Source organism: Cryptomeria japonica, chromosome 9, assembly GCF_030272615.1.
Source record: "Cryptomeria japonica chromosome 9, Sugi_1.0, whole genome shotgun sequence".
NCBI classification, from domain to species: Eukaryota; Viridiplantae; Streptophyta; class Pinopsida; order Cupressales; family Cupressaceae; genus Cryptomeria; species Cryptomeria japonica.
The window spans coordinates 167,219,945-167,364,123 of record NC_081413.1 but is presented as its reverse complement, the minus strand read 5'-3'; positions in this window follow the sequence as shown (position 1 = coordinate 167,364,123).

Genomic DNA, 144,179 nt, shown 5'->3' with positions numbered 1-144,179 from the left:
GAACCATGTTAAATCTCTGTGTTATCTATGTCCTTTTTTATTTCTTTATCTTTTGCATTTAAATCTGCATATAATTGTTAGTTCTTATTTGCTTCGGATTTGCTTGAAACCCTAACAATTGGTATCAGAGTGAGGTTTTTCATAAATTGACAAGACTTTTAGATTTGAGTGGGAGTAATGGAGGATTCCAAATTCAAGGTCGAAAAGTTTAATGGCTAGAATTATCAGTTATGGAAAATGCAGATGGAGGATTACCTGTATCAAAAGGATTTGTGGCAACCATTGGAAGGAAAGGCAAAGAAAGTGACCACAATGTCAGATGAAGAGTGGGACATTTTAGATAGAAAGGCACTGGGATCCATTCAATTGTGCTTTGCACCATCTATAGCATTCAATATAATAGAAGAAAAAATGATTGTAGATTTGATGGCAACACTGGCTAAGTTGTATGAGAAACCCTCAGCTTCGAATAAGGTATTTCTTATGAAGCGTCTGTTTAATTTGAAAATGAGTGAGGGAGGATCTGTAGCGGAGCACTTAAATGAATTTAATACAATTAACAGTCAATTGTCTTCGGTAAAAATTACTTTTGCAAAAGAGGTTAGGGCTCTCTTGATTTTATGTTCTTTGCCAGAAAGTTGGAATAACTTGGTTATGGCTGTAAGTAACTCTATCTCTGGTAAAAATACTTTGGTATTTGATGATATTGTTGGTGTTATCCTAAGTGAGGAAATGCGAAGGAAAAGCATAGGTGAGACTCCAACATCATCGTGTAGTGTTTTGAATGCGGAGAATAGAGAAAGATCAAAGGAAAGAGGAAAAGGCCTTGGGAATGAGAAGTCATGAGGGAAGTCAAAGAAAGGACGCTCTCAATCTAGAGGAAAGAAAGATTGCTGATACTGTGGAAAGCCTGGTCATCTAAAGAAAGACTATTGGTCTCAGAAAAATAAAGAAGGAGACAAAAATGAAAATGACAGTAAGGAAGCTAATATTGCAAGTAATACTTTACAAGATGCTTTAATCTTATGTTTGGATAATGTTAATGATTCCTGGGTAATAGATTCTGGGGCTTCATTTCATGCTACACCCCATAGAAAATATTTTCTAGATTATGTTCATGTTGATTTTGGACAGGTATATTTGGGTGATGATGAGCCCTGTCAAATTGTTGGAAAAGGAAAGACAAAGATCAAATTGCAGAATGGAAATGACTAGTTTCTGCAAGAGGTAAGACATGTTCCTAATTTAAGAATAAATTTAATTTCTGCAGGGCAACTAGGTAGTGAAGGTTGCATAGTTACCCTCTTAGATAGTATGTGGAAGGTCACTAAAGGATCATTAGTAATAGCTAAAGGTGCAAAGGTAGGCACATTATATCTGTGTATAGGTAACACTTACTCTACCCTAGCTACTAAAGATAAAGTTACTGCAGGGACAACAACAATAAATGTTGCAAGAACAAATTCGATAATGTGGCACCATAGGCTTGGGCACATGAGTGAGAAAGGGATGAAAAATCTTCACTCAAAAAATCTATTGCTAGGACTAAAGAAGATTGATTTAGAGTTCTGTGAAAACTGTGTTTATGGTAAATAGAAAAGAGTCAAATTTCTCAAGGTTGGGAAAGAAAAGAAGAGTGAGAAGTTAGAGCTTGTACATTTAGATGTATGGGGACCGACTCAGGTATCATCTCTTGGTGGCTCTTGTTATTATGTTATTTTTATTGATGACTCAACTAGAAAAACATGGGTATATTTCCTAAAACAAAAATTAGATGTTTTTGAAACTTTTAAGAAATGGAAAGCTTTGGTTGAGAATGAGACAAGAAAAAAGTTGAAGTGTCTCAGATCGGATAATGGAGGTGAGTATTGCAGCAAAGGATTTGAAGATTACTGCTCCTTAAATGAGATTCGAAAGCAGAAGACAGTTCCAGGAACTCCACAGGAAAATGGTGTGTCAGAGAGAATGAATAGGACTATCATGGAATGCGCGAGGAGCATAAGATTGCATGCTGGATTGCCCTTACATTTTTGGGTAGATGTTGTACATACTATTGTCTATTTGATAAATAGAGGACCTTCAACCCCTTTGGATGGTGGTATTCTAGAGGAGGCATGGACTAGTAAAAAGGTAAATTATTCTTTTCTAAAAACTTATGGTTGTGAAGCTTTTGTCGATGTTGATAAAGAAAACAAAACCAAGCTTGATGCTAATTCTCATAAATGTACCTTCATTGGATATGGGATAGATGAATATGGCTATTAGTTATGGGATTTTGAAAATAAGAAAATAATTAGAAGTAGAGATGTTATATTCAATGAGAAGGTTATGTATAAAGAACAAATGTAGGAAAAGAAGCATGAACAGGACAAACAAGAATATGTGGTGTTGGATGAGATTCCTGAAAATGAAATGCCATAGGTACCTGATGCTCAGCAACAACAGATTGTTCCACAAAATCCTGCAAGTGTTAGACGTTCTATGAGGACAAGTAGACCCCCTGAAAGATTTTCTCCTTCTTTGTATTCTATTTTATTAATGGATTCTAGTGAACCAGAAGAATATGAAGAAGCAATGCAGGTAGATGCCAAACAACAATGGGAGCCAGGCATGAAAGAGGAGATGGACTCCTTGATGAAAAATAAGACTTGGGACTTAGTCCCTTTACCTGCAGAAAAAAGAGCCTTGCCTAGCAAATGGGTTTATCGGCTGAAGGAGGAGGAAGGAGGTCAGAAAAGATATAAGGCCAGACTTGTGGTAAAAGGTTTTGCACAGAAAAAGGGTATAGATTATGATGAAATATTTTCTCCAATTGTAAAAATGACTTCAATTAGAACTGTACTTAGTCTTGTGGCTACAGATGATTTACATCTTGAACAATTAGATGTCAAAATAGCTTTTCTCCATGGAGATTTGGAGGAGGAAATTTACATGTTGCAACCATAGGATATGAGGTCAAAGGTAAGGAGAACTTGGTGTGCAGGTTGAAGAAAAGTCTATATGGCCTGAAGCAAGCACCCTGACAATGGTATTTAAAATTTGATAGTTTCATGGTTGAACACGGTTATCATAGATGTCGTTCTGATCATTTTGTATATTTTAAGAGATTTGATAATGGCAGTTATATTATCGTGTTGCTTTATGTTGATGACATGCTTGTTGTTGGGTCTAACATGCAACATATAAATGATCTTAAACAAAAATTAGCCAGGTCATTTGCTATGAAAGATTTGGGTGCAGCTAAGCAAATTCTTAGTATGAGGATTACATAGGATAGGAAAAATAGAACCTTGAATTTGTCCCAAAGTGAGTATATAAAGAAGGTGTTGAAAAGATTTAACATGTAGGATGCAAAAGCAATTAGTACACCTTTGGCTAGTCATTTCAAATTGACTAAGGAGATATGCCCAAAGGCACAGGAAGAGTTTAATAAAATGTCTAACATCTCGTATTTATCAGCTATTGGCAATCTGATGTATGCGATGGTATGCACAAGGCCAGATATTGCACATGCAGTGGGAGTTGTGAGTAGGTTTATGAGTAATCCAGGTATGGAACATTGGAATGCTGTGAAATGGATTCTTCGGTATTTGAAAGGAACTACTACAAAGGCATTATGTTTCAAAGGATCTAATGCTGCACTGAGTGGATTTGTTGACTTTGATCTGGCGGGTGATATTGATTCATAGAGGAGTACTACAAGGTATGTTTTTACTATAGGGGGAACTGCAGTCAGTTGGATTTCTAGGCTACAAAAGGTTGTTGCACTTTCAACCACTGAAGCTGAGTATGTTGCTATTACAGAGGCCAGGAAGGAGATGATTTGGTTGCAATGTTTTCTGGAGGAATTGGGTCAAACACAAAAGGATAGCCCATTGTATACTAATAGCGAGAGTGCCATTCATCTTGCGAAGAACTCTGCTTTTCATTCAAGGACAAAGCACATTCAGCTCAGGTACCACTTCATCTGGATTGTTTTGGAGGAGGGTTAGTTATGGCTTGAGAAGATTCACACAAGTGAGAATCCTGCCAATATGTTCATGAAGGCAGTTCCATAGGAGAAGCTGATTTCTTCATCAGTTTTTGTTGGTCTTCTTGATTGATAATTGTGGAATTTATACCAGTCGAGTCCTAGTGTTTTATCCAGCGGATGTTGCATGTACAGTGGTGTCATGTAGTATCAGTCTCCAAGTGGGAGATTGTTCGGTGTGGAGCCTGATCAGTCTCCAAGTGGGAGATTGTTGAAATGTAGCAACTGATCAGCAAAGTACTGTACACTCAGCATGTATCCTCGCCAAAAAAAAAAAATTGGGTATTTTTTTGATGAAAACCGACATTGTAATAAAACCCTAAAAAGGCCGAATTTGTTTTTGCCCTAAAAACACATGTTATAAGCGGCTAGGATGCTTAAGGCATTGTAATGTTGATGTACTATTTTTGCTAGATAATAAGAAAGATTGGACGACTGTGTATGGTGGATGTAACCCATTCTAGGTGAACCATGTTAAATCTTTGTGTTATCTGTGTCCTGTTTTATTTCTTTATCTTTTGTATTTAAATCTGCATCTAATTGTTAGTTCTTATTTGCTTTGGATTTTATTGAAACCCTAACACTTCATGCCTTTCTTTTTGTTATTCTCACCAGGTGTTGTTGTGATTCATTTAACATTCTGCCTCTTCATCAAAAACAAACAACCCGCCTTCATACCGATTAATGGCTTATCGGTAAGCCTGCTTTACCGGTAGATGACACAATTCATGTGTACCGATAGCCTTCCTTTTGTTTTCTTACTCACATGTGGATTGACATCATGTCTTACTTTTGTTATACCGGTCACCACTTCTTACTTACTGGTGACCTTGCCAAGCTGGTTGACATCAATGACAACTTAATGTTGATAATGCCAAGTTCCTTTGTAAGATCTTCATTCCTTTTCATAAGAGTCTCTCTAAGAGACATTGCCATATCTAGATACGCCTTTATTTCTTCTTTTTCTTATTTTTCCTCATGCCAATGAGAATATAGGGTACCGACTTCCTAATTCATCTTAATAATCTCATGTTCTTTATCTTTGATTTTTTCTTTTGTTGACCTCCTTGCTTCAAGTTCTTGACTCATTCTGATGATTAGGGCTTCTAGCTCTCTCCTCAAGTTAGCCTTCTCATAATTCAGTTTCTCCACTTCATCAACTAATGCATCTATGTTTGCTTCATTAGAAGAACTGCTCTCAGAAACCTCCAATAGTTGTTCAGTTAACTCTCCTGTCTTCGCAAGAGAAGTTTTATACTTGCCTTTCAATGTTTCTAGGGCTTCCTTAGTTTCTGCAAGTTTATTAGACATCTCTTTATAGCTCATTCCTTCCCAAGTGGTTAAGCCTCAAGGAATTTTGGCTCTAATACCAATTGATAAACTTATAAGGCACTAAGAGGGGGGGTGAATTAGTGCAAGCAAAAACCTTAAGAAACTGATTACACCTCTTAACAACTTTAAAATCAATAGGCATGCAAGGAAAATAATCACATAAGCAAACACTACATAAAACATGCCAACAATAACATAATGATTTATATGTAGAAACCCAAAAGGGAAAAACCATGGTGGGAGTTAGTACCCACAAGATTTACTATCTACAGAATAGAAATCTTTGACCAGTTAAGGTCTTACAAATATTCCCTGTTAGGAGCAGACCTTGTTAGGAGTCACCTGGTGAAGGGATTTGCTATGATGAGCCTTGTTAGGAGCTATGCCCTATTAGGAGCAACCTCGCAATAGTATTTAAACTCAAATGTTGAGCTACCCTATTAGGGGATTTACAAATAAAGACCTATCAGGACCTACCCAATTAAGGGATTTGACTACTGAAACTATTTGGATAACAATAGTTTAATGATCTTTATATAACACTTTTGTGTCTAATAAGATCCTCTTTAGTTCCTCCAAAACTTCAACAACACATCAATACAAAGCTTCACTAATCAGCGCACAATCAAAATCTCAATATTCGCCTTCGATCTCATACCTCATCTCATAACTCATCACAATTTTTATAGACATCAACTTAGTCTGCTCATAGCCTTGGAACAATTTCCTAGGTTTAATGAATCTAGACAAACTTACATTACATGCCGAACTTATGTCAAACACCAAAACAACAAACCAATTTTTTTTTAAAAATGTACTGGTTTATCGATCTTAGTGACTTTATCAATATCAGTTTAGTGTTCTTCTCGATAGCCTGCTTTGTAAATCAAATCTCGATCATCCTGTTGAATTTGCTAATATGGTCATGAATATAATACATGTTGGAAATTTGGAGGAATTGATTATGTGTTGCATTGATGTTTGTCATTGATGTCAACACTAGTTGTTTTGTTGTCTATTGGGTTCCTGTAGAGTAGTTGGTTTATGATGTTGATCTAGAGATCTTCTCCAGTATGCTCTGGCTTGAGGAATTGGTTTGGATTAGTTATTCATGTGTTCTAATGTGTATCACATCCAGTTGGTTTGGGATTTGATGGCTCGGGAGCTATCATTTGTTCTAGTAAGCCTTTTGGTTATCGGTAAGGGTTTTACCGGTAACACTTTGTTGAAGATCTTTTGATGAATCTAATAAGTGGTGCTGGTGCAACTTCTAGAAGGTTATTATGTTCATGTTCCAGTTGTTCGTGGTGTTTCATTTGGCTTATGGTGACCTATTTTAGGTTTGGTGGTTATTCTGTTAGGTTATGGATTGTTTTATGTAATGTGTGGTTTGATGCTCTCGATGCATTACCAGTTGGATTTATTGATTGGAATACGTTGTTTGGGTCTTGGGCTAACTTGATTGATCATTAGATTGCAGGTTTGAGATGAATTTATTGTAATATATTTTACGTCCCAAACCTAATTGTTTGGGTCTCGATTTGGTATCAAAGCCTGGTGCCTCAGAGTAAGTCTAATAGCTTGAGGAAGATCTTGAATCCAGAATCCATGGAGATAAGTTTGAGGAAGGAACTTCATGTAGCACTTGAAGACTATGATGCTGAAAGATTGAGGAACATGAATCTACAAGATGAGTTGAGATCTGTGAAGGAATTCATTTTTACTGTGCAGGATAGGTTGTCATCTACCCAAGCTAAAAGGAAGCAACTTTTACAAAATCAGGATGATGAAGAAGAGAATTCTTTAAAGGACAATGTCAGAAGCTGAGTCAGGAGAATATTGTCATAAAGAATGAAATGCAAGCTATAACCATGAGGATGTCTAAGGAGATTTAAGACCGGAAGAAGAATGAAGAAAATCTTGGTAGATCTCTAAAAGACAAATCTAAGGAATGCATTAGGTTGTCGCGTGATAATGATGTGTTGAGAACTGAACTGGTGCAATCCTAGAATAATGAGCTAGAGTTGGAAAGATTGATAATAGTCCTAAGAGGAGATCTAGATGCTGAAAATGAATACAAAGATAAGTTCAAGGTTAGTTCTGCTAAACTTGATGAATTATTGAAGGATCAAAGGGACACTGAAGACACTAGAGGTCTTGGATTTGAGCATGGTGAAAGCTCCAGTACTGCAAATCAGGATAACACATCCAGTTAGAAGGTCAATAGGAATTAGAGGTCATCAGTAAGGCAACCCAATGCACATAAATTTAATGGCAGATTCTTTGTTTGTAATAAGTTTTGTCATAGAGAAATTCATTTTAGAAATAGAGCAAATTAGGACAATAATGTTGTTCTCAGTCAGTGTTCAAATTGTAAGAAGTATGGATTTGGATTTCTGTTACTCTTGGTTTTGGGTTGGAGCTTGGTTGGATTTTGGTTTGGCTTTGTGGGAGCTCTTCTTCAGCTTCATTCCATTACTTCAGGTTGTAGGATGGAGTTCTTTCACTTTGCATTTTGGTTTCAATGATTTCTCTGTGTATGCATTGTTCCTGCAAGGGTTTTGGGCTTGGGATGAAGTATTATGTTATTCTATAGTTTTAATATTGTTGAAGGTTAATATTTGGGGAGGAAACTTTAAGTTTAAGGGTTTTCATATAGTTGCTAGAGATATATATTTGGTTTTTCCTATGCATGTCATTTCTCGAATCTTTGAGTTTTTTGTGAAAATCTCTAGTTGATAATCTTTGGTTAGTATGGGAGTTGAATGGATATTTTTCCCCTCAATGATTCTTTCAGTTTGTGAGTGTTTGGATTTGATTTCATTGGATTCTCTGTGAGTTTTGCAGTGGTTTTGTGTTTATTTTTCCATGAATAAATTTGATTGAATCTTGGTTTATAGTCCGAGTTGTTTTATTTTTTTTATACCTATGTATTTCTTGTTTCAAGACGTCTCTACTCATGTATTTTTTGAGCCCTTTTGGTTAAGTGTGGATTTTATTATTTTAGCCATAAGATTTCTGAGTTTTTTGTAAGATTTGTGTAAATGCATTGTTTCTGTAAAAGTGTTGTTTAAATATGTAAAAGCATTGTTTTGTATTGTGTTTGCACTGTTCTACACAACATAAGTGTTGTCTCAGAAGGCGTTGTCTTAGGATATGTATGCGTGATTCTAGAAATGTTTGCACTATCCTACGAGATGAAAGTGTTGTTTTATTTGACAGAAGCGTTGTTCTATGGGACAAAAGCACTAAACTGTCTATGTTATGTGTTTTCTCAACTTTGGTCATTTTTGAGGTATTGTCCTGAGTTGAATTTTATACCAGAGGCTTTATTTGAGGTCTGCTAATATTTTCTAGTTTTGGGTTTAATTAGTTTTGATGCATTTTGAGGATTTTAAGTATATTTACGTCTTTATGTATTGTGGATATTTTAGACTCTCTTCCATGTTGATAAGCCATGGATGTTTGAGATGGTTATTATACTATTTTGGACCAGCAAGTGAGTAGGCCTTGCTGTGATGTTATCTTCTATTTGTTGGCAACATTTGATGGCTTGATATGCCTTTGTTTATTGTTGGCCAAGAGGCTTATTTTTCTATATTGAGGATGTTGTAGCCTTGCATATGTTGTGAGAGTATGTGTGGAAGTTGTTGGCTGCATTGAGTGTTATTTTCATGTGGTTATTTTGGTGAGAGCCTCTTGTGATTTATTTTTGGGCCATGTTAGGAGAAGTGGGCTTCCTTGTAATGACTAGGGTCACGAGAGATAGGATTGCATGAGGTTCCTTTTAAGGATGCATGAAGTTTAGACCATTAGGGCACATTGGAGTTTTATATGATTTGCAAATAAGTGATAACCTAATAATTGATGGGTTGGGTAGCTAGATTAATTAATAATATGATAAATTGATTTGTGCATCATGACTTAATCACAAGGAGGATGTTTTAGGATAAGCATAAGAAGGTCATGAAGACGGTAAGCTAATCTCCCTTAGTCTCTCATAGGTTGAGATGGCTCCACATGTCCATCAAGCTAGTGCCTTATATTATTATGTTTTGAGGATGGCATGTGATGACACTCCGCTCCTACATGTGTTCCCCTTTATGATTTATGATTATGCGTATTGGATGCATTTATGTCTTGATGAGTTTCAGGCTTCTAGGAGTTCATTCTTGTTGTATTATATGAGTTCTTGATTGAGTTTCCTTGTGTGGTTAGTCTCTTTGGTTATAGGTGCCATCTTATGTTTAGAGTGTGTGTTGGGACCTTGTGTCATCTCCTAGCATGGGAGTTGGTTCCTTTGGTTCCACATGGTCGGGAGGTTGGTTCTTTTTATCCATTGGGATTTTCTCTTGGATTCTTCATGCGTGGATGTGGATTCTTCTTCATGATGGATTATGGATGTACCTTGTAGCATATTTATGTAAGGGATAAGATGGAATGTATGTAATGTAATATTCTTGTATGTAGTAGATGGATTTTTGTAGTAGAAAGAGTTACGCTCATGATGCATTTAATGTATTCATATTTGTAAGATGAATTGTAGTTGGAATTAGAATTAAGACATATTTGTAATTGTACTATTGTAGAGATGTGATCTTATGAATTATGGATATAAATGGATTATAGTTGGAATAGAATGGATTTGCATTATGGTTCAGTTGTATTATTTCATGGAATGTTTAGAAGCAAGTTAGAATGTAAATTAATATTGAAAGAGGAATATTCATAGATTAATAAATGAACATGTTAGAAGGTGTTAATTAGATCTAGTGAAGATGAATTATTCATATAGATGCATTGGTAGAAAGGAAATTATGCATATCATGAGGAATAAGTAATGTTGTAGGTTGCATATCTCATGGTTACATAACTAGAATATGATGCATTAAATGAAGATGAAATATACCTATCACGTGTGTAGTATGTTATTATGGTGATGAATTAAGTAATGATGTTATGTTATTTCCGCTTGCGTTATTTGATAAAATGAGCAATGATGTATGTTCATATTGGTTAATTGGTTAATGAATGTAAATAGATGGAGATGTTATGTGTTGCATTAGTTGTTATTAGATGTTAAATAAGAAAAAAATTATCTCCATTTGCATACTATTGTTTAGTTTCTTTAGGGTATTTTGGTGTGTGTTATATCATTTAGTATCTAAGGCATTCACCTTAGGGGGAGGCAAATTGATCACAGAGCTTGCATTACCCCTGGTAAGTGGTCTAAAAGCCTGTTTCAAATTTTGGAGTACTCAGTTTGAAGGTTAACCGGCAAAGATTTGTTGAATCTTGGATTTGGTTTGGTTTATCAATAAGTCACTTTATGAGTTATGGTTTGGTTATACATCTATAGTTAAGTACTTCATAATCTTTGGTAGTGAACTGGAAGTCTAATCCTAGATGTGATGAAGGGATATTTCTTGGTTATTCTAATGAAAGCAAAGCATATAGATGTTATAATAAAAGATTGCAGAGAATTATGAAGAGAAAAAATGTCAAGGTAGATGACCAGAACATAAGTCAAAACAAAACTTATGAGAGAGAACCAATAGTGGAAATGATCATAACTGAACAGGTAGCGCCTACACCGGAACAAAATTGTGAACTAGTTACCCCGTTAGTGTCAAAAAATTTGATAGTAAATGAAGATCATAGCAGAGGAACAAAAAGTTAGAAGACTCCTAGGTATGTAAGGTTGAATCTTTCAGAAGATCAGACAATTGGACAAGAAGAAGATTGGCAACTGATGATGTATGTTTAATTTCTTCAGTTGAACCAGCATTAGCTATTGAAGATTGTGAGGATGAATGTTGGATGTAAGCTATGGAAGAGGAACTGGATCGGTTAGAAAAGAACAACACATGGATTTGGATGTTATTCGAACTTGGCTTGATTGGTTTACAAAGGATATTCTTAAAAGGAAGGAATTGATTATGTTAATCCTTGCTCAGGTAGCTAAGATTTTTAGTTATTTTCAAGGATTTTTCAGATGTAGATTGGGCTGGAGATGTTGATGACCAGAAGAGCACATCCGATGGAGCTTTCTTTCTTGGAAAGGAACTTATTTCATGGATCAATAAGGAATAGTCATGTACTTCTTTATGTACTATTGAAGCTGAGTATATTGTTGTTGCTACTAACTATACACAAGTTCTATGGATGAAGCAAATGTTGAAGGATATAAATGTGGAATGTAATGAACTAGTAGTTATTCACTGTGATAACTGCTTCTATTGACATATCAAAGAATCTAGTATTTCATTCTAAGACAAAGCACATTTCTATCAAGTGTAATTTTTACAAGGTGGAAGCAAATGAAGTCAGATTAATTTGAGGAATCATTTGAGTACTACAAAGACAGATTGGGAGTTTTTACCACTCTGGTAGACACTTGAGTGATGTTGATTAGCATCAGTCCGATATGAATTTATCATTTCTATAATTCATTTTGGATTGATGTGTTAGTTCTACTACTCAGGGGGAGTAGTCAACTATGTGGCTCAGTGGATTTATGATTTTTCTTTGATGATCATGTCAGATTTTTGGCATTGATGTCAAAGGGGGAGATATATATGTGAAAAACAAAGCTTAACAATGATATCAATCTATGGGGGAGATCGTTGGCACAAGGAGGAGGAACATAATTTCAAATTGGTTGTATCCCATTAGGGAGTTTGGTTTAGGTCTATGGATGGTTAATTGGTACAAAAAAATTTATTTCAGAACTTCATTGTTATATCATTTTGGGGAGATTGTTGGATGTCCTCCCTTGGGAGACTTGTTTGGTATTTCTTGGCACTTGGATGTTTTTCACATCTAGTGTTGCCATCAATGCCAAATTGGGAGATTGTTGGCAATTTGGAGGAATTGATTATGTGTTGCATTGATGTTTGTCATTGATGTCAACACTAGTTGTTTTTCTATCTATTGGGTTCTAGTAGAGTAGTTAGTTTATGATGTTGATCTCGAGATCTTCTTCGGTAGGCTCCGGCTTGAGGAATTAGTTTGGATTGGTTATTCATGTGCTCTAATGCATATCAAATTCAGTTGGTTTGGGATTTGATGGCTCAAGTGCTATAATTTATTCTATTAAACCTGTTGGTTACTGGTAAGGGTTTTACCGGCAACACTTTGTTGAAGATCTTTTGATGAATCCAATAAGTGGTGTTGGTGCAGCTTCTAGAAGGTTATCAGGATGCTCATGGTTACCACATTCATGTTCTAGTTGTTCATGGTGTTTCATTTGGATTATGGTGACCTATTTTAGGTCTGGTGGTTATTCTATTAGGTTATGGACCAGTTTATGTAATGTGTGGGTTGATGCTCTCGATGTGTTACCAGTTGGATTTATTGATTGGATTGTGTTGTTTCGGTCTCAAGACAGCTTGGTTGATCATTATATTGCAGGTTTAAGTTAAGAATTCATTGTATTATCTTTTAGGTGGCCAACCTAATTGTTTAGGTCTCGGGTTGGTATAATTATGATGTAAGATCTCTTTGTAGATCATGGTATAGGATAGAGGATTATTTCTGTGCAAATAATGTTGTAATCATATGCAAAGCTTTTGGTCGATCATAGGTGATCGAATTGGGTTTGTGGAAGAGGTTTAAGGCCTCTAGTATTGAGCTTAACTAGAACTATACTGAGGCATAGGAGATGCTACTCTTGTAGTTCAATCTTCATTCCAGATTGTAGTCCAATGTTTTTTGTAGTCAGTGAGGCTCCTTTTGTGATGAGTAGTGTGCTCTAGGTTGTTGGCCTTCCTGTATGTGCAATCCCCTAATTGTAATATTTATTCATCTGATTAGTGGATAGATATTGTGGGTCTCTAATCCCACCGTAGTTTTTCCTCTTTGAGGTTTTCCATGTATAAATCTGTGTTATTTTGTTCATTTTTGTGGTTGGATAATTGCTTATTGTTATATGCTTTTATGTTTACCGATTGCGAAGTTGTTGTCTTAATAAGGTTAAAAATACTCTAACCAGAAAAACTTTGATTCATCCCCCCCCCTCTTAGTTTTCTTGGATTCCAACAACACTAAATACCTGTCTCCATCACTCCTGTAAAACTGCATCATCCAACTCTTCATCAATCACCTATATCGGTTGCTTGAATGCAACTTTGTCCCTGTTTAGATTGAAGACCTATTTGTCGGTTCAATGCTAAACTGTCTTCTCTACCGGTTGGCTTACAAGACATATGTGACTATAAAATGTAGTTTCCATCAATGGCAACATAAAACAAGTCACCAATCAACTCTTTACACCAAAACATCATCATCAAGCCAACACCAAGATTGCAGATGGTGAAGTTAATGATGGAAATTAATGAATAAGTGGGACAAATTTTCTTTGAGGCTCGAGAAGATTACTTAGGGTGGTTGTAGGCTCACAGCTCTAGAGGCTCCCATTGCAACTTCTCACATTTAATGCATTCAGAGGAATTATGTGCAATGGACAAGGATTGATGCCTTAGGGCTTATTATAGTCGCATACAATCAAATGGTAGAATGTGTCTTAATTGTCCTGTAGCTTATTTTTCTCCCTTGTTGTTTAAAAGGGTATTCAGAGCCAGTGAGAGAGGGTTGGTCCTGATTCTGATAGGATTTTGGGTGGAGGCAGGGCTTCCATGTACAGTCCAAACTTAGAGCAGATTAGAGTTAGTTTTCTTTAGCTTGTAGTCATTTTGTCATTTCAAATAGTGTATAACCAGAATGAATATAAGTCTTAATGTTTTTATTGTAACTATCTCCAGCATGTAATTTCATTGTTTTATGAAATAGATGATCAAGGATCCTCTATTTTGTCCCTGCAAGATCTAGGTGTTTATCTTGTTTTCTCCTTCTCTTCAAGGAAGAGATTAAAGTTCTTTTAACAAGATAATAAAATGGTGTTATGTGCATGTAGGATATGTAAGAATGGATGCAATAGAACTATAATAGGGGGTGTTAGTGCAATGCATTAATACTGAGAACCCACTGGTTATAGTTTGGACTATTTGGGTTTAATGTCACATGCTAAAAGTTGACTTTGCTACCCTGATGAAGGTACTGGTAATGGGATTTCCTCCCAGTTTTCAAAACCAATCCATTCTCTTAAAGTCTCTTTTATTTTTTGTTTTCATTTCTTGTTTGTAGGACTAGGTTTAGTGTAGAAAAGCATCCCAAGTGCTAAGTGATGGTTGAAAAGACAAGATTGTAGCCAAATCTGAGTTTCAAACACTTTCCTTGGCACATTCACATTGGGATATCTGTTGTATTTTGTAATTTCATGAGTGTTGAAGGTCATAGGTAGTTTAGGGATTTCTTAGGTATACTTGCCTTGGTCTCATAGAGCCATAAGTGTAGGAGATGTTAGTCTTGTGGCTGAGTCTCATTCATTGGCCAAATCTAGCCTTGAACTTGTTGATGAGAAAATGGCTAAATCTTTAAGGTTTGGGGACCTATTGATTTGTGAACGAACAAAACCCTTTATAAAGATATCCTATCAATTCATTTCAACCTAAGTCTCCATACCTAATATTCATGCATCTATGAATCATTCATTATCAAGCATTTACAAATTTTTGCATGGCTGCCTATTCATCCTTGAAGCATTGTGGAGCAAAATTACATCAATCTTATGCAAGCATGTGTGTGTGATTAGGGTTTTTCATATTCATGTGTTTGTCATGCCATTACATACAACATTTGTGATTAAATTCAAATACCATTGCATCATCATCAACAATTGCAAATATAGGACAAACTCCTATCTTCAACATCTTTCCATTTCTTTCTATATGCAGGAAATAGGTGCAAAATTGTGTTCAAAAAGATCTACAGAGTTCATGGAGATGAAAATATTCAAATTTTGATCATGTAAATTTGGAGGATCATGGTGAATTGATACTATCTGGTCCCTAAAATTCAAGCCAAAATTTTGAGAATAAATTCCAAACATTCTATTCTACCCAGATCCAAATCGGTGGCTTTGTGGGACATTTGTAGCTTATTATTTTTATCAAATCACTTCAATAATCATCTATTTTACTCTAATTTTAATCAATCTAATTCAACCCTTGGAAAAAAGGAATTCAAACCTTAACCTAGGTGAATCTAATCAAAATTATCAACCCTTCCTTAGTGGAATTGAGGCTAAATCTATTAGGTTCACCCCTCTTCCCCTTTGTAATGGTCAATTTGGGATTGCTTCTGGTTCTATCATTGAAACCCTAATTTCCAAATTAGAAGGCAACAATAAAAGAATAGAAGAAAAAGAAAAAGGAAGACACAATAGAGGCGAACAAGACAAAGCCAATAGACCAAAGTTGGTTTGAAAGATTGTAAACTCTCAGGGTGCTACCAATAGTCATTAAAGAAAAGAGAACTTGGTAATTATGGAGGAAGATGTACTCCACCCCAAAAAAGATAATAGCATTGGAGAAGGATGCATCTGAGGTCCTACTCAACACGATCTTAGAGAAAAGAAGCCATAGGAAGCACCAAGTAGTGAAACCCCCACCATACTCATCATCATCATCATCTAGCAAAGAAGAAGAAGCCTAAATTTCAAAAGGATCAATCCCCATTGCCATCTCCAGTGACCACTTCACCTCCACTCATTGACGAGGACCAACTATAACAGGCCCTTTTCATTCCATAAAATTTCACCAAAACCCTTGGATACTACCCACACACACCTATCTATAACAAGTAGACAATAGAAAGAGCCCTCATCCATTATATTATAACCCATCCAAAACCATACCGTTGAAAATTTCATACAAAATCTCCCCAATAGCTACAACAATCAAGAATTAGAGGTCGCGAGACCAACAAGAGGAAAATAACTTGAAGCATATATCTATAGATATAATAGCCCCAAACTTGACTCCTCCATAGGTGCAAAAGCTAAAGAAAAATTTAAGATATAAACTCCAAAATAAGCAGATGTTGTAGAAGTTGATGCTAGATAAAATAGAGGAAACCTAAAAACCCCAAATAAAAATCATCGAAGTAGCCAATAAATCCTATAAGGTGTTATGCAAAGAGGACAAGATAGAAAAGTTGAAGGAGCTCCACATATCCCCTCCTCCTCCACTACCTCCTATTATAAGACCCATGATCTCATTTAAGAATACCTCTATAATGACACAAATTAGACAAATCCTGAAAATTTACACATCATGGATCAAATACTTCAACCCAACTCTTTAAGATTCTGGTGGTTGGAGATAGAGAGGATATCAAAGGGATCAACCCATTGTATAAATTACAATTGGGTGATATGTTGTAGTAGATATCATAGGAAGAGGTCCTTAAGGAGCATGTAGAAATAAAAAGAAAAGTGGAGGATATTATTAAAGATATATAGGACCGGTTCCCATAGATTAAAGGGGAACCCTCTTAGCCTAGTCCGAGCCATCTCCAACTTTGATTGATGAAATTTTGTAAGACCCTAGAGTTTAGAAGGATATAGTTTGGAAAGAAGTGCAATAAGAGTTCTGATGGGCCCCATTTTTAATTTAGTCCTTTTTATTTAAACCTTTACATGATAAGATTGCTTTCTCTATTTTAAAAAACATGATACCTTATGTTTTGAGTTTGTTTTAACTTAAACTTGTTTAAATCATATGAAACTCAAACCTATTAATGGATGTTAAATCAGTATGTTAATGATTCCATGAATGGTGTTATTTTGAGTAATGATAGGTGGACAAGAATTCTTGTGTGTTAACCTTTGTGGATGCAACCATTAAGGAGCATACCAAGTCTAAGGAGGGGAGTTACTTTGGCACTATCAAGCATTTATGTAGTAGACTTTGGAAGCATCCAACCTCTCAAATGTGTGCCCAAACTATGGAGACTCCTAATTCTATTAGAAGATAGTTGTTTGTTCTACAATATGCATTTATTTTGCATGTCCATTTTTGGAGTAAATAAAGGGGAAGCTTGTGTTAGATTTGTTGTAATAAGAAAAAGTCCTATTAGAATACAAACATTTTGTTTCCATGTTTTATGTTTTTAATAAAATCCATCCTCCTAGTTAATTGGAGTTGAGCAACCACATAGGTAGGATTAGTTAAAGTTATATTTCCTATAAATTCATCAACCCTTGTTCTAAAAGGGGTTGGAATGTATATATATAATCTTCTATTCTGTTGGATTTACAAGTTATCTAAATAAAGAACATTTTTTTGTAAATGTTGTTACTTGTTTGAATAAAGTGATAAACAATGTATGAATATTTGAGTATTTAAATTTGATTAAATCTTGGGGAGACTCATCTAAGGGGTCCCACTTGGTGAAGATTCCTTACATTCAGTCATTAGATAGTTTACATTCAATTTATAGCTACAATTCTAGTGATTGACTATTTCTGCAACCATAGAAAGCTAATACTATGACTGTTCCTGGAGCCAAGGCAGAACAAAGTAGTTCCTTTCTGCTCACTAATACTCTTTTGTTGAGTAATATTTTCAATTTATGTCTCTATCAGTAGATTATGCTTAAAGGTTATCAATTTTTATTTTCTTTTCAATACTTGTTTCTTGTATTTCTTTAAGGTAGCCTGGGTTAGCAGAAATCCAAGTAGCTCCTAGTGCACACATAGTACTGACCCATTTCAAGTTCCACATCCCTAGGTTGATAGATAAATGAGCTTCAATAATAAATTGGATGGCTACTTAGTAAGGATTTTTAATTCCTAAGTTGTGGTGCCATACCTAGTTATTAAACTATTTTTGAAGTCCTACAAATTTGACAAGGCTAAGGAGGATGAGGCTAGGAAATGATGTGCTACCACACAAACAACTCTGGAGACCTAGTTCTAGTTCTAGTCATTACTAAATTGACTACAATAGAAGTCAATTTTTTTTTTTTATCTATATTGCTTATAGTGGCCCACTATGCTCAAACTAATCTAGGATAAGATAAAACAAATGGAAGGGAAAATATCATAGAATTACCAACAATATGATGCAATGCGGAATTTGAATTGGACAATACAAGTCAATATAGAGGGTCTCCATGATTGATATCAATAACAACTAGATGAGGTGGTTAACTAGCAACTCAAGCACTTTGTCAGCTTGAGATTGGACCATATTATTGTCTCAATCAATGAAGCACAAACCATTCTTGATAATGTATATATCCCAACATCCCTATTAGAAGATGAAACATAGCTACTACAACTCAACGTTCACATTAGTTGGCTAAAAGTAGTGAGAAAACAATGGGATGATCAATTTTAGATCCTAAAAGCTATATATCAAGATATTTTACCACATAAGAAGAGTAGTTGACTTTAGGACAAGTCAAAGTTTTATCGAGGGGATGATTTTGATTAAAAAATAGGCTACAAACACCATTCCAAAGAGATAAGTGTGTAATATAGTGATAGAGTTCTAGAATAGATTAGAAAGATACCATTTAAGGGTTGCATCCCTAAAAGGAGATATAAGTATAGATCAGATAGTTAGTCAATAGGTGACTAAGTATGTGACTAAGGGTATGACCTAAGTGATTGAAGATAAGTATAGAATAGAGAAATAGAGATTGAATTTAAAGGAGATATAAGGAATGCACATTACTCATTAAGATATTAATATAAAGATATTTGTTTTACTATCCTAGTTATGTGTATAATATTTTCTTTCTGATTATGTGCCTAGATTAGATCTAAAATACATATGATTACCATCTCAATAGGATCGATTCTAGGATTAAAGACTACAACTAGCAAAAATCCTTCGAGAACAAAAATTGAGTCTATCTCGTTTAGGTTTCTTGCTAGAAAGGATCTATAGCTATAGAGGGATGAGTGAGTATTTGAGGAAATTGGATAGATGAAGATGTACTCAAAAGAGAGGATGAGATGTTTTAGGAGGAGATCCATGCGGATTTTTTTTGGGGAATGATATTGGGAAGAAGGGGAAAAAATAAGGCTTCACAAAGAATTGAAGAGGCTTCATGAATAATTGAACAAAATTGAAGCAATATTGGATACCCTTGAGGGTGGGAAAAGCAAAGGTTTTGAAATTGATGACAAAATGTAAAGAACCATTTCTAGGTAGTTGGATGACAAATGAGAGGTGTGAAGTTGAATGAAACTTGGAGAGGATAGAGTGTTATCTCAAGGAAGGAGATGAGGGTTGGAATGAGTTTGAAAAAGTGAATCTCTCTCACAACGTCAAGAGAGTTGAGAAGAAGAATTACCTTTTGAAAGACAACAATAAAAAGAAAACCTAGGAAAAGGTGTGTTGTATCCATTTTTTAGGGATTGAGTGGAATAATAAGCATGTGGGGGAGGTCCACACAAGTGGAAAAGATAATGAGGCACATGTTGCAAAGATTACATGTGAACAAAGTGGGTTATGTATGAAGAGTATTAAGAGACCAAATTCATGGATAGTAATGGTTCCAAGTTTGATGGTGAGGTTGAGGAAGACAAGGATGAAATATTGTTGAAGGAAGAGATGAGGAGAATCCAAAATTTATTATATTTTGAAGTTGAAAGGCTGATGGAGAAGAAGCAATTAGTTTCACAAAGAAAAGAAGATGAAGGGCCATTAGTGACATTTAACTTTGATAATTCTTTTTGTAGTGATTTGTTTATAGGTAAGAGAAAAGTTGCAACAAGGTGTCAAGCCTATGACATTGAAGAAGAGGTCATTGTGCAATAGGATAAAAGAGAAGATATAGAAGAGTTTTTAGCTTAAACATGTCTTTGTGAGGGTATGACAGATAGAAGATTGAAGGTTAGTACCTATGATAGAAAGCAAGATGAGTGCAGAAATAGTTTGTCCATTGGAGAACATGTGGATGGATGTTGAATATGTTGAATAAAAAGGGAAAGTTGTAACAGTAAGTCTTGATAATATCCTTGTAAAAAAGAGAAGAGGATAAAAGAGACGACATAGAATAGTTCACAACTGAAACATGTCTATGTGAGGGCATGACAGAGATAAGATTGGAGGTTGTAGATTTGATAGAAAGGAAGATGAGTGTAGAAATAATTTTTCTATTGGAGGAAATGTCGATAGATGCTGGATATGTTAAAGAAATAGGGAAAGTTGTAGTAGTAAGGCTTGAGAAGATCCTTGTATAAAAGGATGATGAAGAGAAGAGTAAGGTTGAAAGAGCATGTCATGTTGGAAGCATGAAAGAGGGACTTAAAATGAAATTTGCAGCAGTGGTTGAGAAACTGAATAAATATTTATACCTTGAAGACAAGGAACAAGTTGCAACAGTGATGAATCATTTAGAGGATACAAATATTGTGATCACAATGAGTGATGAAGATAAAATTGTAGTAGCTAAACATGAAAATGGAAAAATTGCAGCAATAGAGGTAACTTTTAATTTTTATAATTATGACGTGTATGATGACTTACATTCATATGAGTTGGAAAATAAAGAAATCATGAAGGATTTGAGGGTTGAGGTGAAGCTTGAAAAAATCCATTAGGTTGATATGGGTTGAGAGGAGAAGAAGTTGACATAGGTGTAGAAAATAGAGTGATGGTATCACTACAAGAAAATGTGTAGTGGATGAACATCAAATAAAGTATTCTTAGATAAGGATTAATTGTGGTGGGTTAACTTCCACAAAGAGAGAAGATGAAAATGCAATTTGGTAGAGGTGGTCTGACTTTGGTAGGAAGGGTTCCACAAGTAGAGAGCAAGAAGAAATCATTAGGTGGAGGTGGATGGTTCATGGTGGATTGAATCCCATGAGAGGTAGAATGAGTGAAGGCTAAAATTGGCAGAGGAATATACTGAACATTCCTACAAGGTTCTGGAAAAGGAGGAAAAATAAATAATTTGTAGGTACAAGTTTTATCATGGGAGCATTCTATAAGTTGTTCACAAACTTGAAGGAGTAGTTTTACTACATAGATCCATTTTGTGAGCCTATTCTCACAAAATTCTTACCCAATGTGTTTGATGCAAAATCATCTGGGTGGACAAATCATCCTACGTCAAACAAAACACTTTCAGTTAGAAGGCTTCAATATTACAAGCTAGCATAAATGAATTTTCAATAAATTATGAAAACATTTCAAACTAAGAATCATACAATTAAAAGATAATAGGAAATGATTCATTTCATCTAGTGATTGGGACTCAATTGCTTATATTTTAGTTTTAAATAGAGATCAATAAAAAGTGAATGTGTGGGGAATAAAAGTCTAAAACTTGTAGATTATACAAAGTATTGGAATAAGACACAATTGGTTGGATAGTGAAATGATACACGTAAGTAGATGAAAGGATGCACAAGAAAACATTTTAATTAAAAACACAAAATAATAAAAATTGGCAAGCCAATAAATGTGGAATGAGTAGGAGAGTAGGAGTTGGGGTGTGGGAAAGAAAACAACCCAAACACCAAACATTTTTAAGAAATAAATGAAAACATTTCTAAATAGAGATAATCAGAGAAGGTAGTGTTTAGGGATAAATAAATGAATTCCTTTTATGCACATAATAAGAAGAGATGAGCACATGAAGGAAAGAATAAAAAATGGCATGGGAGTGAGGAGAGACCACACATAGGTCAAGGAAGAGATTTAGATAAAAATAATAATAATAATATAAGTGCACAATTGACAAGATGGTATCTAAGGAGGAAGGAATAAAGGCATAGCTAGATTGAAGAAGTATCCAATGTAAAAACATAAGAGATCGGTAGTGAAAGGAAAATGTATTATTGTTTTATTTTGAAATTTGCAGGTTTTAAGGGTAAAAGCACAAGAATTTGTAGGTTTTGAATTTTTTTTGGATGAGGGTTTCTTTATAGAATCTGAAGAATTAGGCTCAAAGGACTTGGGTGCCAGAAGGGGAAATGGATATTATGTTGTTGACAAATAATTACTTCATGGTTACATTCTATTGCATGGAGGATCACAATAGGATCTTTGAGGGAGGCCCGTATTTTCATAACCAGGTGGGGTTGTTCATCAAATCGTGGCATGCGTGATTTAACCATTTAGAGAAGCTTCCTAATCATGTCCCAGTGTGGGTCTGATTACCTTGATTTTTGGTGAAATGTGTTAGGGAGGATGTGTTGTGAATGATAGATTCATTGCTTGGGAAGCCTGTTGGATCCTCAACGCAAACCTTCGGGAGAAAGGTAATGACTTTTGCTCGTATTTGTGTTGAAATTGATCTTAGTAATCCTTTTCTAGATGCTATAGATATGTGTGTGGGCTCTTATTTTTGGGTCCAATAGATTGATTATGAGACTTTACCCTTCTGGTGTAGCCTATGTCATGAGTATGATCATTTGCAGCGCAAGTTCCCTAGGTCTAAACCGACTGAGATTCAGCCTCAACAACTCTCCCATAACCTTGATGGGGCTGATAAAGGAAAAACCTCCATGATTGTTGAGGCTGTGTGTGTAGATGGTTTCATCCTAGCTAGGAAAAGGAACAAGAACCAAGGTTAGAAGAGGACTTTGCAGGAGGGACAGGAGGAGTATACTTTTAACAAGTTTGAAGATTTGGATGATCTTAGCTAGCAAGAGGTGAATCCAAGAATGCTTCTATTGGATCAAAGTGTGGTGGGATTGGTTCTTGATAGTGTGAACTTGGATACTACCCAGGCCTAGTAAGAGGTTGGGAGTCAACAAATGGATACAAATTAATAGCTAGTGGCTCAGCAAGGACCCATTTCTGGTAATGAAGTGAAGATGGTTACTAGGGAAGTTTCTCTTGTAGCACAAAATTTGGGCTCTATTGGGGTTAAAGGTAATAAGATTTCTTTGCATCTTGGCCTTCTTCAAAAGGACATCAAAAAAGGACCAGCAGAGAACATATTGAAGGCTAGTAGAAAGAAGGACTTAGATAAGATAAAATTGATGGGGGATAATATGATGGAGTCAAGGTCAGTAAAGACTCTAGATTCTCATTTTTATAATCCTCTAAAATGATTGTTCTTTCATGGAATGTTAGGGGCTTGAACAATGGCCCTAGAAAAAAATTTGTTCAGGAGTTGATAAGGAGTCATTCATCTGATGTCATTTTCCTATAGGAAACTAAATTATTTGTTGAGAGTATGTTTGGTTTGGTACCAAAGTTGTGGGGGAGAGGTTAATTCCAGTGTATTGGGGCACATGGCGCATCTAGTGGTGTGGCTTTCCTTTGGAACCCCCTAAAGATATGACCTATATGGCAGGTTTCTTCCAAATCATCCTTATCTGGGATTGCTTCTAGTCTTGAGACTGGGGAACACATATTTCTTTCTAATGTTTATGCCCCCACTGACCATGGTAAGAAGAAGTTGTGGTCTCTTATTAATTTTGTGCATAGGTTATTTCCTTTCCATCTATGGATTATGGTAGGTGATTTCAATGCTATCTTAGAGCTATGTGAGAAGAAGGGTGGTTCTATGTGATTGGATCCTTCTTCCATCCTTCTTTGGGATAGTACATCATACTTGAATCTTGTTCAAATAAAGCCCATTAATGGTTTATTTACTTGGAATAACAAGAGAATAGGGGAGGATTGGATTGCAAAGAGACTGGATTGCTTCCTAGTTTCTATTTTTTGGGTTGGTGGGGGGTGGTCCACATGATCTAAGATCCTAGATTGGAGAGGATCATACCACTAGCCCATTAAATTAGTGTCTTCTTCTACTCAAGTGGCTCATGCTCCTTCATTCAAATTTTATCTTATGTGGCTGTGTGATTCTTCTTTGTAGGAAATTGTTGCGGAATGGTGGAGAAAAGGGAGGCCAACCTATGACACTGCTATGTACGCTTTTGCTAAACAACTGTAATTTGTTAAGTTTTAGCTTAAATGGTGGAATCATCAATGCTTTGGTAATATTTTTTCATGCTAAGGCTTCTACTCAACTAGAGTTGGATGGAATTACAAGAGACATAAGAGAACATGGATTGTCCAAAGCCTTGCTTAGGAGGGAATACAAGGCAGTTAAGGATCTAGAGGAGCGGGAGATTAGGGAGGAGATATACTAGAAACAAAGAGATCGGATCGATTGGCTTCAAGAAGGAGATACAAATACTACATTCTTCTTCAATTCGGTGAAAGAAATAAGACATGGTAATACCATACCTATTCTTGTTAATGATAGAGGTGAGTAGTGTTTATCTTTGTAGGAGATTTCTAGGGAGTCTATGTAGTACTTTAAATCCTTATCTAGTGAGGTTTCTCATGGGGAGTTTGAATAGGAAGCTCAAGTTCTTGTGTGTATTCCTTCTTTAGTTACTTAGGAGATGAATGAGCATCTTATGGTTCCTATTTTGTTGGACAAACTTGAGAGGATTATTTCCTTACGAAGAAGGGGAAAGCTCTTGGATCGGATGGGTTTTCGATTGAATTCTATCAAGAATTATAGGATATTATCAAATTGGATTTAAAAGAGGTGGTCCAAGAGTCCCAGAGGAATAAATAGATGCTTCAGGCTTTGAACATGAATTTCATTTCTCTCATCCCCAAGTGTGATGGGGCTGATTGGTTAAGTCAATTCCACCCTATATCTCTCTGTAATGTGATTTACAAGATAATCTCTAAGATGGTAGTAGAAAGGATGAAGAAATTGCTTGGGGGTCTAATTTCTGAGGAATAGAGTGGTTTTGTAGAGGGTCGTCAAATCTTGGATGGAGTGGTCATTTCTACTGAGACCATTCACTCTATGGCTATTTCTAAAGAAAAAGTTATGTTTATAAAAATGGACATGGCAAAGGATTATGATAGAGTCCAATGGTCCTTCCTTTAGAAGATCCTTAGGGCCTTTAGTTTTGTTGTTGAGTAGATATAATGGGTGATGAGTTGTGTTTCATCTACCTTGTTCTCTGTACTAATAAATGGAGATCATACTGAGTTGTTTGGTGCTTCTAGGGGTCTACGATAGGAGGACCCTCTTTCCCCATACTTATTTATCCTTTTGGTTGAGGGTCTAGGGAGATTGATTAGGTACAATATAGGGATGGACATTATTCATTGTTGGAGCTAGGGTAATGATATACCTCCTCAGTCTCACTTGAAGTTTGTGGATGATATAGACCTAATGGGATTGGCTAGGATTAGAGAAGCCATAAATTTGCGTAAAGTCTTAGACGTCTATCTTGCTGCTTCTGGCTAGTTGATCAATGAAGATAAATCTTCTATATTCTTCTTCAATACACCGGGGCCTATTCAGTTGAGGATTTCTCACATCTTGAGATTCCAAGTTGTCTCTCTTCCTTTGACTTACTTGGGTATTCCTATCTCTGCCAACAATCCTCTCAGAGAATCGTGGTAGTGTATTTTGGATAAATTCCACATGAAGATTGAATATTGGATGCACAGATGGTTATCCTTAGTTGGGTGGGTTCAATTGACCAAGTCAGTGATTTCAATCTCTCCTGATTTATAGGTGTATACTTCATGTGACACCAATGTGGTTTGTGAAGGAATTGGATTCCTTAGCAAAGAAATTTTTATGGGCAAGCAACTTGTCCTCCACAAAATGGTGTCTTGTCAAGTCGGACTTGGTGTGTAGCCCAAAATAGTTGGGTAGCCTTGGTTTAAGGCAATCTACATTTTGGGGGGTGGCTTTGGCAGCAAAATTGTACTAGAGGTGGTGTGTGTAACAGGACCGAAGCTGGGCTAGGATTTTGTCTTACAAGTATATGCAGAGGATTCCGAAGGAGGAAATCTCAAGATATCCACTTGTGGGGAAAGGCTCCACGATTTGGAGCACACTTAAGATGGGGGTTGCATTGATAAAGGAAGGTTTATTTTGGATCTATAAGAGGGGGGAAGAGGCACTTTTTGGGTTGGATTCTTGAGATAGCTACCCTTCCATTATTAATTCATTTTCTAATTTAATGAATCTCTGCCAAAGGTTCCTTGAGGCAGGGTGGTCTAGAGTGAGTGACTTCAAATCAGTCTATAGGTGTGGGAAATTGGAGATGGTGTGGTGGAAGGTGCTTGATGAATGACCGACTATCGGTATGGAAGAAGGCTGCACTAAGAGTCATGGCATTTTAGCTAGTAGACACTATAGCCCTCTCAAGGATAGGGATAGACTTGCATGGTTCCCAAATCCTACGGGTGTTTTAACTGTTGCCAGTGGATACTAGGAGATGTTGACTCATAGATTGGAGGGGAGAGAAGTACACTAGTGGAAGTATGTCTTGAATAAATTCTCTTGGATGAAGTGAAATTTCTTTGCTTGGACTTTGGCTTTGAATAGATGTTTGACTTGTGACAATATTCACAAGTGTGGGTTTCATGGTCCCTCCATTTGTGTTTTATGTGGTAATGAGAAAGAGGATTCTTCACACTTGTTCTTTAGATGTCCCTTCTCGATGCAGATCTGGCATTACTAGTGGGGGTGTGGAAACATCCTTGTATTCATGTGGATTCTTTGGTGGATTTTTGGATTAGTATGGGAAAGCCTCCTTCTTTGTCCTCTTTTCTCCAGATTGTGTGGCACATAGGTCCCATTTTCATAAATTGGCAGATCTGGTTAGAGAGGAACTAGAGGATTTTTCAGGAAGTCAAATTGATAGTTTAGCAAGTGTGGTATAGAATAATAGGAATGATCTAGGAGATGGTGGAAGATAATTGTGAGGTGAATTTTCCTCTGGATAGAGGAGAGGCTAAAATTGTGATTAGGATGGGTTTGCAGGAGTTGTCTCATGTTTCTGCTTGTGTCAAGAGAGGCAGACATTTTATGAAGAAGGTTCAAAGGGTGGGAAGATGGTTGCCACCCTAGGATGATTTCATAAAGATAAACCCAGATGGCTCCTCTTGAGGTAATCCAGGTTCTGCTAGAATTGGAGGTGTTATTAGGGACCATTTGGGGATGTTGTTTTCTTCTTCTCAATGCACAAAAGACAACAGGCTAATAATTATATGGAGGGATTAGAAATTCTCTATGCTCTGGAGCGATCTTATGCATTGGGGTGGCATAAGGCTATATGCAAATCAGACTTGCAGATTATTGTTAATCTGCTAATTGAGTAGAAGGTGGTTGGGATTAATTGGCAGCTAGAAGGGATTCTTCACCATATTTTGTAGATTAGTGCCATAATGGATAAGGTGTCTTTCATCCATATTCCTCGTGAATGGAATAGAGTGGTTGATTGTTTGGCTAAGTGGGCTTCAAAACATGGTGATGAATGGAAAGTTGAGGGTTGGGGGAATCTTTCCCAAGAATACTATCAGCATTTGCATAGGATCCTTGCTAAGGATATGGATAGTTTTGAAGTTGGATGATGATTGTTTTTGCTTGTAGTGCTTTCCTGGTTCCTGGCATCTCTGAGCTTCTTATGAAATGCTTGTTTCTAATTATTAATAAAGCTTTTACCCCTTTATTAAAAAAAAAATGCTAAAATTGAAGTTACACGAGGCTTCACACATTATATAGTAAAATTTACCTATTTTTCTGCAAAATTTTTTGTATATATTGATAACTTGAAACTTTAGTGCAAAAACATATTTTGAACTATTTTTTATGTATATATATTTTTTCAATAAATTTGAAAATTACGTGTGCTGAAATATAACTCTTTCCATTTGGTGTCACCTTTTTCTTATTTATTTATCTAAATTAAAAAAAGAATTATATCATCTTGACATAGACTCTTTTCTCTAGTGCATCACTTTTTTCAAAAAATTTAAATAAATTTTAGTATTTTTCCTTTACTAGATAATCAACCTTATATTTTAGTGTTAATGACCTACTTTCAATAAAAATAAAATATAAATATAAAAAACTAATAAAAATATAAAAAGATACATAGTTTGAAAAATTCAATTATAGATCCATAAAAGGGCATATTTACATTTCGAAGAAAATATTATTTATAAGAGTAGGATTTGTTTTTTATTACAGAAAAAATAGGTTTTGAAGGGACCTTAAACCCTTTACATCGAGATTACATAAGATAAATCATTTAAAGCCCAAACAGAACAAAACCATAAGACAAACCCCCACATGGTTGAGAGACAGCAAAAACAAATAAAAAAGACCACCCAGCCCACCAAGCCAACAAACAGCCAACATCGATACATCAACAGAAATAGAAAATCAACCCAAATTTTTAATATTCTCAGCAACATCAGCACTTAGTTGATGCATCTTCTTGGTAGCATTCTTCAATTCTAAAATGTCCTGGGGCACTTCAATGACTCTCTTTCTTAGGCTAGCACAAGTACGTTTACCTGGAGGACCCGACTCTTTAGCACCAACAACCACTTCCTTATCCACATAGCAGTCATTTCCATATGAGATTTTTCTAACTTGCTAACCATTTTATACATAGTTTCAGCATAGACCTTAACAATCCACAAATTTTTTATCACAAATTTCCTTCACTTTTTGGTTGGCTTCCATGTTTTTATCCATACAATTAGTCATAACTTACCTTTCACTTTCAATCCATAGAGCACCCATCGAAGCCCCCTCAACCACCTCCTTACCAGTACTAATAGGATGAGCACCAACAACAACATGTGGCTTATCTCGAGCACTCACATTAGCCTGCATAACTTCCATCTTGGAAGATAAATACCGTTGCTTGAGATTAATGTTTTTAATCTCATAAAACACCCACCTAAAAAGTTGAAAAACCTCTAGAGAGTTGTTCTTGGCAATGTTCAGCACATCAAATAGGATCTCCTATTTAGGATGAAAGTCCTATGAAGTAAAATCCACCGACTCCTGAGAATTGTGTTCCAATCCATGGGAGGAAGAAGACACCTCAACATTTTGAGTCTAATCCAGGGAGACCTGATTACCAGAACTATCTAAAACTATCAAAATGGTCTTTTGAGCTTTTCCCTTAGGTCGTTTACTCAAACCCTCTCCACCAACATCAGGGCACCCCTTACTAACACCCAAAGCAACCAACTTAAGCCTAGTTTTATCCTTTTTGTTGGTGTGGGAGAGGAAATCCCCATCATTACTATCAGTATCCCAACCCTCTGATTTTGAATCCTCACTATCATCAATCTCTTCTACAGTAATGGGAGAGGGCTTGCTAGGGTTTTTAGAAACCCTGGCCTTCAAATGCTCATAGATAAGAGAAATTAATCCTTAGTGCAAAACCGGATTAACATGGGGATTCTCCCTAAAATAAAAAATACTAGCATTCAATGAAGACAACAAATAAAATGAAAAATAAATTTTCTCATTGTGGTGAAAATGGTTAAGGAGCACAAAATGATACCCGTAGACCTTGGTGAATCTACCATCCAAAGTGAAAAACTCCATAATCACCCTCAAGAGCCCCCTTCAAATGGCCTTAATCTGATGTGGCTCAAAATGGGTCTTGTTCGCTTTCACCAAGCGCTCACGCTCCTTGTCTTTCTTGGGGAATTTCTTCATGGCAACATCAAAGATTTTTCTCTTTGTAAAAATTATCCCCTCCATGGACATGCCTGTCACTTCAGCTATAAGCTCTTCATTAATCTCTATAACCCTACCAAACAAATTCACCTTACCATCCTTCCACCCCTTCACAAATTGCCTGGTAACAATCTAGTTGTGCCCATGCAGCTTCTCCAGGAATGGTGTCACACCCCCCTTTTGCAACTTGTGTTGGATGATAAGCTTCTTCTTCCAGTTAGCACAATTAGTCAGCTCCACTCTATGTCTCTTACCCCCCCATAGTCTCAATTCTTGACACAGAAACAACAATATTTGGTGAAACAAAGTTGGCAACAAAAAAAATGCACCTTCTTCCAAAACAAGTAACACCCATAAAGTGTGTGAGGTCTGGAGGTAATAATTATAAGTGAATGCATTTAGACCAAACACAAGCCAACAAATGATGACAAAATTAATCACTTTCATCATCAAATTTAGTAGGAATCTCCTCAAATCTGCCATGTGTTTGATTGTGCATGAGAAAGGACCAAACCTCAATCTCCAGGGTGTCTTCCTTAAACCAAGTCTTCCTCGAGTTAAGCCTAACCCCCATATTAGCAAAATAATTTACTACACAATTAACTTCCCTATAGTTATGGGAAATGTAGGACTCATCAAAGGTTTTGATTATATTCATAGAGGCTTTAATGATATTCTCAATAGTCTAGGAAGTCTTACTTCCCCCCTTAGGCATTGAATAATGCTATTCAAGTCACCCTCAATCTACACCTTCTTGCATCGTAATTTTTTAGCAATTTGTAAAGTTTGGAAGGCGCCCATGGCTTCAACAAGGTGGTTGGGATAACCATGGGGAGTAAAGTGGTCCACACTGCATTTGGTGTAGTGGCAGATTCAATGTGAAAAAGAAGGTCTGGAGAGACTGACATAAATAGAGTACCAAAAGCTTCATCACATTTATTAAACCATTTAATCTTTTCTGCAGCATCTTGAGGTTCAATTTCAAGTCCCACAGTAACACGATGATATCCATGTCTTTTCAAATATAATATCATCTTACATTTCCATTCAAAATAATTATATGGTGTTAAAAGTGGAACTATAGATGCATCCATGATAGTAGAAAAGAAGATTGCAAAGAATCAAGAAAAGTGCAAGAAAGAAGGCACAAGAGACACCCCCCCTTTTCACTAATCTCAGAAATCACCCCCCCCCAAATATTACAAGGTTGGCACTTTATAATTAGTGCATTTACAAGACTTTTTATCATATTACAATTCTTTTAAGAAACCAATAGAGATTTTAAATACAAATAATTTGAGAAAAGATCTGAAACAAATTAGCTGTATAACTGCTTAATTTATCTCAATACCTTTCCAACAACTATTAGTTTTTGAAAAAATAGAGTTGTGAGGAGAAAGATATGATCAGTTGAAGAGAAAATGAAGCAGCTAATACAACCTTTAATATCTGATAGACAAAGGCAAAAAAATTCAATTACACCTGCAATAATGGCGAGTGCTCATTTTCATCTTTCCGTCAAGTATTTGTTTGCAAAAATCTGACACTTGAGGCAAAAGTTGTGCAACTTTTAAGAAAGGTTGTTGAATTTCCCTGATAGAAAAATGGCTTAGGCCCTATTCAAGCTCGTTTTCTACAAAATTTATTAATTTTCTAGAAATACCATCCGAAACTCAAAAGTTTTTCAATACTGGGAAGAAAACCCAGAAATCATTTTTTGTGAAAGTGAGCAGAAGTTGGAACACTAAGGCCGAAATGAAAACAGCTCCAGTAAAAAAAATTTACTCTGATTTTTTACTGTGTCCTCCAAACTCTGATTTTGGTGAAGTAAAAGTCACTTTTGACTTTGTTAAGCCTTATGGACACTCTAAAAATTCTTATTAAGCTTCCAATATTACCACAAAGCTGCAATCACCTAGATCTTACAAGAACACATACATGTAAACCAGATTTAACTAGAAGCTATTTTCCTTTAAACTGTTCTGATTCTCCAGATCACACGAGAATGTAGGAGAAGAACATACTTAGTTTTTAAGGAAAATATTAGCTATATAAAAGTCTCAAATCCCTCAAATAAATTAAAAAAAAAGCAATGAGCTATACCAGATAATAAGCTCTGATACCATGTGAGATTCTGCGAGAAGCGAGAACCGAGCCAAGATCTGATGTCGGTCATAGATCACATGCAACACGTCATGCAATAGATGATCAAATATCAAAATAGCTGAATGAAGATAATTTCAATATGAGAGAAATAAAGACAAAGAGGAGAATTTGGAGAAGACTCTCACCAAGCTATCACTTCAATAACTTGACTTGACTAGTGAAGGTGAGAGTATAATGCTTATTATATAGAAAAATATAAGCATATACATCCAAGGGGTGCATTAACTCCTGCTCCCCATAAAAAGTGAGAGGTTTTACCTTCTTGGTAAATGCCAAAACATGTGGCATAATCTTCTTACATGAAGACAAAAAAGGAGTTAAGAAAGTTGGCACATAAGGCCAAAAGAGGGTGTGAAACCCAACTACCCCATAACCCACTTAGGAAATGACAAAATAGTGGTTATGAGAGGTGGCACAACAAGCCAAAAGAGGGTGTGTAACTCAACTACCCATGTGAGGTGGAGAGTTACACATGTACCTAAAGTATTTCACCACGTGTCCTCATATAAACCACTCCTATTAACCTAAGCAAGCTTAAATAATATATGTGTAGGAAAAATAAATACCCCCTAACATAAGAAAAATAAAAAACATAAGATAGAGAGAGGCACAATCACACAAGACACCCCCCCCCAAAAAAAATAAAATTACTCAATCAAAAAACCCTGCCACCCCCCAAAAAATCATGATTTGGCACTTTATATTTAGTGTGTGTACAATAAGTCACTTGCAAAACAAGGCAAGGTGGACTTATGATTTCAATTTTGCAACTTCTCAAAATGAGATATAAGAGACCATAGCAGCAAAAAGGAAAAAACACAAGATAGAGAGAGGCACAATCACACAAGAGAACCCCCCCCCCAAAAAAAAAAAAATTACTCAATCAAGAACCTCCCCCCCCAAAAAAAATTATGATTTGGCACTTCTTTATACTTAGTGTGTGTACAATAAGCCACTTGCAAAACAAGGCAAGGTGGACTTATGATTTCAATTTTACAACTTCTCAAAATGAGATATAAGAGACCATAGTAGCAAAAAGGAAAAAACACAAGATAGAGAGAGACACAATCACACAAGACACCCCCCCCCCCTAAAAAAAAATTACTCAATCAAGAAACACTCCCCCCCCCCCAAAAAAAATCATGATTTGGCACTTTATACTTAGTGTGTGTACAATAAGCCACTTGCAAGACAAGGCAAGGTGGACTTATGATTTCAATTTTACAACTTCTCAAAATGAGATATAAGAGACTTCAACAAATAGTGCTAGTGATCTAAACTAAGATCCAAGAAAAATATAAGTACCAAATAGGCCAAAAAATGATCAAATACTAAAAGTATAATTTCTACTTAAAATTACTACAAATTAATGGTAGATTATGAAAGTAGACAAAAAATTATGCACTTTCAAAAAACCGGCACCTGAAAAGAAGTCCATATGAGCCTGAACGAAGCATCCAAAGTTGTAAAACTTGAGATTTCACAATTTCAGAAAAACATATATCTAAAAATTAGAAAACTCCTACACCACTGTACAGATCGGGAAATTATACCCCAAAACAAAACAAAATTGCTCGAAAAAAGGAGTCCAGATGAGTGAGCTATCGCTATTTGAAAATTGCCTACAAAATTATAATTTCTGGAAAATTTTCATTGCAGCTTCAAACTTCAAATGCCTCTAGATTTGGCCTCTAAAGTCTGATTTGGATGAAACAAAAGGAAAAACTAACTTTCTTGGACCTCCTCAATCCATTCGTGACCTCAGATTTGACCCATAAAACTTCAATACTAACCTAGAATAGAAAGCTCCAAAATGCAAACTCCAAATAGCATCAAATTTCTCTCAATTAGCAAACCAATGACACTCTAATGGCTCTGATACCATGTTAGATTTTTCCAAGATCTAGAGGCAATGAAAAGCACAAATAAGAGAGAACAAAATAGATGATAGAAATAAACTGTATTCTATCAAGAAAATATTGATCAACTGGATCATTACACGTTACATACAATGAATATGAGCCTGCTTATATAGTAAGGCAATATGGATATGTGAGCACACAAACATGACATGTGGCTCAATAAGAAACAAGGGTAGGTAGGAAATAGGTGTGGTAGATAGGAGAAATAATAAAATATTCCACATGAGCTGGATCACCCACCGAAGGTGGAATTATCCCTCCACAATAAGTGGATATGATAAAGTAGTAACAAGATCTCAGATGAGTCTCCATCTGAATCTTCCATACTATGTAATTTGGTCCACCAAGCCTTGGAATATCTCTTCAAAAGATAGCTCTAGAATAACTTGATGAACTTGAACTCTTAGTCACCATAGGATCTTCCTCAAGCAGTTAAGCTTTCTATAGAGAGGACCAAATCGTGGATACCAATTGTTAGACACTTCAAATAACCAGAAGACAACTGAGCGGGGGGGTGAATCAGTTGTGACAGATTACAGGAACTATTAGCAATTTAAACTTTAATATAGGAACCTAAAACATTAATACCTAAATAGAAGATAAACCAATTAATCATAAATAGTAATCACAAAATAAAAGCCATCCACATAACACCAAGATTTGTACGTGGAAAACCCGGTAAAGAGAAAAACCATGGTGGGAAGCCTACCAACAGTCAGATAATACTCCTGTAGTAAGTATGTGAATTACAATCGAGGGGATTGCACTTGCAAGAAGGTGAATAGCCTAGAGGGCACTACTCATCATAAAAGAAGCCTCACTGACTACATATAAATTCATACTACAATCTGGAGAAGTGTTGAACTGCAAAAGATAGCATCTCTTATGCCCGAGTATAGTTTCGATTAAGCTCAATACTGAACAACTAAATCCTCTTACATAAACCTAATTCAATCTCCAATGATCAACCAACTCCTTTTCTTGAATGATACTACATTATTCATACATTACATTCCTTGACCATGACCTCTAACAATAACCATGGTAATCTACAATGAGATCTTACATTTATATATACAAACCCTCAACCATAAACAATTAGGTCAGCTACCAGACAATAAACCAATCACATAATTGCATACCATGTCGGCCTTAAATGAAACAAATAATATCAACACATATGACATCTCTAAAATACATCAGTAGGTCTTATCCACATGTTACATTAAAGATGGTCCATAACCTAGATCAATCGGGACCAAGTATAGGTCCACATGCCACATGTAATGATCTCCAACTGCCAAGTCTCAAACATGATCACCAACATCATCCTGAAACTCCATCAGAAGCTAGACCAACACCACTTATGCAATTCATCAAAGATCTCCATCAAAAGCTTTGCTGGTGAAACCCTCATTAGAACCAAAAACCAATCTTCTAAGCAAGAAGGATATCAACCAATCTCCAAACCAAAACTAACTGACCAAATATGAGTATAAGTATCATGAACAAGCCAATTCCATCACCAGATTATACCAGAGCCTACCAGATCATGTCGGATCCAAGTTAACCAAAAACCACTCAACCTACCAGGACCAGAAGGGTGTGGGCAAAGCATCCAAATAGCTAGTGTTGGCATCAATGAAAAGACATCAATGCAACACATAATCAATTCCACCAAATGGCCAATAGTGATAAGGTTGCATGGATTATCTAAGAGCATAATTTCAGACAAAGATACTAAGTTTGTTGGTTATTTTTGGAGAACACTTTGGAAGAAAATGAAGAGAGATTTGAAGTTCAGATCTACTTTTCACCCACAGACTGAAGGATAGACAAAGGTCATCAATAGGAGCTTGGGGAATTTGTTGAGATGCTTGGTTGGAGAGAAAACCGAAAGTTGGGATTTGATTCTTGCACAAGCAGAGTTTGCCTACAAAAATTCAGTGAACAGGTGATGCAAGCATAACTGGTAAAACCCTCAAAGAGAATCAACTAACTTATGTAGCAAGAGAAACACAACAAAAGAAGAAAGAAAAAATAACAAGATTACATAAATAGATCATATTAATGTCATAGAACTTCCGGTAATCATCCGGCAATCAACATATAATCTTCAAAGAACATCCGACAATTAACCAGTTACATGCAAGCAATCAGCTAGATACAATCCAATCCGAGACTCTAAGAATCAACCAGATCATAAAATGTGAATCTCAATCCTCAATCTCCATTCTAATTCCTCCTCCCTTACAAATGATTACATAACATCATATTTATACCCACTGGAACATATCTGGGTTGGCCTCATAAGATTACATTCACCAATGCAAGAAAATGGAATGTGTAACTAGGTTGACCCTAAGGATCAAGAAATCTTTCCAAAAAATAACAACCACAAAGTACGGTTCAACAAGAAGGTTGGCCACGTGCCAAAGAACATCAGACAAGATCCAAGGTAGATCTACACGCTAATAATCACATCAATAATGAAGGAAAACCAACTGGTAAGCACAAGAACTATCCCAGAACCCAGAAACAGTCAAATGGAAGCGATAATTGATCAGAAAAGAACCCAAATGAACTAAAAATATGGAATTAAGAACATGAACCCACCTGGAAACTGAAAATAAGATCTACCACAAGAACAAGAAACTAACGGTGCCAACCGGTAAGAACATAGAAAACAACATAAAGAACTAGACAAGAATAAAATTGAAAGGAAATATTTTTGGATGATGCAAGATTGCTCATCAACCAGGGATGCTCCTGCATCAACAAGAGTACTGGAAGAAAACCTTTTGAGATTTTTACCGGAGAACACCCTAGAGGTATATCATAATTAAGAGATATCAGTAATGAAGACAAGCAGAGTGCAAAGATAGAAAAATTTGTAGATCACATGAAGGCCTTGCATATTCAGGTTAAGCAGCATTTGGAGGACATGAACAACAAGTATAAGGAGAAAGTAGATGAGAAGAGAAGACATAAGGAATTTGAAGTTGGTGATGAAGCAATGGTGTATCTGAGAAAAAAGATATTTCCAGTTGGAACCTATAACAAGTTGCAGATGAGGAAGTTTGGACCTTGTAAGATCTTGAGGAAGTTCAGTTCTGGAAATGCATATGAAGTGGAGTTACTAGATAGTTTGAGTATTTCACCTATATTTAACATTGCAGATCTACATCAGTATCATGAACTGAAATTCAATGAGGACAGTATTGTAGACTTGGAGAAACACTTTCCCCAGAAGGAGCCAGATTAGATTAAAGACATTTTGGACAGTAGGATTGGGCGTAGCACCTAAAGCAGTCAGTATAAGGAGTATCTTGTAAACTAAAAGGATAGACTAGTTGAAGATTCATCTTGGATTTACCAGGAAGAGTTGGACTGCCTTGGTTTTCCTCTGACCCTGACAAAGTGAGAGACTCACTTTTTCAAGAACCCCAGATTTCTGATGTACAAACATCCCCGGTTCTTGGAAATATTGTATCAACCAAAAATATTTCTTTTTTGTTTGTTTCTAGTTTCAACATTTCATTCTACATTTTCTTGCATTGGCTCACCAGATCTTAGGGATTTGGATTTTTCTTGAGGACATGATCATATTCCCTATTCCTAAACCACAAAGCATTTGGATCATTTTTCGACAAGTTATTGATTTTGAATTCTGAGATAGTTTTCTAGCACCGGAATCGTTTGGACCTATTTGCGTTGGTGAATCTATTGGATCCCTTCCATATCTTGCAGAGCCCTATGAGTTGATTTCGATGTTCTTTGGCATGTGGATGACCTTCTCTTTGATCCACACTTCATCATTTTGATTTTTCAGAGGAATCTCTTTGGCAGAGGCTGACCTATTAGTTCTACATGTTTGGTTTTGTTCTTTAATATTTGATCCCTTTATGGATGACTGGATCTTCTTGGATCATATAAATCATTGTAATTGAGCATTAGAAGTCTGTCAGAAGAAATCACATAGAACATAGTAGACAAATCTTAAGCTTACAGGTCCGGGAGTGACCTATTCTATAATTAAGCATGTTTGTAGCAGGCTAGTGAGTCGAATCTTGTAACCTAGATGTTACTGGTTATCTGTAATTAGTTTTCATGATCTAATATATTTAGTTCTGCATTGTCTCCATCATAACCTCTTGTTTCTGAAGTGTTTACTCTTGATATCCAGTCTGGATTGATCTCTTTTGAGGTCCCTCCTAACCAGTGACTACACCAGATTCTTTTGGGGTTCCTTGTATTTATGTTTTACCCTAGGTTTTAAGAACATGATAGGGGGAATGGCTTCTAAGTTGGTGTCAAGGTCTGGAGAGAGACTACGAGGGAATATCATTGGAAGTTTTTTTATAAGTGATAATATTAATTAATTGATTTAAGGGTTTGGGTAGCTTTCTCATTTAAAAAGATAAGAAAATGGTTGGATCCCCACTAATGGCCTAGAGTGCTAGTTCAGGATTAGGATGAGTTTGGGAAGGCCTTGTTGGCATGACTATACTTGCTTGTCTTTATGAAAGGTTGAGTTGGTTCCACATGGGTATCACTTGGGTGTCGGGGTCTAGAGACTACTAGGAAAACCCTTATTGATGGCATGTGATGACACTCTTCCCTATATGTGTCCTACTACCTTAGCCTTGTGTTTTGATGGTGGCCTTTGGTGATTGTGATTTATGGATAAGCCTTGTTTTGCTTTATGCATATGTCATATGTTATGGATCTTGTTGTGAGTTAGTCTATTGTTCTATGTTCCTTGGATGTTAGGTGTCAACCTAGGTTAGAGTGTGTGTGGGACCTTATGTCATTCTACGGAGCATGGGGGGTGGACCTTTTTGGTTCCACATGGTCGGGTGGTTTGATGCCTTCTTCCATTCGGATTTTCTCCATTGGAAGTTTGTGTGCATGATTGAGGATTATTTATCTCTTCAATTCATGTGTTATGGATTCTTGGAGTAGTTATGATCTATTCTTTATGATTGAGAGATATCATTGTAATATGTAATTTGGATAATTATTCTTTTAGTTAGAGACTAGGTCTTACTATGGAGGCAAATAATGTACATTGTATGGATCATCTTTGTTGAAGATTTAACTATGTAATAGGTGACATGTAATAATGACTTATGTGGATTCTTCTATTTAGAAATGGTTTTGGTTATGTTATAGAGTTGTTGTGGAATACCTAGTTAATGGAAATATTGGTTAGGAATAGTTGGAATTGGTTCTTTAAAATGGACCTATTGCATTAGAAGCATTAAAAATGTATGAATTGTGATTAAGAGTTAATAGGGTTTGTAGACACTCAAAATTGTCATGTCTAATTAAATAAATATTTTATTTATTTAATTATCTAAGCCTAATTCTTCTATTAATTAAATAAATTTTTATTTATTTAATTAATTCATTTATCCTCTTCTAGCCTTATTTCTCATTTAAATAAATACATTTATTTATTTAAATTATCCCTTTCCTAAATTAAATAAATATTTTATTTATTTAATTGTCCTACTTCTTCTATTAATTAAATAAATCTTTATTTATTTAATTAATTCATTATCCTTTTCTACACATGACACATGTCATTCATCTCTTATTTCCTACACTACCTACCTCTTTCATTATTTTGGTATTTCTTATACCTACCCTCTAATCCTAGCCGACCTCTCTTTTTACACCTCTCAATCTTAACCCTCCATTTCTTATTGTGTCTTCTATTTAAGGAGATGCTTTCTTCATTGTCAAACCCTAATCCCTAATCACTCATGCTAATGATCTTTCATGCAACTTGGCTACACTACAATTCCACTTGCAACCACATTCCGTTCTTTATTGAGCTCTTGTGCATACAAAAATCTGAGAGCAAGCATATCAAACAAGATCAATGGAGATAGGAAGAATGGAGATCAAAACCCTATTGGACATGTGATGATATAATCTTTATGATTTTGAGTTATTTTGCATTGTCTTAGGTTATCTTCATATGTTATGGTGGATCTTTGTTCATTGTTAGGCTAGGGTTTTGTGGTTGAATCCATTTTAGTCTTTCAATTTTGTTATTATTGTTATCCATTTTCACCATATACATTTTGGCACGCCCGGTGGGACTCTTGTCCCTTTGCATTTAACATTTTTGTTGCAGATTTTGCATTTTTGAAGTTGCAGATCGGACGATTTCGACGACATTTTAGTTTTTTTTCCGCGTCTGCGAGTGTTTCGATCACGTTTTTGTGTTTCAGAAGCGTCTGTGATATCGTGAAGCGCGCCTGTGTTTTTGCCAGATTTTTATTTTTGCAGGTTTCTGGAATCGCGTCTGAGAATTTTAATCGCGTCTGTGACTGATATTATCGCGTCTGCGTCCAGAAGTCACGTCTGAGACATTTGATCGCGTCTGTGAACTACAGAACCACGTCTGTGTAGTTCAAACACGTCTGTGTCTGGTATAAAGGCATCTGTGCTTTCTGTTTTGCAAATTTTTCAAGTTTCTTTGATTCGGGTTTTCGGATTTTGTACCTAGGGTTTCAGATCTGGTTTATTTTCGGCTAACCTTTGCAGATCTAGCTAACCTGGTTTGTGCAGCTTGCTTTGGAGGCAAAAACGTTTTTGTTGAAGGCCCCTTTTCACAAAGTCTTTTGGGTTTTTCTAAAATTTACCTAACTTGTGTGCTTGCAGGAAGGGGTTATCATTTGAAACAACCCAAACTACTAACAATTTTGTTGCAGGGCCTTAGCTAGGGTTTTGTAATTTTTATTGTGTGCCTTGTTTTCATAGACTAGCAAACACTTCAATTGGTGCACTAAAATTGAATCATTGTCTTTTGTGTCTTGAGCAATAGGCTCTTTTTGTTTAATCTTTAGAGGGCCTGTCTTCCCGTGTGGTCATTAGGACTACTAGTGAGAAGAGAACGACCCAAGTGGTAGCGAGGAAAACCCACCTCATCCAAACCACTATAATCAAATGTATTCATGGTGAAAACTATGAATAACGTGTGCTGATTAGTTCATACCGACACTATGTCTCCCCATAAACCCGTTTGATCAAATTTATTTGATCATTTGTAGGGCGTAACCCCTACCGGTTGGGAGCCTTCTATATTTACAGAGCTGAAAGTGCCGCATGTATGGCCACACGAGCGGATGCCCTTACTAGCACCTCTTTGTTTTAGATGCCCAAATCCTTCTAGTTGTTGAGGCAGGAGGTCGGACCTCTGGTAGCGGCCCACACACATACGGTTCTTAGTAGAGATACAAAGTTCGCCATGGGGAGTTTTCATGGGGACTGATGCTTGGCTGACCCGAGAAGTGAGTGCCGAGGGTGGAGCCAGTGAGGTCAAGCATCTAAGTATCCGCTCTGAATAGCGTAGCCTCGGGGGTAAAACCCTATGTGGGATCAACAACTATTGTCTTGGCCAGCCCTAAGATTTGTGCTTGTCTTATGCTAAAAACTCAAACATTCAAGACAAAACAACAAAACATTGTGTCTTTTGTGTCTTCAAGTGTATGCAAAACAATTTCACATCAAACAAAACACTTTCTTGGAGTCATTTTGGAGTCTAAACACTAGCAAACATTGAGTCATCAACACTGTGTCCTCTTGTCACGAAAAACAGTCGAAAAATCAGATTTGGTCACAACAAAACAACTTCACAGATAGGAAAGATTGCACTAAGGTTACAGAAACGCGTCTGTGTCTGTTCGAACCGCGTCTGTGTCGGATAAACGCGTCTGTGAAGGGCAGAATAGCGTCTGTATTTTTATCAGCGTCTGTGTCGAACAGGGACACGTCTGTGTCTGGAAATCACGTCTGTGAAGTATACAGGAGCGTCTGTGTCCACAATTGAAAAAAACTGTTACAGTCCCAGCAAACATCAACAGGAAAATCTCAAAATCACGTCTGCGTCAAACAGAGTAGCGTCTGTGTCTTAAAACCGCGTCTGTGAAGTATACAGAGGCGTCTGTGTCAGGATTTGAAAATTTTAACAGTCAAGCAAACAAAGACAATCAGTTTCGGCATACTTGAGCTTCCTAGGTTGTCTATTCAGATTTCACCTAGCATTCAGCCTGTTCTAAGGTCTCACATAGTCCATCATTGCTTCACATCTCATTTTACATTCATACTTGTCTAAACTTGAGTCAAAAGGTCACTTGCTTGTCCTCATCATACTTTGTCAACACACTACATACAACTACACTTTGCTAAGTGGTCCCTCATCAAGGTTTCTTACCTTTGGGTCTCATTTGGTCTTACTTAGAGTCAAGGTCAGCTTACCTCATCAAGAGAAACTATCCTCTCTTTGGAAGTCACACCTACTCTACTACTTACATACTTGGTCTTACACTTTGGACATTGCAAGTACACCTCAAGATTCATTTACACTTCATACAACTCTTGGTCTTCCATACTTTTTCCATTTTCGTCTAGTCTCTCACATATTGGTCAAACACCTAGTTCATGGTTGAAACCCGCCTTCAAAAATCTAGGAGAATAGCTAAAGAAGCTCAAGAATCCGCAAACATGAGTTCTTATGAGTATGACAATGATCTATTCTACAATCCTGAGCACACTACATTACCAGACATGAATGTTTATAGAAACAATCCAAATGTGGAAAGCGCAAACACTATAAACAATGCTACGCACAATGACACAGTTGACAACTCTTCAATACTATCAGCAGACATACAAGAATCCATAATGGATCCTCAATTCAATAGATTGGTTGAAGAGATAATGAAGAGAGATCGTCAATACTTTTTAAACATGATGGCACAAAGTGGAGCTAAAATACCGCATGATTTTGACTTATCTCAACTTATGGAAAGTCGACCCTCACAACAAATTCAACCCAACATGGATCAAAGGAGACCAAATAGTGGAGGAAATAAAGGACCGAATATGATGCCTGAGTCACCATCAGTTCTGCTTCAAAAACCGGCAATCCCACATACACAAGCTCAAACATATGATACTTACATTCAAAGACCATCATGGAGGCCTTATGCTCAAACACATGCTCAAGGTATGGATCAATCAAAACAAGTAGATACTCAAAGGCATCCTCAAAATTTTGACACAAGGAGACCTCATGTCAAAATTGGGGGCAACACAATGGAAAATGAAAGGCTTATTGAATATGGTTTATATACACAAAACAGATATGGGGTCCCTCAACAAGAAGTTATGCCAAGTGCTCCATATATGTCGCAACAATATAGACCTCCATATGGACATGTTTACGATCTGTATCATCCATACATGCAACAAGCTCCTCCTCAAATGGGTGTTTCAAACATGGGATATGCTACAAGAAATCCATCTCCTCCCAAAAATAATTTGGAGCAACAAATTAGAGATCTACAAAAGAAAGTGGAAGACATGGGCACATCAAAACCCACATATACTATGAGAGATATATGCCCTTATCCCTTCGATAAGAGCATTCCAATGCCTCCGTTTCCTCCGCACTTTGTAACACCAAAATTTGACAAATATAGAGGGAGAGGAGACCCCAAGGCACATATAAGACAATTCTTCACAGCTTGCATTGAGGTAGCCGCAGAAGAAACATACTTGATGAGGTTGTTCCCACAGAGCTTAGGAGATCAAGCGATGGAATGGTTTTCTCAATTACCTCCCGGTATTAAGTCATGGGGCGATTTGGCAGAAGCATTCATTCAACATTTCTCTTACAACATTGAAACAGATGTCTCAGTTACTACCTTGTGCAACACGAAACAAAAGGAAGGAGAATCTTTCGCAACATTTTTACAGAGATGGAGAAACTTAGCTAGCAGATGCTCTTGTGAGATCCCGCAAAAACAAATGGTGGAGATGTTCACACAAAATGTTAACAAGGCTATTGGCTATGATCTCAGAAAAGCTTGTTTGTCTACATTCAAGGATGTCATTGAAAAGGGCCTAGCAACAGAAAAGGTCTTAATTGAACAAGGAGTTATCAAACTATTCAAAGAAAACAAAGAGGACTTCAAAGGAAAGGACAAACCAAAATTTTGGAACAAGAACAAGAATACAGTTAATGATGGTGTTGTTGATGCCAACACAGTGAGACCAAAGTTCGTCTTTTCTGGATCAAATTCTACCAACAATCAAGTGAACAATCAAACAACTTCTAAACCACGAAGGAAGTATACTCCATTGGGAGAACCACTTGAATCAGTATTCAAAAAGCTTGTAGCAAACAAAGTGATCACGGTCCCAGATTTTCCTCCATATGAACCAAAGGTAAAACCGAATTGGTGGAATGATGATGAATTTTGCGAATTTCATAAGAGCAAGGGTCATAAGACAAGTAATTGCCATCGATTGAAAAACATTGTACAAGATCTCATTGACAGAGGAGATATTGAGATTGAGGGACATTCATCTAACCAAGAGCATGAGGTGTTTAAGGAACCATTCCCAAAACATGACAAGGGAAAAGGCAAAGTCACAGATGATCAAGCCAATTACACTAGAGCATCTTACAATTATGATTCCACTATTAATCACATCTCAATGGACAATCATATTTCTACCATTACTATCAAAAATAAAAATCCTGAGAATTCTTCTCAAAGACCCAAAATTGTCCTAAAAGGTGTGGGATCTTCGTCCGCATCTACCTCTGAATGTCATGTTACAACCCATCGAGGTAAGATCACATTGCCAGGTACCTCTACTAAGAATACCAATCTTCCGTCAACTAAGCCTGAGTACGACCTTGTAGAGCAATTAGGGAAAACACCCGCACTCATCTCTATTCTTGAGCTCTTACATATATCTCCTACACATAAAGCTATCCTTGATAAAACCTTGAGAGATACTGTCGTCCCTACTGATCTAAACGTGGACCAGTTTCAAGCCATGTTGGGATACTTATCTGTTCCACACTCCCTCACATTCACAGAAGCCGATGACGCCTCCATAAGTCAGCCTCATAATGCGCCTCTACACATTGAAGCCTTCATACATAAACACCGAATAAAATGAGTCCTGATAGATGGAGGAGCAGGTCTTAATATTTGTACATTGAGCACCATCAGACAATTGGGATATTCTGACAAAGCTGTGAATTCTACAAACCAAATCACTATTAAGGCTTATGATGATGAAGAGCGTTCGTCCAAGGGCACGGTCATCTTACCACTAAGAATAGGGCCAGTCACAAAGGACGTGGTTTGTCAAGTCTTGGATCTAGACCTCACGTATAACATATTGCTAGGACGTCCGTGGATTCATGAAATGAGGGCAGTCCCATCAACATACCATCAATGCATTAAGTTTCCTCATAATGGAGTCGAGGTAACGATCAATGGTGATCCAAATCCATTCATATATTGCAATAACTTGAGATCGCATACTGAGACTATCATTCCCAGCAATCGTGAGGCTACTCCTTCTTCAGCATATATTGATCCTGAGTCATTAAAGCCCTCGACATCCAAACAAGGTGAACTTAGAGCCAAGTTTCAAGACAAAGGCATGGGAGAATATACTCTGAATCAAACAATGTTCTTATGACAAGTCATGAACTCCCCCAAGGAATATGGGAGGCCACATCCTCATAAGCAAATCTCCATCATGCTACTCAAATGGGATCCTACCATCTTTCAAAAATGGGGCGAACTAGAGGAAGAAAATTTATATAAAATGCTATATAAGGACGCTGAAGAGGATACACATGATCAAATTATAATACCCTGTGAGAACTATGGCAAAGGTTTCAAAATTCTGCAAAGATTCGGGTATGATGGAAAAAGTCCTCTTGGACTATGCAAAGAAGGTGTCATGGAGCCTTTACAACCTGAGCTAACTACAAGAAGGGAACGCTCCAAGGGGCTTGGTTTTCTAAATCCCAAGATTCACAATAAAAGAACAAAACAGATATGGCGAGTCAAAGTGGCTGAAGTTCAACATGAAGATGACTATTCTACAGATTCCAACGAATGGGAATAGGGTTCAGACAAATCCTCCAGCGACTATGAGCTCAACGAGACATTTAGAGAGCCAGAAGAACCTACAGAGGAGGAGGAGTTTTACAAGAAATTCAGAGTTGGTCAAGAACCGACCCATGAGGATCCCACACAAGATTCATTTCAAGGCCCTAGGTCAAGATCACATAGGATGAGGACACCTGTCCCTGAGGGTGCTACTAGTGATGATAATTTGGACTCACTCACGATCGAAACTGATGAGGAGAGTGCCATTGATGACCTCGATGACTATCTTGACATACCTGAATATAACCACATCTTCACTATTAGCCTTGCGAACTCTGAAAACACTTTAGACCTTCCCCTCGTTCACCCCCAACTCATTGACTGGGATCAGGATGGACCAGCATAGCTTGATACATTTCAAAATGACGAAGCTATTGTCGATTATCTTGGCATTCGCGACGATCTTCCTCTTGGAGACCATAAAGCAGGATACGCCATAGAGCTCAACAACGTAGCATACTTTGGTGAGGGTGTCGGGCCTTCTAGTCGCAAAAATGTGAAAATAAAAACAAAACAAGGGTCTTATGGCGAAAACCACACTGTGGCGCTATCTGATTTTAGAAAAGTAAAAAGAAAGGACGTATCTGAGGGTGAAAATCTCTCTGAGGTGCCCGAAGATGGAAGGCTTGACATTCTCCCAGCATCATACGAGGAAAAGTCATCCATGTTGGTAGAGGAGACTATAAAGACAAACATTGGTACAGCAGAGGTTCCACACAACATATTTTTGGCTCAATCATTGACAGAGGCCGAGAAAGCAAGATTCATAAGCTTCTTTAAGGAACGACAAGTTAACTTCGCATGGTCTTATGCTGATATGCCTAGACTAGACCTCGACTTAGTAATGCATCATTTAACAGTCAAACCGGGGGCAAAACTAGTAAAGCAGAAATTGAGGAAAATGCATCCACAAGTGGCATTATTAGTCAAGGCAGAGCTGGAGAAATTACTGGATGTCGGATTCATACGCCCAATTGATTATCCTGAATGGATTTCCAACTTAGTACCTGTTAGCAAACCAGATCACAGCATCCGAATATGTACAGACTTCAGGGATATCAACAAGGCTTGTCCAAAGGACGATTTCCCATTACCAAACATTGATTTAATTGTTGATCTCACAGCAGGCCATGAGATGTTATCCTTAATGGACGGATTTTTTGGATATAATCAAATCAGGATAGCACCCGAGGATCAACATAAAACATCATTTACTTGTCCATGGGGAACCTTCTGCTGGAATGTCATGCCCTTTGGGCTGAAAAATGCAGGTGCAACATATCAACGAGCTATGACTACTATCTTCCATGATCTCATGCACATAACCGTGGAAGATTATGTTGACGATCTTTTGGTTAAATCAATAGACAGAAATACACACTTGGATATACTTTCAGTCGCTTTTGATCGGTTGGAAAAGTACAAGGTAAGGCTAAACCCAAAGAAATGTGTCTTTGGAGTAACCTCTGGGAAGCTCCTAGGATTCATTGTGTCTAAAAGAGGAATAGAAGCGGATCCAGCAAAAGTCAAAGCTATCTTGGACATGCCGCCACCCAAGAATATCAGTCAACTTCGGTCTTTACAAGGGAGACTCCAGTCCATACGAAGATTCATAGCACAACTTGCAGATAAGTGCAATCCTTTCCAGCACCTGCTACACAAAAACATCAAGTTCAAATGGGATGAGAACTGTCAACAGGCTTTTCAGGCACTTAAAGACTATCTTTTGAACCTGCCAGTTTTGATGCCACCAATTCCAGATCAACCATTGCTACTTTACATATCAGCTACTCCAACAGCACTGGGGGCACTCCTAGCACAGCAAATACCTGACGGCAAGGAAAAAGCAGTCTACTATATCAGTCGCACATTGGTGGGATATGAGCTGAACTACACACCAATTGAGCGTGCATGTCTCACTGTGGTCTTTGCTTCACAAAAATTACGACATTATATGGTTACTCACAAGACTAAGTTGATTGCCAGAATTGATCCACTAAAATATCTTCTCAACAAAGCTACACTTACTGGGTGGCTGGCCAAGTGGGTAATGATTTTGAGTGAATTCGACATTGAATACGTGGACAGAAAAGCCATAAAAGGACAAGCAATTGCAGATCAATTGGCAGATGCTCCCATGGTAGATGATGTTCCTCTACAGTCAGAATTTCTAGATGAGTCCATTCTAACAATATCACCTGCAAAGCCATGGCAACTATACTTTGATGGCTCATACACACAGCATGGGGCAGGAGCGGGTATACTCTTTATAACTCCCCAAGGTGATTCTATACCAAAGTCATACCGCTTATCATTTCCTTGCACCAACAATATAGCGGAATACGAGGCATTAACAACTGGGCTAAGAATTGCAGTTCAGTGGAAGATCCAAGAACTTCGTGTTTTTGGGGATTCTCAACTGGTCATCCGTCAAGCAACTGATGATTATCAAACAAAGGATGAAAAGCTAATGCCTTACAAACAACTGGTAGATGATCTGAAACAGCACTTTGCAAAGATAGAGTTTGAGCAGATACCAAGAGAACAGAATCGTGCTGCTGATGCCATGGCTACAATTGCTTCGCTCATTGATCTACCACAAAATGAGACCTGCTATGAGTTCCTGGTTGACAACCTGCTAATTCCGTCATATGAGATCACTCCTACGGAAATGATATGTGTTGTTGGTCCTGAATCCCAGTTATATGGTTCCACATTCACATACCTTCGCGATAATATCTTACCTCCCGATCTATCAAACAACCAACGCCGCACTTTCATTCGCCAATCCTCCCGATACGTTATCCTAGCTGATATCCTATACCGACGAGGTCTAGATGGCACCCTCCTTAGATGTTTAGAGAGTGACGAAGCTCAGATTGCGTTACGAGAAGTACATGAAGGGATATGTGGTTCGCATACTAGTGGTCCTACCTTGGCCAAGAAACTCATCAGGACTGGATACTACTGGCCTACTATGGAAAAAGATGCATATCAGTTTGTCAAGAAGTGTAAGCAGTGTCAAATTCATGGAGACCTTATACATGCACCAGCACAGGAACTACAACCACTTGCATCTCCTTGGCCCTTTTGTCAGTGGGGACTCGATCTCATAGGCAAGATTCACCCTCCTTCTTCCAATGGACATAAATTCATCATCACAGCCACAGAGTATTTCACAAAGTGGATTGAAGCCATGCCTCTCACACAAGTTACTGGGAAACAAATCACTACTTTCATTCTGAACTACATCATTTGCCGATACGGGATCCCTACTTCCATTATTACCGATAATGGGCGTCCTTTCAAGAACCAGGATGTTCGTGAACTCTATGAGCGCTTCCATATCTCTCATCATTTCTCCACACCATACTACCCCCAAGGTAATGGCCAAGCTGAGGCGTCTAACAAAACAATTCTCAAAATCCTTAAAAAGACAGTCGACGATGCTGGCCGTAACTGGCATGTCCAACTCAATCCTGCACTTTGGGCCTACCACACAAGTGTCCGCACACCTACAGGAGCTACACCCTACTCACTTGTCTACGGCGCTGAAGCCATCTTGCCTATTGAGGTCGAGTTACCTTCTTTACGGGTCTCCTTGAGAAACATAATCAACGATGAAGACTACAGGGTCTCTCGCTTACAAGAACTAGAACTGCTGGAGGAACGACGACACACTGCTTTTAATCATCTCAAGGCTTACCAACAAAGAATGAGTCGCAGTTACAATCACAAGGTCAAACCTCGCACATTTGAGGTAGGTGACTTAGTCCTCAGAGAGAACCCCAAAAATCAGCAAGACAGAGAGAAGAAGGGTAAGTTCGAACCAAACTGGCTTGGTCCTTACATCATCACAGCAGCATATGGATCTGGGGCATATCAGCTCTCAACTATAGAAGGTGAACCCTTGGAGGATCCTATCAACAACATGCACCTTCGCAGGTTCTACACATAAGCTCTTCGGAACATCCTAATTCAAAAATACAAAAAAAATCAAAAACATTGCAAAAATACAAAAAAATTATAAAACAAAAAAATCATTACTTGGTGAAAACCTGGCAAACAGCTGCCTTGTGACAACAAAAAAATTGAAAAATCAAGAAAAGTAAAGAGAAATAATTTCGTCCAATGGTGAAAACCACTTCGGTGGCGCCCTGGGCAAGTACCATGGTGAAAACTGGGTCACCAGCGCCATGCGTAGAGAGACTTTGCTCCTCCCTCCTTCGGGATTCTCTTTCATCTTTCACATTGCACACACTCACAACCTATTCACTCACCAATAAACTTACCCATTCCCATCATGGCTTGTTATTGATCTACCTAAGATTGGTTAGCCATCCATAACCCTCCCTTTTTCACTCCCTTTTCATCCATAATAAATCGGATCCTATCTGTGACTACGGCCAAATCCTACGTCTTGTAATGGGTGTGGAACTGAGAACATCACATGTTTCGAGGAGTACAGTTTCTTCCAGCTTCCTTCAAGTCTATCCACGCACAATCCACAATAAAGCAACATCTGCATCACAGATCCGCAATAAAGTTCCGCCTTCTCCGCAATAAAGTATCAGTTTCATGGATTCAGTCAGTTTCAAATGAGACACAGCAGCAACAATGAGCTTCAACAAAATCAAATCTTTCAACAGACTCAGACAACATATGGTTCAGTGCTATCTATCTTTTTTGTGAAAGTGAACATTGTGACCACAATCGAATAAGACTTAAACAAGTGACAAGAGACACTAAACTTGAGGACTACAGTGGATGTTGGTGTCGAGTCTTGGTTTTCTTTTGATTTTATCTTTTTGGTGACATGTCTTTTAGCTTTTTCAGGATGTCTTTGACTAGAGATTCTATCTCCAGGATGTCTTTGACTAGAAAGGCGAGGATGGGGTATCGTCACCTATTTGCATTTGCTGTCTGTGGATTGTCTTTTAGTAATACTATGACTTGTCCAAGGATATGAGGACACTGTGAGTCTAGTATGAACTGGGGCATTCCTTATTTGTGACTGTCTTATCTCCATGCAAACAGGTACAATGACTTTCTGGGTTGAACAAATGCCTCGATTGTCATAACCTATTCTGCCATAATAAAGCTCAATGATGATAATGCACAAGAAGCTCTTTCACGTTCATATCTTCTGTCTTCCATCTCCCTTTCTTGATTGACTTCCATTGTCCTTCTCGAGTCTGCGTAGCCCGCTATCACATGACTGAGTATAATGACACACCAAAAACATTTGCATTTCATATAGTTACACCTACATCACCACATATAAGCATTTCATACATACATATAGATATCACAATTGCATCACATCCTGCATACAACACATGTTAGCACATCTCACATTTTCATTATGTAAATAATCATTTGCATTATCATATTTATTTGCATTACATACATTCACATTTGCATCATGCATCACATATACAACATAAAAAGAACAAAAATATATTGCATTGCATCATATAAGCATCCATATCATAAAACATGTATCACATAAGAACATTTCATCACATAGGTATGCATGCATATAGCTGCCGCAAAAATGGATCATCTCTCATATATAATCAAAAGTGTCATGATACAATGATGTCAAAAGAATCATATGGCTACAAAATCACCCGTAGGTGTCTACAATACAAAAATGGTACAATACTGATACATAGGGAGCCCTCTACGGCTATGATGAATTCCCTTCCTCAGAGCCGCCTGGCCTCGATAGAGTTTGAGCCCTAGAAGGACCCACCCCAAGATCAACTCTCCTGGCCCCTGTGTCCCCTGCAGCCACCCCTCGTGTCATCCTATCCAGACAGAGGAACCCACTGATAACTCCTGTCAACACTATTGGTAGTGCTAATCCTGTCCATGTCATGGTATCCCATGCCACATGTCCCACCCTCATCCCTAGTCCTGGATCCTAGAACACTCGTCTCAGTGCATCCCTATCTCCGTCTCGATCATAGGGTACTAACTCCCCATCGATCGGTATCCATAGAATCCTATATACATCCTCCAAGGTGACTGTCATCTCACCCATCGGCAAATACTCCTGCAGTCACACAATCAATCTTGTCAGTTATCGTGGCATTCACTGTTTATCACAAAATGCTACTTGCTACCTAAATGCATCTGGTTATCTATCCTAGTGACACTCACTATTCATCACAAAGTGTTGCTATCTATCCTAGTAGTGCTCCCTGTTCATCACAAAGTACTACGTGTGTGACATTCCCTGTTCATCACAAAGTGTCACTCACATTCGCACTCCTTGTTCATCACAAAGTGCTGCCTATCCTGGTGCTCCCTGTTCATCACAAAGTGCCTTGATCTATCCTAATCTTCCTAGAGGACCTGCTTGAGTGTATCCTCTCAGCAGCTTATCCAATCGACAGCGTATGTTCATCACAGAACTGCCGATTTGACCTAAAAGACTAAAACCATGCATTTAAACACACAAACGCGCTTCTGCTACACAGACGCATTTTCTGAACACAAACGTGCCTATGCCAGACACAAACGCGACCAGGGAACACAGACGTCCCTACATGACATAAACGCTACTAAAAAGCACAGACGCTGCTACATTTCACAAACGCGTCCGCATTCAGCACAAACGCGGTTCCAAGCACAGACGCGCCTGGACCCGGCACAGACGCACCTGTTGGACACAGACGCGCCTGACACTAACATAGACGCGGTTGCGCATTTTTGCATATTTAAACTATCCTATTCCTAGCACATTTATTGCTCCTAAACATGCATTTATGACAAAACTTGAAATGCGTGAAAGTACGAGGAGGTTTTTGGGTACTTACCGGCTCTCCTGCATCGGCTGGTCGCTGGAATCGGCGAACACGGTCGAATCTATGAATGAATGCCATCGCTGCTGACTGCTGCTGCTCTTTTCTCGCTCTGCACTGTGATCTTCTAATGGTGTAGATGACAATGAGGATGTATTTTCCCCCGTGGTCTATCTTATAGACTGCCCTAGCTCTCATTTCCAGAGTCAGTCTTCCTTATCCCGTGACTTTGTCACTTTATCCGATCAGTCCATTCTATCCCATCTTTCTTATCGAGAGATTATCTGCAATCTTTTCAGACATTTTCATCCAATCTCTCGAGGGGGCATATAATTCCCATCTTGAGGCAACTCTGTATCAGTTCATCTTATTTTCTTTGAAACAACGCGACAAGCCGCATTGTCTCAAAGAGGGGCAAACTGTAGACACTCAAAATTGTCATGTCTAATTAAATAAATATTTTATTTATTTAATTATCTAAGCCTAATTCTTCTATTAATTAAATAAATTTTTATTTATTTAATTAATTCATTTATCCTCTTCTAGCCTTATTTCTCATTTAAATAAATACATTTATTTATTTAAATTATCCCTTTCCTAAATTAAATAAATATTTTATTTATTTAATTGTCCTACTTCTTCTATTAATTAAATAAATCTTTATTTATTTAATTAATTCATTATCCTTTTCTACACATGACACATGTCATTCATCTCTTATTTCCTACACTACCTACCTCTTTCATTATTTTGGTATTTCTTATACCTACCCTCTAATCCTAGCCGACCTCTCTTTTTACACCTCTCAATCTTAACCCTCCATTTCTTATTGTGTCTTCTATTTAAGGAGATGCTTTCTTCATTGTCAAACCCTAATCCCTAATCACTCATGCTAATGATCTTTCATGCAACTTGGCTACACTACAATTCCACTTGCAACCACATTCCATTCTTTATTGAGCTCTTGTGCATACAAAAATCTGAGAGCAAGCATATCAAACAAGATCAATGGAGATAGGAAGAATGGAGATCAAAACCCTATTGGACATGTGATGGTATAATCTTTATGATTTTGAGTTATTTTGCATTGTCTTAGGTTATCTTCATATGTTATGGTGGATCTTTGTTCATTGCTAGGCTAGGGTTTTGTGGTTGAATCCATTTTAGTCTTTCAATTTTGTTATTATTGTTATCCATTTTCACCATATACAGGGTTAATGGTTACTTTCCTATGTTCTTTTTAGATGGAATGATAATTGGGTTTAATAAGAGGATAACATGTATTAGTGTTATTTGGTATTGTTTGTATCTTAATATTATGTTAAGTAATGATGTTGAGTTACCCTAGGGATTGTAATATTAAAATGTTATAAGTTAATTCCGCTTGTGCATTTATGTTCTATGAGATCATGTTTAGTTAATGTATGTGCATACATGGAAATTTTATTTGTTGTAATAGTTCTTTTAAATTATTATTTTTATCTATTTTCTAGTTAGTTAGGATAGTTTCTCTAAGGTAATCTTGGTAGACATTACAAATGATAAGTTGTTTATAATAAACACATATGGGTCAGTCTCCACAATTGAAAAAGGGAACTTTGGCAAAAAATCTCTATGAGTCCAGGAAATAGAAGGGGTGAGAAAGGAATTGTAGTAGGGGACTTTAATTCAACTCTAAACATCCATGATAAGCAGGGGGTATACAGAGATGCACGATTGTGTAGTTAGACTTCTAAAACTTTGTTGACAATAATTGGCTAAAGGACTTAATCCCTTAAAATTGAATATTCACATGGACAAATAGAAGGTATGGTTTTACTAATATAGTAAAAAGACTTGACAAATTCTTGCGAACCAGAGATTGGGGACAATAGGGGTAATTCATAAAACCTCAATATTACCATTCACAGGCTCAGATCATTTTTTAGTACAACTTGTAATGAATTCTGACAACCCTCCTTTTGGGAACCCCTTTAAATTTGAGACTATGTGGACAAGAGATGCTAATCTGTCAGAACTGATTGTAAAATGGTGGAATGAAATCAATTTGGGAAACAAATCTTACCTTTATAAGATTAGTAATAAATTGAAGTATATCGAAACCAAGCTACAAGAAAGGAAGAAGACACATTTCAAAAATATTTTTACTGAAAAAGAAAGAGTAGAACAAGAATTGGCAATGCTTAATGAGAAAATAATTAAAGAAGGGATGGGGAGAGAAGAATATGAATCAGAGAAAGTGTTGAAGGAGGAGCTAAGTGAATTACTGAAAAGGGAAGAATGTTTTTGGAGACAAAAATCAAGGGAGACTTGGTCGAGGGAAGGGGATAGGAATACCAAATTTTATCATAGAGTTGTTATGGCAAACAAAAGTAGGAACAAAATTTCAAAGATCAAGAAAGGGGATGGGGGGATGACACAAAACACTAAGGAACCTATAAATGTAGAAGTTGTCATATTTTTTGAAGCTATTTTGAACAAGGAGACACAAGTACATAGGGATATAAGAAATTGTGTTCTAGACTCTATTCCTACAATCATTAGTGCAAAACAAAATGAAATGCTATTTTATAGGATTGGGAAGGAGGAAGTCAATCTTGCCATATTCCAGCTCAACCCTGACAAGGCCCCAAGCTCAGATGGATTTCTGATTACTTTCTTTCAAATATATTGGGACACAGTCGGAGATGACTTGGCCCTTGCAGTTGAGGAATCTAGGAGAAAGATTGCAATGTTGGGATCTTTGAACCATACATTCCTATCTCTTATATCCAGAATGAAATGCCCCCAGGAAATGGGTGAACTCAATCCCATTGGCCTATGCAACACAATGTACAAAATTTTTATCTTCCATTTGGTTCATGGGTGTACAAATTGATGGGGCAACATGAGATCAAAATCCTTAACAACCTTGGCATCATAACACCTATTTTTCTCTTTCTACATTATTTTTGTTCACAAAGATCAATAAAAAAAATACTACATGAATCCCTCTTCCCTTCTTCCCTTGTTGATTATTTTTCTTTTACAAAGTTGATGTGAAGATGTGTGATGTGCTTAAATGATTATGATGCTTTCATTATTATGCTTATGAATGAAGCATTGCTACTAATATATCATTGTGTATATGTGTAGGTTTGAAGACATGGCTCAACCTATACAGAGAAAAATAGGAATATAATATTTAACTTATATCCTTGAAAAAAAGCTTGTTGTGAAGCCTCACCTCGACTCAGTCTGACATTCAGTGGATTTTATATTCAGACTATTATGGATACTTTATTTTGATGCATTTTGAGACTTAGAACTTATATGATTTCAGGATTTGGATAACATTGCTATGATTTGATGATTTTACTTATATGCTTTATGAGATAGAACACTACATGATTGTTAGATAGGATGATATTGCAATGATAGATGTCGTTATTGAATTTGCAGGACTTTACTATGAATATAGTACTATGATGTATGGTTAAGTTTATGTGAATTGGGATGAAATTGTTTACGAGAATTTTGCTTGATAAAAGTTGTATTTAATCTGTGCAGATGAAAATTTTATGCAAGTGATGATGTGTATTGTTATACTTTTGAATTATATTATATATGGATATTTGGAAGTACTAATGTGTAAATTGAGATGCGCAGGAAATTTACCATGTGACCATGGAAATTACAGAGAACCAAACCTAGACTTATGTATGTTCGTAAGCCAAGGGTTGTCTATTTGGAGAGACAACACCCCGTTTGTGTTGTATTTTATTCGTAACAGTATATGCTGCATGAGTGTTAAGTGTTATTTAATTTAATGTGTAAAAAAACCACAGGAGACAATTCCATGTTTTATTTTGTAAAAGTGTTTTATTTGTGTCACTTGACACATGTGTGGATTTAAATTTAAATGTTTTATTTTTGTCTCTTGGTGGGAAAGTGTTTAACTATAGTTTTTCTTAAATAATATAATGTGTTGTCATAAATACTTTGGGAATATAATCTTTGGAGTGGTCAACGTATGTTTGACCCGAAAATAAACTTCAGAGGGGTTTAAAATGGGTTAAATGAACACCTAGGGGTAGTTTAATAGGGTTTCCTAAAGCCCATAAGGTATACCTAGGGGTTAGGGGTAATTTTAGGCAAGTTTCTACTTTTAAATGATCTTTTTGACGCTTTAAAATTTGGCTTTTTTGAGTTGTGCGAAAATTGAAAATTAGAAGTTTAAATCTAATTGAGATTTTTCCTTTTGGAAGGAGAGTCTTTTTGCTTTCTGCTTTACTTTCTTTTTTGGTTTTTAGAAACTTGTGAAAACTCAGTGAATGAGTTTCTTAAGCAAGAATTTGGGAATTTGAGGGTAATCACCCACTCTCCATTTTTGGAGACAAGAGAAATTTTGAAAAGAACATAATAGTTTGGAATAGAAAAATTGACTAAGGGTAGAAGAAAGAAGATTTGTGGATTGGGCAGCTCTTCCTCAAATATTATACTACCATTGGGCAGATTAAGGTTGGTTTGATTATTCTTAAAAATGTCTATTTTTCTTGTACGTGTTTGAGAGTATGATTGATGAAAGAAATCTGTGTTTTTGTATGTCTTGTTTTAGAATTTCATTTGATAATCTTGCACTATGTTTTGTTGTGTTTTGGGAGTTTTCTCAAGACCTCTTACTCTTGGGAGAGAAGAGGATCTTGTGGGTGGTAGCAGTGACAACCCTCGAGTGAGAGACTCTCGTTTGAGAGTGATCACAAGGGATCTTTGTGTGACCCTTGCTGCATGGCCTGTTTGTGCAATGGGGGTCATAAGGAGGGATTTAAGGCTAGAATGCCTTTGGGGGGCATAAAGAATATGGGGTTGAGATTCTTGATATATTTATTGTGCCATGAGGTGGCTACTTGTTTTTCCATACTTGCAGTTCTCCTCAGAGTATGGGTCCACTACCACCCTTAAAAAAGTCATCACCAAAGTGTGGTGCTGTGAAGCCAAGTTGGGAGTGTGTCTGAAAATCTGTATGTATTTTGCCTTCTATGTGTTTGCCTGTTTGTTACCCGTCTAGGACTTGGTTCTCCGAGCTCGGGGGTGGCTACCAGTTAGCCTAGGCTGGGAGGTGAGCACTCCGTGGTCATTTTGTGATTTATTATGCAGGAAAGATAGGAGAAGAGAATAGGAACTTTGAAAAGATGCAGAAGATTATTGTTGAAGATACTTAAAATCCATTTGCAGTTATTTGTTTAAATTTGATAGTAGAAAAATACCCTCATTCGTTGAATGAGAGGCAAGTTGTAATTTTGAGTTAAGACATGAGATTTAATATTGTAGTTTAATAAAGGAACATCATGTAATTTTGTAGAATATCGATAGAGTTGCAAAAAAAGCCAGATATGTTTCTATTTCTATTTTGAAAAAGTAAAGGGTTTTCTTTGATTTGCATGCAAAAGCTTCTTTTGTAATATGAAAAAAAAAAAAATCAGTTTTATTTAAATCTGAGTTCTCCTTTTTAGCTGAGAATTCTATCTCCATTTTAATTGCAGAAAATCATGATTTGTATTTGTTGTTTACATGTAAATAAATTAGTTGTTTTATTAGTTGAGAAATTAATGAATGTATTTATTATAGAAAAGTATATTATATTTCTAAATAGTATTTCCTAAGTTCAGAAAGAGAAAATAAAGCTTATAGATTTCCGATGTGTTAGGATAAATAGCTTAGCAATAGATTTACTTCACTCTTTTTATCAGCAATTAAAATAAATAAATAAAAAAAGAGCCTAAGCTTATATACCAATTATATATATATATATATATATATATAAATGTATATATATATATATATATATATAAAATATATAAAAAATAATAATTAAAAAAAAAGAGAGTTTTTGGTTTGTACGCGGACCCCACTGTGTGTGCACATAGTGTGGGCCGCACGGCTTTCACTGTGCGAACACACAGTGTGGGCCGCTTTGGCTCCCACTGTGTGGACACATAGTGTCGGCCGTGGCCACACAGTGGTGGCCGCCACTGTGTGTACACACAGTGGCACCTTTGGCCCCGTCGCCCCTTCAAAAAAACCTGCGACACAAAATAAACTCAGGCCACCGCTGTTGTCATTCGGCCCTGTAGAAAAAAGAGAACAAAAAAAAAGTTAAACCCTAGCCCGGGTAGGGCTGGGGTGATAAATTAAAATAACCAGTTTAGTTTATTTAGTTTTAGAGTCATTTTATATAAAATAAAAATCCCTAATTAAGATTGGAAGGCATATCGACTATTATTTTGGAAAGATATTTTTTTAAAGGATTAATATATATATATATATATATATATTCTGGTTATATTTTGGAGTAAGTATTTAATAGAGATTTAAATATTTAAATACCTCCGTATGATTACTAATAGGAAGTAAAAGAAAGAGAAATATATAATTTTAAGAATAAAGCCTAGTCTTATAATTTTAAATGTATTTAATGTAATAAATACTTAATTTTGCCCTAGTTAATTTAGTTAGAGCATTAAAATTTTAAAATGGATGTTTAGACTATATAGTCATATTGGAGATTGAATTAATCTTCCTCTCCTAATTCTTTAACGTGATTGATTTAATAAAATTTAATGACTAGGTATCTAGTGGAGATAAAATTAGACCAGTTAGATTTCCGCAAATAAAATTAAACGATAATCGATGCTTGGTTCGTTTCAGAATTAGCTCAAATATAAATATGGTAAATGTATTAAAGCTTGTTGTGTGAGCGAACTTGTTAATTAATTAGTATTTAAAAAAAAAAAAATCGTTTCGTTTTTGTCCTAAATTTTGGGCATGACATTTTGGTATCAGAGCAAGGTTTCCACACTAGGAACCTTACTCCACTTACGTTTCGCCTTAGAATATTTAAAATTATTTTGTTAAATTAATTTTTTTTTAGACTTTTGAATTTAATTGAATTAATATTATTCTAAAAGAAATTAATTAATTGTTTTGCCTTATTTTCCTCTTAGGATGCCTCTGACTACGCGACAAGATCGCAAGTGCGGATAGGGTCCTAGACGTGTGCGCATAGCACGCGAAGAGGTAGAGAGGGAGGCATCGGTTCCAGAGGAGAACCCAGGAGCACCTCCCGAACAGCCAAATGAACCTAACCGAGACCTCTTAGCAGCCATTCAGAATCTTATTGGCATAGTTCAGAAAAGGATCCCAATAGAGAACCCTCAGGTTAGGAGTCATGACTCTAGGAGTCATAGATTTGTTGATAGAGAACGAAGCAGGAGCCCAGCTCCAATTCCTGTAGAGAGTCAGGGTGGTAATGAGCTAGAGTCTATACATATGCCGGGACCACCTCCAACGGTGGAACTAGTTTATTTTAAGAGAGCTCGTCGAGATCCAGGGGATCTCATCAGGGAGGTCATGCGCCTCCAACCACCATCCTTCGGAGGGTCTACAGATGGAGTAGAGGCTGAGGCATGGCTTCTGAGTCTTGAGAGGTGCTTTGCATTGCGTTCTTATGAGAGCAACTTGAAAGCACATGTTGCAGATCTTCTGAGAGGGATAGCCTCCACTTGGTGGAGATAGGAAGAGTACAAATGCGGATTAGTTCCTGATACTCTCACTTGGGAGATATTCACAGAGAGGTTTCGTGAGAGGTACCTATCAGAACACTTCAGGCAGCATCGTATAGACGAATTTCATGATCTCCAACAAAAAGGCTTGTCAGTAACCCAGTATGATAGTAAATTCTTTGAGTTGTTGCCTTATGTAGATTATCTAATGGATGAGAAACTTCTTGTAAACCGCTTCATCAGGGGATTAAATGCCAGTATAGCTAGGCCTGTTAGGATGTCTGCTCCAGAGAGCCTTCAGGTTGCTGTAGAGAAGGCACTGATTGCCGAGGAAATTCAGGTCAGACCACAGGACAATAGGGATCAGTTTCAGAACCAAAATCTCGCACCTCAGACTTATGGATTCCAGAAACCACATTGGAAAGGAAACAATCGAAATTCTCAGGGGTTCTCCAAACCCCCTCCTCCACAACAGACACCACAGAACCAGAGGCAGAAGCCTCCATAGTATCAGCAGGGCTCCAAGCCCAAGCAGTGGCAGATTCAGGGACAGAAATGAGATTAGAGAGCACAGGGGTAGTACACACAGCCGGCGGGGACTCAGCAGTCCTCTAGGGATGGGTACAGCGGATCCAGTAGGATAGGAGGTCAGGCATTCTCTAGGCCTTAGGGTGCCCAGTTTCAGGCACGGGGTGCTTGCTTTATGTGTGGAGCCATGGGGCATATGGCGAGGGATTGCCCTCAGGGACAGGTGGCAGGGAGTCAGCGGATGGCCGCTTCAGAGCCGACAGTTGGTGATATGGGCAGGTCCCATAGAGTATTCGAGGTGATTGACAACTGCCAGGCTAAGCATCAGGCCACGGTTATCGAATCTTTAGGTATAATCAAAGGTAACAATGTATCTATTTTGTTTGATTCAGGAGCTACTGACTCCTTTATATCTCCATTGGTTGTGGAGCGTTGCGGGCTAGTGGCAACTAGACAGGGTGTTAGTTGGGAAGTGGAATTAGCTTCAGGAGCTAGAGTGTCAGTGGAATCAGAGGTTAGGGCATGTCAGCTACAGATTGGCAAGACCACCACTTTAATAGACCTTAGAGTGACTCCACTTGGATCTTACGGAATTGTACTTGGCATGGATTGGCTTTATGCTCATAGAGCCAAGATGGATTGCTGCCTGAAAAAGATCGAGTGTGAGGATGATCATGGTTCACCCATAGTTATTACCAGGATTCAGAGGCCTGTGTCTCTTCGCATGATCTCCACAATGCAGCTTAAGCAGAGCATGCGGAAGGGATGTCAGCTTTTTGCTATCACTATCAGTGACAGAGGAGAAGAGGAGGAAAAAGAAACATCGCTCAATGATCATCCTATCCTTAAGGGATATTCAGATGTTTTTCCTTCAGAGTTACCGGGAATGCCTCCCGGTAGAGAGATTGATTTTCATATAGACCTAGTACCAGGAGCCGAGCCAGTTTCTAGAGCACCTTATAGGATGACCACAAATGAGCTAAATGAACTTAAAATTCAGCTTGAGGAACTTCTTGAGAAGGGTCATATTCGTCCTAGCGTATCCCCTTGGGGTGCACCAGTCATCTTTGTTAAGAAGAATGATGGATCTCTCCGATTGTGTATGGATTATCGACAGCTAAATAAAGTAACCATCAAGAACCGATATCCTTTGCCCAGAATTGATGATTTATTCAACCAGCTTCAGGGTACTAAAGTCTTTTCCAAAATAGATCTGAAGTCAGGATACCATCAGTTGAGAATAGTGGAAAGTGATATCCACAAGACCGCATTTCACACTAGATATGGTCACTATGAGTTTACCGTAGTCCCATTCGGACTTACGAATGCACCAGCAGTTTTTATGAGCCTCATGAATGGGGTGTTCTGTACCTTTCTGGACTATTTTTTTGTTGTGTTCCTCGATGATATACTGATATATTCTCAGAATGAGAAGGAGCATGAGGAGCACCTAAAACAGGGATTGCAGTGTTTGTGGGATAGTCAGTTGTTTGGCAGCCTATCGAAGTGTGCTTTCTTTTGGTCTGAGGTTAAGTACCTTGGGCACGTTATTTCCGGTGATGGGATCTCAGTTGACCCATCAAAGATTAGGGCTATTATGGATTGGCCAGCGCCTACCAGTGTGACAAAGGTTAGGAGTTTCATGGGCTTAGCAGGGTATTACCGACATTTTGTCGAGGGTTTCTCCAGAGTCGTACACCCTATTACTTTTCTTCAGCATAAAGGGAAGAAAATTGAGTGGACAGAGAAGTGCGAGAAGGCCTTTCAGGAACTCAAGAAGGCACTTACTAGTGCTCCTATCCTTGTTGTACCAGATCCTACAACTGACTTCATGGTTTGTACAGATGCTTCACTAGAGGATTTAGGGGCAGTTCTTATGCAGAGTGGTAGGGCCATAGCTTTTGAGTCTAGGAAACTTAAGACTCATGAACTTAATTATCCCACTCACGACCTTGAGCTCGCAGCAGTAGTGCATGCACTTGTGAGGTGGAGACACTTCCTTTTAGGTCATCACTTCGAGTTGCATTCAGATCATCAGAGTCTTAAGTACATCTTCACTCAGCCAAACCTTAATGCACGTCAGAGGAGATGGATGGAGTTCTTGTGTGAATATGATTTTGACGTCCACTACATCAAGGGAAAGGAAAATGTAGTTGCAGATGCCTTGAATAGGAGATGTCATGAGGTTTACACCATATCCATGGGCATGGATTTGAGAGACCGTATACTTCAGCACTTGCCAGAGGATGGATGGTATGTAGAGGTTGGTCAGGTAATACGATCTCAGGTTACTCTAGAAGGGAAATATGTGGATTATTCTTTGGAGTCCGATGGACTGTTACGCCACAGAGGGCACATTTATGTACCTTCCTCCGGAGGATTGCGAGAGTTCATTGTCACGGAGGCTCATAGAGCCCCTTATGCAGCACATCCCGGGGTTAAGAAGTTGCATGCTGACTTGAGGCAATTGTATCATTGACCGGGTATGCGGCAGCTCATTGCTAAGATAGTAGCTTGATGCCTCGAGTGTCAAAGGGTAGAGGCGGAGCACCACCATCCAGGTGGGTTGCTTTAGTCTCATGCTATACCAGAGTGGAAGTGGGATACTATATCCATGGATTTCATCATTGGCCTTCCTATGTCTTCTCATCGCCATGATGCTATCTTGGTGACAGTTGACAAGTTGACCAAAGTAGCTCACTTTTCACCAGTCTGTACTACATTCATAGCTCCAGCAGTAGCACAGGTGTTCTTGCGGGACATTGTTAGACTTCATGGCGTACCCCGCAAGATTATTTCTGATAGGGATTCTCTTTTCACTTCTTCCTTTTGGAAGTCATTACAAGCAGCTATGGGCACTAAGCTCAATTTCAGTACAGCTTATCACCCGGAGACAGATGGTCAGACAGAGAGGGTCAATCAGGTGTTAGAGGATATGCTTCGCATGTACGTCATGGATCATCAGACCCGGTGGGAGGAGTATCTTCCCTTAGTGGAGTTTGCCTATAACAATGGGCATCACACTTCTTTGGGGATGCCACCCTATCAGGCTTTATACGGCAGACCTTGTAGGACGCCCTTGAGTTGGGATCGCATAGAGGATAGGGTTGCTATTGGTCCTGAGGTAGTTCGGGATATGGAACAGTAGGTGGATTTGATTAGGCAGCGTCCCAGAGAGGCTCAGGATAGACAAAAGAAATATGCTGATGCAAAGAGGATAGATCGTAGCTACTTGGTTGGAGACAGAGTTTTCTTGAGAGTGCGACCGTATAAGAGTCCAATCCATTACGAAAAGGGTTCTAAGCTCGCACCTCGCTTTGTAGGACCTTTTGAGATTCTTGAGAGGATAGGCCTAGTTGCCTACCGTTTAGCATTGCCACCTAGCCTGTCACGCATCCACGATGTGTTTCATGTTTCAGTTTTGAGAAAATATATCTATGATGAGTCTCACATTCTAGATTGGGATGCCTTGCAGGTGGAGTCAGACGGGCAGCTAGCTTTGGAGCCCATTCGCATTTTGGCACACCGGACATTGGCCCTTTGAGGTCGAGAGCTGGACCAGGTTAGGGTCCAGTGGGATTGTTATGATGAGGTTACGACTTCATGGGAGGACATAGCACGTATGAGATCAGAGTACCCCCACCTCTTTGATGAACTCCAGGAGGAAGTTCATGCCTAGAGGGGGAGGATGTGAGGCCTCACCTCGACTCAGTCTGACATTCAGTGGATTTTATATTTAGACTATTATGGATACTTTATTTTGATGCATTTTGAGACTTAGAACTTATATGATTTCAGGATTTGGATAACATTGCTATGATTTGATGATTTTACTTATATGCTTTATGAGATAGAACACTACATGATTGTTAGATAGGATGATATTGCAATGATAGATGTCGTTATTGAATTTGCAGGACTTTACTATGAATATAGTACTATGATGTATGGTTAAGTTTATGTGAATTGGGATGAAATTGTTTATGAGAATTTTGCTTGATAAAAGTTGTATTTAATCTGTGCAGATGAAAATTTTATGCAAGTGATGATGTGTATTGTTATACTTTTGAATTATATTATATATGGATATTTGGAAGTACTAATGTGTAAATTGAGATGCGCAGGAAATTTACCATGTGACCATGGAAATTACGGAGAACCAAACCTAGACTTATGTATGTTCGTAAGCCAGGGGTTGTCTATTTGGAGAGACAACACCCCGTTTGTGTTGTTTTTTATTCGTAATAGTATATGCTGCATGAGTGTTAAGTGTTATTTAATTTAATGTGTAAGAAAACCACAAGAGACAATTCCATGTTTTATTTTGTAAAAGTGTTTTATTTGTGTCACTTGACACATGTGTGGATTTAAATTTAAATGTTTTATTTTTGTCTCTTGGTGGGAAAGTGTTTAACTATAGTTTTTCTTAAATAATATAATGTGTTGTCATAAATACTTTGGGAATATAATCTTTGGAGTGGTCAACGTATGTTTGACCCGAAAATAAACTTCAGAGGGGTTTAAAATGGGTTAAATGAACACCTAGGGGTAGTTTAATAGGGTTTCCTAAAGCCCATAAGGTATACCTAGGCGTTAGGGGTAATTTTACGCAAGTTTCTACTTTTAAATGATCTTTTTGACGCTTTAAAAATTGGCTTTTTTGAGTTGTGCGAAAATTGAAATTTAGAAGTTTAAATCTAATTGAGATTTTTCCTTTTGGAAGGAGAGTCTTTTTGCTTTCTGCTTTACTTTCTTTTTTGGTTTTTAGAAACTTGTGAGAACTCAGTGAGTGAGCTTCTTAAGCAAGAATTTGGGAATTTGAGGGTAATCACCCACTCTCCATTTTTGGAGACAAGAGAAATTTTGAAAAGAACATAATAGTTTGGAATAGAAAAATTGACTAAGGGTAGAAGAAAGAAGATTTGTGGATTGGGCAGCTCTTCCTCAAATATTATACTACCATTGGGCAGATTAAGGTTGGTTTGATTATTCTTAAAAATATCTATTTTTCTTGTACGTGTTTGAGAGTATGATTGATGAAAGAAATCTGTGTTTTTGTATGTCTTGTTTTAGAATTTCATTTGATAATCTTGCATTATGTTTTGTTGTGTTTTGGGAGTTTTCTCAAGACCTCTTACTCTTGGGAGAGAAGAGGATCTTGTGGGTGGTAGCAGTGACAACCCTCGAGTGAGAGACTCTCGTTTGAGAGCGATCACAAGGGATCTTTGTGTGACCCTTGCTGCATGGCCTGTTTGTGCAATGAGGGTCATAAGGAGGGATTTAAGGCTAGAATGCCTTTGGGGGGCATAAGGAATATGGGGTTGAGATTCTTGATATATTTATTGTGCCATGAAGTGGCTACTTGTTTTTCCATACTTGTAGTTCTCCTCAGGGTATGGGTCCACTACCACCCTTAAAAAAGTCATCACCAAAGTGTGGTGCTGTGAAGCCAAGTTGGGAGCGTGTCTAAAAATTTGTATGTATTTTGCCTTCTATGTGTTTGCCTATTTGTTTCCCGTCTAGGACTTGGTTCTCCGAGCTCGAGGGTGGCTACCAGTTAGCCTAGGCTGGGAGGTGAGCACTCCGTGGTCATTTTGTGATTTATTATGCAGGAAAGACAGGAGAAGAGAATAGGAATTGTGAAAAGATGCAGAAGATTATTGTTGAAGATACTTAAAATCCATTTGCAGTTATTTGTTTAAATTTGATAGTAGAAAAATACCCTCATTCATTGAATGAGAGGCAAGTTGTAATTTTGAGTTAAGACATGAGATTTAATATTGTAGTTTAATAAAGGAACATCATGTAATTTTGTAGAATATCGATAGAGTTGCAAAAAAAGCCAGATATGTTTCTATTTCTATTTTGAAAAAGTAAAGGGTTTGCTTTGATTTGCATGCCAAAGCTTCTTTTGTAAAATGAAAAAAAAAAAAAATCAGTTTTATTTAAATCTAAGTTCTCCTTTTTAGCTGAGAAATCTATCTCCATTTTAATTGTAGAAAATCATGATTTGTATTTACTGTTTACATGTAAATAAATTAGTTGTTTTATTAGTTGAGAAATTAATGAATGTATTTATTATAGAAAAGTATATTGTATTTCTAAATAGTATTTCCCAAGTTCAGAAGGAGAAAATAAAGCTTATAGATTTCCGATGTGTTAGGATAAATAGCTTAGCAATAGATTTACTTCATTCTTTTTATAGGAATTAAAATAAATAAATAAATAAAGAGCCTAAGCTTATATATATATATATGTGTGTGTGTGTGTGTGTGTGTGTGTGTGTGTGTGTGTGCGCATGTAATTTGATTTTTCATAATGTTTTTCCTTTGTTATTTTGTTTAAAAAAAATTTGCATGTAAAGCTTATTGAGAAAAAAAAATATTTATATATTTTCACACTTATAATTTTTATATTTATAAATTTATATAAATATAAATATAAATATAAATATATAAAAAAATAATAATTAAAAAAAAAGAGGGTTTTTGGTTTGCACGCGGACCCCACTGTGTGTGCACACAGTGTGGGCCGCGCGGCTTTCACTGTGCGAACACACAGTGTGGGCCGCTTGGGCTCCCACTGTGTGGAGACACAGTGTCAGCCGCGGCCGCCACTGTGTGGACACACAGTGGTGCCGCGCCGCCACTGTGTGTACACACAGTGGTGCCTTCGGCCCCGTCGCCCCTTCAAAAAAACCTACAACACGAAATAAACCCAGGCCGCCGCTGTTGTCATTCGGCCCTGTAGAAAAAAGAGATAAAAAAAAAAGTTAAACCCTAGCCCGGGTAGGGCTGGGGTGATAAATTAAAATAACCAGTTTAGTTTATTTAGTTTTAGAGTCATTTTATATAAAATAAAAATCCCTAATTAGGATTGGAAGGCATATCAACTATTATTTTGGAAAGATATTTAAAGGATTAATATATATATATATATATATTCTGGTTATATTTTGGAGTAAGTATTTAATAGAGATTTAAATATTTAAATACCTCCATATGATTTCTAATAGGAAGTAAAAGAAAGAGAAATATATAATTTTAAGAATAAAGCCTAGTCTTATAATTTTAAATGTATTTAATGTGATAAATACTTAATTTTGCCCTAGTTAATTTAGTTAGAGCATTAAAATTTTAAAATGGATGTTTAGACTATATAGTCATATTGGAGATTGAATTAATCTTCCTCTCCTAATTCTTTAACGTGATTGATTTAATAAAATTTAATGACTAGGTATCTCATGGAGATAAAATTAGACCAGTTAGATTTCCGCAAATAAAATTAAACGATAATTGATGCTTGGTTCGTTTCAGAATTAGCTCGAATATAAATATGGTAAATGTATTAACACTTGTCATGTGAGCGAACTTGTTAATTAATTAGTATTTAAAAAAAAAAAATCGTTCTGTTTTTGCCCTAAATTTTGGGCATGACACTTGTTATATTTATTTTAATATTTGATTTCTTTGAAATGCATGAGTCATATATATTGAAAGCAACCTAATTTTGATATAAGTAATGAAGAACAACCTTAAGTTTAAAAAGAAGATTATTAAACATCAGTAGTGACATGGTATAATGGTTAAGTTGCATTGTTGTTGTTCTTCCTTGTTGGTATTGAGTTCTCATAGATGTCAATATACATGGATTCAGAGTTGATTCAACTTTGGGATGCAAGGGGAGATGTGTCGGTTCAGACGTTGGCATTGATGCATGGGAGCTTTTGCATGTCGACTACATAATGTGTTTGTCGCCACTCATTGCGTGCCAGAGCTTATTGATGAGAGAATTCATTTTGGCAAGATTCCTTGATTGCCTTGGAGATCAATCGAGTCTTGTTGATAAAAATGCGTAGGCAGGGAACACAACATGTTTATTGCCATGGTCTTTGAGCATTCACAAGAGATGTCTTTTCTGAAACCACTAGAGATCTTTTAAAATTATTACAAATTGGTATTGTGTTGACATCACACACAAGTTGTTGATCATGGGGCTATTGTTGTTGAAACATTGGGCTATCATTCACTTTAAGAACCATGGAACAATTGAACGTGTGCGCGAAAAGATACCTAGAGTGTGTAATGCCCGCCAAAATACCCTAGAGAAATTAAAACTACTAACACAATAATGGAGATCAATTTTTTTATTAACATCTATTAACAACTAATGTGTCACATAACATCTCCATCTAATTACATTCATTAACCAATAACCATTATGAACACACATCATTACATTAATTACGTAAGCAGAAATAAAATAACATCATTAATCTCTCTCTAAGGTACTTCAACGCCATTACTTATTTTACCACCATAATGACATCCTATTCACATGAAAAACATATTCCATCTTAATTTAATGAATCGTATTCATTTCCTCACCATGAGATATACAACCTACCAAATTATCTATCCATCATGATATGCATGTCATTCTACCATTTTACTACATATTACATTCTTTCCTTAGAAATGTAAGACAACCCCATATTCATACATTCATTTTATGCACCAAATCTAAATGTGTTTTAACCCATAATTTATTTTCTACATGCTCTTATCATTTTCCATGATAGTGCAATCCTAATGCATGGGTATAATCCATCCTTACTAATCCATTTAAACATACTTCCACTTTCCTAACATGATCATTTCATTTGATAATAAACCCTAATGCATAACACAAGAATCCTAATATTTTCCTTCCATAATATTTTTCATTCTCTGCATACTTTTCTTAATTTTCAAGCATACACGTGGACACATCATTATCTAAACCTTATCCATATTATCTAGGGCATCTTTGGGTTGGTGCCCATAAATGTGTAATTAGAATTTTACTTGTGAGGCTGGATTAGAGTAGTAGACTCTAGCAACATTTCTCATCGAGGGTTTTCCTCGTATATCTTGTGTTATGGGTTTGCCTCCTATGTGTGTGTGTAGATTAGTTTAATATCTTTACTCATAGTTGCTTGATCTTTGTTATTGGTGCACTGATCTTTTAGAAAGTTCAAGTTTTTTTGTGTTACCACTGATTCACCCCCCTCTCAGTGGTCCATTTGTGTTCCTTCATTGCCGTCAAGGATTAAACCACACTAAAGTGGTACTGTTGAATGTTTAATGGGGATGAGGCCCTTTGTTTATGACCTCATTGAATCATGGCTTGAATTAAAAGTCTTTACCCCTTCTATAAAACGAAAATTATAAAACAATACAAATAAAAATTGACACAAATTACATTGAAATTTTATAAGAATAACAAACCACAAATTAAAAAAATATGACCATTAATGTATAGTCAATATCTATAACAATATATTAATCTAGATATAAAAAATACACTCTTTTCTACACCTTTGTCAATTACACTTATCTTATATTAAAATCAATTAATAATAACTCTTTCATTACGTATTAACCATGCTCAATTTATTTGCTTATCCATTACGTATTAAACTACTTAACCCAAAGCTAAGGTTCCTTTATTTCCTCATAGTATAATTTTATTTATAATATTATCATCCTAAGAGGCCTTTCTGATCTATAATAAATTATGACCAATATAAAGGCCTAAACAACTAAAATTCATAAAAGTAAAAATTCTGAAAGCAAATGTTCTGATTTTTTATTAAATATATTTAAATTGTCTTCAAGGCAACTATAATCAAGGCATATTATTGGATCACCTTGACTAGTCCATGTGATTGGATATTAAATTATTATGACCATGCATTCGTTTGTAGTGAAATATTGACTAAGGGGGATGTATCAATCATTTTAAGTTTTTATATAGAAAATGCTTAGTCTTTAAGCTTAAAAGGTTACTAGAATGAGATGCTTGTTCCCTAATGTTTATGTCAATAGAGGTCAAAGGTTTCATAAGAATATGTTAAGCAATCAATGATTCTTGAGTTATTTAGATTATCTATTAAAGGCATATTCTTTTAAGATGATTTATTAAAAGAATGAATTTTGATTTTTTTTGATAATATGTAAAGGTTGTATTTTTTGTGATCAAAATTTAATTTGGATGAATAAATAATTAATTACATATTTAAAGGTGATGGTCACATCTATTTTTTTCATCACATAAAATTATATCTTTACACATTATCTAAAAGTGATAAGAACATTATGTTACTAAATAGACTTTGCAAAATTACTACTTCTAAATATCTAACCCAAATAAAAAACTATATGTATATGTGTGTAAGGGAATCTAAAATTGGAGGTCACCCTATGAAATGGAATGAGAATGAGTATGTTTTATGGAATAGGTTAGTTTATAACAAGAACCTGTTTGACCCGTTAGCTGGGAATAAAGCTGTCCACCGTGGTCTCTGGCATACTTGGTGTAATTTTCAACAGGGGCAAGCTAGAATCTACTCCAGGTTGGACCGTTTCTATGCCAATAAGCATTTCTTTTCCTTCATTCCTTTTGGTGAAGATAACATTATTAGAACCATTGCTACCTCCCTTTCTGATCATCATCCTATTGTGGCCAATGTCAACTATATCTCTGCTCCCAGGCATACCAGGAATAGAAATTATAAGTTTATTTTGAATTCTAGCTTGCTCTCTGATGAAGATGTGCTTAATGCCCTCCTTATTATTAGGGGCATTAATAAACTTAGTATGCAGCATTTATCTCATTTGGATAGATGGCTGCGTAACATGTCTACCTGGAAGAAATTTCTTCAAACTATTGGCCAGAAAAAAGCTAAAGATTACCGTTATGTTGAGAAGTTGTTATGTTCCAATCTTCAGGAGGCTGAGAATAATATTCAAAACAATAGGTCTGACCCTGATCGGCTAACCCAACTTATGGCTGCTAAAGACACTCTCAGTTCTCATCAGCAGTTTAGGATCAAGGGCACGAGACTTCGTGCCAGAGCTAATTGGCTTCATGCTGGTGATAGAGGAACTAAATTTTTCTTCAATCTGCTTAGAAATAAACATTGTAAAGAGTCGGTTGATAAACTTATGGTTGACAATCAGGATATTTCTGACCCAGTCAACATTGCCAAGGCCTTTGCTGAGTTTTACAGAGCTCTGTTCTCTTCCGAAGACTCTCAGGAAGCTGAAGCTGCTAGGAATAAGTGTAAACCACTTATTCCTAGGAAGCTTGATCCTAGTGACATTCTTAAACTTTCTAAGTCTATTACTATTGAAGAAATTGAGAATGCAATTAAAAATCTCTGCAATGAAAAGGCTCCGGGCCCTGATGGTTTCCCGGTTGAATTTTACAAGGCTAACTCTAGTTGGATTTGCAAGGATCTTCTTGACCTGTTCAATGAAGCCATAGAGAACGGATCTTTAGGTCCGGAGATTAATAAAGGCATTATCAGACTTCTTCCTAAGGAAGGGAACAAGGCTCTCATTAAGAACTGGAGGCCTATCACTCTGCTCAATGTCTCCTACAAAATATTAGCGAAGGTCTTGGCCCTGAGACTGGTGGATATCCTCCCTAAGTTTATTTGTCCGACTCAAACTGGCTTTATTAAGGGGAGGTATATTTTGGAGAATTTGATCACTAGTTGGGAGGCTATGGAGTGGGCTAAGTGCTCCAATCAGAATTCGGCCATGTTGCTTCTTGACTTTGAAAAGGCTTATGATAGGATTGAATGGAAGTTTATTCTTATGATGTTGGAGGCTTTTGGTTTTCCTTCATTTTTTTGTAGTGCTGTTCAGACCTTGCTCAAGGATGCCTCAGCTCAAGTTGAAATAAATGGTATTCTTTCGCCCTCATTTCCGCTCAGTAGGTCTATAAGGCAGGGTTGTCCGCTTGCCCCTGCTCTCTTTGTTATTTCTTCTGAGGCTCTGTTTTACATTCTCCGGGATGCCTCTCTTTCTCCTGTGGTCAAAGGTATTAGTCTCCCCAACAATGATATGCTTATTAACTGTCAGTTCGCCGATGATACTGCTCTATTTTTCGAGCTCTCCGAAGAGAATTTTAGTGTCCTTAAAGGGAAACTTGATCTTTTTTGTTCTGCCTCTGGTGCTCGCATATCCCTTGCCAAGTCGATCTATTTGGGTTGGGAAGATCAACCTCCTGAGCGGTTTTCTTGTTCTGGTCTTCAGTGGGGTGGTCCTAAGAAAATTGTTAAATATCTCGGTATTCTTTTTTCTATAGATCCTGGTCTTAGAAGCATGTGGCTGTGGGTTAGAGATAAAATTCTTAACAAGCTTAATAAATGGCATAATAGAACTTTGTCTCTGGCCGGTCGTATTCAAGTGTGTCAGAAAATTTTGTCCTCTTATAGTATCTACTATTCTTCAGCTTGGTTATTCAGTAACTACCAGATCCAAGACATTCAGAGCGCCATCAGATCTTTCCTCTGGTCCGATGGTAAAGGTAATAAGAAGTGTCATGCTGTCAGGTGGGCTTGGTGTCATGTGGACAAGTCCTTTGGTGGTTTAGGGCTTAAGGACCTGAAACTCCAAGGGATTGCCCTCTCCGCCAAGTGGATATTTCTCTCTTTGAATGGTGACTGCCTGTGGAAAGTGCTTGTTAGGCACAACATAGAGAGAGGTTATCCCAAGAAAGCTAAGTCTTGGAAGAATCTCCCTTTTGGTGATCTTCTGTTGGGGGAATTCCCGGTTGCGGTTCAAGGTTCTATGGTTTTTAAGGCCATTTGGAAGGCCTGGGAACAGGTCAGGGACCACATTATGAATAAGAGCTGGTACCACCAAGGCTCTCTCCACAGTGAGAGATCCATTTGGTGGAATCTTGTCATTAATGGGAAACCCCTTGCCTTAATGCAAGGCTGCTCTGCTAGATCTTGGGCTAAAAAAGGTATCAAGCAGTTTGTAGACCTGTTCGAGGGTGATCTTCTCCCGTCTTGGGACGCTATCAAATCTAAATTTGATATTCCTGACTCTCAGAGAAGAACGTACAATATGGTGAGACAAGCCTCCAGACACCTCCCCTCTGTTTGCAACGTGGACTCCCTTAGACATCTTCATTGCTTGTGGCCCGAAGGTGTGGCTATGGACTGCCTTAAAGCCAAACACATTCATTCTGTTATTAATCAGAATAAAGACATTTTCAGTCATGTGAACTCTACGTGGCATCTATCCCTTGATGACAAGATGTGGAGTAAAGTTTTTCAGCGGCTCTGGAAAAGTCCTGTTGAGCCGAAAATCAATTGTTTTATATGGCTTGTTTTACTTGACAGACTTCCTATCAAGAGGTTCATGTTACGATGATGGTGGAAAGGAAGAAGTTAAAGAGGTTTATTCAATGCGGTGCATCCTTTTATTTTCACAAGTTGAAGAATGGCCCCCTTTGGCGGAGAACCCTGGATGACCTACATGCGTTCTAGGTTGCCTGCGAGAAAATTAAAGATGAAATCAGGAAGAATGGGAACCCCAGATTAGATGAGCTTTCCTTGCTGGCTCAGGTGCAAGCTCACAAAGACTTGGTCTGGATGGATGGTCCTCTTGGCTGGGTGGCTTGGGTTGATCGCTCATTGGACATTCTGTCTTAGTCATGTTGCAGATCTTGGTTGTAATTATATTTTTTGATCAGTGTCGTCCTTTGTAAACTGTATATGTTTTTGATCGAGTGAGGCTAGGCCTCTGGTTGATGTAATCTTGAACTCTTATGTAATTTTGAACTCATTATCTTTAATAAAAAAAAAAATCTTATCCTATATATGTGTATTTTAATCAACTTTATTTATTATGAATAGATTGCCAAAGATAGGACTACCATTATAGAATCATAATGCTTAAAAGTAATATAAAAATAATATTGTCATTTAATTAAATATTATAAAAGATGCCAAAAAATATCAATGCTAGTATATCTATCTTATTCAAATATATGTAAAAGACAAAAATATCATTCTCAAGGATCTATTTCATTTATTTCACAAATTGAAAACAAATTTTATTTAATATTATATAATATATATATTATTATTTTTATTTTTTTTAAAACATCACTCATACACACAGATTTTGTTCATAAATATCTAATTAAAAAAATATTATCTACAACTTAATTAATTAAATATTGTATTTGATTTAAATTATTTTATTCATTAATAATTTTAATGCTTTTACTTATAATAATTAAATTTGAAATATATTATTCACATATTTATCTTATAATTATTTCAAAAATATTACTTACTATTTTACTTACTAAAATGAATATATATATTTACTAAAATATTTTCCTATTTCATTAAAACTACTTTATTGACTATAATATTCATTATAGTTAGATGGAAATAATCGTACATACACGCAATAGTGAAGTTGAAAGGTTCTTAATGAGCCCACTAAGGATCAAGTCTTGTTGTGTTCAAGGCTTCAACATCAAAAAGGGATGAGGCCAGGATCATGCCCCAGGTGAATTTGTGTTGGTTAACAGATTTATCACCTAACTCTATATTCTCATACCCACAGAGGTGACAAATGTAACCAAAGTTGAACCAGTCTCTAGCAAATATTTATAAATTGATTATTTTCTTATTTTAAAAGGTGGTAGCTACCTTCATCAGATATTCAACAAATAATATTCTAATCAAGATTTCTTTTAACCAAAAAGCAAATTAAGGAGATGCTTTTAACCAGAAAGGTTTGAAAGGCACACACACAACATGAATCAAATTTTTAACTTTTTAAACTTTTAAAGAAGTAAAATAATCACCACAGAAGCACCATTCACTGATAATCCTTTCCCAGTGATAGGAACAACCCAAAAAAAATCACCATCCCAATATCAAATAATCCATTGGTAAAATATTCAGCATAAGAAGAATAAATCCATATACCATAATTCAAAGATTACGAATACTTGGAATCCAGTAGTGTATTTTTCTATATTGAGATTAACTAGAAAAACAAAAAAATGCTTGAAAATAACAAAAGTCTTTTTTGCTCTTATGAGAAAAATAAAGTTTGCCCAAAAGATCCTAAACTTAGTTCCCATCCAACTATTTAAAGAGCATAAAAGTAGCAATCTCTTGAAGACAACCTTTTTAAAACTTAGTCTCTTGAAATGTCATAAAAGCCAATATTAAAGAAAGGAATTAAAACCACAAACTTTTGCATATTGAAGATTCTTTTTAACTTTTTGGATAGTATCAGGGCCAATTCCTTGAACATTCAAGCTTGAAGCTCCTCCAGTGACAGGGTTTATAATTGATGAAATAAAATCTCCTAAAGACTGAACCTAGGATTGCAACTCCAAATTTTCCTTTTCTTGTTCCTTGGCTCTTTTAATCAATGCATTAATAGAGAAATCAGCATGATAAACACCCCCCTCCAAGGTAGATGGTCCCATGTCAACATGGATTATTTTATAATCGGTTTCTGTTATTTCATTTTTATTGATATCTATCACGGGGATAGCAATCTCTAACAATTGATGTCCGAAAACAAAATCAAAAATAATTCGAGACATTATTTTTGCCTTCTTTGGTTTTCGAGAACCTTGTAATAGTAGAGTGACAGTTTTGATCTCATCTATCATGGGAGAGGCACTTTTTCTTTTCTTTTCCACTTCCATTTTCAACCAAGATGGAGAAGAGGTCTCAAGTTTTGTGCTTTTATTGGCAACATCCACATTCCTCACAGCTTCTGTCGATTGAGAATGCATAGAGGCATTCTGAATAGGAGAAGTGGGAATTTCCAAGAGTGGAGGGAAATAATTATCATCAATTATTTGTTGGTAGATGGCTTCAAAGTCAACAAGTACTGTTTTTCCCTTAGTCTGTATAGATTCATCATATTTCTCACAAATTTCTTTAAGCTTATCTCTAGTCTCTTCAGGTTTATCATCATCACCTCCTGATTGTAAGCTTTGGCTAGATGATTTTATTGTTGACTTATCCATAGACACCTTCATAGTAGTGGCAGACATGACCCCTTGTCCCCTCCTTGATGAATATTTTTGTTCTTGAGAAGGACTGACATTTTGTTGCCACTTTTCATTTAACTAATCTGAAGTTCTTTTGAAAATAGGGGCAACACGAACCATCAAATCTTATATTTTATTTTTTGACCAATCAATTTTGGATAGGGGTTTGGCAACAAGGGCATGCTACTCTGTGTCAATAATGAACTCATCTTCATCTGCATCATTAGGGACATTGAAAGAGATACCAAAGGCTCGCATTTACTTCAAAGTTAGCCTCATGAAACTTTTTTTATATACCTCACTATCTTCTAATCAATCTTCCTAGAAATCTTCAATATCTGGATGATGCATATAATTCTTGTCTGCATACAGATATTGTTTCACATATCCTTTCATGTCAAAGTTAACCCTTGTCGGTAAATATTGAAAATAAAATTCATCTAGGGTTTTCTCAACCCCCTTGGTAGCACTATTGGTTTTCCAAGAAAAGAAAGACATAGATAATGGAAATGCATACCCCTTCTTTCCCATATCCAAATATTTAACATTAACCACGACCATTTGCCGACACACTTTAAGGAAAATAAGAAAATCACTAGGAAATCGGGGTAGCTTCAATGGAGCTTTTTCGTAACCTCCAATTCTAAGGTAGGTGAACCTATCAAACTGAGTATAAAAAACTCCCAAACTTCATTATCAGAGCAACAACTTCATGTGAAATCCACGGTCTAAGGTTTCCTTCAAGTATTTTAAAAATTTCCATAAGAAAAGCATCATTAACATGAGAAAAAATTTGCATCCTGACTTGCATGGTGAGATGGGGAAAATTTCTATAAATAGGCACATTTGATGCAGGAGGACCTTGTAATTCCAACCCCATCTAGATGGCTTCTTAGCTGGCTAAAACATAAATTAAATATGAATACATATTGAAAACTACAATCTGATGGAGGTTTTTTAATTGTTTATTTAAATGGTACCTAATTATTGCAGCCCAATTGATGGAATTCTTCTGACTATAGATGACCAAGATAAAACAAAACATCCAGAACTCAAAAGTGTTTGAGAAGACACTTCCCACCACACAGTGCAACAAAGCAATAATGTCTGAAATTTCTTCCCTGAAATGCATTCTTCTAAGTTTGGTGGGCTATTGGGACTTATCTCCTCTTTCGGACTTCAACCAAGATTTGGCTATAGAATTTTTTCACCAATCCTCGTGGGATTTGAAATATTCCTCTCCTGCAATCACAAACATTTCTTCAGGAGTTTCTTTTTCTGGAATACACAGCATGTGGGAAATGCTCTCAAGGGTGATTCTTGCAATCATCGTTCCATCTTCAGATCGGATTTATTGAGTCGCCATATTATATCTTTCTGAGCATACAATTACTAAATGAACAATTGGTATAGCAGATGGAAAACCTTTTGCATGCGCTAAGCCACTCTAAAGAATTTTGTTATGCAATGTGGTTCTATCACCTCACTCAAGCTATTCCAAAAACTTCTCAACATCAAGGTGTTCAATCTCGGTATCCCTTATGCCAGCCCAGTGATTTTTAATTCCACTCTGCATGAGCATGGAATATTGAAATAAATTATTGCGTGAAAAGAACAACTGAAAATGAAATGTAGGTTCAAAAAAATTTCACCACCCTATTCGTGTACTTATTTTGACATGACATGCATTTAATGTTGCATTTACTTCATCCCTCAAAAAACAATCTTTTAATTTTCATGTCCCTATTTAAAAGACAAATCAAGGTTAGTCCGTACATGTCACTTTATAAGGTGACGACGCTCATCAACCTAGGCAGCACTCACAGATCGCTTGATCATGATAAATTAGAACTTCAGAACCAACGATCACGACTTTTAGAATTTCTACAACTTCCACCCAAGCAACCAAGACAAAGAGACTAAGGAAACAAGTCAGGCAATCAGGAACTTATAGAAACATTACTCCGCGACATGGTTAAGAAATGTGAGGGACCAACAACTGGGTTTGAAAATGCATAAAAGATGCAACTTAGGACTTGGATTATTCAAGTGAATAATGAGATTCGCAATGTAGGAACACACAAAGACCCGAAAACTAAAAGGACACAAGACTTGCGGGCCTTTAACACAATTTAGGTTTCATGGATAACATTCTGGCAGAATGGATACCCCCAGTCATTGACTCTTAGCCAAATAGGTTCAGTCTAAGGCTTGTGCTCCTGTATTGGGTAGCTAAAATGAATTTGTTGATGAAAAATCCTTCGTCAAAATAATATATACTTGATCACTTTGTATGATTTATAATTTTTTTTGTTGTTCGTTTTATACCCTAATAAATATTTTATTTTATAGGTTTTATTTATTTTTATGTTCAAGGTGTTCCTTATATGATCCTCGTGATTGATAGTCCACATTATGAAGAGATGTGAAAGATGATTGCAATGTCTCCTTTGATCAATTAAAATAAAATTATATATTTATATTAAAAAATATTATAGTTCTAATCTTTCAAATATTCTAAAAAAATATTATAAACTTATCTTTAAATCATTGTAAATCAATAGATATTTATCTAACAAATATGATAAAATGATATACATTATAAATTACAAAATCTTGCACACAATATAGAAATCTTAAATTTATGATTAAATTAAAATCAAGTCTCTACATTAATATTAAAAAATATTCAAGCTAATCTTTAAAATATTCTAAAAATAAAAAATAATTATAATCACATCTTTAAAATGATTTTAAATTAATATATGTTTTCATAACAAGTATTATGAATTAGAGTATTATTATTACACTCAAAGCATATTACACTCACATATGGATGTAAAAACATTTGTTAATAAAAACCAGAAGCATATAATTTGACATGTTTGGGACACTTAAATGCATGAAAAAAATATTATTATTTTTTAATTTCATATTATGTTTATTACAAGATTGGTACTTTAATAGTCTCCACACACACATACACACATATATATACATATATATACATATATATGTATACATATGTATACATATATGTATATAAATGTATACATATATGTATACATATGTATACATATATGTATATATATATATATATATATATATATATACATATGTATACATATATGTATATAAATGTATACATGTACACATATGTATATATATGTATACATATATATATGTATGCATGTACACATATGTATATATATGTGTACATATATATATATATGTATACATATATATATATGTATACATATATATATATATGTATACATATATATATATATGTATACATATATATGTATAGATTAAAAATATTTTTTTAATTATGGAGGATTGAAAGTGTCCCTACATAAAATTCACTTTTTTTTTCTTAAGGATAAGGATAAGAACACATAAAATAAAAGTATAATTGATACGGCAGTATAATAATAATAAAGTAGCCTTAATGGATTTTTTTCCTAGATCATATAATAATATAATAATAATAATAATAATAATGTAATACTAAATTTTTTTACTTTTGTAAGAAGTTTAATGGAAATATAAAAATTTAATATTAAGATTGTATTAAAATATATTAATATAATCATATCTTAATAATAATTTAATATTAATTATAATACAATAATATAATAATTTTTAAAAAAGAATAATGAACAACTATGATATCTTTTGGTGTACTTTACCTATACTTCTATAAATATAGGTATGCTAGTATTATATTTACTTATAATATTTTTTAAAATTTACTTTTTTTTAACAAGTCTATTGATAGTATGACAACAAATTATATAATGTCATAATGGAAAATACACACAAAAGAACTCTCAATATGAACTTACATACATATAATTTACATAATAGTGTCCTTTATTCTACTACATTTAAACTCATGATAATAATCATAAACATCAACATCAATCTACAATTATGGCACAAACCAGTTTAGTGGTACCAAGAGGGATCATGTCCTTGCATCTTTTGAACAATCTCTACTAAAGCCAAAGATAATATCTCTATGAGATCTACATGACACTTCAAATCTTTGTGCATATCTATTAACTTTAGTCATCATATATTGCATTGGATATTGTTCTTAAGTTTGTATATCTGCCTAAAATGTGATACCCTTGGAGATGATTTCTCTTTCATCTTGGATGGACTCTTTATTATCCAATTGATTGACAATATAATTAGCTTCTTAATAATAGTGCATAAGTGACATATTTTATAAACTATTAAAAAAAATCACGTAGCTGAGGTGATGTTAATAAGCTTCCAATTTGAAATTTCTTTAGTCTTGATTGCATTGATACAAATTTGTGAGGCCCCTTCCACATTAAATGTCCTTCAATCTCTTCTCTTTGCAAAGATATTGTCCAACCAAAAGGGGTTGAAACTCAACCTCATTGTTTGATCTATATGGAAACTTCTTTGAAATAACCCATAAAATTTCACCCTTGTTGTTCCTCATGATGCACCTTGGGCGATAGATCTTGAAACTTTATATTAATAATATAACATAATATTCTATTTATCTATAGTGATTTTGAGAATTTAGGAATGTCGTATATAAAATTAATATAAACTATAGTAACTCTAAATTATAGAATTTGGTAAATTTTAAAATCGTAAAGCATAATATAAAATTTAATCAACTACAATTTTTGTCCAAAATAGGGGCCACCTTTATAGTGGTGACCACTCGTATGTGAAGGCAAGTTATTTGGATTATCAAATCCCTCCCTTTTTCTCTAGTCACTATTTTATTTAATTGTTAAATTAAGAAAGTCAATGATTTCTTAGAAATAGTCCACTCTCCTTCACTATTCTACCTAATTAAGATGAACCATGTCAAGATTTGGCAAGATAATTAGCATTACATTTAACATCCAAATTGTCAATACAAAACGATCCACATACTATAACATCTAAGTTTTGCACATATGTCACCTTTCACAGTCACTATTCTACTATAATTTCTTCATACACATGAATAAAATAGGATTTTACGTGACCACTAAATTAGGAAAAAAATACACCTTTTATCTCTAGATTAATAACTAAATTTTAAATACACACACACACAATTAATTGAATTTTATTATCTTTACTTTGAAATTAATATAATGTCAATCTTGATTATTTTAATATTAAAACATGTTTACGAACTCCCTCTCTCTCTCCCTCCATCTCTATTTGTATATTCCTCTCTATCTCCTTATCTCTACCTACAAATTTCTCTTCCCCATTTATCTTTCTCATTATATCTACCTCTCCTTCTTTCTATCCCCTTATCTCCCTCTCTTTGTTGAACACACCACGGGACTTAGAAGGAAGGTGAATCAGTCTGGACCTAAAAATACTTTACTTCTTATCTATAAAACTTTAAACCACAATTAACTTACTACTGCAATTATGAAACATGAAAGTGCAAAGCACAATAAATGCATGAACACCATATTTGTGTGGAAAACCCTAAATAGGGAAAAACCATAATGAGAATCACTCTCACAATATGAATAATTGATTACAATTTTTTAGGCTCAAGGCCCAAGAGCTCATTGCACCTAATAGGACTTGCAATACTAAGGCACACAACCTTAGGGCAAGATATAAAGGACTATACAAGTTACCAAAAGGAACACACATTCTTTTAGAAAGTATTGGGAATATATTAATTAAAATGAAGATGATCTCTTGATCATCAATTTGTTCTTTCAAACCACTATATCAAGCAACCAATATCATGGCAAATAAATGTGACATCAATCATTGTCTCATATTAACATTGTCACAATGAGGATATCATCATCAAAGCTCTTCACAAACTGACTTTTATAGAAATTTTTCTTACATATCATTCATATCCACTTTACACCAATTGACGCACATTTCATACCGCACATCTATATATAAAAGATCATTAATTAAAAATTTCAACTAGGTTGGCAACAAACATAATATATAATATTACATAAATTAGGTGACCCAAACCAATAAAATTCATTATGGTCCACTAAAGAGATAAACGGGACCCAAACACATAAGAACACATCCTTCTAAAAGTATTATAATGATCTGCACACACTAACACATCCTCTAAAGTCAACATCAAATGAAATGTATAGATAAAAAATAGAGCACATTAACTGGTTAGCCCAAAAATATCCTCCAATACAAAATACACACTACAAATCTACTCATGCCATGATGAGATCCATATCAATATCTAAACTCAACCTCCAATGCATATCCTGACCAAAAAGAATGTTCCCAAATAAGATACACCACCTCAATTAGTGAGAAACCAAACTAACTGGCAGCACTCAACACAAAACAATATAACTTCACATGTCAATCAATCCAACACAAGAAAAATGAAGTGGAACACTATAAAAACCAAATTAAGATGTCCTCCAAGTTGCAACACTTTAATCCACATGTCAATAAACCACCAAGCATTCTCAAGAATAGTTTTGATAGACATCTCATTGTCAGAAACAACAATAAGTAACTCTACCTTTTGAGAATTAAAGGACCCGAAACTTGATAGTGAAACATAAAAAGATCATACACATTACAAATAAATAAATAAAAATTGTCCGATAGGGGGTTCTATAGAAAGATGACCGTGAATATAAGTCATGTTCAATAGAACATGTTCTCTACAAAAAAAAAAAATGTGCCAACCATGTTCGATACAACATGGGTTTGATCAAACCTTATTATGTTCTATCAAACCCCATGACTAGAGATCTCCCCCCCCAAGCTCTCCTAGTTTCTGCAGATTTCTAGCCTTTGAAGCTCTAATTGAGGCCTCAAATGAAACAATCTTGACAAACCCAAATGCATGATAGTAGTACTCGGAGTGATCTTTCCAATGATTATAATTTTAATATATATTGAGTTTATTATGATTTGTTTTAATTAACTAAACATAGGCTTCTCACCAAACATCAACTTTTTTGTTCAACAATTATAGAAAAATAGTAAAATAGTGAAAAAAAAATTCTGAAAAATATCTATGTAATAGGTATTGAAGTCTTCTTTCCAACAAAAAAAATTGATATATTCATAACAAGTTATGAGCTACCCAATGAACATATGTCAAAATTACAGTTAACTCCACTTCAAAACTTAATAAAATATAAAATACTAAAGATATGGTTATGAAACCAATTGAAAATATTAGATGTCAATGTTACAAAACTAAATTTGTAAGAATCACATTCATATCTATTCTAGAAAAAAAGTTATGCCTTACCAAATGAGTATCACTCTTTAAAAATGTTGTTTACTATTAAAAACTAGTTTTTGAGGGAGATAGAAAAATGGATACAAAATGATTCCAAAAATTTTCAAAAAAATATATTTAGAATCTACATACAAAATGTCACAAATCACTAGTTCACAACATCTACAAATTCCTTATGGTTTAGCAGTAATAGGTGTCTGAATGTGAAGTTTTTTTCTCAAAATGATTATTTCAGTGTCCAAGTTGGCTAAAAAGTGTAATCCACTATTGTTGGATCAGCCATTATATCCAAAACCATAATCCATAATATTCTCAAACCAGAGGAATATCAAAAATTCTTCTGCTAGGACATTAAATGCTCTTTCCTACATATAAATGTTGTTTCCTACATATTATGATTTCCACTACACTAACCATCCTAAAACAACTCAACATCACCACTAGACCACTTATCAGTATCAGAACACTCACTTCTAGACCATCTACAACACATAGTGACATCAATGACAACACCAGATAGATAGACATCAATGACAACATAAATCAACAACTGATGTTTCTAATATTTTCCCCATTTTTCATTGATAGCAACACTTGTACCACCAGTAACAAACAACACTTTCTATCTCTCTCCCCCTCTAACCTCAAGGACAAAGGGACCACAACAATAGAAAACAACTAAATTCTTCCCCTTTTATCTTGACTCTCTTTTCCTCTTTTAGGAACAACTATGATTACTGCAACACTCTACTTGTAACCATGCACTATATTTCTCCCCCTAAGAGCACCAACTACATCAATCTAGGAGACAAAAGATGAAATGTAGATCTCTCCCTGAAATAATGCACCACTTGAATGCATCTAGTTTGAAGGAGGCACAATAACCCCTAACTTCCATTAGAGATACTCAAAAGTATTCTTCACCAAAGCCTTAGTAAAGATTTATAAAAATTACTCCTCAGTAGGTATATCCTGCAATCTAGATTACTTCTCTACAACTTACTCTCTTAAAAATTATGCTATATTTAAATATGTTTAGTCCTTGAATGTATCACCAGATTATTTGAAATGTTAATTGCACTTGTATTATCACACATAATAGGAATTGTCTCATCATACTTTACTTTGATATCTCTAAGAGTTTGCTTCATCCACGTGACTTGAGTACAATAAGATGTTGTTGCAATGTATTTTGCTTTTATAGTAGATAATGGCACTAAATCCTATTTCTTATTCAGCCAAGAGACCAAACTATCTCCCAAGAAAAATGCACCACCACTTGTACTTCTCCTATCATTAGCACATTTGGCCTAATCAACATTTGTATATGCACTCAAAGTAAAATAATCATCCTTATTATACCATAATTCATAATTTGAAGTCCATTTCAAACATTTGAATAACCTTTTTATTGCTTGATCATGAGATTGTTTAGCATTAGCTTGATATTTGGCAACTAAATAGACAACCTAGATAATATCCAATCTTGAAGTAGCCAAATACAACAATCCTCTAATCATAGATCTGTACTATTTCTTATCAATATTTGAAGATCTATCACCCTTGCTTATTACTTACAACCAATAGCCATAGGGGTTGCAACTAGTTTGTAATTCTCCATCCCAAACTTCTTCAATATCTCCTTGATATAATTAGACTGAGAAATGAAAATGCCTTTTTTCTCATTGTGTAACTTCAATACCAAGGAAAAATGATAACTCACCTATCATAGACATCTAAAATCCTTCAACATCTCCTCTACAAACTTCTTACATTATCATTATCTCTTCCAAGTATGATATCATCAATATAAACAATAACAATCAACAATTTATCACCTTCAACGTTGACATAAAGATTGCTATCTATAGTACCTTTTTTAAAATTCTATTACAACAAATATCTATCCAACCTTGTATACCAATATGAGCTTTCTTGAGTCCATAAAGGGCCTTCTTGAGTTTGCAAACCATATCAAGATATTTTGTCAGCTTGAACCCATCTAGTTGTTCAATGTATAATTGTTCTTCAAGTTCTCCATTCAAGAATGCATATTTTACATCCACGTGATATAGATTAAAGTTCTTATATGTAGATTAATGCAAGAAACATCCTTATAACCTCCATTCTTGCTGCCAGAGAAAATGTCTCCTCAAAATCTATGCCTTCAACTTGTGAATAACCCTTACACACCAATCTTGCCTTGTTCCTTATGATTTTTCTATCTTCATTTATCTTGTTCTTAAACACCCAATTAGTTCCTATCACATTCTTATCCACCGGTCTAGCTACTGATTCCTATGTTTTATTCTTCTCTATCTAATTCAACTCTTCTTCCATTGTCTTGATCCAATTTTCATCCTTTCTTGCATTTATATAGGTCTTTGGCTCTACCCAAGATAAGAATAGTAATTTTTTTGTCCAGTGGTTTTTGCAAGTCTTCATCTTGTCCTAACTCCTTTACTCTTGTCTCAAATGATCTATTCCTCTGAATGATTCTTTCATACATACTTTGTTGGTTCCTTGGGTATTTTTTTAGGTTCTTTTTCTTCTACACTTGTTTCTTCTTTAACTTCTATAGAATGCTTCTCTTCTACAACAACAAGAATAACTATTATTACAATCTCAAATTTAGGTAAAGTCTTAGACTGATTCAATTCTTCACTAGCTCTTACATTTGTACTTTCTGCAATCTTATTCAGCCTCTTGTTGTAACACTTGTATTTTTTACTCCTCATAGAGTATCCCAAAAATATTCTTTCATCTGACCTTGCATCAATCTTCCCTAGATATTTCTCATCTCTCCTTATGTCGCACTTATTGGTATGTGGTGTCTGATCATGCAAGTATTGTACACTTGTTATGTATCCTCGTCGGGGTTTGGGGGCGTAACCCCCGAGAAAAAAAAAATTGTCATTTTTTGTTGAAAAACCGACATTGAAAAAAAACCCTAAAAATTGCTTGTTATAAGCAGTTGGAATGTTAAAAAGGCATTGTAATGGTGTTGTATTGATTTACTGGATAATAAGAAAATATTGGATGGTTGTGTTCTGTGGATGTAGCTCATCTTGGGTGAACCACGTTAAATCTTCGTGTTATCTATGTTATGTATTTTTCTTCATCTTTTGTATTTGTATCTGCATATAATTATTAATTTATATTTTCTCTGGATCTATCTAAACCCTAAGACTTTCTTCCAAACATTATGAAATACTTAGCTATAGGAGATCTTCCATTGCATAGTTTATAAGATTTATTTGTGTGATTCACTCTTATTTGCACCCTATTAAGAATGTAAATAGTGGTATGCATAGCTTCTCTCCAATAAACATTAGGTAAGTTAGCATCCTTCATCATAGTTCTATCCATTTCAATAATAGTCCTATTCATTCTTTCAACAACTCCATTCTCCTAAGGGGCCCTATGAGCAAAAATATGCCTTCTAATACCATTCTCTTCACAAAATCTATCAAATTCATTTGATATAAACTCTCCTCCTCTATTAGACCTTAAACATTTGATCTTAGCATCAACTTTATTCTCAATTTAGAATTGAATACTTTAAACTTTTCTAATGCTTCATATTTTTTCTTTCAAAAAAGTAACCTATGTTATTCTAGATTAATCATCAATAAGCAACATAAAATACCTTTCACCATTCATTTCTCTTGTCATTGTAGGTCCACATAGATCTGTATAAACCAACTCCAAAGGTTTTGAAGTTGAATACTCCTTATTTTTTAATCTCTTCTTTTTTTTCTTTCCCAATTTAAATTCTCTGCACACAATATCAATGTGTTTGATAATTCTTGGTAAATCTCTCACAATGTGAATAGATTTGATCTTCACCATATTGTCCAAATTGATATTGTTAGAATCATGGATCACTAAGAGGGGGGGGGGGTAAATTAGTGATCTGTTGAAAATTAAATTCACAAACCTATTCTTTATCCACTGGTTAGCAATGTGTAATAGTAAAGAACATAAACAAGCAATAAATAAACCATAGATCCACAACACCATAATTTTTACGTGGAAACCTAGAAAGGGAAAAACCACAGTGGGGCTGGAACCCACAATATTCATATTGTTGGGAAAAATGGTGTCTCAACCTTGCATTTATGTGAGGTTACTATTTATAGTAAGTTTTCATTTGAGCACGAAATGGTGTGAAACTCTCCCTGAAGCTTCTGGTTGGCTAGATAAGCATTCCGGTAAAGTTGCGTCGCAAGGTCATAGCTAGTTTTGAAGATATTAAAGTTTTCATCTTGGAGGGGTGCGATAAAATGTTTAAACTTAATTTTGGGGGCTTTAGAGGCTCTAAAATGCCCTAAAAAGTGGCCATAATTGGTGCAACTAGTTATGAGGTGATAGAGCACTTTGCGAGCTTTTCGGCGCTTCAAACGGTTCGTCAATCGGACACCCGGTTCTCAAGTTATGGCCTCCGGAAGTTTGTACTCCTGAAATAGGAAAAATAATTTGTATCGGATACATAAATGAGCTGTAAAAGGGAGCGAAACGTGTTGATGTGTGCTTTAACATGTCATAGGGCATCTAGAAGGGAGATAAGGTCAGCTACACCTTATTGGGTGGTTTTAGCCCATGGTTTTGTAATACCGTTTGACGGTTTCTTGTATTGTATCTCCTATTTATGAGGTGTGTGAGATAGAGGTTGTGTGTAAGAGTCTTATGGCTATTGAGTTGCCTCTGAATCTCTGATTAATGGTACTCCTGTGAAGAGCTTGCTCTGCAAGTATGTTGTAATCTATTTTTTATTGTTTAATAAAATATTGAGCTGCTTTTGGAGTGTGGGGTTTTTTCTCCCGAAAGGGTTTTCCCCACGTAAATCACTGTGTTGTGGTATGAATGCTATTATATCTATTTCTATTTTTCTGTAACTGTTGTAACGATCTAAAAAAATTTTGCATTACCCTCCTCTCAAGGTTAGTGTAGGAAGTTGTTTCCGCTACTTAACTTCCTTACAAGTGGTATCAGAGCCTGATCACCTTTGGTTTCAATTGTGGGCAGTTGGGTTTTTTTGAACTAATCCAGATTTGAGTGGGAGCTTGTGCAGAAGACACTTTTTGATCTTGTTGCAGGAATATTTAGATGACGAGTTCGTCAGGGAGAATAGAGGTGGAGAAATTTAATGGAAGTAATTTTGAGATGTGAAAGCTGAAGATGGAAGATCTGCTAATAGATCGAGATCTTTGGGATGCTGTTGATGCGAATGTCCAAAGGCCCTTAGATCCTACTGCGGCAGCTCAGTATGATGTTATGGACCGAAAAGCCAAGGGTCTAATCAGATTGTGCCTGGCAGACTCTGTTCTAATCAATGTCCATGAAGAGAACTCTGCAAAGAAGCTATGGACTAAGCTTGGTGAGATGTATCAAGTGAAATTTTTATTAAATCAAATTTTCTTAAGAAAGAAATTGTATTCCTTGAAGATGGAAGAGGGTGGACGAATTGCAGACTACCTGGAAGAATTCAATATGTTGGTGTCTCAATTAGTATTCGTCGGTGTTAAGATGGATGAGGAGGAGAAATGTCAGATCTTGCTTTGTTCTTTGCCTGATTCGTGGGACTCTCTTGTTATGGCTATCGGTAGTACTTCTGTTGTTTTAAAATCTGAAGATGTGGTGGGTGCCCTACTCGGTGAAGAGATGCAAAGGAAGGTATCCATCAGTTCAAAGGAAGCCCTAACCGTTCATGGAAGACCTAAGGAGAAAGGCAAGAAGAATGAGAAGCGCGACAAGTCCAAATCCAAAGGGAGATCGAAATCTCCTGGAAATTCCAAAGTCATTTGCTGGAACTGTGGTAAATCGGGTCACATCTGTAAGGACTGCAAAGAATAAAAGAAGAAGAAAAAGAAAAAGTTTGATTCTGATTCTGAGTCCGACAAGGAAGATGGTGATGCATTTATTGCGGCTTTGGTGACTCATGCAGGTAATGATGCCTGGCTAATTGACTCAGGTGCATCTTTTCATATGACTTCCAATAGAGATTGGTTTTCTGAATATGAAGGATTTAATGGAGGTAAGGTGTACTTGGGTGATGATTCACATCTAGACATTGTTGGTCGAGGTAAAGTTAGAATCAGGTTTTCTGATGGTAGAATAAAAAGGATTAATGGTGTGCTGCATATCCCTGGATTAAAATGAAACCTGTTATCTATGAGCAAACTGATAGATGCGGGTGTGCAGGTAGTCTTTTCTGAAGCAGGATGTAAGATGATTAAGGGTGCTATGGTAGTTGCTAGAGGTGTCAGGTTTGGCACTTTGTATAAGCTTGAAGCATACACTGTTGAATGTAATAGCACTTCTGTAAAAAGTAAATCTACAGATACTTCACTGGAAGATTTGAAGGTTTCACCTTCAGCAAATGAAAATAGTTTTTGGGTACCTAAGGGTGCTCTTTCGTCTGAAGCAAAGTTACCTGCAGAGAAGACTATGTTATGGCACCAGAGACTTGGCCACATTGGAGAAAAGGGTCTAAGGACCTTGAAAAATAAAAACCTTATTGAAGGTTTGAATGACTGTAACCTTGACTTTGATTTCTGTGAGCATTGCATTTATGGAAAACAAAACCGCGTTCAGTTTTACTCGAGTTCTCATAAAACTTGTGGTGTTTTGGATCTTATCCATTCTGATGTGTTTGGTCCAGTAGATGTCTCTTCGATTGGAAAATCCACATATTATGTTTCATTTATTGATGATTTTAGTAGAAGGACATGGGTTTATTTTCTAAAGAGTAAATCTGAAGTTTTTAGTCATTTTAAAGAATTTAAAGCAATGGTTGAGTTGCAGACTGGAAAGAAAATAAAATGTTTGAGAACTGATAATGGTGGTGAGTTTTTCTCTAATGATTTTGATAGATTCTGTAAAGACTGTGGAATTAACAGGCAAAAGACAACTCCGTATTCTCCATAGCAGAATGGAGTTGCAGAAAGAATGAACAGGACACTGATGGAGAAGGCTAGGAGTATGTTGAGTGGTGCTGGTCTCGAACAAAAGTTTTGGGCTGAAGCTGTTGCCACTGCTTGCTACTTGATTAATAGGTCTCCTACATCAGCTCTTGTTGATAAAACGCCTATGGAAGCATGGTCAGGTCACAAGCCTTCATTGAGACATCTTAGAGTTTTTGGTTGCGAGGCATATGCACATGTGCCAAAGGAGAAGCGAACAAAGTTGGAGAACAAGGCTATGAAATGTATCTTCATCGGGTATAGTTATGGTGTGAAAGGATACAAGCTTTGGGACCCTGTTGCACAAAAGGTAATTCACAGTAGAAGTGTTATTTTTAGAGAAATTAAGTCTCCTTCTGTTACATTGCAGCCAAAACAGACTAAAAAAGAAGATGTGATTCAACTTCCTTCTACACCTGAAAGAGTTGAATCGAGACCCCTAGATAGGCAAGAAGTTGAGGAGAGCTTGTCTAGCTCTGAATCTTCAGAAGAGGAGGAAGAACCTCCAACTCAGCTTGTTCGAAGGTCTACAAGACATAGACAACCACCTGAAAGGTATTCACCTAATGATTGGAGATGTATTTTTGCTCTGAATACTAGTGTGGATGAACCGAAATCTGTAGAAGAGGCATTAGGTATGAATGATGCAGAATCCTGGAAGATTGCTATGGAGGAAGAAATGGCAGCTTTGAAAAAGAATGATACATGGGATCTTGTACCATTGCCTAAAGGATGAAAACCTGTTGGTTGTAAATGGGTGTTGAAGAAAAAAATTGGTTCAGATGGAAGCATTGAGAAGTATAAAGCAAGGTTGGTTGCAAAAGGCTACTCTCAGGTTGAGGGTGTTGATTACGGTGAGATATCTTCTCCTGTTGCAAAAATGATGTCCATTAGATTTTTGCTTTCTATTGCTACTGCTTATGATTTAGAGGTTGAGCAAATGGATGTGAAAACCACTTTCCTTCATGGTGATATGGAAGAAAATATTTATATGACACAGCCGGAGCACTATGTGGTGAAAGGCAAAAGTAATTTGGTCTGTAAATTGAAGAAATCTTTGTATGGCCTCAAACAAAGTCCTAGGATGTGGTACCAGAAATTTGATACATATGTGTTGAGTTTGGGATTTGAACATTCTAAATCAGATCACTATGTTTATTATAAATCTAATGGTGATCATTTCTTATTCATTGCATTGTATGTTGATGATATGTTATTCATTGGTAAATGGAAAGGTATAATTTCAGAATTGAAGTCTCAGCTCGCTGCTAAATTTGAAATGAAAGATCTTGGTGCAGCAAAGCACATTCTTGGGATGGAAATTAGAAGAGATAGGGTGAACAAAAAGCTATGGCTAGGCCATAGTAAGTATGTGAATTCAGTGTTTCAGAGGTTCAACATGCAGAATTGTAGACCATTGAGTGTTCCTTTTACAGTTGGAACGAAACTATCGGTTTTAGATTGTCCTACATCCCCATTGGAGATGGAAGACATGAGCAGAGTGCCTTACCAGAGTGCGGTTGGAAGCTTGATGTATGCTATGGTCTGTACTAGACCAGACATTGCCCAAGCAGTGGGAGTACTTTCTAGATATATGTCTAATCCTGGTAGAGTTCATTGGGATGCAGTCAAAAGAGTCTTCAGATATTTGAAGGGTACTTCAGAGTATTCTTTGTATTATCATGGTAATTCAGTTGGAGACATGACTTCCCTTGATATCCATGGTTATGTGGATTCAGATTGGGTAGGTGATATTGATAGCAGAAGATCCACCAGTGCTTATGTGTTTACTTTGTTTGGTGGTGTAATTAGTTGGATGAGTAAGCGACAGGCTGTGGTTGCTTTATCCACTACTGAAGCAGAGTATATGGCAGCTACTCATGCTTGTAAAGAGGCCATTTGGCTTAAGAGACTGTGTTCAGATATTGGAATAAAACAAGGTACAGTGACAATTTACTGTGACAGTCAGAGTGCAATTAGCCTAGCTAAGAACCCGACATTTCATGCCCGGACCAAACATATTGATGTTCAGTATCATTTTGTTAGAGATATGGTCGAAGATGGTAGGGTGAAGCTAGTTAAGGTGGAAACTTTGATGAATGTTGCAGATGCTTTAACTAAGGCTGTGAGCACAGAGAAGTTCAGATGGTGTTCAGAGTCTATGGGCCTTATGGCCCCTAGCAATTGATTCATTGTGGTGACATTCCCTTCCGCTCCTGCAAGGTGTTGGACAAGTGGGAGATTTGTTGGGAAAAATGGTGTCTCAACCTTGCATTTATGTGAGGTTACTATTTATAGTAAGTTTTCATTTGAGCACGAAATGGTGCGAAACTCTCCCTGAAGCTTCTGGTTGGCTAGATAAGCCTTCCGGTAAAGTTGCGTCGCAAGGTCACAGCTAGTTTTGAAGATATTAAAGTTTTCATCTTGGAGGGGTGCGATAAAATGTTTAAACTTAATTTTGGGGGCTTTAGAGGCTCTGAAACGCCCTAAAAAGTGGCTGTAACCAGCGCAGCGGGTTACGAGGTGATAGAGCACTTCGCAAGCTTTCCGACGCTTCAAACGGTTCGTCAATCAGACACCCGGTTCTCAAGTTATGGCCTCCGGAAGTTTGTACTCCTGAAATAGGAAAAATAATTTGTATCGGATACATAAATGAGCTGTAAAAGGGAGCAAAACATGTTGATGTGTGCTTTAACATGTCATAGGGCATCTAGAAGGGAGATAAGGTCGGCTACACCTTATTGGGTGGTTTTAGCCCATGGTTTTGTAATACCGTTTGACGGTTTCTTGTATTGTATCTCCTATTTATGAGGTGTGTGAGATAGAGGTTGTGTGTAAGAGTCTTATGGCTATTGAGTTGCCTCTGAATCTCTGATTAATGGTACTCCTGCGAAGAGCTTGCTCTGCAAGTATGTTGTAATCTATTTTTGATTGCTGAATAAAATATTGAGCTGCTTTTGGAGTGTGGGGTTTTTTCTCCCGAAAGGGTTTTCCCCACGTAAATCACTGTGTTGTGGTATGAATGCTATTATATCTATTTCTATTTTTCTGTAACTGTTGTAATGATCTGAAAAAGTTTTGCATTACCCTCCTCTCAAGGTTAGTGTAGGAAGTTGTTTCCACTACTTAACTTCCTTACACATATACTATGGCCAGGAGTACATAAATATTACATAGATGGGGAATGCACTTTCATTTAGGCTCACTGCCTAGAGCTTACTGCTCAATTACAATAACCCAGAAGACTTCAACCTTCAGGGAAGTCTTGCTGACTTATAATTTGATTATAATGAGAAAATATAATTTAATGAACTCTAAAATAGCATCTGATAATGCAAGAATGAGTTCCATTTAAGCACTAAGTCTTTTGAATATACTCACTCTGCAAATACTCTATTTATCTCTTAGTCAGCTACTAGATTATCTGTGAACCAAATGTGCATGTGAAACTACACTCAATCACACCAAAACGGATCACTGCAATAGTAACACACTAAAAACCAATTGCCGGTTCACTCTTATATGTCTGGTCATATAAAAAATAATCTCCTCCAAGTCAGCTATCAAAAGTGTAATGTGTAGCTTCAAGTCAGCTTCAATCTTTAACATAACATAGCACCAGACCAAAAGAGTATAATCACATGCTTGCTAAGGATCTTCCCATTCATCGAGATCAAAAAATCAATCACCAAAAATATTTCTAGACCAAAACATCACTGAGATAGCCCTGATTTACCAGTTAACTCCTGCTTCTGGATAAGACAAATCATGATCACAAGATCAAATATACAAGAAGATTTTCCATCAATGACAACACTAAACCATAAATCAATCCTCAAAAGTCACCGGATAAGTGTCAATTGCCAACAATCTCCCCTTTGGCATTGATGACAACACCTCTGAAAAATGGCTAAGTATTAAAACCTATTAAACATGTACACTAGATCAAGATTGAAATAATTCTAAGGCTCCCCGATGCAGAGCATCTATCACAAACCATATGACACCTTCATTCAAGGGTATTACTGACCCAAAACTAATACAAGACCTTAAACTTGAATCAAGAGGCATATAAAAAGATCAACCACTCTTCTCAACTCCAAACCAATTTAAAAGGTTATATTCCATCTCTACAGACCTTCAATCAAGATTTCAGATCATAACATTCACCATAACATGAGAGAACAAATTCTTTATTGCCATGGAATACCCTAGTTCAGGGTTTCATCCTTTAAAAAATGTTTTCACCTAAATAATCACAAATTATTCAATTCTTAACCAACTTAAATCAAACAAAAAGCACTAGAAATAGGATTTAGAGAGATTTCCAACACATATATCCATTGTTAATTATGATCCCTCATGTGACCACACCAAATGCTACACTAGACTGCTACTGCCTTCACCAGATTGCTTTTCACAATGAACTATAGAAAACAGTCATCAATAACTTTTTAAATATTGATCATAAAGAAACTTTATATGGTTAGACTCTATATTACTGAGTTACAAAACTTATCTCAAATTTTCAGCCCGATCCAATGGTTAAATCAAAAGTTACGAGGATTTTTTTCAAAATAGGTAACCCTTGGCAGGGTTTTGACAATTTTTGAAAAAACAAACATATCTTACCAAATACTACACAAAAATGAATAAGAAAGGATTCATCTGAAATATATTTCATTAATATATCATTCAAAAACATATACATATAAAATTACACCAAATGTGATCCTCCATGGATCTGTGATAGTCACAGATTCCTTAAAACCTTATGACAGTTTGAGGGATTGATGGATAATCTTTGTCAAATCCCCTCCAAATTGATCTACCTCCTTGATTTCAACCAAATTTTTTTTTATAAACCAATTCCAACTCCTTCCTAACTACTATAACCACCTCATGACCAATGGATTTCATTCTTACACTTTTGTTGTACTTTTTGGCAATGTTGCAACTTCACAGTTTTTACATTTTTTGTATTTTTGACATAAATGACTCTAACCCTTACATGGACACTTTTAACACTTAAAGATTGACCAAATATGATATATTTGGACAAAATGTCTCATTTAGACTTACATATCATGATTCAATGGACTCAAATAATCTTAATACATTATGAATGACTCAAATACAATAAAATTGCTCATATTATGATTTTTGACCTCCTGGTATGCTTATGTGCTTAGGTGCCTCTGCACCACTCCCCCTTAGATAAAAAATCCAAAAATCTGCACCACTAAACTGTAAATTACATACACAACCAATCTGTACATTTTTTACCTTATCTCTCCCCCTTTGATAACAATGCCAAAGATAGGGTGTGCAGAAATGTTTTTTGTACATATATACACACACCGAATGATCAGATTTATACATATTTAAGTACATCTGTATATGCAACCTTAAGGAACCCAGAATAGGAGTTCCACCCTGCTCACAATTTCTCCAAAATTGAAACAAAATCATTCAAAACATAAGCATGGAATTATATTGCTGCCAACTCAATTGGAGTCTCCTGAGACATATTTTGAATACAGTCCATCTTATGGTACACTCAGGTGTCTAACCATGGACCAATTAGGTTCCAGAGTCCACCTGCTTGTCTTACCGATTTCTCCTTCTCCTTCTAATAATTCCTAATCTTCTCCATAACTGTCAAAATTTGACCTTCAATACTACTAGTTAGGTTAGTCGTAGGGTCATAAGCTTGGGAAATCTGAGCTAACTGACCTCTGCAATTATCTATCTGGTTGTCTATTTTAGTAGAAAAATTATGAATTTTATTGTATTTGAGTCATTCATAACCTTAATATATTATGAATGACTCAAATACAATAAAATTGCTCATATTATGACTTTTGACCTCCTGGTATGTTTTTGTGCTTAGGTGCCTCTGCACCATACTCCCAACCTTGGAAATTTCCCAAGTCCCTTGGAAAAGTGGGTTCAATGACCTGCAAGAAAATTTTTGAGTAAAATTTTCACCTTTGTCTTCATCTTTACCTCTTTATGCCTCTTTATGTTGTTGCTTCCTTTTCAAACAATCGCTTTGTGACTCCTACCAATGGAGTTTGTAGTGGTTGCTATCCAAGTAATTTTACCAACCATAATTCCACCTCTCCATGCTGCATAACCTCACCAACAACCTTTGTGCCTCACCTGAGAGTTCTCCTCTTTGCCTCTCTCCCTAGTCTTTTGGCAATCAATGGACCTTCCCTTTGGCCCTTGACAGACCTTCCTTGTCTACCCACACACAACACCAACTTCCTCTTGTAGCTAGATGGACAAGCACCTACAACCAAAACTCATTCCTAGCACAAAACACAAACACCTCTCTTAGCCTAGATATTTTTTTGGGCTCTGATACCAATTTGATGTAGAGGATCTATCTCAAACCATATGACACCTTCATTCAAGGGTATTACTGACCCAAAACTAATACAAGACCTTAAACTTGAATCAAGAGGCATATAAAAAGATCAACTACTCTTCTCAACTCCAAACTAATTTCAAAGATTATATTTCATCCCTATAGACCTTCATTCAATATTTCAGATCATAACATTCACCATAACATGAGAGAACAAATTCTTTATTGCCATTGAATACTCTAGTTCACGGTTTCATCCTTTAAAAACTATTTTCACCAAAATAATCACAAATTATTGAATTCTTAACCAAATCAAGTCAGACAAAAAGCATTGGAAAGAGGATTTAGATACCTTTCCAACACATATAGACTTTCTTCATTATGATCCCTCATGTGACCACACCAAATGTTGCAACCGGACTGCTACTGTCTTCACCAGTCTGCTTTTCACCATGAATTGTAGCAAACAGTCATCAATATCTTTTTAAATATTGGTCATAAAGAAACTCTCTCAGGTAAGACTCTATATTACTGAGATAAAAAACTTCTCTCAAATTTTTAGCCCGATCCAACGGTTAAATCAAAAGTTATGAGGATTTTTCCAAAATGGGTAACCCTTAGCAGGGTTTTGACATTTTTTGTAAAAACAAACATATCTTGCCAAATACTCCACAAAAATGAATAAGAAAGAATTCATCTAAAATATATTTCATTAATATATCATTAAAAAAAATCTACATATAAAATTACACCAAATGTGATCCTCCATGGATCTATGACAGACACAGATTCCTTAAAACCTTATGACAGTTTGAGGGTTTGATGGATAATCTTTGCTGGATCCCCTCCAAACTGATCTACCTCCTTGATTTTGACTAAAAATGGTTTTATAAACCATTTCTAACTTCTTCCTAACTACTGTAACCACCTCATGACCAATAGATTTCATTCTTACACTTTTCTTGCACTTTTTGGCAATGTTGCAACTTCACAATTTTTACAATTTCTGCATTTTTGACATAAATGACTCTAACCCTTACATGGACACTTTTAACACTTCAAGATGGACCAAATAGGATATCTTTGGACAAAATGGATCATTTATCCTTACATATTATGATTCAATGGACTCAAATAACCTTAATACATTATGAATAACTCAAATACAATAAAATTGCTCATATTATGACTTTTGACCTCTTGGTATGTTTTTGTGCTTAGGTGCCTCTGCACCATACTCCCAACTCTGAAAAATTTCCAAGTCCCTTGGAAATGTGGGTACAATGACCTACAAGAAAAATTTTGAGTGAAATTATCACCTTTGTCTTCATATTTACCTCTTTATGCTTCTTTATGTTGCTGCTTCCTTTTCAAACAATCGCTTTGTGACTCCTACCAATGGAGTTTGTAGTGGTTTCTATCCAAGTGTTTTTACCAACCATAAGTCCACCTCTCCATGATGCATCACCTCACCAACAACCTTTGTGCCTTACCTAGGATTTCTCCTCTTTGCCTCTCTCCCTAGTCTTTTGGCAATCAATAGACCATCCCTTTGGCCCTTGACAAACCTTCCTTGTCTACCCACACACAACACCAACTTCCTCTTGCAGCTAAATGGACAAGCACCTACAACCAAAACTTATTCATAACAAAAAACACAAACATATCTTTTAGACCATTACATTTTTTTGGGCTCTTATACCAATTTGATGCAAAGGATCTATCACAAACCATATGACACCTTCATTCAAGGGTATTACTGACCCTAAACTAATACAAGACCTTAAACTTGAATCAAGAGACATATAAAAAGATCAATGAGTCTTATCAACTCCAAACCAATTTAAAAGGTTATATTATATCCCTATAGACCTTCATTCAAGATTTCAGATCATAACATTCACCATAACATGAGAGAACAAATTCTTTATTACCATGGAATACCCCAGTTTGGGGTTACATCCTTTAAAAATTGTTTTCACCAAAATAATCACAAATTATTTAATTCTTAATCAAATTAAGTCAGACAAAAATCACTAGAAATAGGATTCAGAGACCTTTCCAACACATATAGACTTTCTTCATTATGATCCCTCATGTGACCATACCAAATGCTACAACCGGACTGCTACTTGCCTTCACTAGCCTACTTTTCACCATGAACTGTAGTGAACAGTCATCAATATATTTTTAAATATTGGTCATAAAGAAAATTTCTCAAGTCAGACTCTATATTACTGAGATACAAAACATCTCTAAAATTTTCAACCCAATGCAATGGTTAAATCAAAAGTTATGAGGATTTTTCCAAAATGGGCAACCCCTTGGCAGGGTTTTGACATTTTTTGTAAAAACAAACATATCTTGCCAAATACTCCACAAAAATGAATAAGAAAGGATTAATCTGAAATATATTTCATTAATATATCATTAAAAAACATCTACATATAAAATTACACCAAATGTGATCCTCGATGGATCTATGACAGTCACAGATTCCTTAAAACCTTATGACAGTTCGAGGGTTTGATGGATAATCTTTGTCAAATCACCTCCAAACTGATCTAACTCTTTGATTTTGACCAAAAATGGTTTTATAAACCATTTCCAACTTATTCCTAACTACTCTAACCACCTCATGACCAATGGATTTCAATCTTACACTTTTGTTGCACTTTTTGGCAATGTTGCAACTTCACAAATTTTAATTTTTTTGCATTTTTGACATAAATGACTCTAACCCTTACATGGACACTTTTAACACTTCAAGATGGACCAAATATGATATCTTGTGACAAAATGTCTCATTTATCCTTACATATTATGATTCAATGGAATCAAATAATCTTAATACATTATGAATGACCCAAATACAATAGCATTGCTCATATTATGACTTTTGACCTCATTGTATGTTTTTGTGCTTAGGTGCCTCTGCACCATACTCCCAACACTAAAAATTTTCCAAGTCCCTTGGAAATGTGGGTACAATGACCTGCAAGAAAAAATTTGAGTGAAAATTTCACCTTTATCTTCATATTTACCTCTTATGCTTCTTTATGTTGCTTCTTCCTTTTCAAACAATCGCTTTGTGACTCCTACCAATGAAGTTTGTAGTGGTTTCTATCCAAGTGTTTTTACCAACCATAAGTCCACCTCTCCATGATGCATCACCTCACCAACAACCTTTGTGCCTCACCTAGGAATTCTCCTCTTTTCCTCTCTCCCTAGTCTTTTGGCAATCAATAGACCATCCCTTTGGCCCTTGACAGACCTTCCTTGTCTACCCACACACAACACCAACTTCCTCTTGCATCTAGATGGACAAGCACCTACAACCAAAACTCATTCATAACACAAAAAACAAACATCTCTCTTAGACCAGATATTTTGTTGGGCTCTGATACCAATTTGATGCAGACGATCTATCACAAACCATATGATACCTTCATTCAAGGGTATTACTGACCCAAAACTAATACAAGACCTTAAACATGAATCATGAGGCATATAAAAAGATCAACCAGTCTTCTCAACTCCAAACCAATTTCAAAGGTTATATTCCATCTCTACAGACCTTCATTCAAGATTCTAGATCATAAAATTCACTATAACATGACAGTACAAATTCTTTATTGTCATGGAACACCCTAGTTCAGGGTTACATCCTTTAAAAACTGTTTTCACCAAAATAATCACAAATTATTCAATTCTTAATCAGATTAAGTCAGACAAAAAATCACTATAAATAGGATTTAGAGACCTTTCCAACACATATAGCATTTCTTTATTATGATCCCTCATGTGACCACATCAAATGCTGCAACCGAACTGCTACTGCCTTCATCAGTATGCTTTTCACCATGAATTGTAGTAAATAGTCATCAATAACTTTTTAAATATTGTTCATAAAGAAAATCTCTCTAGTGAGACTCTATATTATTGAGATATAAAACTTCTCTCAAATTTTCAGCATGATCCAACAGTTAAATAAAACATTATGAGGATTTTTCCAAAATGGGTAACCATTGGTAGGATTTTGACATTATTGTAAAAACAAACATATCTTTCCAAATACTCCACAAAAATGAATAATAAAGGATTCATCTAAAATATATTTCATTAATATATCATTGAAAAAAATCTTCATATAAATTACACCAAATGTGATCCTCCATGGATCTATGACAGTTTGAGATTCGTTAAAACCTTATGACAGTTTAAGGGTTTGATGGATAATCTTTGTCAAATCCCATCCAAACTGATCTACCTCCTTGATTTTGACAAAACATGATTTTATAAAACCATTTCCAAATTATTCCTAACTACTCTAACCACCTCATGACCAATGGATTTCATTCTTACACTTTTGTTGCACTTTTTGGCAATGTTGCAACTTCACAATTTTTACATTTTTTGCATTTTTGACATAAATGACTCCAACACTTAAATGGACACTTTTAACACTTCAATATGGACCAAATATGATATCTTTGGATAAAATGGCTCATTTGTCCTTACATATTATGATTGAATGGACTCAAATAACCTTAATACATTATGAATGACTCAAATACAATAAAATTGCTCATATTATGACTTTTGACCTCCTGGTATGCTTGTGTGCTTAGGTGCCTCTACACCATACTCCCAGCCTTGAAAATTTTCCCAATCCCTTGGAAACATGGGTATAATGACCTACAAGAAAAATTGAGTGAAATTTTCACCTTTGTCTTCATCTTTACGTCTTTATGCCTCTTTATGTTGTTGCTTCCTTTTCAAACAATCGCTTTGTGACTCCTACCAATGGAGTTTGTATTGGTTGCTATCCAAGTGATTTTACCAACCATAAGTCCACCTCTCCATGATGCATCACCTCACCAACAACCTTTGTGCCTCACCTATGATTTCTCCTCTTTGCCTCTCTCCCTAGTCTTTTGGCAATCAATAGACCATCCCTTTGGCCCTTGATAGACCTTCCTTGTCTGCCCACACACAACACCAACTTCCTCTTGCAGCTAGATGGACAAGCACCTGCAACCAAAACTCATTCATAACACAAAACACAAACATCTCTCTTAGCCCATATCTTTTTCTAGGCTCTAATACCAATTTGATGCAAATGATCTATCACAAACCATTTGACACCTTCATTCAAGGGTATTACTGACCCCAAACTAATACAAGACCTTAAACTTGAATCAAGAGGCATATAAAAAGATCAACCACTCTTCTCAAATCCAAACCAATTTCAAAGGTTATATTCCATTCCTATAGACCTTCATTGAATATTTTAGATCACAACATTCACCATAACATGAGAGAACAAATTATTTATTGCCATGGAATACCCTAGTTAAGGGTTTCATCATTTAAAAACTGTTTTCACCAAAATAATCACAAATTATTCTATTCTTAACCAAATTAAGTCAGAAAAAAAACACTAGAAAGAGGATTAAAATACCTTTCCAAAAAATATATCCTTTCTTCAATATGATCCCTCATGTGACCACACCAAATGCTACAAATAGACTGCTATTGCCTTCACTAGTCTGCTTTTCACCGGGAACTGTAGCAAAACAGTCATCAATAAATTTTTAAATATTGGTCATATAGAAAATCTCTCTAGTTAGACTCTAGATTACTGATTTACAAAACTTCTTTCAAATTTGTAGCCAGATCCAATGGTTAAATCAAAATTTATTAGGATTTTTCCAAAATGGGTAACCTCTGGCAGGGTTTTGACATTTTGTGTAAAAAGAAACATATCTTTCCAAATACTGCACAAAAATGAATAAGAAATGATTCATCTGAAATATATTTCATTAATCTATCATTCAAAAACATCTACATATAAAATTACACTAAATGTGATCCTCCATGGATCTATGATAGTCACAGATTCCTTAAAACCTTATGACAGTTTGAGGGTTTGATGGATAATCTTTGTCAAATCCCCTCCAAACTGATCTACCTCCTTGATTTTGACAAAACATGGTTTTATAAACCATTTTCAACTTCTTCCTAACTACTCTAACCACCTCATGACCAATGGATTTCATTCTTACACTTTTGTTGCACTTTTTGGCAATGTTGCAACTTCACAATTTTAACAATTTTTGCATTTTTTACATAAATGACTCTAACCCTTACATGGACACTTTTAACACTTAAAGATTGACCAAATATGATATATTTGGAAAAAATGGCTCATTTAGCCTTACATATTATGATTCAATGGACTCAAATAACCTTAATACATTATGAATGACTCAAATACAATAAAATTGCTCATATTATGACTTTTGACCTCTTGGTATGCTTGTGTGCTTAGGTGCCTCTGCACCACTGCCCCTTAGATAAAAAATCCAAAAATCTACATCACTAAACTATAAATTCCATACACAACCAATCTGTACATTTTTTACCTTATCTCTCCCCCTTTGACAACAATGACAAAGATAGGGAATGCAAAAAAAAAAATTGTACATATATACACACATCGAATGATCAGATCGATACATATTTAAGTACATCTGTATATGCAACCTTAAGGAACCCAGAATAGGAGTTCAACCCTGCCCACAATTTCTCCAAAAGTGAAACAAAACCGTTCAAAACATAAGCATGGAATTCTATTGCTGCCAACTCAATTGGAGTCTCCTGAGACATATTTTGAATATAGTCCATCTTATGGTACACTAAGGTGTCTAACCAGGGACCAATTAGGTTCCAAAGTTCACCTGTTCATCTTACCATTTTCTCCTTCTCCTTCTAAAAATTCCTAATCTGCTCCATAATTATCAAAATTTGACCTTCAATGCTGCTAGTTAGGTTAGCTGTAGGGTCATAAGCTTGGAAAATCTGAGCTAGCTGACCTCTGCAATTATCTATCTACTTGTCTATTTCAGTAGAAAAAATTGTCAAAATTAGACAAGTCTTATAGATCTTACCACCTTCCATTAAGGCCTCATTAATTAGTTTCAGTTCTGTGTCAAGTTGGACCTTATCACTATTAATCATTTATAAAATTGTTTGTACTTTGGCATCTTTTAATTTCTCCATATCCTGTTGGGTTGATGCCTTGGTCAAAGAATCAAAATGAGAAGATATTTGATCTATTAAGTGTTGAAGCTTACCGGATGAGCTACTATCAGTATCAAGTTGCAGTTTCGGTACCACCTATTCTAAAACTTAAACATATTTTTCAATAAGCTTCTTCTCTTTTGACTCAGATTGTGATAACTCCTGACTAGATTGAGCTTGAAGAGCAGTAGTAGCAATCATCCTTTCAGCCAGAGACATTTGATTGAAGGGCTTGTCAAAACTGATGTTAAATTGAGGAAAACTCCATTGGATTTGAATTTTAGAAGTGTCAATTTCCATAAGGATTGGAGTTTCTGTAACTTTAACTTTCCCTTTGACCTGTTCCTCCTGTTTTTCCTCTTCCTTTTTCTCTGCCTCCTTCCCTGCATTACTTTTAACCTCTATGGGTACCTCCTATGCACTGGTGTCAACACTTGGTGCACCAACCTCTATCTCAGCTAATTTATCCTGCATCTTATCTACCTCAACTTATATTGAATCCAAAAAAATTTTCTCTGCAACATCCTATGTGTCTTCCACCTTATTTACATCATGCATCAAAGGATTCTTTGTCTGAGTGGTTGCATCTTGTGAATCAGATTCTACTAGTTGGTTCTCAGTGAAAAAAATCTTCCATATCTCAATAGTTTCTCTCCTTATTTCCTCTACTCTCCCAACCATAAGGTTGTTTACCCTGTGTTTTCTTCTAAATTCCTTTTTATTTGCTAGCAAAATCAACCTATCAATTTCTTCAATAGTGATACTGGTGCACTGATAGACTAATTCACTTTCCTTTATTTCCTTATCCATCTGACTTGCAGATTTTCTTCTGGCAACAATTAGGCTATACAAATATTTTGGAAGATATCTTTCTAATTCAATTAAAGCTCTACTAAATACATCCATATACAATACTGCGACTTCTTCAATTTGCCTTTTATCATTGTCATCTAAATTCTCATAATATACAGAGATATTATTCAAATTTCCATTGTTAATGATTTCATCTATTAATTCTTGAACAGATAAGGGATGAATAATATGACACTTGGTTTTAGTGGTCTCCATCTTACCGAATTCAATCACCTCATCCAGGTCATATTTGGTTCTTGCTCCTTGCTTAGGCCTATTGGCCAGAATGAGATCAAATTTTTCTTTCTTCTCCTACTGCCCTTTCTTCTCTTCACTAGATTGAGATTTTTGGATCACTCTTGAAAACTCTCCTTTCCTAGGGGCTTTTTGAATCTCCACATCTGACTCTATTTCAGTTGCCACCAGGGAAACTGCCACATATTCCCTCTTAGGTTTTTGCTTCTTCCTTAGAATACCTTTCCCCTTAGTAGATGAACCAGAGGGTTCTGACTGAGCTGGAGGTGTCTTCATCGGAGTGGGAGAAGACCCTATCACCTTAGGTTTGATTGGAGCTGGTGTAGTCTTTTGTTTCTTTTCCTTTTCTAGTGCATCTCTCACAGCTCTTACAACTCTAACTCTCTCTCTCTTGGGTGACCTTCCTCCACGAGGATTTCCTCCACTATCTTGGCAACTTTCCTTTTCCTTGCCGGTTTAGTGAACTTGGTGTGAAGTTCCATGGATTTTTATTTACAACTTCTAAACCTTTCTTCTTTTGTGTCTACCGGAGCACTCAGCAGGTGTTGTGCATAAGCATCTAGAGTTCCTACATTGACCTCATAGCCCATTGGAAAAATCCACATCGTGCAGGGTTCAACTACCTCCATGAGACATTCATCCTTATTCACCATGAAATAGATTGTCCCTTCATATTTACTGACAATTTCTTTAGGGATTCTGACCCTTTGCTTCATCTTATCCTAAAAAGTCATGAAAATGCCCACAGAGCAACATTTTGGTTGTCTTTGTTTCCAATCTTGTCAAGACCCTGTTTAATCTGTTGGGGCACTAGTCTGTCAAATGCCCACTGCACTCTACTGGTTCCGAGGATTTGATTCAAAAAGAAAAGTGCTAAACATATAGTCAATAAACCAAAATTGAAAACATGTTTTTTTGTCCTGCTTAATCTTCTTCAAATTGATCATTAAATCCTCCAACATAACACTACACATATCATAGTGTGCGTCTTCTTTAACCATGTTATAGGTTGCATGGATGGTTGTCCCTGATACTGAATTCAGTCGGTTAGACCGATATACCTTATATCCAATGACCATTGCATTAAATTTCACATCATCGTCTTTAATTGTGTTGATCCTCATCGATCTACCATCAAATTTTGCACCGGTTAACTTGTTGATCATAGAGTTTGTAACCTTCCGCAGTCGTGGCTTCTCACCAATTTGGTGCAAACATGTAACTGCCCTAATTGCCTCAGGAGTGATCTTGTAGGGTTGATCTAGCCATATAAACTCGTGATGAATTCTGCTCAACACATATCTCACCCATTCCTTTTCATCAAATGACAAAAAATTCATGAACTGGGTGAAACCCTTTCTTTGCAATTGCATAAGTTTTGGCTTAGGGGTAAGTGCACCAAGATGGTGTGCAAAAAAGGGGATATAAGTGGACACTTTTTTTTCTTTTGAAATCAGGTAAACCTGAACTTGGAGGAGAAAGTTGAGAGCCATCCACTCAAGATATGAAGATACTCAAACAACAAAGATTATAGTACTCTGAATCTAGTTTCCAAACTACTATTTTTTTTCAAAATTGGATAAGATTAAGGGGGTTAAATCCTTCACGCATGAAAAATAGACCCTGATTTTTTCTGAAAAATATAACATAGTCTCTGATGTGCACATAAAAAAAGTCATAGTTAGATTTAGTATTTTCACAAATCCTTTTGCAGAAAGATAGTTAAGAGTGAGCACTAGAAGTTGTGTATTTTTTTGTAATTTTTTATTGAGTAATTTTTTTTATGATTTTTTCCAATTGAACACATCCTGAAAATCAGGTACCTATTCGTGCACAAAGCATAACTTGCACCAAAATAATCGAAAATATAATTTTTATTTTTTATAAATTGTAAAGAATCAAGTGCACTACAATAATATATAAAGTTTTTTAAATTTGGATAAGTAGATTATTGTTGGCAATTGACACTCAATTGGTTCGTTTCAATATGTTGTCATTGATGGCAACATGGCAACTTGTTCTGGCTTCATATTTTAGTTCAATTGTGTACCGATAGACACATCACAAACACTTCACCGACACCGGCAGGTTGGATAAATTTCTTTGGTTACCGAAAATACAGGCTAACATGGTTTAGAATCAGGTTATCAGTATTAGAGACTGACATATTTTGGATCTGGCATCGACAATTGTTTTTGATATTCATGTTTTATGTTATCTAGTCGACATGTATATTCATATTGTAAATATCTTTGTAAGCTGACATAAGGCATGATGAATTGTAAAGGGTATATAGGTCAGTTGGTTAGATCATTTTGTGTAAGGGATTGAGAGGAGAATATGATAATATTATGTAATGTAAAACATATGATAGAGATCATGTATGTGAGTATATTTATGTAAAGGGGTATTCTAGTAAAGGATTTAGGGTTTCAGACCGGAACAAACAGATCTTAACCAGAACTGTATTCAGGCATAAAAGATGTTATCTTTGCAGTTCAATCATTTCTTCGGATTGTAGTCTGGATTTGTATGTAGTCAATAAGGCTCCTTTTGTGATTGAGAAATGTGCTCTAGGTTGTAAGCCTTCCTGCAAGTGCAGGCCCCTATATTTTATAACATCTCTTCATATGGCTAGTGAATTGATATTGTGGGTCACAAATACCACCATGGTTTTTCCTCTTTGAGGTTTGTATGTTATGATATTCATTTGTGTGATTGGCTTATTGGTTGCTTTACTTCTTTAAATTCTATATGTACCAGTATATCGGTTGGTGTATGCATGTTTTAATAAGGTTAAAATTAATCATTCTGGTAGAACACTGATTCACCTCCCCCTCTCAATGTTATTGGATTCAAACAATTGGTATCAGAGCCTTGTGCCTCAGAGGAAGTTTAACAGCTTGAGGAAGATCCTGAATCCGGAATCCATGGATATGAGTTTGGAAAAGCAACTTGAGGTGGCACTTGAAGATTATGATTTTGAACGGATGAAGAAATTGAAGCTACAAGATGAATAGAATTCTGCTCAGGAATTCATTTTTGTCCTACAGGAGAGGCTGTCATCTATTCAGGCCAAGAGGAAGGAACTTTTGCAGAATAAGGATGATGATGAGAAAGATACACTTAATGAAAGATATCTAAAGCTGAGTTAGGAGAACATGGTCATGAGAAATGAAATGCAAGCTATAACTATGAGAATGTCTAAGGAGATTGAAGGTCAGAAGATAAAGTAAGAAAATCTTGTTGTATCTCTGAAGAACGGATTTGAATAATGTGGTAGGTTAGTTCATGAGAATGATATGTTGAGAACTGATTTAGTACAATCCCAGAGTAATGAACAAGAGCTTGAGAGACAAATGATAATACTGAGAGATGATCTGACTATTGCAAGTGAGTATAAAGAAAAATTCAAGATTAGTTCAACACAACTAGATGAATTATTGAAGAGACATGCAAAATGGAGATTCTAGTGGACTTGGATTTGAACAAGGATAGAGTTCTGGTATTGCAAATTAAGATCAAAACCATAAGGCACTGGTAAGGCAGTTTAATGCTTATAAATTTAATGGTAGATGCTTTGTTTGTAGTAAATTTGGTCACATGGCTAGGCAATGTAGAGAAAATCAGAACCCTAATTCTGCTCTCAGTTAATGTTCTATAAATGTAATATGTATGGACATAAGACAAAAGATTGTAGAATGAATGTTAAAGGTTATGTGGAAAATTTGGACATATGGCTAATCAGTGCATCTACGTTAGTTACCGGATGAGCTTCCTACTGGTGCAGAAGCAACCTCCTCTGTTAGTTGAGTAACCGGTGCATTACCATCGGCTAATTGTTCTTCAGTCTTTCTGACCCATCTCTGGGTATGATCTTTCCAGATTTCATTCACCTTCTCTTTTCCTTTCTCATTTTATCCTCCATTACCAACCGGTGGATTTCTGCTTCTACAAAACTTAGCAATATGTCCAACCTCATTACATACATAACATGTAACATTGTTCTTTTGATATGATTTGCTAAAACTAGTGTAATTGCTTGACCTGCACTGATTAGCCATATGTCCAAATTTTCCACATGCATAATACTTAACATTCATTCTACAATCTTTTGTCTTATGACCATACTTATTACATTTAGAACACTGACCGGGAGTAGAATTAGGGTTTTGATTTTCTCTGTTTCTACATTGCCTAGCCAAGTGACCAAATTTATTACAAAAAAAGAATCTACTATTAAATTTATAAGCATTAAACTACCTTACCAGTGCCTTAAGGTTTCGATCTTCATTTGTAGTACCATAAATTTGTCCTTGTTCAAATCCAAGTCCACTGGAATCTCCATTCTACCTTTGACTTTTCAATAACTCATCTAGTTGTGTTGAACTAATCTTGAATTTTTCTTTATACTCACTTGCAATAGTCAGATAATCTCTCAAAATTATCATTTGTCTCTCAAGCTCTTGTTCATTACTCTAGGATTGTCCTAAATCAGTTCTCAACATTTCATTCTCATGAACCAACCTTCCACATTCTTCAAATTTGTTCTTCAGAGATACAACAAGATTTTCTTCCTTTTTTCTTTATTCCTCAATCTCTTTAGACATCCTCATAGTTATAGCTTGTATCTCATTCCTCATAAACATGTTCTCCTAACTCAACTTTAGACATCTCTCATTAAGTGCATCTTTCTCATCATTATCCTTAATCTACAAAAGTTTCTTCCTCCTAGCCTGAACATATGACAGTCTCTCCCATAGGACAAGAATGAATTCCTATTCAGAATTCAATCCATCTTGTAGCTTCAAGTTCTTCATCCTTTCAGCATCATAATGTTGAATTTCCACCTCAAGTTGCTTCTCCAAACTCATATCCATGGATTCCAAATTTAGGTACTTCCTCAAGCTGTTAAAATTCCTCTGAGGCACAAGTCTCTGATACCAATTGTTGGAATCCAACAACACTAAGAAGGGGGGTGAATCAGTGTTCTACCAGAATAATCAATTTTAACCTTATTAAAACATGCATACACCAACCAGTATATAGGTACATATAGAATTGAAAGAAGTAAAGCAACCAATAAGCCAATCACATAAATGAATATCATAACACACAAAATTATAGGTGGAAAACCTCAAAGAGGAAAAACCATTGTGGGATTTGTGACCCACAATATCAATCCACTGGCCATATCAAAAGATATTGCAAAATATAGGGGCCCACACTTGTAGGAAGGCTTATAGCCTAGAGCACATTGCACAATCATAAAAGGAGCCTCACTGACTACATAAAAATCTAGACTACAATCTAGAGAAATGATTGAATTGCAAAGATAACATCTTCTATGCCTGAATATAGTTCCAATTAAACTTTGTCTGTTTCGATCTGAAACCCTTAACCATATACCAAAATAACCCTTTACAATAATATCCTCACATACATAATCTCTCTCATATATTTCGCATCTCCTTCATTATTTCCTTCCTTATGCATATTCATGTGATATATCAAAATGATCTAACCAACTGACATATATACACTTTACAATTTATCATACCTTATGCTGACTTACAAAGATAATTACAATATCAATATACATGTCAACTAGATAACATAAATACATGAATATCAAAAACAATTATCGATGCCAGATCTAAAAGATGTCAGCATCCAATACCGATAACCTAATTCTATACCATGTCAGCATGCATTACTGGTAACCTAAGAATTCCTTCCAACATGTCAGTGTTGGTGAAGTATCTATGAAGTGCCTATCGGTACACAACTAACCCAAAATATGAAGCCAAAATAAATTACCATGTTGCCATTAATGACAACATATTGAAACCAACCAATTTAGTGTCAATTTCCAACACTACTAATGTTTGTAAAAGTAGATCTAATGTTACTAATGGTTTTATACCTAATACATATCAAGGATATAAGCCTAGAACATTTAATGGATATTGTTATACTTGCAACATGAATGGGCATAGAGTTGTTGAGTGCAGGTATGGAGAAAGTAATCTAGCACCTCACATGAGTCAGAGATTTGGTGGTAGTTGGCAAAGAACCTTTAATGACTGAAGAAGTCCTAATTGGAAGAGACCCTATGCTATCTAGTCTAGCCCCTATGAGATGGAAACTAGGATGAATGTGGTTTGCACAATCTATCATAACTACAACCATGTAGCTATGAAATGAAGAAGGAGTCCTGGTAGAGGCAATGTTGGACCTTGGAGAGAATCTGGTATGGCTTGTTATCATTATCATCAACCAAGACATATTGCAAAGTTTTGCAGAGAAAAGGTGAATCAACTGGTAAATCAATCTGATGACCAAAAAGGGAAGATGAAAATTGATGTGGAGGAGTCCACAACTAAAATGAACAAAATATGGAAAAAGAAGGACGATGAGAAACTATCTGAAGATCCTAATTCTTCACCTAGTGTGGAGAACCCTTCACCAGCAAACTAAGCTTTTAAAAAGCTTAGGGGGAGCTTAATGTTAGATCCATTTCAGAACCCTCTAAAGGACCATGAGGTAAGTTAAATTTGCATACTTTGATACACTATGATATTGAAAAGTGATTTTATGATCAAACTAGTAGGTTTGATGTGTTATGAGAACCGATAGTATGTTTAAAGATGTTTTAGGGTTTTACTGGTAATAGCATTTAATGCGGTAGATAATGGGCAAATAAAAACAACCTTGTGAATGTCATTTATCACTTTGGATTATTGTGAGCACTTAGAAAGAAAAAAGAGCAGAGAAAAGTTTGTATTTGCAACATCTAACCAAATTGATAGAGATTTAAGGATATTTAAAGTGATCCACGATCGGTAATCAGCGAGAGAACATTGCCAATGTCAAAACCCTAGTTGTGAAAGCGATAAAAGTTATTTATCTGGAAAATCCTATTTTCTATATCTGAAGTCTGAATCTTTGAGAATGGATACCTCACATCTAGTAGATGTTACAGACAAGCCTCATCCTAAATTTAAAAGGCACCCGTTTAAGTATGTTGAAACTAATCCCATTGGAGCCCTATCTGGAGTTCCCTATGGAGTGTTACATGTAGAAGATGTCAGATCATTTTATCATTTCAAATTGAAGGATCTTGATATGTTTGCGATCTTTGACAAGTATAAATTGTTGTGTGATAAGAACAGAGTGGTGAAGGAATAATTTAAGAAGGTTACTGAGAAATTTTTTCACCATGCACTAAATTCCATTGATGATTTTGATGGTGAACATGTCAGGTATGTTCTTAGAAGGATTCATGACCAATTTATGTGTCTCGACATATCACATAAGATTGCAAAAGAAGCTATTCATGCAGTCACTAGACTTTGTGCCACCGATGAGGTTCTAATATTGAGATTTCTTCCTAAGAATGATGTTGAAAAGATGACTAATTCAAGATGAGATGGAATAGTAATGACAATGAATAATATTAATTATTCGGTAGTTAAATATGCTTCAATAGTTATTGGTTACCGGATATATCATTCTAGTAGGATGAACAACATCCCTGCTGCAACCATTCATATTGCATATCAGATGATAAAGGAAGATGTTGATTATGATTTGTCTGAGACATTGCGAAGTCAATTGATACTGAATCTTGAGTCCATCAAGAAGGATAAGAGATTGAAGTTTAAATTTGGACAATTGATCATTGGTTTATTTTTCTACTTTCAGAACTGTTTTCCTGGTATCGGTGATGTTCAGTGGTCTAAGGACACACCAGCACTATTACAGATGAAGAACATCATTAGAATGTTGGGTAATGGTTTCGATAAAATTGCATGGGGATATTTTAAAAATTTTCAGAAGAAGATGCATGCAAGAGAAAGGTTACTAGAGAGTATTGTCTAGAGATATGTAGACACAATTTAGATACTTGTATGATGGAGATAGTTGATCCCAAGACAACTTGGTTGATTCCTATGGGTTATGAAGTCAATGTAGATCTTTTGGTGGCATATGCAGATCACTTGTGAACTCAACCGATAGATACAATTGCTGAAATATTTGGCACCTACAAGGAGAAATCTCTATAGGTGCACTTTGAATTAAATAAATCAGTAATTGCTAAGAAAGTGAGAAAGGAAGTGGAGGCATTTGCGGAACAACAAGGTTTTACAAAGGAAGCCATTGCAAAAGAAAGAGAAAGACATGCAGGTGCATCAAGTGCCCCAATTGGTACCTCCACTGGTATGAAAACAAGAAGTGAAGATGCAAAGATTAAGAAAGAGATACTTGCTGAAGCTAAGAAGGGGAATCCTTCCAAGATACAATTCAAGAGAAAAGGAAAAATGAACAAGAAAAGAAATTGGTTGTTGTTGATGTAGAAGAAACCAAATCAGAAGGTGAGAAGAAAGCCTTAAGAGCTAGTCGTAAGATATCAAAGGATGTTGGAACTTCCACTGTCAAGATTGTAAAGAAACTAGTAACAAAAATTACATATTTTAAAAAGTTAATAATGCATGTTAAAGATTATGGTTTATTAACCCATGTGAAGAAACTTTATGATAGTTTTGGTGAGGATGAACAAAGACATATAGAGGATGCAGTTGTTTTCATGATGAATAAATACATCAAAGCCCTAATTAAATTGCAAGGGCTAATTTAAAATTCTTTATATAATAAGATTTATGCAAGATGGAAGGCTTCTATGAAAGAAGACAGAGAATGTATTGAATTCATTCTTAAAAATCTGCAACTTGGAGATACAAGAGAGGAGATAGATGAAATTATTTCAAAGGTAAAAGCATCTTTTAGATCTAAGAAAAGGTTGACAAGAATGTTAATTGGTGAAACCCAATTAGTTCATATAGAAACTGAACAAATTTTGAAAAAGTTACTAGGTTTATTACCTGATGAGGAGGAAGAGCAATTGGAGAAGCTTAAGGTAGAAGATATTTTGGACAATGTTGATATAAGTGACATTCAACCTGATGAAATTATAATAGGAGACCAACAGGTAGATGATCAACCAGTCAATACACAAACAAAGACAGTTGTCATTCCTGATGATGACACTAGTACTAGTGATGTTGATGCAACTGATAGTGTAAATGTGCAATTGAGGATGTGCAAATGTCTGAACAACAATAGGGATGGGAAGAGAAGAAAGATGATGAAGACAAGAGCTCTAAAAAGCCACCGGTACATATACACACTATTCCACCACTAGTAAATGATAGTGAAAATAATAAGGAAGAAAAGATAGAAGAGAAGATAGAGGATAAACTTGAAGAGAAGAAAGAGGAAGAAGTGAAGCAAACAAAGAAATTTGAACCTAAAGTGACACCTCTATCCTTTACTTCTAAGAAGAAAATTGATGATGATGAGGACGATGATGCATTAAGTATACAAGGACCCATTAATATGGATATGTTGAGTTCTACAAAATTAATGGAGATTGCCACTACAATGAAATCTAGAGAAAAGATGAAGAGAATGAAGGAACAACAGAAAGAAGATGAGACAATCAAACATGCAGTTAAAATTTGTCAAGTTTATTACCAGGGACTGATATAGACAATTTTGCTACATCGATTGATAAGCTAGGTCAATTGGTTAATGATGTTGGTGAATAGATGAAAATATTTGAGGATGCGGCATATGTTTGTGTAGAAGAGGAGTATAAGAAGCTAAGGACAAAGTAGTTAATGAAAGATATTGATAGAGCTAAAGTTGCTTTGACTGTGAATAGGACCACTTGATGGAAGCATTGGAGACTAGAGGTAAGATCCTTTCTACTATGGCAAATTTTTATTTACTTTGTGATGATTTGGTAAAGAAGAAGCAGGAAGAAGAAAAAGAACTTGAAGTTTTAAGTGATTCATTTAAGCCCCTGAATGATTATGCAATATACTATGGAAGGTATGTTGTAGAGCTTCAACATAAGTTGAAAGCTTATGAAATGAACAGGTAAAGAGATCAACATCCCTCCAGGAAATACAAACACAGTTGATATTGAAAGTTGAAATCTTATAGAGAGGGTATAAAGAGTCAGAAGCTATTATTTCTACCTGAAGATGAGCACTATAGATGCCATGGAGGAGCTTGCTAGGTGGATCATGACACATGTGGAGATAATCGACACTATTTTGGAGACCTGGCATAATGATCTGAAGCAGTTGAAATCTCATTTTAGTGATACTTTTTCTAAAATTGCATTGTAAAAACATTTTGAACTCTTATATCTATATATTCTATGCAATTTTGGTGCAATTTTGATGTAACTGTATGTATTTACTTTTCTTTGTCATTGTTGTCAAAGGGGGAGTAGTTGTTGAAAAGAGTCAGTCAAAATTTTGTTGTAATCATAATGCAAAGTAGTGGTATGAGTCTTGTAATGGTTTCATTTTTGTAAGAGCGTGTAATTACTAAGGGGGGATATGTGTCATGAATAGACTCACTTTTTTTATTGCATACTTAGACAAAAAATTTCCTAAGTGTTTCCATCAATGCCAAAGGGGGAGATTGTTGGCTTGATGATGATGTTTTGATGTAAAGAGTTGATTGGTGACTTGTTTTATGTTGTCATTGATGGAAACTATATTTTATAGTCACATAAGTCTTGTAAGCCATCTGGTAAAGCTTAACCAGTAGAGAAGACAGTTTAATAGTGAATCGGCAAATAGGTCTTAAATCGGTAAAAAAGAACAAAGTTTTATTCAAGCAATTGGTACAGGCAATTGATGAAGAGTTGGATTATGCGGTTTTACAGGAGTGATGGAGACATGTATCTAGTGTTATATTCATGATCACATTAGCAAATTCAATAGGATGATCAAGATTTGATGTACATACTAGGCTATCTGAAAGAACACTTAGCCGATAGTGATAAAGTCACTAAGATCAGTAAATCGGTACAGTTTTGTTTTATTTTTGGTTTTTTATGTCGGTGGCTTACATAAGTTTGGCGTGTAATGTAAGTTTGTCTAGATTCATTGAACCTAGGAAATTGTTCCAAGGTTATGAGCCGGCTAAGTTGATATCTATAAAAAGTGTGATGAGTTATGAGATGAGGTATGAAATTGAAGGAGAATATTGAGATTTTGATTATGTGGTGATTAGTGAAGCTCTATATTGATGTGATGTTGAAGTTTTGGAGGAATTGAAGCATATCTTATCAGACACATAAGTGTTATATGAAGATCATTAAACTATTGTTATCCTAATAGTTGCAGTAGTCAAATCCCTTAACTGGGTAGGTCTTGACAGACCTTAATCTGTAAATCCCCTAACATGGTAGCTCAACATTTGAGTTTCAATCATCTTGCAAGAGTGCTCCTAACAAGGCTCATCATAGAAAATTCCTTCACCGAGTGACTCCTAACAGGGTCTACTCCTAATAGGGCATATTTGTAAGACCTTAACTGGTCATATATTTATATTCTACAGATAGTGAATCTTGTGGGTACTAACTCCCACTATGGTTTTTCCCTTTTGGGTTTCCACGTACAAATCATTGTGTTATGGTTGTCATGTTTTATGTAGTGTTTTCTTATGTGATTATTTTCCTTGCATGCCTATTGATTTTAAAGTTTTTAAGAGGTATAATCAGATTCTTAAGGTTTTTGCTTGCACTGATTCACCCCCCTCTCAGTACCTTATAAGTTTATCACTTGGATCAATCCCTAAGGGTAGATTAATACATTTAGTAATCTTCACCTGCTCGTAAGATTTGATATCTTCCTTGTAGATCATCTCAAGCCACAAAAAAATGTACAACAAAATCTATATTAATGCATTCTCCATCCTTTGTCGACATGCTCTAATTGGATAGGAAAACTACCACATTTAAGATCCACCATCTCCAAGAACTGACCTTTGCATATCAGATCTTATAATTGACTACTTGGAAGTCATTTGCCATCATTTTCATTGTCCAAATCATCTGGTCAATCCTAGTCAACTGCCACATAAATTATCAAGTCTGTCATGCTAAATGTTGGCATGTTTAGTGGATCAGATAAGACACACATTATGTGCTCTCAAAATCAATCCCTCTACGGGTTGGTGGGATCGCATATTCTCCTTGTAGTTATGACCCCCGTAGGATCTTCCTTCTCAAGTTTTCTTGGTTGTGGTATAACAGATGTATTGTTTTCTGCATCTTCTATTTCCCTATGGTGCTTATCAGATGCTCCTTTCCACCTTGTGGGGTGAAAGTGTTAGACAAATCTAATACCAGGAGTAAACAGAGAGGTGGGGTGAATCAGTTTACCATCAGAAATTAAAACTAATGCATATCAAAAACATTAAACCAGAGCATAAAGGAACCAACATAATGAAGAATAGAACATGAGAGCATAGTACACACAACACTAATATTTTGATGTGGAAAACCCAGTAAAGGGAAAAACCACGATGGGAAACCCTACCCAAAATTAGCTAATACTTCTATAGCAGTATGTGAAATTATAATGGGGATTGCACTCACAATTAGGCCAACCACCTAGTGCTCACTTCTCATCACAAAAAGAAGTCTCACTAACTTACAAAAATATCGGACTACAATCCGGAAAGAATGAACTGTGAAAGTAGCATCTCCTAATGCTTGATACAGTTTCGGTTAAGCACAAATGTCTACCCTACAATACAAAAACCTTCACCGAATGATATATCACTTGATCGCATATAAAACTTCCTCTGATAATGCAGAAATAACCATCGATCCCATCCATGTATCGATATACAAATTACATGAATGAGTCACCTATAAATAGAGACCATCAACCTTATTGACAAGGTCGGCTAAACCCTAAACCCATAAACCCATAATAACAAAAAATACATTATAGGGTATCACTGGACCAATATTATGATTTAAATTACATAGGGTGGACCTAAATCAAGCAACCAAACAATTCCATTCACTAAAAATTCCGCTAAGACCAAAATCCAACATGCTTCACCAGCCAGTAGAAACCCTTAGTGAAGTAACACAAAAAGTCTAACCAAATCCAAATAGGACCACCATAATAGCACGCCAGCCAAAGAAAAGTCACCAAACACTTAGAATATGATCAAGAAGCACCTTCAACATGATAGAAACTGTTTCCATAAGTCGGACCAAAATCATCTAACCAAAACACCAAATATCTCTTACCGCTATTGGGAAATACCAACTGGGAACATAAGTGATAGTTACCGGAGCACCAAAACATCAACCAACAGAATATGGAAAACAAATAACCTGTTAGGATAACCAGTTGACAACTAAGAGGGGGGTGAATCAGTTGTCAACAAATTATATTAATCAAACCACTTTATAATGTTTAATCGAAGCACATAAACAATGAATACCAGAATAGCAAAAACAAATACCGATAAGCAATAAAAATTAAGAATTGAATAGAGAATTAACACAATGCAATCATACCACATAACACCATTATTTGTATATGGAAAACCCAATAAAGGGAAAAACCATGGTGGGAAGCCTACCCACAGTCAGATGACACTTCTGCAGAAAGTATGATACAATAAGGGGCCTGTACATGCAAGAAGGCACATTGCCTAGAGCGTACTACTCATTACAAAAGAATCTCACTAACTACAGAGAGGTTATAACTACCTCAAGATCAGTGATTTTTTTAGTGGCTAATATTCGCCAATTGGCTATTTTTTAAAATTTGAAAATCAAAATTTGGCTAATAGTTCAAGTTTTAAGGTAACTTAAATTGCCATATTTTTATAAAATTTTATTTGTCTTATTTAAATTGCCAGAGAATTTATTTTATTAAATTTTTGAACTCAAAGATTCGCCAAAATATTCGATACATGGTTGGATCAAATTAGCCAAAATTTTATTATTTATTGTAAAATATTAAATTAATTCGCCAATAATACATCATAATTATTAGTTACTTTAGGGTTCTACCAACAATATTTAGTTGCCACCACTGATTCAAAATGTAATCTAATGACCACCATTGTATTCCATGAGGTAAACTATACCTACAAGTTGTAATGCTCATGGGAGTTGAGTTTCTTTTCAATTGTTGGCCTTAATGGAAATCAATGGTATAAAAACAATTTTGGGTGCCATGAGTATTACAAATTTTAAGTGCATTTTATCTAACTAAATACAAAGAGGGCTATTAGATTAATTTAAATTAATGCTAGTAACTAAATAAAGTAGTGTTTACCCTTTAAACTCATTAATGATTTCCACCTTAAGCATCTACTTTTCTATAAGATTTATTTTTTTTAAATGAAATTATTTTCAATAGTAATTAATGCATACTTGTGTTATTTTCTAAGATTCGCCAAGATTTTCTAGCAAAAAATTTTGATGTAAAAAAATTCGCTAATATAATTTTGACCTCTTACTTAAACCCAATTCAACCTCCTATAATCGACTAGATCTCCTTCGCATATGATATTTCATTCCACGACCACGACACACTATCTAGAATGAGATCTTACATCAATTTATTCAAACCCTAAGGCCTAAACCAATTAGGTTAGCCACCTAAAAGATATTACAATAAGATCATTACATATATCCATATTATAGATGCCTAGAGAGAATGTCTAAATATAATAGGCATGATAAATTTGATAAGCATGAGAGAAATGATAGATATGAGAAGCATGAGAAGTATGATAAACCTTACAAGCCTAATCAGAAGTATAAGCATCAAAAGAACTATTATTATGTTGTTGATGAAGGTGTTACAGATGAAGAATAAGAAGGAGATGAAGTTATTTTTATTGATATCAAAGAAGATGGACCATTACTTGTTGATTCTACAAGCTACACTATTAAGGAGAAGTCTCTAGCTACTAAAGTTGAAGATAAATATGAATGGGTAATTGACAACATTTCTTCACATCATATGACATGTGATAAAATCAGATTTTTGAATATGGAAAGACATGATGGTGGAATAGTAAGATTTGGAGATGACAAATCCTGTGTAATCCATGGTAGAGGTTTTTATTTCCTTTGATGGTAAGCATAACATTGATGATGTCTTGTATGTTGAAGGATTGAAGCATAATATTTTAAGTGTTGGATAGATGGTTGAAAAAGTTTATGATTTACAATTCAAGAATGGAAAATGCAAGATCCTAAATACCTCTGGTATATAGATTGCATTAGGAACTAAGACTGAAGATAATATCTTTCATTTGAATGTTGGTGAGAAAAGTTGCTTAATTGCTCATATTGATGAAAGTTGGTTATGGCATAAGAGAATGTGTCATGTTAATTTTGAGTCAATGGTTAAGATTAGTTCTATACAAATTGTTATAGATTTGCCTAAAATTGTTAAGTCTACTAATTTGGTATGTAAGGAATGTCAAATGGGTAAGCAAACAAGAATTTCTTTCAAGATCAAGCAGTATACATCTAATGGATTGCTAGATCTTATGCATACTAACCTATGTGGACCTACAAACATTAGAAGTGTGTAAGGTGACATATATTTTATGTTTTTGATTAATTAAAAATAGGTTTTAAGGGACCCGAAACCCAGATACATAAGAAAGATATTCAATAAAGCAACAAAATACAATAGCAGCGAAACACCAACAAAAAGACTAGCAATGTAGGAAAGGACAGCAAAAGGCCAGCAAGAAGTTGGCCCCAAGTCCAACAAAAAACAAAATTTAGAAATTCTTCATGGTTTCTTCTACATCCTGTACCAAAAGCATCATTGCCTTTGCCGCTTCCCTCAAATCAATATTTTCCTGAGCAGTCTGGTTATCTTTCATCTTCATTTCCTTCTCTGCCGTAGTCTATCTGGTTCTGTGCCTAGAGGTCTGGTGGCTTAGGCTGGAAGTAGGATCTTCTTCAATGACCACCAGGTTCTTCTCCTAGTTTTTCTTTTCCAGATGATTCATCAGTGCGTTCATGTTCTGGGAGGAGACTTTTAGAACTTGGAGACTATGATCCATAAGGCTTTTTAGGGCTTTCCCATTTCTAGCCATCCGGGCATTGACATTGTCCTTATCCTCCTCCACCTGTTCCTTCAGTATTTTGATGACATCCTCCAGTTGTTTCAGGTTGCCTTTAATCAAGTCTTTCTCCAGCCAGTCTTCCATTTCCATTTCTTCCTCTGCTTCACTATTCTCCATCTCCTTGTGTTGCTTCCCAAAGTTAGACATGTTGATCAGCTTGTTGATCTTAACTTCCAACTCCCTCTATTTACCCTACATGCTGGTAATGTTTTCCACCACCCACTTTTGAAAATTGAAGAATTCAAGGGTGCAATTATGGGTGGTATCCATAATGGTTTCCGCAGAATCCTTACTCTGTTCCGTCTCCTCTACATTAGGGTTTTCACCTTCCTTAGGCTTCAGAGCCTCTTTCTCAGTTTCCGAGCCTTCAATATTAGGTTGACGATTCTCAGAATTGCCCCCTTCCTCTCCTTCCCCATAATTCTCCTCCTTATTGATCTCCTTTTCAGAAACTTCTTCATTATTCTTTCCCTCTTCTTCCTCACAAAGCACATCCTTTTTTTCCTGAACAATATCAACCTTCCTTTTTTTATGGGTAGGGGTTCTGGTCTCCCCAGTTGAATCAAAGTCTATGCTTTTCTCAAAAATCTGAGCATTGAGAATTAAAGGGTCATCCTTTGTTGCCCTAGTCTTATCCTTCATATATTCATAAATCAGTAGAATGAGACCCTGGTGCGCTAGAGGGTAGGAACTGGGTTTTTTAATATGGTTGGCCAAGCTCTCGTTAAGAGAAGAGGCTAAATAGAAGGGCAAGGAAATTTTCACCCCATGGCGGAAGTGGTTCAGGATGGCAAAGTGATAATTGTAAATTTTTGTAAACCTACCATCCACAATTAAATATTCCATTAAAGCCCTAAGAATTTTTTGCCAGAAAGGTTTTACTTGTTGGGGGTGAAGTATGATATATTGTCCTTCTTCTCCAGGTTGCTCTTCTCATCCTCCATCTTAGGGAAGTTTTTGAAGGCCTCAGTGGTGTACTTTCTATCCTTATATAATTTGGTCCCCTCCATCTTGAGCCCCGTTACCTCCGAGATCAGACTTTCATCGATGTGCCAGATTTCCCCAAACAGGGTAACCCTATTATTACTCCAGCTTTTTGTGAACCCCTGAGATACAGAGCTTCTACTACCATGGATCTTCTCCATAGAATCCATGAACCCATGTTAGTGGAGCCTTCTCCACACCTTCCTTTTGCTCTTCCAGTGCTCACAACCGGACGGTTCATTCCTGTTAAGGCTGCCTCCCATTCTGCTTCTAGGTCACAATCACCTCTGTTACAACTCTCGGCCCGCAAGTAAAACTCTATGTTTCTGGTTTCTCCTTGAAGAGAGACTTTCACAATTTTGAGATTGCCATTCATGTTCATACGAACCTGGCTATTATTACAATTACCTCTTGCACACATGTGTTCTTGGTTATGATGCTGAGAAGCACTCATCGACTGGTAGTTCATCCGCCCCCATAATCTATCATTGGTACTCATTCCCCAAAATTCAATCATAATATTTGCTTGCTCCATTAAGGCGATCAAAATATAATTTTTCCTTAATCTCCCACTTAATGTGATCTTCCCCTATATATTTGACCCCCTTTTCCAAATTAACCCCTTCATTAGCAAGGATATCCGCTACCTTGTTACCTTCTCTAAAAGTATGGGTTAAAATAATGCTAACATAGTTATTAAGGATAGTCTTAGCATTTTTAATAATATTAGCAATATTCCAGAAGACTGAACTAATACCTTTGAGGGCTTGTATAATATTTAAGGAATCCCCTTCAAGCCAGATTTTTTTAAATTTGAATTCCTGGGCTAACTGGAGGCTCTTAAGCATGGCCATATCTTCAGCCACATGGTTGTTTTGGATTCCAAAAGGAGAAGAAAAAGCAGCAATACACCTTCCTTGAGCATTTCTGATAACTCCACCTACTGATTGATGATTATTCAAGAATGAAGTGGGTTGTCTTTTTGAAGGAGAAATAAAAAGCATTAGATAAATTAAAGATATTCAAAGCAAAGGTTGAGACTGAGACAGGATTGAAGGTGAAATGTTTGAGATCTGATAGAGGAGGACAATTTTGTTCTGGTGATTTTGATTCATTATATGAGAAGCATGGGATTAGAAGACAATTATCTGCTCCTAGAACCCCACAGTAGAATGGACTTGTTGAAAGGAAGAACATGATTGTCTTGGATGTTGTAAGGACTATGTTGATTGAATGGAATGTTCTAAAGATCTATTGGAGAGAAGTTGTCAGCACTATTGTTTACACACTCAATTGAGTTCATATAAAAGGTAATACCAGTAAGACTCCTTATGAACTATGGTTTGGTAATATTCCTATTGTGATATATTTCAGAAGTTTTGGTAGCAAGTGTCATATCAAGAGAGATAAGGATATAGGAAAGTTTGATGCAAAAAGTGATGAAGGAATTTTCTTGGGATATTCAACAAAGAGAAAATCCGACCAATGCTACAATAAGAGATTGAGGAAGATAGTGGAAAGTGAAAAAGTGAAGGTTGATGAGAACTATGGAAAAGATATCAAAGCATGTGGATATTATGATGGTCAACATATTATTCTAACACCCATTCAGACTAAAGAATTGAAGCATAATGATCTGGTGGAGACATTTAATCTGGATATTGTTGTTGTCGGTGGAGAAGTGTAGGAACCTGAAAAATCAAAGTAATCAGAAGACCCCGATGTATGTAAGATTGAATCACTCTAAAGAATCAAATTATTGGTGATAAAAATAAAGGTGTGATGACTAGAAGAAGGCTAGCTGCTGAAGAGGTATGTTTGATTTCCAAAATTGAACATAAAGATGTCATTGAAGCTTGAGATGATGAAAATTGGATAAAGGCTATGGAAGAAGAATTAGATTAGATTGAAAAGAACGATACGTGAGAGCTTGTGCCAAGACCTAAAGATAGGAATGTGATTGGTACTAAATGGGTATTTAGGAACAAATTGAATGAAGTCAATGAAGTTGTCAAAAATAAAGAAAGACTAGTATGCAAAGGATATTCATAGAAAGAAGGAATTTATTATGAGGAGACTTTTGCTTTGATAGCTAGACTTGAAGCTGTTAGACTATTGCTTGCCTATGCTGCCTATAAAGATTTAAAGGTATATCAGATGGATGTCAAGTCATCTTTTTTGAATGGTGATCTTGAAGAAGAAGTATACATTGAGAAACCTAATGGATTTTCATTATCAGATGATGGAGACATGGTATGCAAACTGAAGAAAGCTCTTTATGGATTGAAAAAAAACCCTAGAACCTGGTATGCTAGATTGGATAAGTATTTGTTGAAATTGGGTTTTAATAAAGGTACTATTGATAGTAATATATATTTCAAGATTAAGAATGATAACATCTTAATCATTGAAGTCTTTGCTAATGATATTATCTTTGGAGGAGATGATAACTTGAGAATGAAGTTTTTCAGTGATATGCAGAAAGAATTTGAGATGTCTATGATAGGAGAGATGATTTTTTTTTTAGGTTTGTAGATTCACAGACTCGAAAAGGTATTTTTATATCTCAAACTAAATATGTGAAGGAATTGTTGAATAAGTTTGAGTTAGAAGACTCCAAACCGGTTGGAACTCCTATGGTGACTAGCTACAAATTATCTAAAAATGATGAATCTTTGAAAGCTAATCATTCTTTATAAAGATCTATGGTTGGTGCACTACTATATCTTACTCAGACTAGACTGGACATTATGCATGCTATGTTCATGGCTGCTAGATGTCAAGCTGATTGAAAAGAGAGTCTTGTCACTATTGTAAAGAGGATATTTAGATACGTGAAAGGAACTGTAGATTATGGTTTGTGGTATCCAAGGAATCATGATTTCATGTTGTGTGCTTACACTAATGTTGATTGGGCTGGTGATGTTGATGAATGGAAGAGTACCTCTGGTAGTGCTTTCTTTCTCAGTAAGAAATTAGTTTCATGGGAAAGTAAGAAATAAGATTCAGTGTCCTTATCTATTGTTGAAGTTGAGTACATTGCTGCTGCTAGTAATTGCACTCAGGTAGTTTAGATGAAGCAAATATTGAAAGATATTGGAGTTATCTATGATGAGCCTATTGTCATATATTGTGATAATTCTAGTGCTATTAATATGTCAAAGAACTCAGTGCAACATTCAAAGACCAAACATGTGTCAATCAAGTATCATTTCTTGAGGGAAAAATTCAGTGAAGAGGAAGTGAAGCTATAATATGTATCTACAAAGGAACAAATTGCTGATATTTTTACTAAGCCTTTGCCTACAGATACATTTGTCTATTTGAGAGACAAGTTAGGGGTATCTACCCCTTCTGATGAGAACTAGATGCATTGAGTTGCATCAATTTGGTGGACCTCACAGTCTTATCCTTTTGTCCAGATTGATGAGTTGGTGCTGCTACTCTGCTGGAGTAGTCAATGTGTTTATGGGGGAGAGAATCATGATTTTCTCATCTAAGGGGAGAGTAAGTTTGGTTTTCTATTTTGAGCATCTTTGGCATTGTTGTCAAAGGGGGAGAGAAGCATGTGAGAAACTATTTTATCTGCTTAATATTAGGGGGAGTTTGTTGGAGATGTTTTCTTTCTTTGCATTGATTATTTTTCACATTCATATGTTTCCATCAATTCCAAAGGGAGAGATTGTTGGGCATTATTGTTGCTATGATATGTTGTTGTCATTGATTTCAACATATTCTTGTGATTTACTGCTTTGATGATTGCAGATTGGTTTATTGGGATTGTGGTTTGATGTATGGAGTATTTATAGTATCATTATATCTTTTTGTATTTTTGTTGGCAATCTGGGAAGCTTAATTGATCATATCATATGATCTGGTTTGCAATTTGTTCTTCAGATTAGTGGTTTGTAGAGTTCAGTACTTCCTCTGGTATATTTTGGTGTGATCAAATCTTGAGCTGAGTTTTTGGGAGATTGTTTGGGATTGTCTTGTGTATCTTCATTTTAGATGGATCATGATTTTGTGCTCCACAAGTTATCTTTCTTCATAAGAGTTACTGCTATTTGAGTATTTTTGAGGTTCAAATGTTGATTGATGAAGATTTGATAAGTGGTGTTGGTACAAATGTTACTGATGATTCTAATGTGCTAGCTGGTTCTCCCTAATTATGTCCTTTTTTTTATGATCCACATTGATTGTTGTGTGAGTTCTTGGTGATTTTGTTGAATTGGTGATAATCTTCGTGCTATGTGGTATTCCTAGTGGTGTAGTGTGTTGCGGTTGATCTTGGAATGATTTCTACTGGTGATGAGAATTTGGAGATTTGATTTAGGTCCATGTTATGTCATGTATATCATTATATTGGTTTGGTGGTTGATCTTTGTATCATGTGATGTAATTTTGTAATTGTGAGTTGAGGGTTTAGCCAACCTTGTTGTTAAGGTTGATGATTTGTATAAATAGGTGGTATAGTCATGTAATTTAGGTATCAAGGTTGTGTCTGCATTATTAGAGAGTGTTGTATGTGTGAACAAGGGATTCGTCCTTTAGTGTGGTGTATTGAGAAGAGATGAGTGTTACAGAGCAGACATGTGAGGTTAACCAGAATTGCCATCAAGCATTAGCAGATGTTGTTATTGCAATTCATTTGATTCCAAATTATTGTCCAAACATTTTATAAGTTAGTGAGACTTCTATGTAAGGTAGTGGACCTAACCTGAGGCTTTTTGCCTTCCAGGATATTGTATCCTGAGTTGTAGGCTCTAGGAAGTGTGCATGAATAGTGGCGCATTCCCCATTATAATATTTACGCATACTACTTCACAGTATCATCTTATTGTGGGTAGGTTCCCACCATGGTTTTTCCCTTAACCGGATTTTCCACATCAAAATCTTGGTGTTGTGTATTGTGATATCAATCTGATTATCTTTGTTGTTGCTATAGTTTATCATATTTGTATTTGTGTTTGAGTTTGGAGATCTAGTGAAAACTGATTCAGGCCCCCCCCCTTAGTTTTTCGTCATTGTTGTTCCTAACACATAAACACAAAAAATCAAAAACTACATAACATATAGGCATACATTATACGCATGCATCCTGCATCCACAAACATGTTAGCAACATCATAAATAATACATGCATACATACATCTCATAATCATCCATCTTATATTACAAATAGGTCAGATCATGTGCATCAACACATCATCATATCATAAAATCATAAAATCATCATCCATAGTATAGTCAAATTGTTGGCATTACATTAAGTTTGTTGGTATGATGATATTGAGAAGGTTGTTGGAGATTGATGATATAATTGATAAAGGATGATTACTATCTTAATAATATTATTTTGCATTGATGTCAGGCAATTGATTTTCTGATTTAGTATGATGTTGCCATATCTTAAAGAGTATGTTTTGGTAGGTATAAAGATGTCGGCAAGTGACATAGAAATAATGTGAAAATGAAGGGGTGTAATAAGTTATTCAATGGGAAACTATTACCGAGTTAGATAGTGATTCAAGATTATGTTATTTTGATTGTTTTGATATCCTATATATGTGTATTCGAAGACTGAATAAGAAGGAGAAAAGATTTCATGCAACAAAATGAGTAAAGGTTTGATACTATTCTATTTTACTGAGCAAGGAGCCAGTCGGTAAATTCCAAGGTTATCAGTGTTGGTTAAAGAAGGAAGAAGTCACCGAGCGTCATCAGCAAGCAAAGCTACCAAGATAGTAACCGAGACAAATATAGAATGTCTACCAAGTAAAGTTCAGAATTAACCAAGCATCAACCGAGTAGTAACAAAATGTATTGGATGAATAAATACATTATTAAATGAAGGATGCCAATGAGCTTGAGATTTATAGAAGATTGGAATGTCATGCAAGAATTTTGTTAAGGATCAACGACAATGAAAATTCAAGAGTTAGATCTACAACACAGATTGAACGGTTATGACCGAGCACAAGTACTAAGGAAGGAATACAAGTTTCAAGGCAAGATAAAACATTTTTCAGTTTGAAGGATTCAATGAACCTAGTCAAGTTTGAAGATCTGATGGCTAAGTTTAATCATGGGAAATGTGATTAAGGAGATTAAGCAGTTAGGAATTGCTTATAAATAAGGAAAAGTTGATGAACAAATTATGCGGGCAAATAGAAGAACAATGATGTTGCAGAAGTGATTACAGAGTACAGAAGATTGAATGTCTGATTGAAGAATAGAGTGAGAAGCCTAGCAAGGAGGAAGATAAGTCTTATGACAAGATGATTTTGAGCACATAGAGTCTGCTATAACATTTCAGATGTGAAGTTGCAGATATATATTTTATTACTGTTATTTATTTTTGTAAGTGATAGGAAATTTCTTAACCGAGTGGACCTAACAGTCTTATTTGTAAATCCTCTAGTAAGGTAACATTCTAATTGAGTGTTTGAAATACTTTGACAAGGTCACTTCTAACAAAGTGCAAGATTCTGATAGATCTAAGGGAAATCCCTTAACTGAGTCACATCTAACAATGTGTTTATGTAATCTTTAACAGGATTGGCTTTTAACCAAGCATACTCTAGAAGAGCATATTTTCTTTGTGGGTCCGAAATCCCACTGTGGTTTTTCCCTATTTGGGTTTCCACATTAAATCTGGTGTTAAATGTGTTTGGATGTTTCAATTTTATCAGTTTATCAGTTTGAATGATTACAATCATAGTTGCATATCAAGTAAGTTCTATCGAGGTTGAATGTGAGTAAGGGTTTGAATTGTGAGTTTATCTGATTCACCCCCCCCTCTCATTAAACTAACACAAATAATTAATCAAAGTCCATAAGAGTCCACAATAAAGTCCATATACATGCATACGCCGCCAAAATCACATCTCATATATATATCAAAAATATGAATGTGTCAAATCAGAGTATAATGATATAATCGTTGAAGGGTAAAACGTAATGTCACATACATCTAGAGCATTATCCTATGTTGTTTGATCACCTCCTCCTACGGATGAGCCTAAGGGCCCCTTGGTGGTCATGGTTCCCTCATCCTTATAGAGACACCTAACTGGAAGCTCTAAGTCTTGTGAGATCAAGTTCTCTCTGCATACAAAGGTGCCTACTAGTCTCCTGGCATGGCCTGATAAGATAAATCCCTTTAATACTAGGCCTTGTAGACTAATATATATGTATGTTGTTGTCCCATGACAATAGCAACAAACACCTATATGAACTCTACTGGCTCAAACATCTGTCGAGCCACATCCCTTTCACCTCATAGTCTCACCACATATGCCTCTGCCCTACTCAATCAACCATGGAGTGTCTCTATCTCATCATCAATTGTCTCCAACTCTGCTCTCATCTATGAGATGGAATCCCCACTCCATACCTCCTCCAAGAGTCTCTCATACTCATCCCTCTCATGCCACAAATCTGAGACCTCTGTCAAGGTTGTCTATAAGCTCTCCCTCAGATCATCTGCCTCCCTAGTCAATCAAGCCACCTTTGACTGTAGGTTGTCTACTCTGGCCCTCTCAACTCCCAACTCCTCCTCAAGGCCCCCAATCCTCCCCCTTGCAACTCCTATATCCTCTCCCTCTCTTTCGCACCATCTCTCTCCCTAAACACCCTATCATACTCTACTTGTGAGACCCCTCCTACCTGTACCTACACCTATCCCTCTACCTTTATATCAAAAATATCCATGGGTTTAGGACCTCCCTCTCCTCCCTCCTCTGCGCCCACCCCATCCATCTGTACTACTCATGGTTGTACCTATAATGGTACCTCTACCTAAGGCACCTACTATCCTCCCCTCCCTCCTTTCCTCCATCTCCCTACTCCTCCTCACCTCTACCGTTGTACCCCTTCTCCCCCTACTACCTCATCTACTAAGAGTCATAGGTCATCCACCTCCAACACACCTAGTATGCTTAGTCTACCTATCCTATGGGCATCCCACCAGTAGATATATACATCTGTGAATCCTAGATCCTCTCCTGCCTACAACCGCTCATCCCATGTAATCCTCTCAATAGTATCCCAGCTGATTTGGACCTCCAATGGTACCATTACATACTCCCAAACCCCTACCTCCCATGTAATTTGTGGATATTTCCTCTCATGGTTGACTATATCATGAACCTACCCAAGTTGTCTCATCACCCTATGCGGAACATAGTGTTCAATCACATATACAAATCTACTGAATAACCAACACTCTGTCTATGCCCAAGCCAGCTACTCGCTATCCATGTACGGGCACCAGCAGAAAAAAATCATCTCATCAAAAATGCGCCTCCAATACCACATAGCCCCCACCCTGTGATAGTGTAGGAACCTCTTGTACCTATCCACATAAGGGAACCATTGCCTCTTGTCCTATCTCCCTATCAGTCCCTTCATCGCGATATGCTCCCACACCCAAATATGTAATAGTGTAACCCCTGTGCTAAGGTTTTGGTAATCTCGGTAGAGAAATAGATGCATGTCATGGTACAATTGTCTGAGCATCACTACCCCCCAGCAATACTACACATAGTCCTCTAATATATAATAATTACAATGATCCCATCCAACAAAGATTCCATGCCCACTGAGGTCTAGCATGATCCATCTGCTGATCAATCCACATATAAATAACACCAGGCACGAAATATGTCTGATATGCATGGCATGTCCCAAGTGCGTCTGCATCCCATCCATAGGTAGTCTGTTGTACTTTCACACTTGCTGCAAGTAATGATATCCTCTGTCGACCCTATACTTAGGAATCACACCTCAAATGGGGATCTTCAAGACCCTTCAAACATCTAACAATGTAATGGTATCCTCCCTAGTCAGCAAGTGGAAGGTGCATGTCCTACTATCTCAACGCTCCACTAATGTTGTCATCATGGTAGTGTGAGCCCTAATCCTAGGCCATCTCCCAACAAACCCTAGACCTACTATGCTCAGGATCTCTCTCTCATCTGCTCTCAACTATCTGTACAACCTCATGGTCAGAGGCCAGTATTCTCGTGATGTGAGTGGTCTTGCCTCCTCCTACACCCAATCAATTCACTTTATTAGTCGACTTATCCTATCCTATGCTAGCCTATCTTAGCCTATTTAAATCCCATGTCATCCCAGGGGCATCTATGTGCCCCCTTGAATCCTTCTTGTCCCCTTTCTAGCCCTCATTTTACCCTACCTAGCCTCCCCAATGCAGACGTTGGTCCTGTTTGGCAGAGATGTTGAAGTCATGGCGAATGCATCGTGCCACAGGTGGAGATTTTGCAGCACATTCTTCACCTCCTCTGACCCTCCTTCAGTTCTAATTGATGCCTACACTTGCATTGGTCATTGACATTTGCATTGATTCCCCCTTATTCACCCTTTCAATGCCCGTGCAAGTGTTAGTCGCCTATAGAGATGTTGAACCCCCACGTAGATACTGATACAATGATCAACCTCTCTACCCCACCAACTTTATAGCCTATTAAATACCCCTAATAAATATCCTAACCTACTAAATCACAAAGCGGGGTCGGGGTACATACTAGTAGGCCATACTCATTCGATCGCTCATGGAATCTGACTCTCTCAGGGCGATGCTCATGCACTAGAACACAGTCCATTTCTCTCTAAGGGCTCTATGCTCTCTAAATTATCTAAAGTTGTATGTTACAATGACCCTTCCTTAGGCCCTATGTGGCTTATATAGCCCCTACCCCATGGCCCCATTTTCTTGCCTTCTTTCCAATTTGCTCCTTTTCTCCCATCATTATTTTCTTTTCTCATCTCCCCTGTTCCTCTCTTTTATGTCATTTTCTTCATTTTTTCAAGAATTTCCTTGAATTTTTTTTAAATTCCCAATTAAATTCTCGAGGGGGAATATCCACCCACATCTTCATGTTGGGGCATCCTTTTCTTGTCTTTTACCCATCAACAATTTTGTTGTTGCGTAAAAGAGGGACAAAATGTGGAAGTCTAAAATGAATTAAATTAAATATTTAATTAAGTTATCCTTTCTACATAATTAATTAGTTTAATTATGATTCCCTTTATTCTTCTCTGAATTAATTGAATTTATTAATCCTGTCATTATAGCCCAATAATTGATTTACTAAATAAACCAATTACCCCCTATTCTTCTAACATCCTCAAATTAATTAATTCTTCTAAATTTCCTTTAGTTAATTAATTCAGATTAATTAACTAAATCATGTGATTCCTACAAATCACTTTCCTCTAATCCTCACTTACCCTAATTAACTTTTCTAGAAGCCTACTTAACATTATTTCCTAATTTTTAATTCCTCCACTCATTCTCTCTCCTCTTGTCAAATCCTCCTACAAATCTCACTTGTCTTTTGATCTCTTATTAATCCTCCTAATCACCCCTTCTAATCATTTGCTAGTGCCTAATCCCCATGATTAGCCACCAAGTTAACTAGTTGTCATAAATGGCTTGTCCCCTTTTGTCCCCTTCACCTTCCAACCTTAAATGCACCTAATTGGGTCATTTCATGGATTTCAAAATCCCCCATTCTCCTAGGCACTTTCACCTTTCCAAGGAATTTTTAGTTCCTTTTCTCATTTCCTTTCCCCGTGCAATCCATTATTTGGGAATTTTTAAATCCCCTTGTCCTCTCCCAAGGAATTTTAAATTCCCTTATTCCCCCAAGGTACTTGAGGATCTCTTCCCCATGCACCTTGTGGATTGTGGAGACAAGAAATGCCTTTATGCCAAATCTCTTAGTCTCCACACCTTGTCCTCTCAATCCATGTCCCCACCTTCCTTCAATCTCCACCCTTTATTCATCTTCAATCTCAATCATCCATTCATCCCTCTTCAAATCTATAAATTGGGGTCTCCTCCCCTTCATTTCTCATCTCATATTCAAGTAATCTCAGTCTATTGATTTGTGATTAGAATCATTTCCTTAGCATCCTTGATCATTTAGAACCCATAGTAATTCATATCCTCCATCCATTTGAGCACTAATCATTCCATCCTCCCATCCATTTGTTATGGACCTGGAGATAAAACCACATATCAACAAGGAGTACATCCAATCAAGTGGAGCATTTGGGCACATTCCACTTCATCTGTTGATCAATCCGAAGGAGAAGGTAAAATAGCAAGGTATAAATGATTTAATTTATGTTTTGAATGTTTTATTTGAATATTAACTATTGAATATTGCTTTGCTTGTTTTTAACTCTTCAATATGCATGCTACACTCCCATCCATAACACCTTTCATCTACTATATATATATATATACCTACCAAAAATCTCATACATCAAGATAATATGTTGGTCAAACATAAATGATTTACACAATAATATGTTGCTTGGGTCAACATGTTATCCAATAAATCCTTGACCAAAAACATGATAATAAATTCAGTCTTCACTTGATGTCCTACATGCTTCCTTCACCCATTTCATTTACCAATGCATACACCTTAATTACCAAAACAAAACAAGGATCTACCAAACCCATAAGCACAAAACTCCAAGCATAACAACTCCTAACTCCAAGATACAAATACCACAAATATTGGAACATAAATCATGATGGATACAATAAATACACAGCTGATATGACTGATACGACTAATACCGAACCTCACACAGATGATACCAAAACAAGATATAAACCAAAATGAGCACAAGGCGGGATTCCAAAGATGAGGATCTTTTTAAAATAACTCTAGTAGATCATATATGCCTTAATGCTTCATATCACATGCCTTTCTTCCATGGATGCTCAACCAACAATACCAAAACTGCTTCCAACAGAATACCACATTTGATCCTAACCAGATAACTAGGTTTGACATCAATGACAATATTCACACAATTCTAACATCCTTCACATGCAATGACATGCAAGCGCATGCACGTGCAGACACATGGAAACTAATGAGCTGATATTATACCAATTGAAAGGGAAATGAACATCCTTAAAGGACTACTAGTATGCACCTTACAACATCCTTTATTTATTTTTCTTAACTAATTATTCAATAACTTCATACAAGCACATAGTACTATGCCTTTAAAATGAAAACATCATTTATTTACCATTAGCTTAATCTTTAGAGGAAAGACAACACATCTTATAAATCTACATAAATTTTAGTAGCATAATGGCAAGTAAATAAATACTTTAAGAATATGAAAGAAGAAGAATAGAAGAAAGATAGATAGAAGAGGAGAAACACAAATATATGTGGGAAAACCATTTTGAATAAAAAACCAACACTCCAAAGCATTGAATCAATGTCTTCATCCATAAAAACAAATATGTTACAATATACTTGTTGGTTCATGACCTTAACATAGAGATTATATCTTTCTCTTCAAGAAGAAATCTAATAGCATAACCTTGTAATGAATAATTCTCCTCACTCAACTCCTCAATAATACACCCGAAAATATATAGAGGTAAAAGATGGATGTTGAGAAATGTCACATATCATCATCTTCTTCACCACATGCATCCAAGGCTAAAGATGAAGATGCAAGATGCCTATCATATCCTACACATGCAAACTAAAACCTAATAATTATAAAAACCACATGCAAGGTGTCCACTCAACATGTAATGCACATGCATGCAAACATACTAAAAATTTGCACAAAAAATGCATACATGCATAACTCCATGCGTGTTTTGGCAATATCCAAAATTGACTCCTCTTTAATAGTTTAACATGGGTTAACTATCAATATAAATTTCAATCAACTCTTACAAAGTGGTATGCCTATCCCAAAAAATTAGAACCATGTCACTTCACATGTAAGATGACAACTAAAAGTGCCACTCCCACAAATGACATCATGGATGCACATGAAATTAATTACAAATAAAATTATCAACATAATTTCAACATTGATAATTAAATAATCAATTGTTCTAGGAATCAAAGGTTGAGACACCTTATTGTTAATTGTTAACAATGACTCACTTAAAGGGTGTACACATAAATTTGATAGGCTATCTTGTTACAACTTATTAGCAACCCTATACATGGGTGTCTCAATTTTCACTTTTTTGGAGCATATATGTAGATTGTAGGGGCCAAATTAGCTCCAAATGCTCAAAAAACTATGTAATATGTTATCTTCCATTTGGCTCATGGGTGTACAAATTGATGGGGCAACATGAGATCAAAATCCTTAACAACCTTGGCATCATGACACCTATTTTTCTCTTTCTATATTTTTTTTGTTCACAAAGATCAATTAAAAAAAATACTACATGAATCCCTCTTCCCTTCTTCTCTTGTGGATTGTTTTTATTTTAAAAAGTTGACATGAATATGTATGATGTGCTTAAATGAGTATGATTCTTTTATAATTATTCTTATTAATGAAACATTGCTACTAATAGATCATTGTGTATATGTGTAAGTTTGGAGATAAGCCTTCACCTACACGAAGAAAAACAGGAACATAATATTCAAATTGTATCCTTGAAAAAAAGCTTGTTATATTTACTTTACTATTTGATTTCTTTAAAATGCATGAGTCATATAGATTGACATTAACCTAGTTTCTATCTAAGAAATGAAGAACAACCTTTAGTATAACAAGAAGATTATAAAACAATGCAAATAATGATTGATACTAATTGTATTAAAATTTATAACAATAACAAACCACAAATTCATTAAAAATATGATCATTAATGTACAACCAATTCTATAACAATATATTATTCTAGATATTAAAAAATACACTCTTTCCTAAACCTCTTTGTCAATTACACTTTACATTATTTGTCTTATATTAAAACTCTTTGATTATGTATTAACCATGCTTAATTTATCTGGTTATTCATTAGCACTAAAAGAAATTACGTGAAATAATTAAGCTACTTAACCCAAAACTAGTGTTCCTTTATTTCCCCACACTATAATTTTCTATATAATATTATCATCCACATAAACTATAACCTCAAAGAAATCTCGTAGCCCACACCTATAACCAATAGAAAGGCCTAAACCACTAAAATTCATAAAATAAAAATTCTAAAACAAATAATCTGATTTTTTATTAAATATGTTTATATAATCTTCCATGGCAATTATAATAAGGCATATTATTAGATCACCTTGACTAGTCCACATGATTGGGTATTATATGATAATGACCCTAGTGAAATATTGACTAAGGGGGATGTATCTATTGTTTTAAGTTTTTATATAGAAAATGCTTAGTTTTTAAGCTTAAAAGGTTACTAGAAGGATATGCTTGTTCCCTAATGTTTTTGATATTAAAAGAAGCCAAAACAAGGGGGATGATTCAGGAATAGAACAAAGAAATAGTGGCAAGACAATTGTTAGCGGATCATCAGCGAAATTACAGCCCTCTTACTTACCTCCATCAAAAACCATGATCATTCTATGTAAGTTCAACAGATATATAAAAGTCTTAATAAACATTTTAAACATTTGCCACGCAAGGCAACAGGTGGATAAGTTCAAATATAAACAAAAATTAAAACTATCAGCCCAGAGGCTACTAGGGCCGAACAAAAAATCGGACGTCCAAGACATAAAAACAGACTATTTCTTTTTTTCCATGGCTCCTCTTGGGGAGGAGCTTCCTAGCCCATTCCTTGGTGAGGAATTTGAAAAGGGCCATGTAGTCATCGTCTTCCTTGCTTTTGCCTTTGGTAGAACTTTCCCACTGAAGACATATAGTGATCAATGAGCAATGCATCATGTTCAAAGGAAACTTGGAGACGTCCTGCAACTTGTTTTCTATGGCCTCCATTCTGCTGGGGATTTCCTGCACATTATCAAACAAACCCTCCACTTTCCATGGCCTCCATTTTGTTGGCGATTTCCTTCTTTTTCCCTAATGTTTATGTTAATAGAGGTCAAAGGTTTCATAAGAAAATGTTAAATATATATAAATTACAGAATCAATGACTCTTGAGTTATTTAGATTATCAATTAAAGATTTATTTTTTAAGACGATTTAGTAAAAACATGAATTTTGATTTTTTTTGGATAATATGTAAATGTTTTATTATTTGCGATCAAAATTCAATTTAGATGAATAAATAGTTAATTACAGATTTAAAGATGAGAGTCACATCTAAGTTTTTCACCACATAAAATTATACCTTTACACATTACCTAAAAGTGATAAGAACACATGTTACGAAATAGCCTTTGCAAAATTGTTACTTCTAAATAGCTAACCCAAATAAAAAACTAAACTATATGTATATGTGTGGAAGAGAATCTTATCCTAAATATACATATTTTAGGATACATTTTATTTTAATCAACTTCTTTATTATGAATAGATGGCCAAAGATAGGACTACCATTATAGAATCATAATGCTTAAAAATAATGTAAAAAATAATATTGTCATTTAATTAATTATTATAAAAGATGTCAAAAATATCAATGCTAGTATATATATCTTAAATATACATGTAAAAGACAAAAATATCATTCTCAAGGATCTATTTCATTTATTTCACAAATTCATAATAAATTTTATATACTAATTTATTTAATAATTATATAATACATATTTTAATTTTATTTATTTTCTTAAAACATCACTACATACACAGATTTTGTTCAAAAATATCTAATTAAATAAATATTATCTATAACTTTATGAATAAAATATAGTATTTGATTTACATTATTTTATTCATTAATAATTTTAATACTTTTACTTATAATGATTAAATTTGAAATAAGCTATAATATAATAATATAATATTTAGGTACAATGGTGAGTGAGCTAGAGGAGCAAAAAAAGGCAGGTGACCTAGAAGGACATAGTTGGGCTGATGTGGAATTCAAGACCAAGGAGAGAGACAGAGCAAAGCATGAGAAATACAATTGTGAGTATTGCCCACAATGGGTGTATGAAAATGGAGCATGGAGGGATGAATGTTGGAATAGGCAACATGATGCTGAGAGATTTGCCCATTGGGAGCAAAATGGGCTTCACCAATCTAGCCTCCCTCGCCCATGATGAAACCAAAATTTCATCCAAAATCCTAAACTTAACTATGGATGGGGTTAGGGTGGGCACAATCTGATGGTGTAAGGAAGGTTGGGGTTTGGAAGGAATGGGATGTTCGGGCAAAATTACAAAAGTATGGAAAATTTTAGGAAGAATTGGCGATCAGGAAGCAATTGGAATAGGGAGGCAAGGAGAACAAGAAAGTAGTGGGTGAAGAAGAAACTGATGGCTCCTAATTTTGAGAGAATTAATTTCTACGAAGTGACTAGATCAACAGATGATGACCAAACCCTAGACCAGACAACTGGGAAATTTGATCATAGATGCAAAACTATAGCAATCCCTAGGAAGTTGATGAATCTAGTTTGGGAACATATGAGGAGTTGTGCTTTCTTCATGAAATGTTTTGGACCTAATTTCCCTATAGATTGCATTGTGGATTGGTGGCGAAATAATTTTGGTGGTTGTGTAAGTGTCAAATCCCTCTTTAAAGGTTTCTTTGTAGTTGAATGCATCAATAACTCTTTGAAAAAGGAAATCATGGGGGAGAGCATGTTCTTCTTTGAAGGGTAAAAATTCTATCTAACCCATTGGGAACCGAACTTCAACTCAAGGAAGCATATCATCAAAAATTACCCAAGATGGATTAGGCTAGATAATCTATCATTAAAATACTCATCCATGGAGGTGATTAGACACATTGGGGAGGAACTCAACACCTTCATTGGAGTTGAAGAGGATTTCTTCTTTGTCAAACTAGGGACAATTGCAAGAATATATGTGGAGGTGGATAGAGAGCACAAGAAATTTGATGAAGAAATAATTATGGACTCGGGAGTGTGGTGTCAGATAGTGGTCATAGACAAGGAGATCATGGGTGGCTGATGTATCCTGGGGAAAGGATTTATGGATTCTACATCACCACACCCATGGCAGATATACCCTAGAAAACCTCAATCATGGCTCCTAAAGAGCCAGATATCAAGGGTAAAAATATTGAGGGAATGGACATAGACAACTCTAAGGAGACTAGTGTGAAGAAGAGGAAACTACAATAATTATAAAATCATTCACAAAATGAGATAGATGCACACCCAAATGTTCTATTGTTCTCGAAGGTGATGGACAAGGAAATACAAAATTTGAAGGAGGAACTCAGGGAGTTGAAGTGAAAATGGGACATCAGAGATAAGAAGTTGGTCGGCATCAACAAATTTTGCATGAGAATTATGCACAACTCAGCAATGACCCTTTGCCTCCTATAGGACAAGACTAATAAAGATGATGTAGATAAACAGGCCTGCAAGGAACTCTACAGGTTCCTAACTAAGGACTAGGGCAATGTCATTTATTTGGCTAGGCTCCGTAAGCTAGCCCCTTAGGTCTAGGTCTATTTATTTTTTTCTTTTGATGTTGGTTAGTATTTCTTTGAACTTACAGGGTATACCCATGTTCCTCTCTTTTACTAATGCTAGACTCTCATTTTAAGCTTTGTTTATTGTTGTTAAGGTGTAGTTAAAGTGTTGTTGATATTCCCTTAGACTATGTTAAGGGTTAGCACCCTAGTTAACATTGCTTATATAATCAAAATCAATTTATTTTCAATAAAAAATAGAATGATAGATTAGGGAGATTCCCTCAAACAAAGAGCATCTTGTAATAGAGTGGCATAATGAAGAAGAAAATACTGCACAAGTAGATATGGAGTAGAATGAGAATACCAATGTGGAAGTGGTAGTGGAAGTGGCCAATACAAGTTAACCACCATTGGAGTTAGAATTGATAAGAAATTGCAATGAGGACCTCTCTACCAAGGAAGGGGAGATGGATGGGGAAAGAGGATAATAGCAGGAGGAGGTCAAGGAGTAGAATAAGTTATATGATGCACAATTAGATTTGGAGGGTGATTATGAAACAAAATTGGAAGATGAGGAAGGTGGAGAGGATGAGGAAGAAGGAGTTTTTGAGTAAATTGGCTTTGAACTAACACAATCTAAACTTAAAAAGCCAAATATCAAGTCGAAGGGTAAGAGAGGGAAGGGTTTCATCCTACTAGCCAAATAAAAAGAAAAATTGACTTTGGCAAGGAAGGCTACTAGCTAGACAAAAATCAAGATAGGGAAGGTTTTCATCCTTCCCCATGGGAAATGAAGATCATAACATGGAATGTTAAGGGCTTAAATGCCCCCAACAAGTGGCACTTGATTAAGTGCCAAATAGATGAATCAAAAAGTCATACATGGCTACTTTAGGAAACAAAATAGATCAAAAGAGGAGATTTCCAGGAAGATGAGGTCTTGGAGACAATGGTTAGTGCACTTTGTTGAGGTAGAGGGTTCCTCTAGGAGAATTGGGATCCTTTGTAACCCTTTTATATTTAAGGGTGAAGTATTGGAAGAGGGAAGAAACTGGATCATAGTTAGGTTTACTATACTATAGAACAATGATGTAGTGCCCTTCCATATTGCACTCTTTTATGATACTCTTAATAGATACTTATGGCTTATTTATATTTCTGATGCTTTTAGTTGATCTTAGACATTGCATATTGATAGTTAACACATTATGGTTTTATGTGGATGATGATACATTTAGGACTATTATGATGATGGGACACATGTTTGGTTATTTATGAGCACTCATTATATCCATGTTGTGGTTTATATCTACTTATGATGATATTGTGTTATGTGTTGACCCTACTTCATGCTTATATTGGATATGATGAGGATATTGATGATTCTATTTTGTTGTTATTGTATTACTTCTATGGATGTGAAGGGGATGATGCTATACCACTCATTTATGAGCAGGGTCTTATGTCGTGATTCTCCTTCAGTTGTTTGACTGTTTTATGTTATTTGCAAATGTATACGTTGTTGTGTAGACATTTTTGTTATGAAGGTTGTAGGTACTAGAAATTGACTCCACCTAGTTTAATAGGTCTGATAATATCTCTAATCCCAATGGAAAGTTGATAAGAGGTGACATGAGGTCATCACACTCTAGGCTTAGTTGGTCTTGCCAGTTCTAGTGTTTGGCTAGAGTTGCCTTATTTTTTATTAAATAAGTAGTGAGAACTAGGGCATTGACCCTTTACTAAGAAAAAGTATTAATGAGACCATAGCGCAAAAAAAACACTATAACAACAAAAAGAGACCAACTCTTAGAAAATGAAAAAACAACAACAGAAAACACAAAAAACAAACTACAGAGACACCTTTCGCACCCCAGTGGCATCAATGGAATTGTTGCATTCATTAGACAGGAACTTATACAGGTCCTTAGCCTCCTTCTTATCCTCCTCCATGTCTGCAATACATTCCTTAATAGAGAGAGGGTGAGCGCTGATCTATCTAAAACCTGTAGATGAAATTTGTTAAGGCCCGCAATTTGGGCATCCTAGACCTCCATATTTCTCTTGAGACGATTGACATCATCCATGATAGCCTACAATTCAAGCACAAGGCCTAGGTTCTCAATCCTCTACGTGATGTCCAACACATCCATGCGTAACTTTTCCATTTTCTCCAGAGTAGGGACACCTTGGGGGTTCACAGTAGTCATGGCATCCATAGTCTTATCCATCACCTTGGCCACATCTTCAGCAAGGGAATAGTCGATGTCATTTCCTAGGCCCATCAGGGGAAGAGAGTTCATCACTTGTTTTGCCATTTTTAAATATGAGTCTAAGTTACCAAAGTCTAGGGCTTTGGTATCATAATTTTCTTCACCCATGATTCCCACAGTTCCCATGTTCATAGGGGCCCTATCGTTAACATAAACAAAGTCCTTGGCTTGCTTCTCAGAATTGCCCATGCCAGTGACACCAATAGTGTTCAAAACCATGGGGTCCCTAGTCATATCCACATCCACAACATCCTCACTAGGGGACCCCATAGTGGTATTAGGGTCCTCTCCCTCCTTGTCCTTAATGGGGTCCTCCTTCGAGTCAATAATTTTTATCACAGGGGTCTTCTTTTTGCACAAGCTTTTGGAAGCCAATTTGGATCCTCATAGGATAGATTGTCATCAAAGACAATACATTTGCATTTAATAGGGGTTTTGCCTTTTCCCTTGGATAGGGAGTGGGAAACACTGGGAGAGGAAGACAGAGTCAAGCTGAGGGAGACCGCATATAAAGAAACAATAGATGCATAAGCAAGTAGATACATGGAGAAGTTGGTCATAGAAAATACTTCATGAGGATAGTGGAAAAATCTAGGGAAGGCCATAGACAGGGTGGCAAGCTGCTGAGGAGTAGGCATGGGGGGCTGAGAGAGCGAGAGGTTTTGGGAGGGGGGGGGGGCAAAGGGCCTCATGAAATTTGTACAAGCTATAAATGAGGCCCTGGTGAAGGAGGTAGGGTGGCTTATCCCCATTCTTGGGGTCCATGGTGTCTTTAACATAGCTTTCAATGGAATGCAATAAATAAAAGGGCAGACAGAGAAAATCATTATTACAGAAATGTTTTAGAAGGGGCAAATGATAGTAGTAAAATACCTTGTGCCTACCCTTGAGAGTGAAGTAATTCATGATCATAAGGAAGATCATATTCCATGAGTGTTTAAGTTCTTCCCAAGAAAACCCACCCTAGAGTTTGATAGGTTCCTCACGGTTGCGGAAGAAGCATTTCAGACCTTCGTTGTTGGCAACATGGCTAGTGCGCTTCTAGCATCATCTGTCAAGGGCCAAATTCCTATCTTGGGCAATAGTTGTTAGGATAACCAGTGAACAACTGAGAGGGGGGGTGAATCAATTGTTAATAGATTATAAAATTTAATCCACAATACAACCAAAAACCAGAACACAAAAATATTTAAATATCGCTAAAGCAGAAATAGATGTCGGTAGACATAGATACCGGTAAACAATGCAACTCAATAACTAAAAAGATAATCAATGCAAAGAAACCATACCACGTAACACCATGATTTGTACTTCAAAAACCTGGAAAGGGAAAAACCACAGTGGGAAGCCTACCCACAGTCAGATGATACTTCTGCAGAAAGTATGTGATACAATGAGGGGCCTACACATGCAGGAAGGCACACTGCCTAGAACGCACTGCTCATTACAAAAGAGTCTCATTGACTATAGAGGTCAAAACCACCTCAAGATAAATGGACAACAATCCAGAATAATGAACTGCTAGAAATAACATCTACCATGCCTGATTATAGTCTCGGTTAAGCTCAATACCGAAGGCCTTTAACTTCTTCCTTAATCCCAATTCGATCCTTCATGATTGACCTAAAATCCTTCGCATATGATATTACAATTCATGACCATGATACCTGATCTACAATGAAATCTTACAATCATTTATACCAACCCTAAGACCTAATCCAATTAGGTCGGCCACCTAAAATATATTACAATAAGATCATTACATAAACCCATATTACAATGATATGCCATGTTAGCTTAAGACCAAAACAACAATTACAAATCCATAAATCATCCTGAAACATCCGGTAATGTGTAGAGTACACGTTAGCATGATACCAGTCCATAACCTAGATAGGTACCAGACCTATTCTATTTCCACCACACCAAAGCAATGTCTTCAAGAATTCGAAGCACAATCAAAGAACATCTTCAGCATCCTGAAATCGATTTAGAAGCCGCACCAACACCACTTATGCATCCTGTCAAGATTCCTCAGTGAAAGCTCCGTCTGTAAAACCTTAGACCAATGTCGGTAAGGGTTTACAAGAATGTATGATAGAACCTGATTACCAAGTCAATACCAACTGACCAAAACATGCTACAAGAACATGTAACACATAAAATCAAACATACTCCATTGATCCAAACAT